Source organism: Peromyscus californicus, unplaced genomic scaffold (genome assembly GCF_007827085.1).
Source record: "Peromyscus californicus insignis strain IS unplaced genomic scaffold, ASM782708v3 Scaffold_16__1_contigs__length_79575227, whole genome shotgun sequence".
Taxonomy (NCBI): domain Eukaryota; kingdom Metazoa; phylum Chordata; class Mammalia; order Rodentia; family Cricetidae; genus Peromyscus; species Peromyscus californicus.
Genome location: NW_026294458.1, coordinates 78,599,020 through 78,720,915, shown reverse-complemented (window position 1 = coordinate 78,720,915; position 121,896 = coordinate 78,599,020). Strand labels below are relative to the sequence as shown.

Genomic DNA, 121,896 nt, shown 5'->3' with positions numbered 1-121,896 from the left:
ACTTGGGGAAATGAGCACTCTCTAAGATTCTCAGACACAGAACTCCAGCCTGCATTCTTGCGACACCACTAGCTAGGACTTGGGCCCTGACTTTCCTCTGCGCCCTGTGTATCCTGGTCTCTTACCCTGGAGCTGGGAGTTAGGTGGTGGTCTCCTTGCTCCCAACACTGTGACACTTCAGCACAGGCTAAGGACTGAGCTTTGGAAGTGGGGGCTGGGGCTACTCTGTAGTTCTTTCAGGCCAGGCATTAGCAAAACTGCTTGCAGGCTTCTGCAGAATGTCAGCCAGAGTACAGGGGGACTGGCAGGCCAGGCAAGTCCTTATCCTGTCAACATAGTCCAGCCCAGTTCTTTCCCCTGTGTACAGGGTTCCTTTTCCTTGCCACCCTGTCCCCCAGCCTCCTCCCAGCACTGCTCACTCATCTGCCCCTTACTCTAGGCCTGTCACCTTCCTAAGCCTGCTGATCTCAGATCTGTTCCCCACACTCCTTTTTTGAATCTGTGCCCTGCATGATGCTCTGTTTCTAGGCACAGACTGAATTGAATTACTAGGAACCAAAGAGAAACAAAACTGAAACCAGAGTCTGAGTCGACTGGGAAATGCAAGAGGGAGGGGGAAGGGGGAAGAGAGAAGGAAGAGGAACGAAGGGGATGTGAAACAGTAGCACAGCCCTGAGAGACATGGAGGTCACTGAATCCTCCCTCCCTGTTCACCAGGCTACAAAACATGGTGAGCCACAGACACCATGCTTGATTCTACCTTCAAGAGCATCAGCAGGACAGGGTGCTGGCCACAGACCCTGCCCTCAGCCTGGAAACACAGGTTAAGACCCTGTGGCAGGGCTCTGCTCCTTAGAGGACACAAAGGGAGCCTGGTGTCTGCCCTGCCAGTTCCCCGGGCAGGCAGCTCAGCAAGTCCCTGGGCTCTGAGGCTCTGATTCCTTGAACTGGAGAAAGTTCTTGGCAGAGCAGGGGTCTTCTCTGAGGGCAAGGTGCAGCTGGGCCTGACTGACTTCTCCACGGAGGCCAGCACCTGTTGCCTTCACCAGCCCTGCAGGAGCAGTGTGCTCGGCCCTCAGGACCCGCTGTCTTAAGGGAGGTTGGCAAGGTTCCTTGGTGATTCCTAGGGTGGTTTTCCTCTGGCCCTCCCTGCATGAGCTTCTCTGTATAGCAAAGGGACATCAGCCCCCTCCTTCCCTTACACAATAGAGGTTTGGTTCCATCCAGACAGGCCATGGGAACCCTGGACTGCAGCTGGGGCAGACACTCTTTCATCACAGCAGACTTTGGGGGCTGGTTGTCAGGGACGGAGCTGACCTGAGGCAGTGGAGGTGGGGAACCAGTGACTCCTGCGGGGCAATGTTATCTCCTAGGTGGTGCCAGTGTGCACAGCCATAAGAGTCCCATAGAAGGCCACCATGTCTGTTCATCTTCAGCCAGGACAAGTTAGAGGCTCATAGCACAGGGAGATCTGCAGGGAACAAACCAATGGAAAGAGGGAGGTGCTGGGGTCTGAGGGTGGGGTAAGGACCAGAGGGGGCCTGCTGCCACTGACACAGCTTATGGGAATCCTGGTGCAGCTGGAGTGGCCCAGTGAAAAGGGAAGACTAGGCTATGTTCACCTGAGAGGAGGTCAGGCTGTTGGAGCAGAAAGTGCAACACATAGCTGGGCTGGTCCTGAGGGAAAGCAGGCAGCCATCTGCAATTTCCATACCTTAGGACCCAGCCAAGGGCCCCTAAGTGTGAATTTTGTTTCTGAGCTCAGTTTGTGGGTGGGGGAGGCCATCTCACTAAGTTTCCGTTTTTTTCACTGGGAAGGGGAGGAGCCAGCACTGTTGAAAGAGGTCGGAGCCTGGCAGCTGCACACTCTATTGCTGAGCAGTGAGCCTGAGTGGTGAGTACAGCACAAGATTCTGTGCGGGGCTAGGGGATGACTCCCCCAGCTCTTTGTAGATCCTGGTGAGTGCTGCAGGGCATTTCTTGGTGCTATTACAATAATGGGGGCAGTGACAGTTTTTTATGTCTGGTGTGACAGTGTGATGGTAGTCGGGGCTGCAAGCTCAGACAATCTTGCTAAGTTTCAATTCTCCCTGGGAAGGGGAGGAGCCAGCACTGTTGAAAGCCGCTGAACCCAGAAAGCCAAGCACCCCATCGCTAAGCAGGAGACTGGTGAGCGGAACTAGGAGTGGGGGATACCGCCTAGCTCAGGGCTGGGGATGCCTCTGGGTTCCTTGTAGATCCTGGAGAGCACTGTAGGACATTTTTCAGTGCTATTAAAATAGGAGGATCAGTGACAGCACAGGCAGGGCTACTGGGCTAGACACAGTGGGTCCCACCCAGCTGCTGACTTCAGGGGACAGTCTGAAACAGACCCATAAATCCCAATATCTCTGCTAGATGGTGGCAGCAGGAGAGAGTGGGGTCCTGGGAATCTCCAGGGTCTGGGGCTAAGGCCTAGATAAGAGGTTTCAGATCCCCTGCTGCATAGGCCAGGAGCCCATGGGAAAGCAGATAGAGGTCTCTCATTAAGGGTGGGAGGAAGCCACATGATTCCTGGGCAGGCTTTGAAATGCAGACAGAAGACTCCTTTGGGGACCCTGCTGGAAGGGCTGACAAAGGATCTGTGTAGAGAAGTACATACCCAGGGTCTTCCCAGTCCCCAGACAGGAGCTGTCCTGGGTGGTCTGAAGCCCTACCTGCTCAGAGTGCAGGGTGTCCCACAGACCTTCCATTTCAAAGGCTCCATTGCAGGGGGACATGGAGGGCAGGAATATGGGAGAAGAAAGGGCTCTTGAGTCTCTCTGTGGACATTTTAACAACCAGACAGGCCTGGGAAGGCTTCCACTCTTATTACCCTAGAGTTTTCCTAGACAGGCAGGATAGCGGGTGGTTAGGGGTTCTAACAGTGAAAGGGCTGAATCCTATTCCCATGCTGCTTCTGTTTCCAACTGGGCTGAGGATGCTTTCCCAACAGGACAGAAACCCAGGGGAGCCCTGCCATTGAGATCTTTGTCCATAATAAATGGTATATGGCACATGAGGGCCACTGGCAAATGCCCACTGCCTACTGTAGAGTGGAAGTGTAGCCAACCACCCCAAGGACAGCACAAATGGGCACAGGTATGCCTGGATAGGAATGCTTAGAGAACAGCATAACTGGTTACTTGTGTGTGTCTGACCATGACCTTTAAATAGGCGGGAGCCTGCATGAAATGTAGTGGGGCTGCCCTGAGGGTCTCTCTGCAATGGGCTCTGCAGTAGAGAAGAGTTAGGAGAAGGTGTGGAGGTGCAGATGCCCTGTGCATCCACCACAAATGGGGTGGTTGCTGTGGATATCACTCTGTATAAATAAAATGCTGATTGGCCAGTAGCCAGGCAGGAAGTATAAGCGGGACAAGCAGAGAAGAGAATTCTGGGAACAGGAAGGCTGATTCAGGAGACACTGCCAGCCGCCGCCACCATGAGTACCAACATGTATGATACTGGTAAGCCACGAGCCATGTGGCAAGGTATAGATTTATAGAAATGGGTTAATTTAAGATGTAAGAACTAGATAGTTAGAAGCCCGAGCCATTAGACCAAACAGTTTAAATAATATAAGAATCTGTGTGTTTTTTTTTTTATAAGTGGGCTGTGGGACTGCCAGGGCTTGGCGGGAGCTGGAGAGAAATTCTCCAGCTACAGGTGGTGCTGGAGCTGGGGGTTTCCTCCCTTTGACTGGAACAAAATCTAGATGAGCAGATGTCTTCCTCTTGGATTCAAAGTATAACTAGATACCCAGGCCACTGAGTGAGCAGAAGTGAGTGTGACCCCTGAGATTGCTCTGAGATCTATCAAGTCTCAAAGGTAACTCAAGAGTTGCACACACTTGTAGTTTGCGGTTACAACCCAGGGGTTACATACCAGAGAAAGAAAAAGAAGAGGAAATGCTTCTCCAAATCCTGTTGAAGAGTGGTCATGTGGAATCCTTTGTCATGGGACACAAGCCCTGGGGACCAGTGATTGCACCTGATGGTGCAATAAGACCAACTGAGACAACCATGGAACAATGGACAAGGCTCAAATTGAGGGTGAAGGGGGTCTTCATTCTAGAGTCAGATCTTTTGGAAATCTGAGGTCTTTCCAAAGGCAGGGGAGGTAAGAGTTGTGTCTGGACAAAATTCTTTGATTGACAGACTTGATGAGTACCTTTAGAATCACTCTTCTTTTGTGATCCCCCTCCTAACTCACACAAAGAATGCATCTCACCCAGAAGAGGAAATGATGAGGTGCTGCTGGAAGCACAGGCCACTGGTGTGGACAGAGAAGGAAGGGCAGTTCCACATATTGGTGTCTCTTTTGTGTTTCTTAGTGCAGTGCTTTGAGACTACTCTGAATCAAACCCTTTACTTCCACCACAAATCCACCTGGAAAAATAGGAGGATGAGTTCTTCATGGAAAGCCAATAACAAAGAGCTGACTTCTGCATCCAAGCACCTGAAACCACCTAAATGTCCTGATGCTTCTAAGCACAGCCAGGCAATGGTGAGCTGCTACCAAAAGCCGTTCTCCATAGGACATGAGCTGTGTCCACCTGAGAAAAGGGTGTATCTGCAGCTAGGAGTGGGTGTGGGTGCTAGAAAGGAGTGAAGGCTGCTGCTTCTCTGATAAAGTGGCTTTCTTATCTTTTTGGGGCAAGATGGAGATCTTGGTCAGCTGCTTACTTTGCTTGGGCCAAGGTGAGAACAATGACCTATCCATCTCCTTCACTGAAGGTTGTCAGTTGTAATCTGGGAAACCAGGGGATTATTGGGGACTGGCAGAGCCCTGAGTCCTGAATGTGATATATTGTTTCTTCTCTATATGGTTCAGTCTCCAGCTATACCCCTGTGAGGTCTTATTGTGACATTACCTCCCTAGAGAAGCCATGTGGTATATTTTCATTATTGTTGAGTTTTGAGAATTCTTTATATATTCAGGTACACATCTTTGCTCAGATATATGCTTTGTAAATATTTATTCCTTGACTATGGCTTATATTTGCATTTTTTCAACCAGATGTTTAGTATTTTAAGTATGATATAGTGAAGTGATCCAACACAGCTTGGCAAAAAGTCCTTGCTTCCCCCGCGATGCCTTTGCACCTTGTCTACACCAGTTCCATGTGGTGACTTTCAGGGTGGTGTATTCTGCTCTACTAATTCCTGTTCTGTCATTGTAAAGAACACCATGCCCTGTTGCTGCTGTTTTTTCAACATCTTGGGAGCAGGGACTGCCGCCTCTCTCTTTGTGGTCCTTTTAGAGCAATTGCCTGTTGGAGCAAAATTTAAGCCATTTATATTTAATGTGATGTTATTGGTTGAGAACACAGTGTTGTCTGCTTTCTGTGTTAAGTCTTTGTTTCCCCCTTTCCTAATATTCTTCACCTTTTTGATTAAACACTATATTTTGTGAATGCATCCCATGCTCTCTGTTGACTGTTCTTTTGGTGTTTTTAATGTCCTTTTAAAAATTTGATAGGCATATAGATAGCACCTCTGGGTGACACAATACCACTTAAAGTGTAGGAGGTATAATTAATAGAAATATGATTCCATGTGCCATTGTCACCCTCTATCCTATCTGTCATAGTCTTTATTTTCTATTAACCAGAAACCCCACAATGCATTGCTGTTGTTTGTGCTCAGGCATAATTTAAGGATGGTCAATAAGAAATGTAAGAAATTCATAAGAAACAATCGCAGTCAGCACTTGTGGCCTCTGATCCACTGTATGGATTCAGGATTCTTTGCACATAGAATGCTCTTCACAGTTCCTGCAGTGCTGGTGTGCTGGGGATGAGTTTGTATTTTGCTATCTGAAAAATCTGTATTTAGTAATCATATGTATGATTTCATGAAAGCAACTCAGGAGAGAAATTAAGAGTGGGCAGGCAATAGGTTGCTTTTCTTGAATCCCAAACTGGCCATTACATGTTGGCAATGTTGCTTAACTCTCCAACTCTCAGTTCTCTTGTCTATATTATAGGGCTTAGTAACAACAGCAGTACTTGTCCTAACTGCCCTATCAGGTGGTTGAGGAGAAAGAACATGTGCAAAGTGATCAGTGCCCTCCTCAATATTTACCACTAACATAAATTCTCATCCTGTCTCATTAAAAAAAAAAAAATCCAAACTAGCTAATAACCCTTAACATAAAATATAAACCTCCATGATGTTGATGGAGTTTTCTCTGTCCTGCCTGCTAACTCCCAAATAACAACTCAGAGACTTATTATTAATTATATACACTCAGTTGATATCTTAGGCTTGTTACTAACTAGTTCTTACAACTTAAATTAACCCATATTTTTTTATCTATGCTCTACCATGTGGCTATACCCTTTTTCAGCATGGCATAGTCATCTCCTGCTTCCTCTGCATGGTGACTCCACCCTCCTTCTTCCCTGCACTCTCTTTTTGTCTGCAAGTCCCACCTAACCTCTACCTGTCTAGCTATTGGACAATTAGCCCTTTAGTAAACCAGTGAGAGCAACAAATATTCACTGTGTACAAAAAGATTGCTCCACAGCACCAGGGCTTCTTATAGGATGCTTATAGAGCAACTGCCAAGTTTTGGCTTGGAGACACACTAGTCCCAAGCATACTCCAAAGCCATTTGTATATAAATCCTTCTTCCATTTCAAAAGATACTTTTACTAGATATATAATGGTGGTGTTTTGTCAACAATCCTAAAACACTGTGGAATGGATATATAGCTCAGTGGTACAGCATGTGATTAGTATGTATGAACACCTGGGTTCAATTCCCAGCACTAAAAAAATAAGTAAGTAAAAGTCACCCCATTGTCTCTACACTTGCATTCTTTCTGATCAAACAAACAAACAAACAAAAACCAGCTGTTTCTCAACCTGAAAAATTTATATATATATATATATATATATATATATATATATATATATATATATATATATATATATGTGTGTGTAATTTTGTTTTGTGTGCATTTTGTATGGATGTGTATATGGGTATCATATACATGCCTGATACCTGCGAAGTTACAAGAGAGAGGTCTTATCCCCTGTAAGGTACAGATGGTTGTGAGCCACCATGTGGGTGGTGGGAACCAAGGCCACATTCTCTACCAAAACAAGTGCTCTAAATGCTGAGCCATCTCTCTAACTCCTCTAGCTAATTAAAAAATTTTACTTTTGTTTTATGTGCATATGTGTGTACCTGCCTGTATGTCTGTGTACCACATGGGTGTAGTACCTAAGATGCCAGAAGAAGGCATCGGATCCCCTAAAACTTGAGTTACAGGCAGTTGTGAGCCACCTGATGTGGGTGCCTGGAAATGAACCTGGGTCCTCCGCAAACACAGAAAGGGCTCTTAACCTCTGAGTCATTTTTTTTTCCCAGTTCCTTTCTGGTTAGTTTAAAAAATACCTTTTGTTATGACTAGTTTGGAACAGATTGATTCTAATGGGCCCGGGAGCTTATTTTGTGTGTCCTGTGTCTGAGTTTTGTTGATTTTCTTAGATCTTAATGGTTGTCATGAAGATTGAAGAATCCACATTTATTGTTTCTTCAGATATTTTCTGTCCATTTATCACTGTCTTGAGGATTCTGACACTGTGTATAACTGTGCTTGAACCAGCAGTCTTTGCTGGAGCACTTCCATGACCTCACTCTTGCTTTGCCCTCATCTAGGAGCCTATGAACAACCTCTGCAGGCAGTATGAGGAGAAGGTACGGCCCTGCATTGACCTCATCGACTCCCTGCGGGCCCTGGGTGTGGAGCAGGACCTGGCCCTGCCTGCCATTGCAGTCATTGGGGACCAGAGCTCAGGGAAGAGCTCTGTGCTGGAAGCACTGTCAGGAGTGGCCCTCCCCAGAGGCACTGGTGAGAGCTCATGCTTATTGCCTTGCTAGGCTGTGGACCTGGGGCTCAAAGATAGAGACAGATCCCTCCCAGTTTGGGCACACAGCAGAATGAAGGTCAAGGTGGTCTTCCTCCTTGAATGTGGGCAGCCTTTCCTCTGAGCAGCCCTGCAGGTTCTTCCTCCTCTCACAAGGGCACCAGTCTCAGTGGTTAGGGCTCCACCCATGCAGCTTCTTAAGCCTTCCTTCAGCCTAAGTTACCTCTTTTCAGGCTCTGTATCCAACAGTCACTGTAGGTGTTGGGGCTGAACCTATGTGCTGGGGGTGGGGGCTGCTTTCAGTCCATTGCACTGTCCCATTGTGCATTTGTGGAACCTCAGTTTGTAGAAGATCGACTAAGTACCCGGAACTATATATGCATGATTTCTTTCTGAGCCCCTCCTGTGAATGGCCCATCCCCTAAGCACATAAAAGTTGGTGCTCAGGTTAGGGATGCTGTTTGAGTTTCAAGGCCCAGGAGGTCAGTGATGGCTCAGTGAGGCTAGAGCTGAGCTGCTCTAGCACATAGGTGAGATGTGACAGGCAGATAGGAATTGGCAGAAGTTTGTAATAGGGGACTGTAAAGCATCCTGAGGGATGTAGTGAGTGGGTGTGTAGAAGCCATGGAGGGGTGCTTCTTATTGGCTTGTTCCTTATGGCTTGCTCAACCTGCTTTCTTATAGCATCTAGAATCACCACTGACAGTGAGCTGGGCCCTCCCATATCAATCATTAGTCAAGAACAGGCCTCACAGCTTACCAACAGCCCAGTCTGACAGAGGCATTTTCTCAATTAAGATTCCCTCTTCCCAGATTACTCTAGCTTGTTTCAAGTTGACAAATAACAAACAAACAAACAAACAAACAAACAAAAACCCCACAACCTAATAAACACAAGGGGGCATGTTGTTGGTTGTTTTTATTCTTTACTCTTTTGGGGGCCCCACCATCCAGCTCCCAAATAAATACACATGGAGACTTATTACTTATAAATGCTCAGCCTTAGCTTGGCTTAATTTCTAGCCAGCATTTCTTAACTTAAATTATCCTGTCTACCTTTTGCCTCTGGACTTTTTCCTTTTCTTACTTCTGTAACCTTACTTTCACTCCTACCCTGTGTCTAGCTGTGTGGCTGGGTGGCTGGCCCCTTCTTTCCTCGCTCCTTAATCTCTCTTGCTTTCACATCCCTCTTTTTCACCTTCTACTTATTCTCTCTGCCTGCCAGCCCCTCCTATCCTCTCTCCTGCCTTGCTATTGAATGTTCAACTCTTTATTAGACCGATCAGGTGTTTTAGACAGGCAAAGTGACACAGCTTCACAGAGTTAAACAAATGCAACATAAAAGAATGCAACATAAAAGAATGCAACACAGCTTTGCATCATTCAAACAAATGTTCCACAGTGTAAACAAATGTAACACATCTTAAAATAATATTTCATAACAGGGCACCACATTGTGAGGAAGAAGGAGCCTCAGGCAGATGGTAGCTTTCAAACAGAAATGCACAAAAGTCATCCAGGCCCCAGTACATAGGCCTGGGGTCAGCCTGGACTTAAGGCATCAGGGCAACGAGCACGAGACCAGAGAGGTTTAGGTTTTCAGATGACTGTTGTGAGATAGTGAGAGCCGTTTGTCTAAGGCCTTTTACGTCAAAGCACAAGACTGATATAGCTGTTGTATCTTAGGTATCGTTACCAGGTGCCCTCTGGTTCTGAAACTGAAGCAACTGGAGCAGGGAGAGGAATGGAGAGGCAAGGTCACCTACAAGAAAACTGAGGTTGAGATCTCAGACCCCTCACAGGTGGAAGGGGAAGTCAATAAAGGTAAGTACATGCCCACATTTGCTCCTCATTCTGGTCAGGCAGTAGAGAAGGAATCCCCATGACTGTTCACACTCTCCACTTTCTGGGTCTTTCTGTTGCTCAGATTCTAATGGCTTCCTCGGGTGAAGGAGTAAAAAGGCACAGTGTCAATGGCACAGACACTGGGAATTCATTGAGGGCAAATAACTAACTCATTTATTCGATAACGAGGAATATATACCCTTCTCCCAGCACCCAGTCTGTGTGGTCTTTCCTCATTGGCTGGGCATGATCAAGAACTCTGATATCAATCAGGAACTCTGACAGCTCCTGTTGCTAGGCCCTCAGGCAGACGCTGCACCATCAAGAACTCTGACAGTGACTAGGAACTCTGACAGCTCCTGTTGCTAGGCCCTCAGGCAGACTCCAGGTTGGCTCATAAGGAGTACATTATGTGCATGCCTTGGCAGCTGTTCTGAGCCAATTTCCTCAACCCTATGGGCCTGTTCTACTATACCTTTCCACATTTGGAGCCTTCCCACACTTAGGCCTATGGGATCTAGAACATTGCCACTTAATTTCATGACCTCATTTAGGGTAAGTGGCCCTTGGAACAAATAAACCCTGTTACACATGCCACTTGTGTTTCCAGCTTACATTCTTAGTCAGAAGAAAACATCTCAAACAACTGACTGCTGAGCAGAGCAGGGCAACTTTAGATAATGACTTGATGCAAAGTTTCTATCATAGCTTCCCAGAGCAACTTCCTCACCTTCTGGAGGATAGGAAGCAGAAAGAACTACAGAAAGGGGAAGACATAATATATAAAACACCCATGGCCTGCTCATAGTTTTCTACTACTTCTAGTCAGAGCCAATCTCCCAAGCTTCTGGAACTTCCAACATAATTTCACAGACAACCAATCTTTCAAAACAGAAACATTTCATATCCAAATCACAAAATATTTCCCCAGAAGTCTCTGTATTAAAATGTGCCCCCTAAACTTCACTGTTTCTTTTTCCTCTTCCCAGCCCAGAACTTCATTGCTGGGGATGGGGTGATTAGCAGTGAGCTCATTAGCCTGGAGGTCAGCTCCCCAAATGTCCCAGACCTGACCTTGATTGATCTGCCCGGGATCACCAGGGTGGCTGTAGGCAATCAGCCCACAGACATCGGACACCAGGTGAGACTCTAGACTCCACTCTCACCTACACTGAGATGCAAAGGGCACTGAAGTATGTCCAAGGGTATGTCTAAGAGGGACCTTGAGGATGTGGAAGTGAGACTGGATGACCAGGATTCACTACAGAGGGATGCAGTCCATGGAAGCCAGGGCCTGAAGCAAGTGGATGGTCATAGCACCTCACTCTGGATCCTGTTTCCATAACTTGGAGTCACCATCTCATTTTTACAGATCAAGAGACTCATCAAGACATACATCCAGAAACAGGAGACCATCAACCTGGTGGTGGTCCCCAGTAATGTGGACATCGCCACCACAGAGGCACTGAGCATGGCTCAGGAGGTGGACCCTGAAGGGGACAGGACCATAGGTAGGAGAGTGGGAGGTAACAGTGGTGTGTGTTTGCCAGTGGGGACACATCCCCTGGATCCAGATGGACCAAGCTCAGTTCACACCCAGGATCCCATGAGGTGGGAGGAAGTGACCCCTTCATCTCATCTCCCCGGTAGGAAAGGCATGAGGAGTCACAGGTGGGCAAGCATGGGGAGGAAACCATATTTGCTGAGACTCACTGGCTTAGGAGCCATGGTAAGGTCCACAGAGTGTGAGGATGAACAATTGTTGTCTCTCTGGGTGGTGGCCATGGAGAGGTGTTAGGAAGGAGCCTGTAGCTGATCCAGGGACTGCCTGCTCCCAGCCACGCTCCCCATCATGATGCTAATGGACTGAACCTCTGAAACTGTAAGCAGGCCACCTCAATTAATGTTTTCTTGGTAAGAGTTACTGTGGTCCTGGTGTCTCTTCATAACAATAAAACCCAAACTAAGACACAATCCATCACTGAGGGAAGTCAGGGCAGGAATTCAAACAGAGTAGGAACCTGGAGACAAAAGATGGTGCAGAGGCCATGGAGGAGTGCTGCTTGCTCAGCCTGCTTTCTTATAGAACCCAGGATGACCAGCTCAGGGATGGCACCACCCAAAATGGACCCTTCCCCATCAATCACTGATTAAGAAAATACCCTGCAGGATTGCGTACAGAAAAATCTATGAAGGCATTTTCTTTCTTTTCTTTTTTTCTTTTTGGCTTTTTTGGTTTTTTGAGACAGGGTTTTTCCACCCCTGGCTGTCCTGGGAACTCAAGTTGTAGACCAGGCTGGCCTTGAACTCATAGAGATTTGTTGCTAAAGTTTTCCTGGTCCTGCCTGGCCCACAGTCAGGACAAATCTCTCTCACCCACCAGTCCTGCAGCTGCTCAGACCCAACCAAGTAAACACACAGAGACTTATAATTTATAAACTGTATGGCCATGGCAGGCTTCTTGCTATCTGTTCTTATATCTTAAATTAAACCATTTCTATAAATCTATACCTTGCCACATGGCTCGTGGCTTACCAGTACTTTACATCCTGCTCCTCATTGAGGCAGGTGGTAGCGTCACCCTGCCTCAGCCTTCCACTTCCCCGAATTCTCCTCCCTCTTTGTCCTGCCTATACTTCCTGGCTGGCTACTGGCCAATTAGCATTTTATTTATCAATCAATCATCCACAGCCGAGATCCAACTGCCTCTACCTCCCACGTGCTGGGATTAAATACATGAGCCACCATGCGCTGTTGGAAGCACTTTCTTAATTGAGGGTCTCTCCTCTCAGATGACATTAGCTATCCAGCTTAGATGGGAAGTAGCCCTTGGCTGCTGGTGGCTGGTAAGAGCTATACTTCCTGCTATCTTGGGGTGGTGTATGTCCTCTGATCTCTGTCTTGTAGGGATCTTGACCAAGCCTGATCTGGTGGACAGAGGGGCTGAGGACAAGGTCATTGATGTGGTTCGGAACCTGGTGTACCACCTGAAGAAGGGCTACATGATAGTCAAGTGCAGAGGTCAACAGGATGTCCAGAAGCAGCTGAACCTGGCTGAGGCCCTGAAGATGGAGCAAGCTTTCTTCAAGGAGCACCCACATTTCAGGTGCCTCCACCATGCCGTTCATGCACTGAAAATTGTTGGTCAAGAGCAGACCTCACCCAAGGAGTGTGTGTGTGTGTGTGTGTGTGTGTGTGGCAGGGGTAGGGGTGGTGGGGGTGGGGGGTGGTAGTTTGTGCATGCACATGCACAGGCACCACAGTGCACCTGTGGAGAACAGAGGACAACTTGTGAGAATTGGTGGATCCAGGGATTGAACTCAATGGTAAGAGTTGGAGGGAGGTACCTCTACCCAGTGTATGAAGATCTAGATCTATATGCTTTGTGTATATTCATGTGTGTTATGCATTAGTGTATGTACTTATGTGTCCTAGGGAAGATGCTATGTCTGGCATGGGGTTATCTGAGGGAAAATAATCTATGTACACTAGTTTCTTATGTCCGTTTACTTTATTTCTCTATAACAAAATTTTCTCTATATAGCTTCAGTTCCATCGTGACACTCAGTTCCTCTCTGTCCCTTCTTTTTCTGTCCTCTCATAGTTTTAGTAAGTTCCTATGCTTTCAATCTCATCTTCGTCTTCAGTTTCTCCATCCATGCTCATTTCTTCTCTTCCTACTCTTGACCTGACCCAATCCTTATTCTCTACAAAAGATCTACCTTGTTCCTTTCTCTCAGGCCATGTGACTCTGCCCTACCATCTACAGAAACTCTGCCTTGTTCTCCTCTCCTCTGGCCAGGCAACTCTGCTTGGACCGGGAATTCTGCCCCAGTCTTCACTCACACCTAGATATGCAAAAATCCTTTGTTCTGAGTCAAATGTTCTGGAATGCCATTTGGCCAGTCTGGGGAAGGAAAGTCTGAGCTTCATTTGCACAAGAAACAAAGCTATGCATCTACAGTCCACCTGTCTCCTAGGCTCTGTAGGGGTGTTAACTAGTAGATCAGCAGTAGGTCGGAGAAGCTTATACTGTTTGCCATATGGTCTGGTAGTATATGAGTGCACAAGAAATTCATAGTAAGAAACAGCTGAATATTAAAAGCTGAATAACACCAAATATTCCTTGATAAATGACTTCCCTCCAGAAAAGATTCCTTGATCTTTCTAGGTATAGCTTTATTATATATAGCTGAATCTCTATAATATATTCTTGCAGCTTGCAGCAATATGTATAGACTGTATGGATGGGTGTGTATATACCAAAATGTGTATTATACATGGAACCGTGTGTGTGTGTGTGTGTGTGTGTGTGTGTGTGTGTGTGTGTGTGTGTGTACTCACATATCACACACAGAAGGTGTGTGCATGTGTATTCATGTGTATCACACATGGAATGGGATATTGTGCCATGATAACATATCTGTAGTTGTGTACATATGTTTTGTGGAGAACAGGTTTTACTGTGGTTACTAAAACGCTGAGGAGGATCACTGCAGCCCACTGTAGATCTCCTAGCTGGTTCCCCTGTATCATTGTACAAAACCATCTCTGAGTACTCCATGAGTACCAGTCTCAAGATACCCATTCATTGAAAGTACCCAGACTGGCCCTGGCCTCCCCACAGCAGGCTGCAGACTTGTGTTCTGGCCAAGTCTTATGGGATCCTCTCTCTTGTTCCCTCAGCATTCTTCTGGAGGATGGGAAGGCCACAGTGCCCCTTTTGGCAGAGAGACTGACCTCGGAGCTCATCTCACACATCTGTGTAAGCCTGGGTGACTGTGTCTTCATAAACCTGAGCTGGGACTGGGAGGGTCCGTGGGCCCACAAGCTGGTCAAGATCTCTTTGTACAGACATGTGGTATTTGGGAGTTGGTGACTCCAGCAACAGAAGGCTTTGTGCTGGTTTCTGCTGCTGTCACCCTTAGGTTCTGGGTGGCATAGCTGTGAGCCCCTCATTCTGGAGCTGATCTCAAGAGCTTGAGTTCAAATGGGCTCTTCAGATAGAAGCCATATTCACTTTTCTTTGACCTGGTGGAGTCTGCATCTCAAACCACCTTAGTTCTCCACCTGGAGTGTTGAGAATACTCAGCACATGTGGATTTACTGTCTAGATCTGCATGAGGACTGGCTGTGGAAAGAAACTCAGCAGTGATCTTCCCCTGGGCTCCTCCTGTGTTCAAGGTCTTCTTGCAGCTCCCAGGATGCAGGTGGAGATCAGGGCACCTGCAGAGCACCATGATCTTGAGTGATCCTCTCTGGACCTCCTTGATGCAGACAGAGGCAGGCCTGTTCTTGCTGAACTCTGTGCCTTGAGATGCCTGGGGACAGCAAGTTGTAGAGATCTGTTGAAAATAACACAAGAGTTGAAGGGTCTCATGTTAGTCCAGCTGTTTTGTCTCAGAAGCTATATTAGGCACTATGTGGAGTGTCGCTGCAGAGAGTTTATGTTTTGATGTGTAAGGAACTGTCTCTAGGTGGTTCTTTTAGGCAGGAACCATGTGCAGTGGGCAATTTTAACAGAGTTGTATGCCCAGGGCAGGTGTATAGGTAGACCTGGGTGGAGAGAGTTCCTCTGAAGCACTACTGTGCACCCAGAAAGCCTTCAGAGGCTGTCAGAATGTCACAGGCATGGGCAGGAAATCCTGTCTGCCAAGGCTCACTTGCCAAGGAGCCATGAGAAGGTCCACACAGAGTGAGGGAATGAACAGCTTCTGTCACAGCCATGTTTCTGAGTAGCTTTGGTCCTCCTTTGCATTCCCAGTCTGTATGTCTATGACCCGCTCGTTTTTTTTCTACTTCAGAAATCGCTCCCAGTATTGGAAAATCAAATAAATAAGAGTTACCAGAGTACAATCGAAAAGCTACAGAAGTACGGCATAGATATACCAGAAGACAGTAACGAGAGAATGTTCTTTCTGATTGATGTGGGTATCACTTGTGACTTCCCATGGAGGATTCCTACATCACCATCTTACAGGGATCTCTTCTGTTTTCAGTCTTCTAAGATGGATAGAAAAACATTCTGTGCACCACTAGTATTACGAAAAGGACCAGCACTAGTGGATGAAAGCAGGGTGGAGCTGGTGGGGACTGGGGAGCGTGGAGGAAGGGGCAGGATTTCCTGATGCCAAAGACATTTATCCCCAGTATTTCATGTGGCTCAACAACTGTCTGGGTATGCATGTCCTCTACTGATCCTTGTATGTGAATTATGTCCTTCACAGAAAATTAATGCCTTCAATAAGGATATCACTGCTTTGGTACAAGCACAGGAAACTGTACCAGGGGGAGGCAGTCGACTGTTTACCAACCTGAGAAAGGAGTTTCTTAATTGGGATAATTATATTGAGGAACATTTCAAAAAAAGTGAGTGTCCATTTGGATTGGTGTACTTGACACTTCAGTAACTTGAATTTGATGTTTTGATGTGTAAGGAACTGTCTCTAGGTGGTTCTTTTAGGCAGGAACCATGTGCAGTGGGCTACAGGCAAAAGGTCTTGCCCATAGTTCAAAGTCAAGGCACCAGAAGACAAGGTGTCTGGTGAGGGCTCCATCTCTGCTCCCAAGATGGTATCATCTAGCCTGGTCCTCATGTGTGAAGGATGAGAACCAGTTTCCTTTGGCCTCTGTTCAGAGGACACACATCTGATCTCTGAGGGTGAGGCCAGTATGTCCTGGTCACTTTTTAAAGGCCCACCTTTCAGTGCCAGCACAGTAGGGATGAAGTTCATCTTATGAACTAGGAGGACATGGTCCTTCCACAGCAGTGACTCCAGGGATCATCATGGACCTGGGATTTGGGGGAGACTTTGGAGTGTTATGCAGGGGATAGGAATGGCAGGAGTGTGGACACAAGAGCCACATTTGCTCTGCTTTGAGTCACAGAACCCAAGCTATCTATTCTTGATTCTTAGGGACATTTAGAAAAAAAATGCAGGTTGATCACCCTAGTTAATTCATGGCTTTTAGAAGAATCTATGCTCCTTGAATAGAGAGCAGATAAACATGGTATGTGGTCTGGGTAGACATGGGTAGACAAAAAGCACAGCCACAACTACAGGGCTGGAGAGAAGGAAGAGTAGAAGGGGCTGATTTCCATGAGAGTGACAGTTCCTCAAGGTGACAGGAAGGTGTCAGACACAGGCACTTTGGGTCATAGCATAGGCCTAGAAGTCACTGGCATGCCTGCTGTAAATGAGTTCTATTGCATGTGAAATGCCAGCATAAACATTTCCTATGGGACCACTTTCCCTCCTGAGACAGGATAGCACACAGTCAGGTCTACAAGGGAAGCCTTGGGAAGGCTCTGCTCCTGATGGGATGTCTCTCGCAGAAGTTGTTCTGGAAGTAAGGAGAAGGAACTAAGCATCTTGCTTCACACTTGGGCCCTCCAGGTGCCTATCTGTTTCCCGCGCTGCCTCCTCCCACAGTGTGCTTTGACCCTTCTTCTCTGGTCAAATCCAAATTGACTCATAAACCCTCATACACAAGGTTGTTTTGAGATCATATTTCCCCTGGTTTCCTCCTGCGATATTCTGCTGTGGCCTCTGGCTCTGAATTCCACTTTGTCTCAACTGAGGGAAGTGACCTTTGACACAGTTTTCTTATTGTAGTTTTAAAGGAACATATTAACATTTATCTCACTTCATTTTTTTCTAGGTACTCATCTTTTCAGAAAGACCAGAGTTGGTTTAATTAAAAAAAAAAAAAAAACAGAACAAAACAAAATGAAAAACCCTGAAAGACCATTTCTATAAAAACAATTCTTTCAACTCTAGGTTCTGCTGAGATAGACAGCCAGATCCAAGTATTTGAAAACCAGTATCGTGGCCGGGAGCTGCCAGGGTTTGTGAACTATAAGACATTTGAGAGTATCATCAAAAACCAAATAAAAGCCCTAGAAGAGCCTGCTGTGGTCTTGCTACACAAGGCCACTGGTGAGTGCTGTACTGAGTCACTGGGGAGTGCTGCACAGGGTCACTGGTGAGTGTCACAGAATGTCACTGAGGAATGCTGCTGTCACCCTTGCAGGAGACCATCAGTAGCAAAGGCAGTTCTATACCTCAGAGCTGTCCTCTAGGGCTGGGTCTAGGTAGGTGGCAGGGTTTCTGTGCTCTAGGTGACACTGCGGTGTTCAGGAAGTCAGTCCATTCTGACCCTGTGGGCACAGGGATTTGCTGTCAGAGGGCAGAGTCACCTAACCTCCTAGGCCCTTAGCTGGATCTCCCCCAGAGCACAGCCAGAGTCCTTCATGCAAAGTGAAGCTGGTCCTTACCTATTGCAGTGGTCCTGCCTCAGTTTCCTCTCTGTTCCCCGGATGGACAGTAGCCCTGTCTCCTGGGCTCAGTGCCAACTCACTTCTGTCTAGCTGAAGCCCCGGTCGAACCTTGACTATCTCCTGCACTTTTGGCTACCTGGAATTGGCATAGACCCCACAGGTCCCTAAAGAATGTCCTTCAATACAGCAGCACTCAGAGGCCTCCCATTCCCTTGGCTGGCCCTCTCTAAATCTGGGTTCTTGCAAACCTCTCCTCAGGTTTGGTCATCACAAAACTTGGGAACAGGCTTCACTGACATTGTGTACTATGTGGAAATTAGAGAGGAGGCAAAGGCTTTGTCACTGTGGGGTTGGGGTGTACCTCCCTCCTATCACAGAGTTGCAGCAGAGAACCTGGCACTACCGTCAACGTTGGATGTATGTGAGGAGACTGAGGCAAATGGAAGTTTTTTTAAATGCAAAAATGGGGAGGATGACACAAGATTTCAGATCACAGGGACTGTAGAGGTAGCTCATTCAGTAAAGAGCTTGCCTTGAAAGCATGAGGGCCTGAGTCTAATCCCTAGAACCCACATAAAAAGCTGAATGTAGTAGCATGCACTTATAATCCCAGCACTGTGGAGCCAGAGAAGGGGATGTTGGGGGTGGATCTGAGGCTCACTAGATAGCTACCTTGTCCTACTTGCAAGCTCCAGGCCAGTTAGAGACCCTGCTTCTTTAAAAAGAAAAGTTAAACAATGCCTGAAGATCAACACCAGAGGTTGTGCCCTGGCTTGTATCAGGTGATCATGTCTACAACCTGTCCTGCATGACATCTAGGCTTTAGTAGTTTATATGACAACTTTCACAGACAGAAGTAAATTCTCCAGAGTAAAGGAACTAAAGTTAACTTTCCAACTTCTGTAAATGGCTCTTGGGTTTATTTCAAGCAGATAACTGGGCACTTAGTGCTCACAGACAGGAATGAGATGGAGGTAACAGGTTTTGGACAAGGAATTGCTGTATTTATAATTTGCTAGAAATATCCTCTGTTAGAAAATTCCTCCCTGTTAGGATACAGGGCATAATCCATGCCCAGAGATGGTGAAGTTTCAGGTACTTGCAGAGTTCCTCAGTCACAGAGCACACCCTCCTCTTCACAAGGAGAAGAGGATAAGGCAGAGAGGGAACAGAGAGGGAATGTGTTTTTAGCCATGTTAATCTCACCCGCCCCCCCCCCCAGTCTATACAGAATACAGATGGTCTTGTCAATATTGAACTTTTTTTTCCTCTTTTATCAGACATGGTCCGATCCGCCTTCACAAAGGTTTCATTAAACAATTTTGGTGAATTTTTTAACCTCTGCAGAGCTGCCAAGGTAAATCCAACAGGGAAAGAGGGGAGCGGGGATGAATTCAGAGGTGAGACATTGAAACCCACAGCCCGAAGAGCCTTGTTAGGCAGGAACATGGTTCCATGTAGAGGAGGTGAACCTACTCCAGCTATCCCACAGGAACATGAAACATAATCAAATGGGAGGAACCTGTCTACCATTCTCTGAATTCCTTGACAGATGTTTACTTGTGACAAGTGTGTAACCAGGTCAGCCTGACAAAGGGTTGGCTTTGGCTTACAGTTTGAGGGAACACAGTCCACCGTGGCAGGGAAGGAGGAGTGCTGCTGCTCAACTCCTCCCCCAGTTTATTCAGTCCAGAACCTCAAGCCATGGGACAGGGCTGCCCTCAATAGGGTGAGTCTTCCCACTTCACTCAGTCAGACCTCTCTGGAAACACCCTCATGCTCAGAGATTAGTCTCCCGAGTGATTCTAAATCCAGAATTGGCATTGAAGATTGACCATCAGAGCATGGGGCAACCCACACCTGGCTCAGGCATCCCCTGGTTCCCACTCTCAGCTGGTAGGATGGCATGGATGAGCTGAGCAAGGGGTCCAGGGGCTGTTCCCAGGTGATACCTGTGTTTGTTCTTGTTGGGTGGCCTGATGCATGTGGATACATCAGGCATCCTGTGTTTTACTCTGTATCATGTGTTTCTTGATGGTTGTTGTAGCAAGCTTCCTTGTCGAAATATCTTTGGATCTCCAGCCCCCAAATAAAGACACAGAGACTTATTACTTATGAAGGCTTGGCCATTAGCTTAGGCTTTTTCCCAACTGGGTCTTATAACTTAAACTAACCCATTTTTATTAATCTACATTCTGCCATGTGGCGTTACCTAATCTCTGTACTGCCCATTCTGCTTCCTCCAAGTCTGGCTGGCAACTCTGCTTTTCTTCTTCCCAGAGTTCTCTCTGTCCCTGGAAGTCCTGCCTAACCTCTTCCTGCCTAGCTATTGACCATTCAGCTCTTTATTACATCAATCGCAACAACACATCTTCACATAGTGTAAAATATCCCACAACAAACTGTTGACTGCTTTTCTCTCTCTGCAGTCCAAAATTGAAGACATCAGATTAAATCAAGAAAAAAAAGCTGAAAAGCTGATCCGACTTCACTTCCAGATAGAGCAGATTGTCTACTGCCAGGACCAAATTTACAGGGGAGCCCTGAAGGAGGTCAAAGAGAAAGAAGCCGAGAAAGAAAAGAATAATTTTAACTTTCAATTTAACTCTCAATCTCCTCAAAAGGACTTGTCTACCACTGAGATGAGCCAGCACCTGAATGCCTACTATGAGGTAAGTGTGGGAATGGCCCAGAGCTGGACTTCCAGGCCACTTCCTTTCCTTCAGTGCACTTTTCTGTGTAGGGGTATGTGTGTAAAGTATCCATCAGCAGATTCCTGAGGCCAGGGGGATTCCTTCCTCACAGGGAATGTTAACTGACTGCCAGGGGCCTCAGTGACAAAGTGGGTTACCTCCCAGGGTCAGCTGGGATTCTCCATCTTCATAAACCACTCTACAACACTAGCCCTAGACAGACCCAGCTCAGTAGTGGGAGGGCTATTTTCTCAGCCTTGTGTTTGCTGTATTTTAAACAGACTTTGCCTTCTGGGGCTTTAGCGAAGTTCTTAGGATCTTCTTGTACCTCTTAAGTCACTTCAGATCTTTATTAATTAATTTTTTTAAGGTGAGGTCTCATATTGTAGCCTAGGCTGCTTTGTCACTCACAAGACCCAGGGTGGCCTCAAACTCCTGGGGGTCCTCCTGCCTCAGACTCTAAAGTGCTTCAGAATTTCCTTACACCTCTAACCTACCTGGATTTCTTAGCCTTTAGCATCAAGCAGCCTCAGGTATTGGCATGTGTCCTTAGAGAATGTTCTGACCCTCACTTTGAAAGGCCCTGTGTCCATATGTACCTCCGACCTGTACACTGAGTTTCCTAGTTTCTGTGGTGCTTCTTTGGTGGCTTTTCAGTATGTCAAAGGCAGTGTGGTCCCTTGGGGCAGCTCCTGTGTCTAGTGCACCGTGCAGCTTGGCCTCTTGGCACCCCATGGCTTATTTAATCTTCTTTGCTTTGATTGTGGTAAAGCATGCACAACACAAACTGTTCCGCTTCAACTACTGTTTGGTGCAACAATTTCGAGACATTAAATACCTTTCCATTGCCACCGTGCCCTTCCACAACTTTTCATCTGCCACAAACAAGATTATCTCTACTAAACACTGACTCTAGTTCTCTCTCACCCCCAGCTGCCCCCTTTCTATTTTCTATCTGGGAGTCTGACCACTCTAGGGACCTCTTTCCAATGTAATCACATCACTGAGTGTCTGTCCTTCCTGCTTGGCTTATTTCTCAGAGCATAATGTCAAGTTCCCTGCATGTTGTAGCAGAAGTGAGGGGTTTGTGTCTGCAGGTATCAGTCCTTCTTTCCAGCTGTGGCCCTGCTCTCAACTAAGGTGTCCACATCTGGGTGTCTGAGGTCCTCATGCCTCCTGAGTGGACCCCTGCATCCCTGATGTCTCTCTTCTCCACTTCCATTTGGAGATGAGCCACATTCCAGCTGTCTTTGGTCCTAAACTACAACTATGCTGCTGTAATCTTGCAATATGTCCCTGAACTGTCAACTAGGTACTTGTGATCTGTCTGACTTTCTTATACTTTGGTGTCCTTTGATATGGTGAATTGGCTTAACCATCCCCACAGGGTTATGCTCATAGTATCCCTGCATCCTAGGAAAGGAAACTGAGTTCCAGAGAAGTACTTGCCTTGTAGAACCACCTTTTACTGAATTTCTAGGACACCATCCTGTCTAAGTATGGGGAGAGTTGGGCAGACTGTAGGGCTGGGAGAAAATCCTCTCAGGTGGAGACCGACTCCTCTCAAGCAAGTAATTCAGAGCTCTGCCAGGGACTTTGTACAGCCCTGCTCCCTGGGGCTGCAAAATTGGGGACTTGATGAAGACAATTGAGCGATTTTGTCAGCAGAGATCTGCCACTTGGAAATGGAGTTGGGCTATGCGTGGACCATCTTCTGGCTCATTTTACCCCTTTCTATTGAAGGTCCATCTATCTGATGATCAAGGAAGCTGGTAGGGCAGAGTCCCAGCAACCTGATACTTAGCCAGGTCATGATCTGTCTGTATACTAAAGGGGCTGAGACCAGGCCAGTTCTGTGCACCTGTTAGGGTCTCTTCCCTTGGAAACCTGGGTCCCTCTGGCACTCACAGATCTTTCTTTCCACTTTCAACCCCTCCTCCTAGGAGTGCCGAAGAAGCATCGGGAGACAGGTCCCTCTGATCATCCAGTACTTTATTCTGCAAACTTTTGGGGAAGACATGGAGAAAGCCATGCTTCAGCTCTTACAGGACAAGACTAACTGTAGCTGGCTCCTGGCTGAACGGAGTGACATTACAGAGAAAAGGAAATTCCTGAAGAGGCGGCTTTCAAGGCTGGACCAAGCTCGGCACAAGCTTGCCAAATTCTCCTATTAATCAGGCTTTTCAGCCTGCCCTGCATGTTAGTGGCATGGTGTGGACCAAGGGTTGCTTTGAGGGAGAAATACCTCAGTACACATTCCATTAGTCTCACCCCTTTACTGTTGTATAGTCTGAACCTTTTACTTGTTACCATTTGGAATTAGCAAATAAAAACAACAACAACACAAAAACCCTTTGATTTTCCATTTTAATCACATGAAAGCAGCTGCATGGGGTCGAGACAACAGATCTAGTAATGAGACAAAATTAAAAATGTGTCTGTGTCTGTCTGTCTGTGTACACATGTGTCTGTCTGTGTATGTCCGTGTCATGTAGGTCGAAGAACAACCTTGGGTGTCAGTCCTTAGGTACCTTCTACTTTTTTAGCAGAATCTCTCCCTGGCCTGGAACTTCTCCACATAGCCCTCTTAGATCTATCCCCCAGAAGATCTCTTGTCTCTGCGTCCCATCTCACTGTGACTGAGATAGCAGATGTGTATCACTGTGCCTGGCTTTGTTGTGGGTTCTGGGTATTTGAAATCAGGTCCTCATGCCTGTAACACTGATCCATCTGTCTAGTCCAACAAAATGATGTTTTTTTAAAAAAATTATGGACTATACTACCGAAAGTGAGAACTTAAGAGACTTTGAGGCATCCTTCTATGCCTCAATTTTCCTTCCAGCATGACAGTCAAGCACAAATGCACATAGAGAGTTTAAAGATAAAACTTGATCTGGAGACCCATAACAGCTTGGGCAAGACCTTTAAGCAGCAGAGTGGAAGAACAGGCATTTGATAAAGCTGCCTGAGAAAGCCACCTAAATTTACAAATAACTAAGGTCTGTCCACAAAGCTTTTCAACAGCGCCACTTAGTGACAGACATGTGAAACCACACCTGCAAAATGGGTTCACTTGGGAGTGTGGCTTCCAAAACCAAACCAAAAGGAAAGTGTCTCTCTGGTGATTAGAAAACAGCATCCTGGGTGTTTCCTGACTCACTGCTACCTCTCTTCCTAATGAAGGTTTTGCTTGTATTTTGAGACACGGTCTCACAATGTAGCCCAGTTGGTCTTGACTGACAATCCTCCTGTCACAGCCACTGGCACCCTTCGTGAGTACAGAAGTGTACCACTGTACTAGTTCAAATGGTGTTTGAATGCTCTAAAAATTTTTTCATTTCCTCCTCCTGTGGATACTGTTAATAAGAGTATACAGTCATGGGAGAGCCTATACTGTAGTGACATTTTGTTTGTGCTTTAATAAAGTTTGCTTGGAGATCAGTGGAAATAGCAAGCCATTTTAAGTAAACAAGAAGTCAGGCAGCACATGCCCTTAATCCCTTAACAGGCAGGATCTCTGTGTGTTCAAGGCCACACTAGGGAACAGAGCCAAGCATGGTGACACACGCCTTTAATCCCAGTACCAACCATAGAGGCCTAGAGGTCTGTATAGACAGAAAGTGACGGAGCTGTGTAGGAAGAGGAAGTGAGGTAGCTGGGCTAAGATAGCCAATGAGAGGGCAGAACAGTAAGGCATATAAACCTGGGTAGACAGAAAGTAACTCGCATTTGGAAGCTGCAGAGTTGGTGAGGTAAGGTCGGCTGGTGGCTTCCCCTATTTCCCCAATCTAAGGCTTTCGCCCCTATATTTGGCTCCATGTTTTTTTATTTAATAAAACCACTTAGAAATTCGTCTACAGGGAGCAAGCCGGCAAGCAGTGTTTCTGGATGGTTCCTACTGCACGTCCTTGGCTGTGAGTGAGCTCCCTGGTTGGAGGTAATGCTGTATAGAGCAGCAAGGAATCCTGCCTTCAATTCCACCCGAGCTCCTGCCCTCCCTTTCTTCAGCGATGGACTGTGACCTGGAAGGAATCACTTTATTATAATGAACTCACAAATGAAACCACACTGCTAGATTAAGATAGGCAAACACGATCTTGCCCTGGACTTCCATTCTGGAGGAGAGAGAGAGAGAGAGAGAGAGAGAGAGAGAGAGAGAGAGAGAAGAGCTCCCATCCTGCCCGGGACTTCCCTTCTGGACAAGAGTGCCCATCCTGCCCTGGACTTCCCTTCTGGACAAGAGCGCCCAATCTGCCCCGGACTTCCTGTCTGGACAAGAGCTCCCATCCTGCCCCGGACTTGCCTTCTGGACAAGAGCTCCCATCCTGCCCCAGAGTTCCCATTTGGACAAGAGAGCTCCCATCTGGACAAGAGAGAAAGACTTCCTGAATCTGTCAGTTCAGTCTGAACCAAGTGTGCTGATAAGACCAAGAACGAACCACAAGGAGATGGGCAGACGTCAAGGCAGAAATACATACAACAAAATGAATAGCAATACAGCATCACCAGAACCTAGCCCTCCTCCAGCACCTAGACCTGAACATCAAAAATTGGAAGAAGCAGAGGAAAACAGCCTTATGAATGGCATCATGAAGAAGGTGGAGGCTTGTGTAGAGAAAAAGACAAAAAAATGGGAAGAACGCTGTAAACAACTAGAGGAAAGGGCAAACAAATTAGAAGAAATCAATAAAGTCCTGGAAGAAAACAATAAAGTACTGAAAGAAAATCAAGAAAAAGTAATGAAACAAATGAAGGAAACAGTCCAAGACCTGAAAAGGGAAATAGAAAAAATGAAGAAGACGCAAACAGAGGGAATGCTGGAAATAGAAAATCTGAGTAAATGATCGGGAACTTCAGATGCAAGTATAACCAACAGAATGCAAGAGATGGAAGAGAGAATCTCTGGCGTTGAAGATACAGTAGAAGAAATAGATTCATCAGTCAAAGAAAACACTAAAGCCAACAAAGTCATGAACCAAAATGTCCAAGAAATTTGGGACACCATGAAAAGACCAAACCTACGAATAATAGGGGTAGAAGAAGGAGAAGAATACCAACTCAAGGGCACAGAAAATATATTCAACAAGATCATAGAAGAAAACTTTCCCAACTTAAAGAAGGAAATGCCTATGAAGATACAAGAAGCCTATAGAACACCAAACAGACTAGACCCCCCAAAAAAGTCCCCTCGCCACATAATAATTAAACAACTAAACGTACAGAATAAAGAAAGAATATTAAGAGCAGCAAAGGAAAAAGGCCAAGTGACTTATAAAGGCAAACCCATCAGAATAACACCCGATTTCTCAATGGAGACTTTGAAAGCCAGAAGGACCTGGACAGATGTAATGCAGACACTAAGAGACCATGGATGCCAGCCTAGACTAATATACCCAGCAAAACTTTCAATCATCATAGATGGAACGAACAAGACATTCCAAGACAAAGCCAGATTTAAACAATACTTATCCACAAACCCAGCCCTACAGAAAGCACTAGAAGGAAAATTCCAACCTAAGGAAGTCAGATACACCCTCGAAAACACAGGCAATAGATAAAGCCATAGCAGTAAACCCCAACAAAGAGAAGTACACACACATCACCACCAAAAAATAACAGGAATGAACAATCACTGGTCATTAATATCCCTCAATATCAATGGACTTAATTCACCTATAAAAAGACATAGGCTTACAGAATGGATACGAAAGCAGGACCCATCTTTCTGCTGCATACAAGAAACACATCTCAAATTCAAAGATAGACACTACCTAAAAATAAAAGGCTGGGAAAAGACTTTCCAAGAAAGTCTTAAGAAACAAGCGGGTGTAACCATCCTGATATCCAGAAAAATAGACTTCAAACTAAAATCAATCAAAAGAGATCAAAAAGGGCATTACATACTCATCACAGGAAAGATCTACCAAGATGAAGTCTCAATTCTGAACATTTATGCCGCAAACACAAGGGCACCCACATATGTAAAAGAAACATTGCTAAAGCTTAAATCACATATAAAACCCCATACATTAATAGTGGGAGACCTCAACACTCCACTTTCACCACTGGACAGATCTCCCAAATCGAAACTTAACAGAGAAATAAAGGACTTAACTGATGTCATGACTCAAATGGACTTAATCGATATCTACAGAACATTCCATCCTAACAAAAAAGAATATACCTTCTTCTCAGCACCTCATGGAACCTTCTCTAAAATCGACCACATACTTGGCCACAAAACAAATCTCAACAGATACAAAACAATTGGAATAACCTCCTGTGTTCTATCAGACCACCATGGTCTAAAGTTGGATTTCAACAACAACAAAAACTACAGAAAACCTACAGTCTCATGGAAACTGAATAATACTCAACTGAATCACCAATATTTCATATAAAGTTTACAAATAACAGTTTTTATTTTGATTTTTCAGTATAAAAAAAAGTTGCCTTGATGGCATATTATGATGTAATGCCAATTGCTTGTATGATAGTTAATTGTCAGTATTGAATCCTAATCTCTAGCTGCCGTCTTGTAGATATGGACGAATGTCACCAAGCATGTGTTTTGTATTTTGTTGCATTGTACACTGCAACTAATAAGCCAAGGAATCGACATATATTAGGTGCGTGTACTGTTTCTAAAAACCACAAACTAAGAATGATAAATTATCAATATAGTTTAGGATTTGCTAATTTTACTACACTCTTTTGTTATGTATATGTAGGGAAGTCATAGGGATTATAAATTCAATTTGAGTAAAGTTTAAAACCATATAAAGGGCCTTTAACTTAAGATGGCCAAAGCACTGATATTATATATTTGCTGTAAAGAGAATTATAAGAGTTTTATTTTTCTGATATTAAAAGTTACTTAATAAAGACTTGTTTCCATAACTTGAAAAAAAAAAGAAATTCGTCTACAATACTGTGTGCCACTCATGTCACATTTAGGGTATGGGTGTGTGTGCAAAGGGGCAGCTGTGCTCGCCTGTCTCCGTGTGGCCAGGGCTCAACTTTAGGCATCTTTCTCTGCTGTTCCCCACCTTACTCTTTGAGATAGTCCCTTACCAAACTTGAAGTTTGCTCTTCCAGTTAAACAGGCTGGCCAGGGAGCCCAGGGAATGCACTTGTCTCTGTCCCCACCTCCTCCCAGCCCTGGGATTAGAGATGTTTGTATTTTCACACCTGACTTTTTACATGAGTGCTATAGAGATTCAAACTCAGTCCTCATGTTTTCATAGCAGGTACTTCCCCCACTAAGCCATCTCCTGTAGCAGGAATCTTAAAAGTTCTTATTAATAAAATCAAACCTGAGCCAGGTATTGGGGTGAACACTGGAAGATCAGAGAGACAGAACAAGCCACAGCTAACCTCACCTGGCCAACTTCTCAGCTGGTCTTGTTTCCTCAGACTGGAAGCTTCTGTGTCCTCATCCCAATGGCTCTCAGCTGAACTGCTGCTCGAAAGCCTGAAGCTTAACCATCTAAAAGCTTAACCAGCCAAATGCTTCTAGTTTCTGGTCCTCACGCCTTATATACCTTTCTGCTTTTTACCACCACTCCCTGGGATTCAAGGCTTGCTTTCTGGGATTAAAGGCGTGAGTCACCATGCTTGGCTGTATCCTTGAACACATGGATTTCTGCCTCTGGAATGCTAGGATTAAAGGCGTGTGCTACCACTGCCTAACTTCTATGTTTAATATTGTAGCTGTTCTGTCTCTGACCCCAGATAAGTTTATTAGGGTACACAATATTTTGGGGAACACAATACCACAACAGTCTCCCTAGCCCCTGAAGAGCCTATTTTAAAAAACTAAATCACAGTTCTCAGATGCTGTTGTTTGGCTTAATGACTATTTCAGCTGCTTCCTAGAGGGGCCTTCTCTAGAGGCTGGACCACTAAGCCACATTCTTACTGCACAGATGGTAATGCATCAGGACAGGGTTCAGGACTCGGGAGTGCTTCAGAAGTGATCAAGCTGAGTGAGCGTGGGGGGCACACCGGGACAAATGCTGTGGCTGTGCATCCTTGAGCAGTGCCTTGTGGCTGGCTTTCAGGTTCTACAGGGCCACCCTCTCCTTCTATTCTGGCATGTTCTACCTTTCAATCATTGGGCCTGGGCCCTCCCTCCATTCACTTTATCTTTGGTATTTTCCAGAAATCCTCATGGAGGGGAGTAGAAATAATGGCTGTGACCTGCACGGATTCCAGAGCTGAGATCCAAGAGGCAGGACATGAGGTTAAAGAGACAGTCCTGAACCCAAGTAGGAAGTGTTATTTATTCAGACTGAGCCAGACATATCACTACTTTTCAGTGGTATACATCTTAGTGGGGTGGACAAGTAAAAAATAAGATTATTCTAGAAAACTCCAGGTTTGGAGGGCCCAGGCATCATCTGGGCATTTGTTAGCAGCCAGGAAGCCACTCAGTGGCACAAATGCCTCTCTGTTCCACACATTATTCTGACCACAACTTGATTTGTAATCGGTGCCCTGGAAATGGAGATTCCCAAAGAAAAAATCAGGCAATCATAAGCATCTTCAGAAACACAATTTACATCCAAGAACTGTGCACAAAAAAAAATTGAGATCTACATAAAATATATTTTGCAAGGCACTACTTTCTGCCTCTTCCAGAATTCAGTAGAAAGCTTGGATTCTTTTTGTTGTTGTTGTTGTTTATTTATAGACAAGGTCTTACCATGTAATTCTGGGTGGTCTGGAACTCACTATGTACACCAGGCTGGCTTTGAACTCACAGAGATCTACTTACCTCAGGCTCCTGAGTGCTGAGATTAAAGGCACATGCCACTATGCCTGGTGCATGGCTTAGAGCTCTTGAACTAGAATCCAAACCTTACATGCCAAAGAACCAGGAGACACGAGTGGCCCTTTCAGTGCATCATAAACCTTAGGATACTCAACTGTGCCAATGAACTGAGGTAGCAGGAAACACAGCCTTTTGATACTCCAGAACTTCAGCTTTCACTAGCACACGAGAACCCCACCTACTCTGTGTGTTTTTAACTGAGGGCTTTTAAAAAAAGACCTTCAGCCTTTGCTGGTAAGAATGTGCGGCACTGCGGCCACAAAGGACAACATTTCATAAAACTATAAAGACATTTCCTTCCTTCTCAGTACCAGGGCTTGAACTCAGGGCTTTGTGAGTGCTAGGCAAGCACTATACTATTGAACTACACTCCCAACCCCAAGAAATTTTAAATCTTATGATTCTTATCACTGCGCAATAGAGCCTTAATTAGCTATGTCTGTTTGTTGTTGTTGTTGTTTGCTGTGGGATGGTCTGTATGTCAAATGTGTTGCTGATTGGTCAATAAATAAATCACTGATTGGCCCGTGGCCAGGCAGGAAGTATAGGCGGGACAAGGAGGAGAATAGAGCTGGGAAGTGGAAGGCAGAGTGAGAGAGACACTGCCAGCCGCCATGATGAGAAACAGCATGTAAAGATGCCGGTAAGCCATGAGCCATGTGGCAAGGTATAGATTAATAGAAATGGATTGATTTAAGCTATAAGAACAGTTAGCAAGAAGCCTGCCATGGCCATACAGTTTGTAACCAATATAAGTCTCTGTGTTTACTTGGTCGGGTTTGAGCTGCTGTGGGGCTGGCGGGTGACAGAGATTTGTCCTGACCGTGGGCCAGGCAGGAAAACTCAAGCTACAGTTGTTTGTTTCTTTATCTCAGAAGGGGGTTACTCAATGTTCTCTTTCATTCAGCAGAACCCACTCTGGCCATGTGAGGCCCCTGGGAGAGTTTTCTTCCCCAGGTAGGATGCCACAGCTTACTCTCAGAAGGTCCTGACAATGTCCATAGAAAACAATCAGCAGAAAACAGCAAGCCCAGCCCCACCTCTGATCTGTGAATACAAACTATCTAATTCCCACCCCACCAAAGATGACCCTGAGGAGAGACTCAGGTGGGGCTGCACGGGGGCTCTGGGTCAGTCTCCTTTTACAGACACCATTGTGCCTGTAACTGTGCTCAGCTGAAGTGAGGGCTGATTGTGCCTCTCTACCAGTTGTAATTATGAAGCATATGGGTAAAAATTCATGTTGGCTGTGTGCTCTACTTTGACTGATGTGTGGGGACACACCATGTGCTACAGTTGATCCCCAGTTGATCTCACACAAATAAATCTCCATTTGTAAATGGTGGTGTGTGCCTGGCCCTTCCATTCCTAAATGGATGACTTAACATCATACTCTTTCTGGCTGTTGCTGGGGATACAAATACAATGGAAAGCTTGGTCAAGAAACACTGAAGCCCTGACAGGGATTTGAATTTATGGTTCAGCCTTCACCTACCATCGGCTCTTTAAGAGTAACTGTACTGTAAAAATTATAGGGCGCAGTTAAATTTAGAAACATAGGACATCTGGCTATAACATCTGATACAAAATCCAAAGGAAGCTTGTGGGTTGGGAGGAAAAGTCACTGCCCTTTGTGGTTGACATCGTGAGTGCTCCCCTACCCATAATGAACTCCTCACTCATGGGCTTTGTAGACACGCATGTCACCAGGATTGGCTTGGCTTTCAACACCTTTAGCAACATGGCAACTGCTTCAGTTCCCTCTCTGACCCAGTGTGCTTGTCCAGAGTGTAATGCAGATGCCGGGGCCCACCACAATGACTCTGAAAAAGACTGGGTACTTCTGTACCTGAGATCCATGAGACCTACTCCTGCAGAAAAAACCAGGGCCACTGTAGACAGGGCACAGATATAAAGCTGACAGCAGCAGGAAGGAGGCTCTGCCCACTCAAGCTCTTCTCTCTGGATATGTCCCTGATGGATGGAAGCCATCCCTGAGGACTATGGTCAGGGCCTGATGGCTTTTAGAGTGGGTGTGGCCCAATAGGGCTGGCTATCATGAGACTGTCCAGCTTCAGTTTTCAGGAGCCCTTCCTGGGTACACAGTTCCCAAAAGTAACTTGGCCAAGTCAGTGTAGCCTGAGAACTTTCCCTTACCCAGTGAATTTCCTAGCACATAGCCTTGAACCTGCAGCCTCCGGCCTGGGTCCTGCTCCTGAATTCAGGCATTTCTGGTCTTACTGGAACAGACATATTCTGAATAAATAAATAGCCCTCTGTTGAATGTCTGCTCAGTGGCCAATGATCTCCTTGAGGGGTTCCCTTTGGAAATTCCTAAAATGTAGGCCATGCTGAAAAACCAGAGTAAATTGGGTTGCCCACACTGTCTGGGGATATCCCAGCTCTCCAGACCATTGAGGAACTGAAGACTGAGGTGGGACATTCGCCTCTCTCCTGACTCCTTCAGGCCTTGTCCCCTTCCAAGAGTCTAGACTTCAACTCCCAGGAATTCTTGACCCTTTGCTGATGGAACTGACCAATCTGTATTTGGCTCAGGCAACATGTGGCTACAGACCTCCCACATACTTTCTTTGTCAAGGCTGACTTCAATGCCTGAACGCTCTTGAAATTGGGGATGGGGGAGTTGTAGTTCCATAAAGTGAAATGACACCTCTGACAGTAAGCAAATTTGAGGGTGAAAGAAAGCTTATGCCCAGAATTGAAGCACATTTTCCAAAAGCATTAACCCTGCTTATTCTGTGAGCTTATTTTAATCACACTATGACTCTCTTACCCCCCAGCCCCAAACTGCTTTGCTGTCTAATTGATCAACTGCCACACATTCAGGTCTGTAATTCTTAAAACTTACTGGAGATGTACATAATCATTTATGTGGACTTTTCCTGGCAGTAAAAATCTACAGTTTTGTATTGTGTGGTGTTTAGTAGTTTTCTGTAGAAAATGGTGGTGATTTTTTTTCCCTGTGGATGTGCCAATAATCAATTCTAGTAAGTTCATGTAAAAGAAAACACACTGGGATGCTGTCCAGCTATTTGGTTTCTACTAATAAAGATAAAATCTGTGAAATTCAATTATCCTTAGCTGTGGAACAGATTTCTGGGCAGTGGTCTATTCCCAAGGAGGAAGCTGGAACTCAAAACCCAACCAGGCATAGCTGTTTCACCAAGTAAGAAAGTAGTAATACCAATTTAGCAAATCCCCATTCTTAATTAAATCATTAAGTAGTCTCTCCTCACCTCTTAAATGAGAGAATGGAATCTGCTTTAGAAAATGTCTTCTTCAAAGCTCCATGGGGTCCTTACTGCTGCTTTCTAGAAATTACTTGACTTCTATAATTTTCTGACCCAAGTGTATCTCTAACCCAAACCTCCAGGTTTCAGGACCAGTTGGATAAATCCCTTCTAAAATGCTCAGAAGTGGGACAGGCCTGGGAGGTACACATCCCATGGCCACGTGCAGCACACCTGTCTTTTTAAGTCTAGGCACTTTTTTCTGGCTCAAAAAAGACACAAGAAAATGTAGTTCATACCAGGAGACTGGACACAGATCACAGGTGGCTCCCAATGTGGGGAGATAGTCATCTTATTTCTTGCTTTTGTTTTAGAAATAATTTTAGTTACCTGAAGGCAGAATTTAATATCAGACTTTTGTTTTTTCAAGACAGGGTTTCTCTGTGTAGCCCTGGCTGTCCTGGAATTCACTATGTAGATAAGCTGGCCTTGAATTCCTAGAGATCGACAGGGTTCAGACCCCCTGAGTGCTGGGATCAAAGGGGTGCACCACCACCAGCCAGCTAATTCTAGACTTCTAAATAATTTATCAGGAAAAAAAAAATCAGCTTATTTAAAATAATTGTTTACATGGAAGGTAAGCTTGGTTTCTCATCAGGGCTGGCAGGTTTATGACAAGCTGATGCAAAGTTGCATCTTGCAGGTGGGAAGCATCCCCATCTACTACTAGTGTTTCCTCATCCTGCTCGAAGTAAAACTGAGGCCCTCGAAAGGGTGCTACTTTGATTCCTGTTTGAGGCAAACCTTCCTGGAAGTCTGCCAAGTAAAGTCTCAATTTGCAGAACTTGAGAATGTGGGCGTCACCACAGTTTTGAATTCAAAGGCAGTACATGCCAGAAAAATGTCCCAAATTCAACCGTCTATTTCATTCTGGTTGCTAAGCTATGCTTTTGTAACTTACATACCCATCAAAATGTCACATCCAGTGGCATCTGAGATACAAAGGTAGACACATTTGGTACGAAAGACAGAAAACAGTAGTACTCTTCCACCTGCCTGGACACCCTGCTTGTCTGCATCCTGTACTGTGATATGGGCACCCACTAACCTGGTGTGGCAGAAATCTTCCACACTTTAGAGTCCTGACCCAATACAAAGAACCAGATATGGTGAATATGAAGATTGAGCATTCCCCCTTCTATTTCAGGGATTCAGAGTCCTCACAGCACAGGGAAGTAGGGTAGAGTCTGGGAGAACCTGGTTCATTTCCATGCAAACCTGCCTAGCGGACAGGAATCAATGAAAAATCAACATGAGACCAGAATCCCACTTCTAGAGATTTCTGACACTGCAATGCATTTTGGAATTACTCACTCTCGGTCAGTGCAGGCCCGGTACACCCTCAAGCATGTGAAAACACAATGCTGTCCCTGCTTCTGTTGGATTTTCCTTCTGCAACAGCTCAACTCCTCTCCCACCAGAATCTCACAGAAGGTTCCTCTGGCTACTGGGGAGTCTTCCAGTCCACTGCAACATGCCTGGATGGCTCCTGCATGTCCTTGGCACAGCCATATATTTCTCAATATGGAGGTGACTGGGTGAGCAGCACAGATGGCTGAGACGTCCACACAAGGTCTGTTGTCAACACCAAAGACACTCCTGCTGAAGGAGATGCTTAGCACTCTGGGAGGAATGTTTTATATTCAACCTGTCCCAGAGGCAGCACAAAGTGAACACTGAACTTGGCACAGGAATGGGGTTGGGGACAAGACTTGCTTTGCAAGTCAATTATGTCCCCTCATAACAAGTGGCCACATGGAGTTACAGGCTTCACTTTTCTTTGGCAAAGGCTTCAAATGGCAGTAAATACAGATACTGCTGATCCCCCATTGCCAAGGCTTTAACTCCCTCAGAGGGAAGAACCACACCACACAAGTCATCTGACAGTCAGGGGCCTTCAAGTTGCTTTGGATGGTACACTTGGGCCCCAGGCATTTTACAAAGGGAAGCACATGGCTTCAAAGGACTCAGAAAGTGGAAGGGTTCCAAGTCACGAGTCTTCCCTCCCCGACAGCTGGTCAGAAGCATGGGCATCTGGCCATGTCTCCATTTCCCAGATCAGTAATTACCAACTTAGTTCCAGAGAAGCTTTGAAGAAAAGAAACAATTACGGCAGCAGAGAGGGAGAGAGAGAGAGAGAGTTTGTTTTCCTCATTAAAACATGATTAATTAACTTGAAACCCGAGTAAGTGTATGTGACTGTGACCAGCTTGGTGACAAAATGTCAAGAGTGGCATCCAGCCCAGCACCTGTTTTGCCTCACCTTATGGGCCAGGACAATGATGGGAATAGGCTGCCTGCACCCCACCCAAACCACACAGGAGGCATCTACCTTCATGCCAAAGATAACACAGGCATTTCGCTAGAACTCCATCCTACTCTACCTAGATGGGCCTTCCCCTGGCAAGGGCTTGTGTGGGATATGATCTGTGTGTCAATTCTCATTCTGTGTGGAGCCCAAGACCTACTGGAGGGCCTGCGTGCAGTCAGGCTCAGAGGAAGGTTGAGTGGTTCTCTCTTCAGGTACAAGGCTGCTGCTCCTGCTAGGATATCGGAAGCCATTTCATTTGTTCTAGACCAGGCAGTAGTCTGGCAAATACCCTCTGATATGGTCAATACCCAAACTAGCAACCGAATGTACTCATTTTTCCTGAGGTTGGAGAGGGATGACAACAGCGGATGGCCTATTTCTGCCTTTTGTTTGTTTGTTTGTTTTTGGTAGGACACTGGTTGGTTTGGCATAACCAGTCCCATAAAGCCTGAAGCCCAATGCACTGTTTTGGTTCACAATGAGGTGTTTTTATTATTATTTCCCTCCGAAGTAGAAAAGATTTGGAAGCTTGGAAATCAAGAGTAATCAAGATACAGTGAGTCTGGAAGGCATTGAGATGCACAGCCGAGATTCCAGACGGACGGACAGAGACGCCAACTGGACATGTCCCTCTCGAAAGAGCTGAGTTCAAGGCTGCTGGAGTTCAGAGAGGTTCTTCATTTCCAGCGATGTCTGACCAGTGAGGACTCATCATTGACGACCTCAGGGTCACGGGGAGCATGTCGGCAGTGCATTGGGAGCAGCAGGAGGAGGATCAGAACCAGGAGGATGGCTCCACACACACTCATCAGGGCATAGGACACAATCCACAAGATGGGTTCATTTAGAGCCGGTGCTGGGACACAGTTGCTGGCTACGTCTTCCGTGGAAAAGGGCCCGGAAATTTCAGACACTGTGGTACCTGCAATCTCTGAGGAGACAGAAGGATAAAGGCCACAGTTGTAAGTCAAGAAACCCCCACTGGCTTGGCTATTGACTGTGCACTTAGGGACAGCTCGGGGGCAGTGTGCCCTCTGGGGTTCACGCTCCTCAGTATGTACTGCTGTGCCTGAATGATGGAGAACTGTGCAGAAGAAAACACGCTGGTGCTCCCCAACTGGTGCTCTGTGGGTGACAGCACACTGGCCAGTGCCTTGAGGTACCACCAGGGCTGTGGTGTTCTTCAGGAGTGAAGAGGAAGGAGGAGTGGAAAGTGTGCCATTCAAAAAGCTCAACAGAGGCCGCCAGGCATGGTTGGGGGAGGAGTCTCTTGGCAAAGTTAACTTGACCCCATGTAACACCTAGTGAGGCCAACCTAGTCTTTTTGATATCTTGTTTGGTTTTCTTCCAACAGGGGTCTCACTCCATAGCCCAGGTTGGGATGAAACTTGCTGTGTAGTTCAGGCTACCCTCAAACTTATGGCAGTCCTGCTTCAGCTTCCTGAGTGCTGGTATTAAAGGTGAATTACCACACCCAGCCCAACTCACTCAGTGGCTCCAAGACTTTCCTAGCCACCCTGGCTTAGGAGGGTCCCCTTCCTCCATCCTGTGTCATATCTGAAGGACCATGAAGCAAAAGTGATCAGTTAGCAAACATTTGACTTGTGGTATAAATGGTGACATAGTATGTCATGGTGGCTTCTGCTAAAGACCCTGGGGTCAGAACACAGTCTATGAATAAAGCTGTGTGAGGAGATTTCTGAGAGCTTGTGAGAAAACTCTAAGTATAAACAGACAAGAGTCTTGTAACCTCTGTTCCTCCATAACATGGGGTGTTCTTGGAATGTGCTTTGGTGTACCTCCCAGCTGTGAATAAGGGTGGGCTTACTTCAGATTACTTTCTTCAGAACGATGTGTGACTGTATACAGCCTAAACTTATGTTACCTGCCCTTGTGACTGTATACAACTTAAACTCAAGTGAACTTTGCTCACATGACCTTGCTTAATTCTCAGAATACCCTCAGAATATAAATGGATGCCCTGAATAAAGTTGGCTACTGCATGAGACTTTAGTCCTCCTCATTTTTAGGCTCCACTCTCCCAGGTTCACTCTGCCAAATAGAGCAGCAACACCTGGGAGAAACTGGAAGGAATTCTGGAAGCAAGCATAGGGTGAGGCATGGCACTGGGCTTGCCTCTTCCTCCAGGACTACAGCATCCTAAGGCTTTACTTGGGGGCAGAGGAGAGTGGAATAGAAAGTCCTCCTGACCACTCTCCCAGTTTTTGTCCCAAGCCCCAAGACTTCCAATCTTGCCAAATATGAACTTTTTCACTTGAGGAAGAAAACAGCGTCAAAATGACAGTCAGATAATGGTCTTTAAAGAACGCCTTTGAAGGAGGAAGAAATGACTTGGTTCCTTCGCAAAGGCCATACCCTTTCTGGCCTGTGCAGACTCCATGATAACAGCTTGTTTTTTTTAAGCACCTGAGAAGAAAAATAAGTGAACAATAGCCCTGCCAACACCCAAGCACGGTGGGATGCAGCTTCAGTTGATCCACACCCCCAGGGGTCCACAGTGGGAGGGAGAGGAAGGGGTATTAGCACACAACACCCAGGAGCAAAGTCAACCTGCCATTTCTTGTGGAAGTTGGTGTCTCCTGGCACCCAGCCACATTACTGTCCTAGATCACTCTTGGTTGGGCTACAGTGCTGGAATGGTAACTCAGTCCCTCATCTGGTATGCAAAAGCTGAAGCATTTCCTGCCCAGCCCTTTATGGAGGAGTGCCAAGCTCTGCCCTACAGTGTCCAGAGGCAAATGACCCCACATAGCAGGAAGGTAATACATATTTACAACAGAAACCTTGCAAACAGAGGGAATTCAAACAGTCATAGATTCACCAGTCAGAACAATCAATACTAATATTGTTGAGTGTAACCTTTTTCTATGATAAAAAGCATTATCATTAAATCTTAAGTCCAGCTATTTTGATGACTACATAAAAAGCCTTATTATGGACATGTCAATTGATGTTTAATTTTGATTTTCAACTATATTACTTCTGAGTGGGAGAACTATTAGGGACTAGAGACAGTAGGTCAGTGGTAGTATGTTTGCTGAGCATGCAAGAGGCCCTGGGTTCAATCTTCAGGATTGCAGAAGAAAAAAAAAGAAAAGGAAAAAAAAAAGAAAAGAAAAATTTACTGGCTATTTGAATTTTCACTCTTCTGTTCTCACAGATTTGTACAAATCTTTCTGAAAATAAAATCTTTCTGACAGTAAAATCTTTCTTAGGTTGTGAATGTCTTTGCAAAGCAGGGCATTGTCTTTCTTCAAATTTACTTTGTAAATGAGATGTGTCAGCCAGTACATGAACGAAAGGGCACCTGCTCAGTCCACAGATAGCAATGCAGTAGGGCAGGAAGCAATCCAAAACCTCTTGAAACCACTTTTGCTTCCAGCCAAGATGGGGTCACAGGGACCAGCTTGACCTCCCACTTGAAACAAATTGTTATGGGTGAGATGATACTTGGTGAAAAAAGATGAAAAACTAGGGAAGACTGCCCCAGAGCACTGCTTCTATCAGAAGCAGCAGGCAGAAGTCCAGGGAAACAATGGCTGTAGGGTTTGCAGTGCAGGGTCATGCTGAGGGGACAGCCTTACCCAGAGACCAAGTGTCTCCAGAGGGTGAAGGACTCCTGGAGCCTTCAGTGGTCTTGTATCCACATTCAACCAACCACAGACTATTCCAGAAGAATAATGGCATCTAGACGAAACATGTGCAGACTTTTTCTATTGTCATTACTTCCTGAACAACACAGTGTTCAGGAACACCAACTATTTACACAGTCCTAACACTGTGAGAACTATGACATCATCTAGAGATGATCAAGTACAGGGTGGTGCAGGGGTTCTATGGAGACACCATGCCACCTCACAGAGGGACCTGACCCTGTGTAAGGTGTGATGTCATCTAGATATGATGCTCCTATTCGGTGAAGATACTGTGCCATCTCACAGACGGGGCCTGATACTGTTAAGCGTGACATCATCTAGAGATGATGCAGGTACTGGACAGTGCTTGGAGTCTGTGGAGACAGCGGCTCTTACAGGAAGGGCTTGTGCATCCTTGAGCATCCTTGGACGCTGGTGTCTCCTAGGGTCCTGGATCTCATCCCTTGGGTTCTGAAGGATGCCAGCACTAATCAGAGACCCATGGGGGCCACTGTAAAAGGATATGAAAAGTGTTCACTCAGGTCTGAGAGAACTGCACCCTCAACAGCTCCCTGTGTGCTCTGTCTCCCCAGTTTACAGGACACCAGATAGGGGATGGAGCAGGAGAGGGGCCTTTCTTCCACAGTGGAAGAAGTACTACTAACCACTGGCCCAACACAGCTCTGACTACCTGAAGAAGCCGAAAAGAAAGATCAGAAGCAACTTAGTCCTGACCCAGGACAAATCTCAAGTATTATTAAGAGCATAAAAATACTCAGTCCCTGACAAGGTGAAATTCGCACTGTGAGGCATCTAATTTATGCTGCCAAATGCAGAGTCTGTTCTCGGGACTATGAGAGAATATCACAGAGCAGAAGGCTTGCAAACAGCATGTAAGCAAACCCTGCCTGGCGATGGTTTCATGGTTTTTGGATGGCCAGCCTCTGTGTTTTCATGTGGGGAAGGAGTAAAGGATCTTGCTAAAGCTCTTTTGTAAGGTTACAGTCACAGAGGCTCTACCTCCATGCTGGGAGATGTCTTGTGTTGGATCTCAGGCTCCCATAGAGGAATCCTGGAGGGTAATGAACATTCAGTCTATAGAACACAGTACACACAGCAAGGAGATGGAACACACCATTTATAGTTCACACAGAGAAGAAGGGAAATACAGTTTATAAAGAGAAATTTTAGCCAGAAAACTCAGATAAGTTCAGTTGCACACAGGATATTATGACCTCGATTATCACATATTCTAATGAGGAAGTTGGAGGAATATTTAACACAGCACAGACGCAGAAGATGTTGGAAGACCTAAGTCACACTCCCTGGTACAATATATAAGATGAAAACCACATTGGTGTTACTAATGGCAGATGCACTATAGAAAAAGACCAATCAGAGATGAAGAGATGACTCGGTAGCTAAGACCACTGGCTGTTCTTGAAGAGAACCTGGGTTCAACTTCCAGTGTCCACATGGCACCTCACAAACATCTGTAACTCTAGCTCTAGGGGATCCAACACTCTCTTCTGGCCTCTGAGGACAGTGTACACATGTGGCGCACATACATATACGCAGATAAAACACCCATAGAGAATAAAAAGAAATCTTTTGAAAGGACCAATCAAATTAAAGAAATTACAACAGAAACTACGTGAATTGACACACAGATAGAACACTGGAAAACCGATAGAGAGAACATCAGTGCATACGCATCAGGCTGCTTAATCATGTAATTAAAGGGTCCAAAGAAGAAAGAGGGGCAGAAAACCAAAAAGAAGAAATAGTAACTAAAAATTTTCAGAATTTAATGTGAACTATATATAAATTCATGGACTGCAGAGCACACACGCACATGTGTCACACACACACACACACACACACACACACACACACACACACACACACACACACACACACGACACCCTCATCCCCAGTGAAGGACTGGGAAGGGAGTGGCCGGGTCCAGTGGAAGAATGAGGGGAGGACCTGATTCAGGACAGTGCATGCACATGTGAGACTATCAAACTGACTCAGTAATATGGACCATTAATACATGTTAATAACAATTCTAGAAAGGTGTTTAATCTCAGCCACACAGGTCAGGGGACCAACTCTAGAACTCCCTCTCAAATTGAAAGCCTGTATTTGTCTATGTTTTTCATGTAAACAAAACAAAAAACAAACCTCTCAACAAAATCATCTTTTCTTCACCTTACATGGTGTTACTTTAAAGTCAGAAGTTGAATGTATGTGTTAAGTCTGGGAAACCTGGGACAAAAGGCTAAGTGAGGCGTCCTTAACATATGAAAGCGGATGCTAGCGCTCCCAGTGTCCTTCAGTACCTGTGGCTCCTCCCAGCACTTTCTGCCCCGCCCCCACCCCACCCTAAACCTCTCCACCCTAGGGACTGGGCTTCAGGTTCCCTTCCCCCAGCTTTCTTGGCCCAGGCTGCCTCTCTTGCTCTCCCTCCTCCTCTCTTCTATTACGGTCCAGTTTAGTCTGCTGGTCATGATCAGCCTGGACTCTTTCCTCTGCCTGCTTTTTCCCTCATATCTACAATAAAAGTCTCCTCCACACTTCAGGAGCAGTCATTGTCCTCCTCTTATGTCATTCATCACGTTGTTTTGGGGGGAAAGCACCCATCTCAAGTAGTCAGACATAATGCATTAGTTAGAAACAACTCCATGCTCACAAGCGCAGTGGGCCTGCCGCACTGGAGGAAGGTGGATTTCAAACTGAGGCTGAGGACTGGGGATGTGGCTCATTTAGTGTCAAGCTTGCCTAGCATCCAGGAAGCCCTGGGCTCCACGCCCAGCGCCGCCCAAGCTGGTGCGGTGTACACATCTACAACCCCGGCTCTGGGGAAGCAGGAAGATAAGTTGTAGGTCATCCTAGGCCACATGGGGAGGTTGGACTTACCTTCTCAAAAACAATAACAAAAGTTATTTTCTGGATGTTACTTTCTAGAATGAGCCTTCAATTCACAGGTGTTTGTGCATTTATTAGCTACACTAATTATGCTGTGAAGCTGACTTGACTTTGCTATGTTGGACTTATATATGAGAGGGCACCATTCATCACAGGGAAGGGAGTGAACTCTGGCTTCAGATCCCTGCTCCTTGTTGGGGACTGTGCCATTTGACTTAACAGCTCTGTCTGCTCTATGTTCTCAGCTAACTGCTCTGACTTTCACTTTCCTCATCTGTAAAATGGGGGCATAACTGCCCCTGTAAGCAACAGTGTTGGAAGAATAGGTAAGTTAGCACATGTTAAATGTGTGTACATGGTGCCTGGGGTACATGTCAGTGCTAGGTGATGGTCAATTGTTACTATGTTGTTATTTTAATTGTTTTATCAATGTCTTGAGTTAAAATTTTTTTGATCATTAATCTTTTTTTTTAATTAAGAGATTTTCTATTCGTTTTACATATCAACTACCCATTCCCCTGTCCTCCCTCCTCCCACCCCGTGAGTTAAAATTTTAATTGTGTGTTTTCTCTGTTGTTCTCAGAAGGTCATGACCTGGTTGATAGTGAATGCCTGGGAAGATATATCACTTTACTAAGGATGATGATTATGCTATTCAGATCCCCTCCCCCCATGAGACACAAAATGAAACAAAGTGCCCCACCAAACTGAAGATCTGCGATCAAGACATTGTGTGCAAATGCCTGCTTCACTTGAAAGAATACTCTGTAGTTAGAAGGGTTCTGGACCCAAGGCCAGTCTCTTTCTCTCTCTCTCTTGCTCCCTGCCCTTTCATTCCCTTTTGAGATAGAGTTTCTCACTGGGATCTCTGGCCAGTCACCACATCTCAGGAATCCTCTTGTCCTCCCCACCTCCCCAGAGCTGGGATTATAGGCACACACCACCATATCTGCTTTTTACATGGGTGCTGAGGTCTTAATGCTTGCGTGGCAAGCACTTTACTGAATAAGCCACCTCCTATGCCCCAGGGCCAGTATTCTCCGCAGTAGGTGTAAAAGGCACAGATTATCCATAGAACTCAGGGTTTCTAACTGTACAATGTGGAGCCAGAAGAGCCTGGCCCATGGCTTTCTGGTTCTCAGTTTGGTGTCTTTGACAATATTCTAAATAGATAAGCACAGGCATATCTCTAAGACTCATCTTCACACTACTCTCCCTATTTTTAAACATGAGCTATACCAGATGATCCACTTTCAACCTGCAGCAAGAAAAATTCCATGGAATGACTGCCACAATCCACGATGTGTTTCAAGTTGTATGAGTTGCAATCTATATAGCTCTTGGGTGCTAAATGTCTCAGTCTATAAAAAGAGATGGATGGTATTTCAGAAGCCCTGGAGGCATTAAGACACCAGAGTTGTCAATTTAACACTATCATTATTATCTGCTTAGCTGCAGATGCTTGGACAAGGCAATATGAAGGCAGCTGAAGGGGCCCCATTACCCAGGGTATCTGTTCATGGGTATGCCAGAGACTTGGGAGGGTCAGTTCCACATTGCTCCACATTCTCCATCTAATTTGCATGGCTCTGCTTGGGATCCATATTGGGGTTCCCAGCAGGATGCGGGATTGGCACTGGCACAGGCAGCAGAAGAAAGCTGTCTGGGGAAAGGCTCAGATGGCAAAGAGTTGCTGAGCAAGCATAAGGACCTGAATTTGATTCCTAGAACCAAAGAAACAAAAATGCCCGTTGTGGTAGTCTGCTGTTGTAATCCCAGTGCTGGGGAGACAGAGATAGGTGGATCCCTGGGGCTGGGTGAACAGCCAGCCTAGCCTGCTTGGTGAGTTCCAGACCAATGAGAGACCCTGTCTCAAAGAACAAGATGGAGAATGACAGAGAAAGACACCTGAAGTTGACCTCTGGCCTCCACATGAACCCATGTGCACATGCACCAGCACTCACACACCCACACGTGCACACTTAAATACAACCTCCAGCCTACGTACACACAAAAAGAAAAGGAGACTGGGCACTTTTCCCCAAATCACCCTGCACCATGCCACCCTGACATACTCCAGGAAAACAAGCCAGGAAGTCCACAAAGTCAGTCTTGGAGAAGCTCTTGGAGTCCCAGGGATTCTGGCAAAGGGCTTCTGCTCCCTGCCCCCTGCTCCCCTACGGCAACCCTCAGTGAACCCTACAAACTAAGAGCTGCCCAAAATTATAAAGCCAAAATAAAGGCACTGGGAAATAGTAGAAGCTTCTATAACTATAAGAAGCTTTTGACTCCACCAGTTTGGTTGGTTCTGTGGGGAACTTGCTCCTGTTCTGACAGACAGGAGGCTAACTGTAGCTCCCACTATTTATTCATCTAGCTAGTTCCTGAGGGTTGGACACTGGGCCTTGGATCTGCTAAGCATGTGCTCCATCACTGAGCTATACTGTCAGTATTGTTTTTTAAAGAGAGAGTCTTGCAACGTTAAGGAGGCTAGCTCCAAACTCCTGGCTCGAGGGATGCCCCAGCCTCGGCTTTTCAAGTAGCAGAGACTATAGGTGTGGACCAGTGTGCTCAGATCACCCTCCGGTTTTAAACATGCTGCAGGGCGTAGAAGAGCCTTTCCCTAACCTGAAGTTCACACACGAGAGCTACAGTCTCCACGTCCAGGAAGGGTGGGTGATGCTGTGGTTGTTTTCCCAGGGCTTCACGCGACCACCACCACTGTGGAGCAGGGTGGCCATGGTGACAGACCTCATCCAGCAATCATGGCAGCAAACAGACCTCTATGGAAGATAGGTCTATGGACAGTCTGCTACCATGTGAGGAAAAAAGGCCATGGACATCACAAGCCCTTCACCAACCCCCACCCCCAACCTTTCCCCAAGATTTCAAACCCCACTCCATTCTGTGCAGCCATAGGTGATATATAATATAATATGATATGATATGATATGCTATGCTATGATATATGTATACATTATATACAAGGTAAAAGACCAACTAGGGTTGGGGCTTTTCTTTTTCCCTTTTTGATTTATATCAACCCCTCCCCCTCTTCCTTTCAATACCTCCCATGCTGGACTCCCCATACTGCTTCTCTCAGATTCATGGCCTCTTTTTAAAAAACTATCAGTTACACGCATACATAAATGAATAAATATATGAGCACAACTTGCTGAGTTCACTTAGTGTTGTTCATATGTATCAGGGCTGACCACCTGGGAGTGGATAACCAATCAGGGGGCTCATCTCTAGAGAAGATGGATTCTCCCTCTCTCAGCAGCCAGTAATCTCCTGTAACTCTTCATCCAGGGCTGTGGCTTGGTGGGATTTTCCCCATCCACATTAGCTCGTCAACAGTGCTGCTCCCATGGGTTGTCCATGCTTCTGTGAGTGACACCAATAAACTCATTAATGTACCATGGTGGACTTGATGGGAGCTGTCTTTGGTCTGTCTATTCCCTCTCTATTTGGCATAGACATTTTTACATCTCCCCTGGAAAGTCACACTGCAAGAAACTTGAACTCAAACACCAAGGAAGTAGGTGCTAGAGCCACAATGCCTATGAAAGACTGGCTTATCAGTGAAGAATCCAAAACTTTACCATCAAGGGAGCCTGGCTGCCTGTGGTCTGAGGAAGGGCTGGGAACAAAAGGAGGATTCTTCTGTGAGAATTGGAATCCTCAGATTTCCACCTTCACCAAGCCTGGCTGGACTCTGAATTGCCACAGTCAGGGGTAGAGACCCTGAAGTTCTCATGAATACTAAACAGAGACTTAAAAAACCCAAAAAGTATTTTTTATGTTAAAATGCACCACAGGCAAAGTTTAAAAAACTTACAACTGAGACATGAATCACAGCATTTTAGACAATAATCACCTTTTGAGACTTTTATCAGGGAAACTGTTTATAGAAAAGAGAACACAGCTGTGCAAGAAGCTGTTCACTCACTTCCCTTCTGGGTTTGCATACTTGGATGAAGATGGCAGTTTAATAAAATTATGCAATCGTTCAGTGATATGCTATTTTTTTTTTTGTGTATGTGCATGTGTGTGGGTTTATGTTCATGTGTATGCAGGTGCACACGAGCACTACACACTGGTGTGTGTGTGTGTGTGTGTGTGTGTGTGTGTGTATATCTGTATATGTGTGTATATACAGACAACTGTGAAAGCCAGAAGAGGGCATCAGAGCCTCCAAAGCTGAAGTTACAGTTAACTGTGAGTCATCCTATATAGGAACCAAACTCCAGTCCTCTGATAGAGCAGTAATTGCTTTTAAATTTTGTGCTTTGTCTCTAAAAGGTTTATTAGATAACCTGGGTAGTATACTCAGACAATGTGGTATGATGTAGCAGTTAAAGAAAGTATTAACACAGAACATTTAGAACATACATTATTTAGCAAAGAGATCAAGTTGACAAGGAACACACACAGTTCCACAACAGTAATATAAATTGAAAATAAAGTCAGTTAACTAAGGAAAGTATGTTTTGCCACACGCCTGTCTTGGTTTTACTTCTGTTGCTGTGACAAAATATCCTGACAGAACTTCATGGAGCAAGGGTTTCTTCTGCCACTGTTTACGGTCACAGTCCATTATTTTAGGGAGTTGAGACAGAGACTTGAAGCACCTGGTCATATCATGTCCACAGTCAAGAGCAGAAAGAGAATGAATTCATGCATGTCTATTTGTATGTAACCTCTTTCTACACTTAACACAGTCCAGGACTGAAACCAAGGGAATAGTACCACCCACAATGCCTTCCCACCTGAATTAATGTAATCAAGACAATCTCCCACAGGAAAACCTGACCTAGAGAATCTCTTGCTATATGTTCTCTTCGCTGGTGATTGTAGGTTGTGTCAAATTGACAATGAATCACCACCAATTCTACGATAGACAGAATTCAGGATAAGATGCTTTTCTATTTGAGATCCATTTCCTGATATTTAACCCATGTAGTCTCCTCCTCCACACTGCAGAACCAACAAAACATGTCATAAACAGTAGCACTACCACTGAAACTGAGCTACAGAAAGTCTTCAGCTTATGTCTTAAGGGTTTTGTAGTACCCTCTCGTGGATAACTCATTAAGAGAGGACCAGGTGCTATTCTGAGGACACTCAGGTAAGTTGTGGTGATGCCCTTGTGGCAATGAGCAGGGACTCTTGCCAACAACCACAGGAGTGAACTTGGAAGCAGCATCTGCAGATGTCGGATGGCTGCAGGTGATGATCAGACTCAGAGCCAGACCCAGTCAGCTCAACCAGTCTCCATGCCTGATCCTTGGAAACTGCAGGAGGAACCACAGTAAAGAGCAGCCACGTTCAGAGAAAGCTGTTAGGAAGAAACAGATGTCTAATACAACATGCTTACACCTGTCTGACAAAATAATAGATGTGCAGTAATCGTAAGAAGAATCCATATGCACTGAGGGAGGGGTATTAGCTACATCTATGACAAGCTTTTGAAGAAAATGTGATTAGAAAATCTCTTAGATTGGATTTTCTGTAAGTGTGCACGCCTTATGCACAGCTAGCCCTCTGTGTCTGTGGGTCCTACATCTGTGAATTCAAGCAATCTTAGATGGAAAATATTTGAAAAGAAGTGCCTGGATGCAGTTGGTCATGTCCTCATTGTTCCCTGAGCAAGCAGAACAGGAACCATTTACATGGCGTTTGCACTGTATCACATTACTACAGATATAGAAATGGTTTAAAGTATTTGGGTGGTGAGCACGGGCTACCTGTCTATACAGCACCATTTTGCACAAAGAACTCGAGCATCCACGGATACTTGAGAGGTGTTCTGGGAACCATCTCCCAAGCGTACTGGGAGATGAAGGAATGCTTTCTAGAATTTAATGTATTATATAATTAAGAATGAAAACGATAAAGAAAGATAGAATGTCTAGTCCATTTCTCACAGGGCTTCAGAGCTTGGCTGTTGTAACGGCAGCCCCCAGGGAAGGAATTGCTCTGATAGCTAAATAATTTGTGTTGAAGAGGAGACAGATATCAGGGTATCTTCTCACAGCTGGTGAGATCAAGTGTTTAAGTGCCAAGGCCTTAAATCTATTTCTTAAACACCATTAAGAAAAAAACTTGTGTTACAACAACAAACATAGTTCAGAGTAAAATCAATACAGCTGTGTTGCCCCACTGTGAAACAATGTGAAATCACATCCAGCAGTGGTCCATTCAGACAACATACTGTTATCATACTCCGGGCAGCGCTATGTGCACACAATGCCAGCTGCTGTAAAGGGAGCCCCTGGTTTAATAGCATTTTATATGTGAACAAGATTTGTGGGAAAGAAAGCTAAGATAACCTTAAACTTCTGATCAGCTGGGATTATAAACACATGTCATTACATCCATTTTATGCTGTGCATTGTGGTCGGGCTTGAACCTGGGCTTCCTGTATCCTAGGCAGGCACTTTATCCCAACTTACATATCACATTCAACCCTCAAAACTTTTGATTTTCTGAGACAGGGCCTTACTCAGATTCACTCAAGGCAATCCTTCTGGCTCAGCCTCCTGAGTTCTGGGGTTATAGGCATGACCCACCACACTCAGTTTTCAAACATTTTCTTAGTCCCTTGAAAGGCTATTTTGAAATCCTGCAGCCATCCTGACCACCATCCTGGATACAGGCTCTCCTTCCTCTCTCTTCAGCAACCTGATCACACGCTGAGATCTTCAGTTGCCTCCTCTTGGGCAGCTTGAGCTGCTTGTCACCAGCACCTAGTTTTTGATGGCACCAGGTGTTATGTGAGCCCTACCTGGAGCAGCTGTCAATCTGGAGGTTGCTTCCCTACCCCAGTAGCTTCCCGTAGAGTTCCACCCTAGACTCTGCAGGGTAACTCTGGTGCATCTTCTTACATACTCCACCCAACATGTTTTGAGACAATTACTCCTTGGCCTTATTACTTTAGGATTCTAAGAAACAGCTTCCACAGACCTCTACTTATTTTCTAACAAAGACCCAGATTCTCATGAATTCTTCCCTTTATTAATTTTGCACCAACCATCAAAACATTGTAATTCTTGGCTTCAGACACAGTATAATGATGGACATGAGCTTAGTCTGCTTGAGCCTCTGGGTTTCATTCCCAGAACCCACAGAATAAAATCAAACTGTAATTCAGCAGCAAGGTTCATGGGCATTTTTATTTCTTGTGTGGGAAGTGATTTTCAGGGCAACCACGGTGACTAGCACTCTCCAAGAACCTGCTGTGTGCCTGAGCTACAAGAGTTGTATGTGTGCTGAGCCTGGTGGTGCAGCTGTAATCTCAGCTCAATGGGAGGCCGAGGCACAAGGATCCCAAGTTCAAAGACTGCCTGAGCAACTTATGGAGATGCAGTTTTGGAATTTAAAAGGCTAAGAAGTAAAGGACTGAAGACATAGTTCAGTGGTAGGTATTACCCTAGCATGTGTACATACCTGGGTTCAACCTCCAGTATTACACACACACACACACACACACACACACACACACACACACACACACTCACACCTTGTTTCATCTTTCAACAAGCCCAAGAGCCATTTCAGTGGTAAGATCTGGTCACTGGAAAAGAGCACATGTCAAATGGTCCAATAGCATCCAGCAAGCCACTCTGACTGTTCCAGGTGGGCACACTTACCAAGGCCCTCTCTTTAGGGAGCCCCTGTGCCATGCAAGCCACACTTACCTGCACAGGGACTCGCTGCAAAGCCCACCCTTTTCCGAGCTCTGTCAAAGACCACGTAGAAGCCCTCCATCACGGTGGCACCAATCACCAGTGCGTTTGTGGAAGAGGAGATACCAAAACGGTAACACTCATAGTTGAGACCAGCTCCCATCATGGGCTGAATGTAGAGCTGTTTGTTGAAGAATCACGGGAAAGACACAGGACAAAGCATGGATTAGACAAGAGCATAAAACTGGGGGTCCCACTCTGCTCAGAGCCCCCCAAAGGTCAAGGGAGAGAGAGACAATGATATAATCCCAGGCATCCTGGACACGAGATCAAAAGTGTCTCTGCAAACTTTATTTTTTTAAAGTTTTTATTTTTAATTTCAACCAAGTGTATGTGTGTGTGTGTGAGTGTGGGTTTGTGTGCTCACTCTAGGGGACTGACTAATAGTGCAGTGGCTGTCTTGCACTATTAGACTGTCAGGAAGTACTACCTCAAGCAAGGAGTTACTCCCCTCTTCCCTAGAGTCTGGGGCCTTAGCCTTGAGTAGGGCCTTGGAAAATGTGTGTTAAATGAATGTGCACAGTGAAGCTTGATCAGTGTTAAATGGGGCACACAACTTCTAGAAAGGCTCCACTTAAATCAGGAAAAGGTGCAGGACCATATGCTTAGTTCCCACAGCAACACCTGGACCTAAGGTTGTGGAGGTTGCCCATAGGAAGCAGCTGACAGACAGAGTAGTGGCCAGATGCCACCTAGAGCGTGTTTGCATCTGTTAGTTGGTCCTTTTGTGTGTCCCTTCCAGGAAGAACTCCAGATAATGGACTTGGGAGACAAAAGTAGGCAAACTTGAATATAAGGTTAGTCTGGCACGCATAGTGTGACACTGCCTAAAATAAAAGAATTTAATAAAATTAAAAAAATAAAAAATAATTAAGATAAAATAAAATTTTAAAATAAAAATAAAATAAAGTTAAAGAATTCCAGACCATACATTTTGTATGTAACCTACGAGAACACTTAATCTTGCTGAATCTCAGAAAAAAAAAAGCAAAAACATATTTGCCTACCTTAAACCAAAGTAGCATAAACAGAAAACTGGCAGTATTTCAACTGAGAGTAAGCACATTTTCAAGGGTGTATGAAGAAACTTAGAATTTCCTGTTGGGCTAGAGGATGTTTTAAATAAAAAAAAAGTGTGTTTGTGTGTGTGTGTGTGTGTGTGTGTGTGTGTGTGTGTGTGTGTGCCCAAAGCTCTGTCCTAAGAGTCTGGTGACAGGAACCCTGAATCAGACTTCCCAAGATTCCAGGCAGAGGTTAGGCAGAGGCATGCTGCAGGGAAATGACTCCACAGTGCCACCTCTTGTGAGATCAGGAAGTACAGCTCACCTGGGCCTTTTCCAGTTTGGTACCAAGTCTGTCTTCTTAACAAAGTCAGGGCTCAGGGAAAGAGGATTGGGAGAGTGGAGAGGGGAATGTGACTCAGGAAGACAGAGCTTGGTCTACTGAGCCCCTTGGGAAGAAAGAGTTTCTGCGGCTACAGGAACTATGAGGCCTTCACTTCTGACAGTCCAATGTGATTGACACAAAGACAAAATAGAAATGGACCTGTGGCAGATGTCATAACTGTCCTCAAGTTCTTCACCTCTCTGTGTTATGCCTTGAGGCTGTGTGACTCTTCACACTGAGAGGGGAAGACTGTGTCCCCAGCCCTGGAATCTAGGCCCACTTCAGGCTTCTTTGGGTGACATCAGGGAGGGAAAAGGGCTAATACTCCAGGGCTTTATTGGGCTCTTTCTTCTAAGAACTCCACTGTCACCCATGCTATCTGATGATGGAAAGACACATGGGATTGTTAAGCCACTAAGCTGACCCCAGACATGTGAGGTGAGCCCATAACATCCCAGGGTAAGCCAAGACAGACCCAGCCCACTCCCTGCTGACCAGGGTCATATGAGGCAGACTGACAGACCAGCAGACCTGCAGATTCATGAGCAAGCAACAGTGTGGTGGCATCATCGTGGCCACAGGTGCCTAGTTATGCATACAATCTGATTTTGTGAGTTACGTGTAAAAATAAGGAGCAGAGAAGAAACCCAAGTTTGTACCTGTGGCAGAATGGTGATTCGGAAGGAGCGACTGGAGTTCTCATCTCTCAGGTAGATAGAGATCTTAGGGAAATACGCCCACGGCGTTTCAGAATTTGTCCAGCATGCCAGCTGGGCCCCTGTCCAGAAGCCATCAGAAAACTCTGGAATCTAGACAAACAGATCCTGTGAGAAGCAGAGACCAGCCTGGTGCATAACAGGAAACAGCTCTCTACTTTGCTGGTCCCAGCACTAGACGCCCACAGGGATAAACAACATCTCATTTGGACAGAGTGACAGGGACATCAGTCTTCTGGAAGAACGTTGGTGATGACACAATAATAATTATTAAAACTACTAAGATACCCAGATCACTTCCTGGGATTGGGCACTGTGAAAATGCCTTGGCAAATGCCTACTTTAGCCTTCCAGCACGCCAACCTGTGTGGTAATGTTCCCTTTCACATTACCAGGGAGGGAACCATAGAAGTGTGGCAACTTCCCCAAGGCCACACAGCAACAAGCCTTTAGAAGAAAGAAATTCTAAAAGTATCTATTGTAGTTTGATTTCTGTTGCTGTGATAAAATATTCTGACGAAAAGCAACCTAGGCTTGTCTGAACTGTAAGAGAGTGGGCTACTCTTCTTACAACTCAGGTTACAGTGCATTATAGAAAACAAATGGCAGTGGGGGGGGAGGCGGGGAGCAGCGGGTCACATTACACTCACAGTTGAGAGCAGGGAGAAACTGGCTTGTGCTGCCTGACTGCCTTCCTCCAGTTTTCTCTTCTCTTACACAGTTCCGGCCCTGGCTAGGGAATGGGCTGGGTATTTCATATCAATGAACAATCTAGATAATCCTCACAGACATGCCCACAGGCCAACCTAATCTAGGTAATTCTTCAACTGCAACTCTCTTCCCATGTCTACTTTATGTCAATATGACAGTTAAAACTACCCATCACAATGGCCTCCTAGGCTCTCTGGGGCATTGCCTGCCTCTGGACTCCAGGGGTTCATTACACTAGCTGCTTCCTAATGCTGTGTTCTTCTTAAACACTCCTCCTCAAGACCTCAGCCCAGACCCCACCTCATCCAGGAAGCCTCCCTGCCTCCTGACTTAACACTAGAACACTGCTCCAGCCCTCTCTCACTTGGCCTTTCCCTGAGGAAGTCCTTGGTAACAAATCTTGCTTCTTGGTGATGAATGATCCTGTACTTGGACCTAGAACTTCTCAGGACAGTGTTCCCTGACTGTGCCTGTCTATGTCTCACTATGTGGGCCCAATACCTACACAAGACAACACTGAGGAACATGTGGGAGAAAAATGAGTGACACCCAGAATCAAAAGAAGGCCATCTGTGCCTCCCATCAAGAACGGGAAAGGTGGTGCCATCCACCCACTTCTACCTGCAGGGGAATGAGCTCCGTAGACATGTGCCATCTCAGCCTCAGGTCTTGGGCTATGCCTGAGCCATATGTTGGTGGAAGGAATGTGTCTGACAGAGATATGGGGACATGTGGCCAAGGGGAGTGGGCCGCACCAGTGGAGCTTCCCAAGCAAAAAGCTCAGGGCAGGGAGTGAGAAAAAGGTGGTAGGCAGGGCCACAGCAAAGGTATTGACAGGAACCTGCCCACTGGGTGCCAGCGGCAGAAAGAGAGGTGAGAGGAGCTGGGAGAGAGTCCAGTGCTGCCGTAAAGCAGTCAAAGCCTGCACTCCCTTTACTCAGGTCTGTTCTCAGCAGCACCACAGGTGTGACCAAGTGGGCATGTGTGCAGCTCATCTGTGCCCTGAGTCCTCTGAGCTCTAAGGGATGGCTAGAGTCAATAGCAGATGGTGGTAGGGGTTGAGACTGGGAGAAGCCAGGGCTAGGATCCAGTCCTGAGAAACAGGTGACGCCTACATCTGAATGCCAGGTGGGTGCTGTGCGCAACACTGGCACATGCTAGGTGCCACCACCCATTCTCTGCGGCAGGAAGCCACCTGTTAATCATCCCACACAGTCATGGTAGATGTGTAAGGGTTCTAATGCCGGTGCTAATACACTTTCGTCTTTTACAGAAGTGATGGATCCCCAATAGGTATCATAGGGCCCTTTCCCTGGTGAGCTAATCAGGATGGAGGACTTATCATTTTGCTGGATGTGTCAGAGGTAAGAGTGCCTGGGCCTCCTGGGAGTGCCCAATATTCCAGTGAAGCATATGACCAGCTCCACTGTGTAATAAAGAGTGAGTCCCAGAGAGGCCAGGCAAATGACCAGCATGGTACAGATCAGATCTGGAGGTGTATTTTCTGTTCCTGAAAATATGCCCAACAGTCATATGGAGCCCTGGGCACGGGGGGGGGGGGGGGGGGGGGGGGGGACTGCTGTTTTCCAACCTCAGGTCAGTTTTAAAGTTGGAAGACACTTTGGACAGATGCCACTTTGATGGTGGGTTCTATAGCCAACGAGGTGGTAGGCTGAGCCCTAACTGGGGTGCCACAGCTGGAACGGATGGAGCTTGGGGCTCCAGAAGATCCGCAGACCTAGAAACCATTCCTTTCTACATCCTGCCTAAACAACACACACACAGAGACAGAGCTCAGGCTTTACAGTTCCTTCCAGTCTAGATCTAGCCTTTTGCTTAATTAGGGAAAAAAAAAAAAAAGCCAAGAGCGTGGACTTCCATGAGCCCTATGTAGGTAAAGGGGACCAAAGCCCAGAGGCCCTGCACTATAAGGCAAAAGATACACACTACTAGAATATGCCCTACCCAAGGTTGACAATCTCATGCCTTTCCTCCCTGATACAGGTGCTGAGTGAAATCATGGGATAATTTTAGACACAGCAAACAAATGCTGTAAGCTCCTTGCCTCTGCCTCGTGGTTTGCTTAAGTCATCGGATGCTGAGATGAACTCGAGGTACCCGCACCCCTCCACTCACCTGCCCAGGCTCATGGGAGGGCTGGCTGTGGCTCACTGGCTGTACACCTGACACTCCTATGGTCCCCGTGACTCTTGTAAACCCTTAAGAGCTCAGAATATAGAGCCTTAAGGCGCTCACACCACTCCCTCACAGAACATACTTATATTTAAGCACTGGGCATATGCTCCTTATTTTAAGTAGGGTCTGATTTTAAGCAAGCATTCTAACTTTACAGCATGGAAAGACTGACTTGGCATTTTTTTGGGTGTAGCAGCTGTTGGCAAAGATACGGATTTGTTCTGATTTTGGCATGGCTGCTCTGGACCACTGCCTGACACTGGAAACCAAAACCTGTGCACACTGTCTCGCTGGGTGCTCTTCCCATATAAATCCAGGTTTCTGCAATTTGGGGACAGAATAGCCGATGCCTCTCTTGTTCCCAGATTTCTGCTGGAATCTGACACACGGCCACAGTTTTCTGCTTTTGGTCTTACTCCAGCCCCTTGCCAGCATCACATGCAGGCCCTGGGCACAACATGCTCATGTCTGGTCATCTAGTGAGAACCTTGAGTAGACATGAGAAAGACAAGGGGCACCTGCCTCTCTCTGGGCACAGGGAGGTGTCAACATTGTAAAAACCAGTTATAAAATCTGTTAATATTAAGTTTTATATTAAGTACACCTCTGATGTTCATTTTCCTGTAAATAAGCAAAGATTTGGGGACAGAGCAATTTGACTCCTTAGTTAGCAGCTGAAGGACTACCCCTTGTTGCTCTTCCTGTCTTGAGCAAAGTAATTATCAGCCTAGCAGCCAACTAGACTGCCCTTAACTGGTATCAGCCACACAGAACATTCCAGAGATGCCTTCAGACTAGCAAGGACTGCAGGGACTGCCCACTACTAAAGTCACCATCTAAGCCAGGGCTGTTTGAAACATTTACTACCAGACTTTTTGTTGTGACAAGCCTGGATGAACTCTAGATGATCCTGAACCACATCCACCTTGGCCAGGCAGAGAGCAGTTCCCCTGGTAGTCTAGAAAAGGTATTGTTTGGACAGGTGCTAAGAGGCAAGGCTCTGATTGGTCCAAACAAATGGCTGCCATTGGTTCAGAGCAAATGTCTGTTAGTTGTCAAACAAATGCTGTGATTGGCCTAAACACCCCTTCTTGAGCTGTGCAAGCAGGCTGTTCAGGTTCACACAGGCAGTCAGCTGGGAGACCCACTCTGGGGCTACCTCCCCTGGTGATGCAGCCGTGGTCCAAAAAAAGGCCTCTCTTTAGAGGGTCTTTTTTTTCATACTTTCAGAAGTGTGGGCTGAGCTAACATGGAGAAACAGCAGCAGAGGGCAGCACCAGTGACATGGCAGAGTAAGAGAAGCAGCAGGGACAGCTGGACAGTTGGCCAGCCAAGCTGTGTAAGCTAAAAGGAAACTGATCGCTTCATGAAAAAGTGCTGGGCACCCTGGCCTCCCAAGTGGCCATTGATAGGTCATCCAGCCTAGCAGTCAAGCCATGAGAGAAGTCACAGTGGAAGAAGGAATAGAGATATTCACAGGTGACAGATATAGATGACAGATGGAAATATATATAAAGAAACAGTCTCAACAACCCCACAGATGGAAGCAGGGAGCCTCCCTGAGGGTTCCCTACTACCAAATAGAGGAACCTGGATTGGACTTAGTGTTACTTGGTATGTATTGAATATGGAGTGTTCCCCCATTTGCTGGGCTTCTGGGAAGTGATTCAGTACTGGGGATCTGACCTCACTGACATTACTTCCTTGAGGGATTCAGAATATCATGGCATTGTGAGGAGGTTGTTAAGGTGGGAGGTGCAGTCCAGCTGGAAGAGGGCACTGGGAGAGGGTCTAGAGATTTATCTTGCCCTGGCCTTCTTCTGTATTCTCTTTATCTGTGTCCTGGATGGCATGATATGAGCTTCTCTGCTCCGCCTCAATTTCCCCACAATGATAAACTGACACCTCTGAAACCATGAACAACATAAATCCTTCTGTGAGGTATCGTGTCCCAGCCATGAGCAAGTAATTAATAAATACCCATTGATACCCAATGCTGCACAGACTGATATTTTTCATGTACGTATGTGGTATGAATGAGTGAAAGCATGTATGCTTACCTGTGTATGCTCATATATGCAGGTACAATTGCAATTGTGTATATGTGTACTGTGCTGGTTAATTTTATATCAACCTTACACAAACCTAAACATATCTGAGAAGGACCCTTAATTGACTGGGCTGTGGGCAAGCCTGTGGTACATTTTCTCAGTTGATGATTGATGTAGAAAGGCCAACCTCACTGTCAGAAGGACCACCCCAGGGCAGGTGGTCCTGAGTCCTATAAAGAAGCAGGCTGAGCAAGCCATGGGGAACAAGCCAGTAAGCAGCACTCCTCATGGACTCTGTATCAGCTCCTGCTTCCAGGTTTCTGTCATGAGTTCCTGCCCTGACTGCCTTCAGTGATGGATCGTAACCTGAAAGTTGTAAGCTGAAATAAACTCTTTCTTCCCCAAGTTTCTTTGGTCTTGCTGTTTTTATCCCAGCCACAGAAACCTTACTAAGATATATGTGGAGGCCTGAAGTTAACAGGAGTGTCTTCTTGAGTGGCTCTTCACTCTATTGAGGCAGGGTCTCTTGATGAACACAGAGCTCACCAATTCCAGCTTGTCCAGCTAGCCAGCCTGCTCTGAGGATCCCATCTCTGCCTCCCCAGTGCAGAATTACAGGAAGCCACCACACTTGCCTGCTTTGACATGGATTCTAGGGCTCTGAATCCCAATCAATCTTCATGCTCGCACGGCAGGCGCTTTATCCACTGAGCCATCTCCCCTGCCCTAGACAGATGTTTTTGGTCTATACTGTTGGTCTGCACTGACTGGAAAGCCGAGATGATGTTGGGAGAAACAGTAGGCAAGCCTCAAAGGCTATGCTGTTTTTGATGGCTAGCCTTGGCTGTTAGCTGACAACCATTGTTGGTTTACTGTGAGTCAATCTAATAAATCGTATATATTCAATCAGTTCTGTTTCTTTAGAGAACCCTGACCAATACACTGTTCTCAACCAGGATATATTTATTATTTCAGGATATGGCCATCAAACAAATGTTACTTTGGCCAACTGGCTTGCTTTCTATACAATGTTTAGACACCATTCCAGTTTGGATGAGGAGCAAAGAGGGAACAGATTTGGGGCTTATCTTAAAGGACACAAATGCAACTGTGCTTTCCTGTTACTTTAGCACACAGTCATGTGCTAGGTAAGTTTTATACCAATGACAGCATGAGGAAACAGTGGCCCAAGATTATAATGAAGGGGGACATTCCTCACTCCTTGAGACATCACAGCCACTGTGTCATCACAGCCCAGTGCTTCACTCACAGGTCTGGGGTGGTGCTGGTGTGAGCATACCTACTGTACTGACAGCTGTGTTAAAGCAGAGTGACAATTCCAGGACAGAGTGACAGCAAACAGCTGTGTAAGTGACATACCACACTTTCCATAGCGATTTTGTGTACTTATGCTTACAAAGTTTACTGCAAAGCCATGTGTTGTGCTATACAAACATGTTGTGGGTTTTGTGTTTCATTTATTTTTAGACATTACTATTATTATTATTATTATTATTATTATTATTGTGGGAGGGAACACAGATGTGGAATAATATCCATGTGGAGGACAACTTTGTGGAGTTGGTTCTTTCTTTCCACCTTTACGTGAGTCCTGGGGATCCAACTCAGGATGTCAGACGTGAATGGCAAGCACCTTTACCCAGTGAGCCATCTTATCTGCCCTTTTGTCTGATGATAGACACATCACCCAGTTTTGTCTAAATACACCCCATGATGTCTGCATAACAAGGGTATCACATGGCAATACTGTCCCCAGACTGTATTTCTATCATTAAGAGGCACATGATACAATCATTCTGCAGATGATTTTTACCTCAAATTAAAAAAAAATTCTTGTGCCAACTCAACTATTAGAACCCTGGAAGTATTGCACACTCCAAACCAAACCCTCTGAAGCTGACAAGAAGGTATTGCTTGTGGATGGATTCCTATCAAAAGGTAACTTCATGAGTGAGCTTCACAAGCAACAGTCTACAAAACAACCTGCTCTTTAAAATCTTCAGAACACCGAGCAATAGTCCAGAGACTTACAACACACAGCTGTGTTCTAGAAAATTCCCAAGCACCTTGGGACTCACCAAAGACGTGCGTGCCACAGCTTCCACCACTGCATCAAACACCTTCTGGGGCAGGCGCAGGAGCGTGGTGCCACTGTCCACAATGGCCTTGTCTGCATTATACTAAAACAGGAAAAGGGGAAGGCACTGAGCATGGCTGCATATGTCATCCACGTACTGTGACCCCATTTCCATCACTTGTGTCTGTCATTGACAACTTCATGCAGCCACCACAGCTCAGTGGTGATCATGAGCCATTTTAACTCCAGAGCTCAGGAGTCAGGGGTCATCCATGCCAGTGTTTTCATAGCTGAGGAATCTGGGGCACTAGAAAGGGACAGGACCACAACCTAGAGTTCCTAGGCAGAGCTTTATGACTTCTTGGAGCTGCTCAAGTTGCCTATCCCTCATGCTGGGCAGAGGGATAGGTCACTGGACTTCAGAGATTAGAAGAACCCTTTTAAAAGCCACTTCTGCAAACTGTTCAAAATCCATTTTTCTATTATTTGACCAGTGGAAAAAGAGAAAGACAACTCTTGATGGACACCCCTATTTGCATTTGGGAAGGAAATTTAATAACAACACACACTTTGTATTCTAATTTATTGGATACAAACCTGGAGATGTCAGTGATAACTAAGGGCCTTTGACAGTGCAGAAATGTGGACTTGGTACCCAACTACCCCTCTAGCACTCGGGTAGACCAACATTGATTCGAGGTATTCGTAATCATGAGAATTCAAGGCAGTGTGGAGACATGTGGGAGTCAACAAGAGGGGAAGTGCTAGAGTGGTCTATACAGTCACTGACTGGTGAGCTTCAGAAGCCATTCTAAAACTGGCACACAGGACTGAGGCTTCCTCAAACTGTAATAATTTTAATACCATAACACAAAAGAAGCCAAATGCAGTGTGAGACTGGGTGTGCGGCTAATGGGAGATGCATTCGTGTTTTCCTAGTGGTATTGTCAAGCTGCTGCACCTTTAGGAGTCTTAAGTTGTGTGTGTGTATGTGTGTGTGTGTGTGTGGGGAGGGGTATTTAAGGAGGATAAAGCTGATGAGTTTAATCTCCATTCTCTCTCCTGATAAAGGTTCTTTACACAGAGTTGAGGGACCATCTGGCCAAGATGACTGGGGAAGATGAAAATGAAGTTGGACACTATCCTCAATACTCAGCACCTTATACTAATTTTTCCAGAGGCTGTAGTGTGTGCATGCATGTAATTTACTGATTTGAACTCATCATAGATAAAGACTGTGATAAATACCACCACCAGGTGGTAGTGGTGCATACCTTTAATCCCAGCACTCAGTGGGCAGAGGCAGGTGGATCTCTGTGAGTTTGAGGCCAGCCTAGTCTATAGACTGAGTTCTAGGACAGCTAGGGCTGTTACACAGAGAAACCTTGTCTCAAAAAAACAAAAACAAAAACAAAAGACGACGACTACCCTGCAATATGATCTACCTCATGAGTTCATGCCCAGGTTCCAGTTAAATACTGAGTCTTCTCCATCACTTATAGGCAGAATCCAACAAGAATGGAAGATACTCACCTCTCTGCAGTCCAGGTTGAGGCTCTGGCCTCCGATTTCCAATTTCAGGATCTCTATCTGATAGTACCACTCCTCTTTAATTGGGGTATACCAGATGTCTCCTTTATACAAACTTGGTTCAATCCCACCTAGGACCTGGAAGAAAAACAGTTACAATTGTAAGAGGTAAAAACTAAGTGGTTACATTAGTAGCTTCAATGAGAAGCATTTACTCAGCATAAAACACCATTCAAAACAGTACCTTCACTTTATTCTGATGCTCTACAGCTAATAGTGATGCCTGAAAATTCTCCATTTATAGAAGGCTTCAGGGGAGGGAGGTGTTGGTCATGTCCCACAATACTTTGCCCTAGTCTGACAAAGATGCTCCACTGGTATTCCAGGCATACAGCTCCACCTTCATGATGCTGAGTGTTCTCTCAAACAAATGCAGGTAGAGTAGTTAACCATTCTGACTGGCCTTGATTTACTGCTTCAGAAGCCAGAGATGAGGGAAACAGACCGACCATAAGATTTCTTAATCAAGACATTGTTTTGCAAAAACAATGTTACCTCACAGTCCTAGGCCACCCTGTCCCTTCAGAAAGAGACAACAAAAGTGTTTGGGGCAAGTGGACTGCTAGCAGAAGGCAAAGACTGCTGCTGATCCTTCCTGCTGCAGTGAGAACAGGCACTGGACACACCTCCCAAAGAGGGGTCCTTCTTATCTTCTGTACTCTGACTTCCTCTGCAGGGAAGGTTGGCCTGCATCATCCCCAAGGGGTACACTGCCCTATTTCCATTTCATTCTAAACATTTTTGAGGGTGGTATGTCCCTGTGTGGGGGGAACAAAGAGAAGGGAGTGAAGGGGGAGGGAAGACGGGAGACTGGCTCTGCTTCCCATCAAGTACATGGAAATCATAGGTGTGCACGCCCCACCTAGAGGAGCACCTGCTGCACCCTCCACGTCCCTTACTTGCTGGTGCATCTTCCCATGGAAAGCTGGCTGCTTTGTATATTCTCAAAGGACAATAAGACAACAGGGGTAGGATTTGGAGAAGCACTGAGAATCACGTTTTTAGATGGCTGGACCATTATCGATCTTCTAAAGGTGGTATGACAAAGTTATTAAATTATCATTAAATCCCGTTATGGTGCCTAATATTTAGTGATGGTTAAGCATTTCCTATAGGGTGCCTGACCAGTACCTAAATTAGATTGTGTGTCTAATGGTTCTGATTTGTTTTTAGTAAAAGAGAAAACCCATCAATTTGTGATTTTTCATCCCTTTAAGACTGAAAGATACCCACAAGACTACCTCCGTTGGTACCAGATCCGGCTACTGGCAATCCAGCCCCACACATCTGCATGGAGAAAATGTCTGGAATCTTTGCTTGGGCTACCAGGGAATCAAAGAAGGTCTCCAGAGAGCTTGATGGCTGCAGAAAGGTGGGAAAGACAGTTACTGCTTTGTGACCACTGTGAAGACAAGGATAAGCTGGTGCAGTCAGCATCCCTCTCTTTTGGTATTCTTGGTCTTTCTACTTAAGAGTCTTCATGGTTAATCAACACATGCTTGAAACTGGGTGTGATCATGCAGAAGTCTCGCATCTTGCTTCCTCTTGTGTGGCATTTGAGGTTCTACCACAAAAGTATGATATCTCCAAAAGCTATTAGGATGCTGCCAAGCTGTTTATCACCATTTCAGGATACAAGATGTGTGAACTTGTGGTAGTGGGTTACTGATCTGGGCTTAGATACTTGGGGTAAGAGAACACAGTTACTCTAAGAGTCCTACCTGCTGTGGGATGGTCTGTATGTCAAGTGTGTTGCTGATTGGTCAATAAATAAATCACTGATTGGCCAGTGGCTAGGCAGGAAGTACAGGCGGGACAAGGAAGAGAATAAAGCTGGGAAGTGGAAGGCTGAGTCAGAGAGGCACTGCCAGCTGCCACTATGAGAAACAGCATGTGAAGATGCTGGTAAGCCACGAGCCACGAGCCACGTGGCAAGGTATAGATTTATAGAAATGGATTAATTTAAGCTGTAAGAACAGTTAGCAAGAAGCCTGCCACGGCCATACAGTTTGTAACCAATGTAAGTCTCTGTGTTTACTTGGTCGGGTCTGAGCGGCTGTGGGACTGGCGGGTGAGAGAGATATGTCCTGACTATGGACAAGGCAGGAAAACTCTAGCTACACCTACCTACCTCCAAAGCCAACCAACATACAAATAACCACTGACCTACAAGGACCATGCATCCTTATCCCAGCCCCTGGTACTCCAGCCATCATAGGCTTCAATGGTCAGGACACTCCCCATTGCAGGATTGTAGGCTTCCTTTGTCTAGTGCCTCTCCTTCACGAGGTGACATGTTTGAAGGACAACTCCATTTCACAAGAATGTCCAAGGTGAAGGGGGCGCTCTGTAAACAGTTTTGGGCTAGAATAGACTAGCATTGCAGGTGCCATGAAGGAAGTTAGTTTAGACTTTGGCTTTCACAACTGGGAGACACCAGGGTTGGCCACCATGAGTTGCCAGAATTTTGGTTTTTGCTTTCACCTGAGACAGAGTTTTGCTATGTTGCCTAGGTTGCCCTTCAACTCAGCAGTCCTCTTGATCTGACCTTGAGAATAGCTGGGGTTACCAGCATGCAGCACCATGCCCTGCTTAGGTTGCCAGTTTCTTCAGACAAATGTAATGCTCAGCCGTGGCAGCTAAAACCCTGCTCATGATCACGCTGAAGGAATAGCTGCTACTAGCCACGAGAATTCGAAGCCCCATTATTGTGGGGGTCCCTGAACCTAAGTCCCTGTTCAGGGCACCATCTGTGGGAGACCTGCTCCCACCTTTTAAAGGGTTCCTATGAGGAAGAGAAAGAGGGATAAGAAAATATTAGATAGAAAGACAATGAAGAAGAGAAATACAGGATAGCTTTGGGAGGACCTAGATCAATACCCAATGGCCTCTTCTGCCTCTTCAAGAGGACTTTTTATAATAATATCAAGGGTCAGGACAAAAGACCTCCCTCTTGCCATCAAAGCATACTGCACAGCCAAGTGCAGACCCTTCCAAACACCTAGTAACCACGCCCGTGGTCCCATCATCCCCTTATGCAGCCCTGCTGGGTAAAGCAAGCTCAGATTCTTGGACCCTAAGTTCTCACTAGGAAACCTCTGTGGGTCTCTACACATTATGAATGAGATAGGAGCCTCCTCATTTGATCAGTCCATCTCTCTCTGGCTATTTGCTCCTTCTGTCTCTGCTCCTATAATCCTACCCTGCATTTAGCACCATCTCCCCATGTGATCTCTGCAGAAAGGCTATGTGTCTGAATGGACTGAAAGACAAAGTTCACCAAGGGGTGGGCGGGGCCTGGTGGGAACTCATCTTGGACCTCCTTCCTGAAAGGCAGCAGAGGATGAATGCTTACTTCATGTCTGGCCAATCCTTGGACTGGTCCTGACTAGTTTGACTAGTTTTTTGTTCCCTTATCTGGCAACTGTGACCACAGTTGCCTGTCTCAGACCTGTTCTGGGGTTTAAGAGGTCCAAGGTCTTTGCATCTAAAAAGCCTGATGTTACAAGATATTTGTTTACACTATGCAAAGATATGTCACCTGATTCATTTAATAAAAAGCTAAATGGCCAATAGCTAGGCAGGAGGTATAAGCAGAACTTCTGGACAAAGAGAGCTCTGGAAAGAAGAAAGGGGAAGTCACCAGCTGGACGCAGAGAAAGCAGGACATGCAGGAGAGGTAAAAGCCACGAGCCCATGGCAGCATGTAGATTAGCAGAAATGGGTTAATTTAAGTTATAAGAGCTAGTCAGAAACAAGCCTAAGCTAAGGCCAAGCTTTCATAATTAATAATAAGTCTCTGTGTCATGATTTGGGAGCTGGCTGGCGGGACAGAGAAAGACTCATTACAGCCTGACACATGCATAGTTCAAACATGATGTTATTCTATGAGTCATTTTTTCCTTAGGCTCTAGGCCTGCAAATCTCTCAAGGACTAAAAAAATCTAGAGTTGTTCAGAACCAACCCTGAAGGATCCAGATCTAAGGAGGTGTGCAGTGGGGCCTGGCATCTGCAGCATAAGATGCCCCCTAGTGGCTGTGATGCGTAGGCTTTGGAGAACTATCTGGGACCCACTAGGGTACCCATACTAGAATTACTACCCAGTCCTTGGCCAGCCACACTGTTTCAGGGGTAGGACACCTGACCTAGGCCATCCAACTGGTCCTTCTAGATGCAGCCCACTCCCTACAGAGACTATTACTAGATCATCCAATGGCAAGCCTGAAACTAGCTGTCAGTAACTTTGGGATTTTATGGATGAAAAGATAAAAAGGTCACGTGGAGAGGCTGAATGCCTCCACAGAAACCCCTAAGTAGTCTGTTCTCATGAAGGCTTTACACATTATTAATTCCAGTTAATTTAGGACTGTTCTTCAGAATAATTAGCATTAAAAGCATCTCATCCTTCATTTCCAACCATTAAAGATATGATTTGCCCAAGGTCATACTGTCAGCAGAAGGGGGACTTAGGAACCCAGGTTCCACGCCAGTCTTCACATCAATGAAGTCTGTCCACAGCGCCAAGGACAAAGGGGCTCTTGAGCCCGTCCTGGCTCTGCAACAGAGTGAGAGTGGCCTGGGGCTCATGTATCAATGGATGCTAAACATCTTCACTGAAGCAACCACACATGTAAATGAAACACAAGGGCCTCACAGGGTCTGCCTCACAGGAGCATGAGCTGCATGAATGGCTATCTTGTGATGTCCTCTGCCTGGGGTCTGACAGGCACTTGGTAACCCCTGTTTCTCCAGGAGAATCCAAGGGCTTGGAATTCCCCATTTGCCCCCCCATCATTGTAAATAGACTGGAGCTGAGCACATATTCCACAGGGTGAGTGAACAATCTTTTCTGGATTGTCCTAGGCTACACAGGGCTACTGCTCATGTGGCTACACTCTTCCCTGCAATAAGCTAAGTCTCAAAGTTTAGGCCTAAGCCACTAAGCCAGGGAATGGTGCCCACTAGCGGTGCCAGGATGGGTGACCCCTTCTGCTTTGCTCATGTGCATAACACCTGCCTGTCTCCCAGATACAGCCCTTCCGTGAATCCACCTGCCTCTGGCAACTGCCCCGGGTAGATCCTCCCCTGCCTACCCTCTTCTAGTACACCATTATTTCTTTGGATTGATCCAAGCACAAATACTGGACATGACCCAATCCTGTCTTGGGAAGGCTCTTATTTTGTAAGCACAGCATTCCAGCATTTTTCCCTGGCCATTCCTGCAGGGGCTGGCTATCCACAGTGCACTTGACCACATACCAGTTGCTGATGTCTCCCCCAGAGGTCCCCTGGGGGTGACAGGACAGCAGTGTTCTCAGCCCTGGGAGAGCACTTCTACCATTTTAATGGCTTAGTGTCACTCGTCTTCATATGATCCTAAGAGATTAATTACATGTATGTTTCCCTTTAATATCACCCTCATCAACATTTCTAAGCAAACTCCACAACCTACAGGACTCACATTCTGCTAACAACGAACAAAAACAATAACAAAATAATGAAACTGAACTCGAACTATGGCTCAGTTGGTAAAGTGCTTGCTATACAAGCAGGAGCATGAGGACCTGAGGTTGATTCCCCAGAACTCATGTAAAAAGCCAGATATAGCAGCAGCACATGCCAATAATCCCAGCACTGGAATGGGTGCAGATAGGGGTTCCCTGGAGCTTGCTGGCTAGTCAGCCTAACTAAATTGGCAAGTTACAGGTTCACTGAGAGAGAGTCTAAAAAAATAAGGTGAAGAGTAAGTGAGGAAGACACCTGATACCAACATCTGGCCTCCATTCATTTGTGTGATGCTCACCCCCAACATATATACACATGTGTGCGTGTACACACACACACAAAAACAAAAAACTAACATTATGTGGGAGGCCAGCTCCCACATTTTAAAGGGTTCCTATGAGGAGGAGAGATAGAAAGATAGCAAAGAGGAGGAACACAGAATAGCCTTGGGAGGACCTGGATCAATACTCAACGGCCTCTTCTGCCTCTTCAAAAGGGCTTTTTATAACAATGCCAAGGGGCAGGACAAAAGACCTCCCCCTTGCTAGATCAAAGCACACTGCACAGCCAAGTGTAGACCCTTCCAAACACCTGGTAACCATGCCCGTGGTCTCATCATCCCCTTATGCAGCCCTGCTGGGTAAAGCAAGCTCAGATTCTCAGACTCTTTAAGTTCTCACTAGGAAACCTCTGTGGATCTCCACACATTATATCTTAAAGGAAGTTACCCTAATCTGCAAACATGACTGGAAACTTCATTATGTGAACACTTTTCTCATTGTGACTTTTAGCAGCTACCACCCAGGACAACCCAGGACCCCTGTGCCGGTCCCTTTAATGACTAGTTTTCACAGCCTCATTGCCTCATCTGATTAACTTGAACAGATAGACCTGCCTTACCTTGGCCAGGGCAGCATAAGCAAGTCCGAGAATTCCATTCCATTTAATTCCAGGCAAAAAGAAATTCTCGGACTCAAAAATAGTGGCAATATTGACCAGGAAAGAGCTGTTGAAGCCTTTTGGGATGGTGACAATGTCCTCACCAACAAAGCCAGTCCAGCTTCCCTGTGTGTACTTCACAGTGACATCAAAGCCCTTGGGGTAATAAGTGCTGGATCTGCAAGAGAAAAGAAGTTTGTGGTATTCTGTCTATAGGCCTCTGCTCTTTGAGCCACAACTGTGGCACAGCCAGTCATCATGGTTTACAGTGGTCCTATACAGTCTATAGGAAGTGATGCTCAGTAGAAAGCGGTATCCATGTTGACTACGGCACCATTCTCATAAATAATATTAAGCCTCCAAGTCAATTATGTATAAGCGGCTGCTGGGTATTTGGGAACAGGCAGGCAGGAGAGAAATTTCCGTCTACACTCATCGTCTACAGGGTGCTCCTAGTCTGTTTGCTTTCTGCCCACACTGTCAACTTCAACACCGTTGGGAGCCTCTTACTGAGCACCTCTTCCCTGAAAGGAAACCATCCAACCTGGTGTCAATCAGCTAGCAGCATGGCTCCATCACCATGCCAAACTGACTGAAGAGAGAACAGAAGCATACAAGTCAAGTTCAGAAATGCCCGCAGAATGACTTAGCACAGGAGTTGGCACACCTTTTCTATGAAAGGTCTATAAAGTAATGTTCTTGGATTTGTTCACCTTGTCATCTTGGTGGCAGGTACTGAGCTGTGGTGCTGTATCAAGGGAATGGCCATAGACCATACAGAAGCAAATGAGTGTGGCTGTGCCCCCAATAAAACTTTATTTATAAAAACAGTAGCCAGTCAGATTTGGCCCACTGTCTATAATGGTGGACCCTTTGAACTAACTAGCAGATCAGCTGTTTTCCCCCATCACTTCCCCAAGCTGGGCTTTGAACAGTGTTTTATTTTCATCTCATCTAGGCTTCAGCATGTTCCTTGGAATAAGAACCTGAGCTGGCATCACATCTACACAGCATGTCTTTGGGTTTCCTGCAGCTGCCTTACATGGATAGTTCCATGCCACTTGCAGAGAACAAAAAGGCAGTAAGAATTACAGTACCACAGTCCACATACAAGCTCACTCACTCACTACCTGTATTATTCTGGAACAAGCAAATTGAATTGTGTGCTTTAGTCCTCTAATATTCTAGAATAAACCGGGACTGTACCTCCTGAGACTACCTATGCAGACTGGAAAGGTTAATGTGTGACAAATTTAGAACAAAATCCTGGCTCCCAACAAGTCTGCAACAAAACAGCTACAATTAGTGTAATTATCAAAGGGATTCCTAGCTTTCTCCAATTTATGAGCTACCATTAGAAAACTCAAGGCTGTTCTAGAAAATACACCTATAGGATGATATTGCCGAGTATCCTAAACTTAAAGTCTGAGTGCTTCTTAAAAAGGGGGCAACCATTCCTGATGCAGAAGATAACTCAACTATGAGGGGAGAGGCAGAAGTGTTGTTTCAGATCCCTGGGCAACAGGCTTCTAAATGGTTCAATGCTGTGATCTGGACCAGCACTGTCCAACAGAACCTGCTCTGATGATGGTGCTGATCCATGTCTCTCTCATTCATTATGGAAGCCACATGCAGCTACTGGAATGTGATGGTGCCAGAAGGCTGAACTTTTATTTCATTTCATTTAGCACTAATTAATTTAAATAGCTCCACATGATCAATGGCCACCCCTGTAAAAAACATTTTCTGAGAGAATGGAGGAAAACTCTAAATTATAAGCTCACCCTCTTTGGGGCTCCTTTACTGAATTGGAGAGAGTAAGGGGAAGCCTGGGCAGCATCATGAGCAGCCCTGCAGGTTATTAGCATATCTCCAACACTTTAAAGTGATTTCTGCATCTTCATTTGCTAACATCCTACTTTTCTGACACTGGGTTTCTGCTCTCACGTGCTTTTCACATTAATCACGTCAGGAGAAAACGCTGGATGGGCAGCACATGCAAGGCCTCCATTCCAGATGCTCAGGCATGGCAAACAGTCAGGGATGTGGGTGGCCAGGAATGAGTCTTCTCACAGCAATAAAAACAGTTTGAATGAGATGTAGAAGACATTCTGCCTCTGTTCAGAGAGTTCAGGGAAAGCAGGACTAAAGGAGAGAACAGTTGAAGCCAAGAACAGAACTTCAGTCCATCTTGTCTCAAGAGAAAGCCACCATTGTTTCTAGAGAACATGGAAAAGGCGGAGTTGCTGACTTCAAAGGCGAGTCTTGCATCAGCTCTAGTTCTCCTGAGCCACCCCACCCAGCGTATGCTGAGGCTCCTAAAGGCTTCTTCATAATATTTCTGTGCACATTGCGGAGTTCGGCACCAGTGGACTTGGTGATTTGGACCTTGTGACTTGTCAGTGATTTCAGAAGTCACCAGTGAATGGATGGGAACCTTGAGCTTGGCCTGGTGGTTCAAGCTCCCAGGCTCCAAAGAAGCCAGCCCCTGATAGACAGGTCAACCACAGACAGTCTTGAAAAGTTATTTGGGCAACCAAGAGAAAGAACTGTCCCCTACTGCATGTGAAGGCATCTGTGTGTCCCTCTGACCTCTTTAAAGACATCACCAGGTGGTCCTTCAGTTCCCTAAGCTCACTTCCAGGCATCCTTGCACAAAATGAATTGGTTCATTGCTTCAGTGTTTCTGTGAGTTTCACCCCAGACAGAGTGCAGGAGTGAGGCAACGTTAATAGACAAGCATGCTTAGGCTCCTGAATGACAGAGGCTAAGTGAGGCACATATGGGATCTTTCACCAAGCCAGTTTCTTGGAGGCCATTTTATTGGCTGAAAAGAAAATGCATTTGAAACACATGAAGCCCTTTCCCTGCTGCTGCATAGTTACACACTGGGACATCCAACAACTGCAGAGAGCTGGGGACAAGTCACACAAATGACTCACAGTGGCCCCTCATCTTCCATAAATCAAAGAGATCTTCTCAAAGAACCCTGAGCCAAATCTCCAATTACTGCACGATGCTTCAGGAAGCACAAAACCCGAATATCTGAAGGCTGGGGACTTGAATCAGGCTGCCATGCCCAACCAGGAGCCTTATTATAACGAAGAAATCAGAGGACCAAGTCGATACTCAAACACTGCAGGGCAGGGGGCCACATCTCCACAAAGGCACCTTTGTCAGAGATCCAGAAGGAAAGAGACTGTTCTCTGGCTTCCATCAGATACAGTGGTTAAAAAAACCTCACCATGGCCAACATCAGCAAAAGTACTAGACAAATGATAATTTACATGGAGAGCAAATATTCTTTATAATAATTACGTCTGCATTGACTCTAAGTACAAACAATTTCCCACCAATCTCAGTCTTCACCAAGGAGAAGGCGGAAGTGGCAGACAACACAGAGGGAAGTCCTGCTTTTCCTAGACCTGGGTGTGTTCTGCCGTTCCTCTTTTATTTACTTAAAAGTGGGGGACATAGATCTGAGGTGGCAGAGCTGAGGGGGTGTCTATGTTCTTTTGTGGGCTTAGCAGGAAGGAAGGCTGACCAGTCACAGCCAACAGTGCAAAGCCCAGGAGCTCCTGTTGACTCAGATGAAGGCAGGCCTGAGAAGCCCAGCCTATTGCACAGGATAAAGGGAATTTCTGCCCACCTCCCACACACTGGCTAGAAACACAAAGTTCACCTGAAGGAGGAGCACAAAGCAGGGAAAAAAAAAAAAAAGGAGACCTGCTGGAGCCTGAGAACCACAGTTCATCCTAACAACAGACACAGCAGGAGGTCCGTGAGAAAGCTGCCATCCTGTCTGCAACTGACTCATGAACACTGAGTGATAGAGTACACAGCATCAGCAACAGTAACTTTTATTTACCCTGGCACATTTCAACAACTGCATGGTCTTGTCAAAGGATGCCTAGGTGCACTTTGGCCCTGATGGCGCTGAGAATGAAGCTGCCAAGATAGTTGCCTCCTGGCTAGAAATTGCCTTTACAGTGCACCATCAGCATCTATCTGTCCACATCACCCTGACTCACGCCAGCTCCAGTGTTACAGCTTCCTTCTTGTGACTCTTATGCCAACAGATGTGTGATAAGGAAAGAACTACTGCACTGCTGGGAGGGTGGGCTATGCACCTGCCTCAGATTTGTGAGCCTGGACTTCCTAGTCTGCGAGGGGAGTGGGTCTTGGAAGGGAAGGTGCTGCCCTGTTTTGGGCTATGCCTGGAATGGTGCAATCCTAGAAGAGGCAGGACATCTCTTAAAAAACCCAGAACCATTCACCTGCCACAGGGCTTCCTCAAGTCCCCTGGGATGCATGTGGGTGGAAAGCTATCTGTGTGAGCCAGGGGCACCTCCCTTTCTCATTCATCCTAAGTATCATGGGCAGATTTAACACACATTGGAGCATTAACTAATACATGAATGGAAGGCAGTTGACACTGTATTTTTAAGCTCATGAAAATTCTTCTTCATTTTAGAAAATCTCATCAACTACCCAAGATAACCAGGTAACCAGTTTAAGCCAGTTGCCCAAATGGCCTCCACTGGTTCTGTGTTGCATTGGGCCTGCATCCACACTGGTGTGAAGCCTCCAGCCTCCTCTGCATGCCTCTCATTGGGCATGCTCATATCATGTACTGAGTACTTTACTCACATCACCTCATTCAGGCTTGGTGTAGGGTCCTCCCAATACTTGAGACCAGAAGTATTTCAGATTAAGTTTTTCTGGAATGTTTGCATATACATAATGAGATACCTGGGGAAGGAGACCTACTCCTAAATGAAAACTTGATTTGTGACACACACACACACACACACACACACACACACACACACACACACACACACACATACACACCTTAAAAACGTAGCCTGAAGGTCACCGCATACAGTATTTTGGTACATTTGTGCTGTGACTGGCCTGGGGTCAGTAATGGAACTTGCCACTTGCAGGATCTTGTGCCTGCTCAAAGCATTTCAGGTTTGGGGGTATCTCGGGGTTTTTGGATCAGATATGCAACACCTGCATTATTTCAGACCCGTAAGAATTATGGATGTGGTAGTTATAAAGTCTTTGATCTCATGGAGGAACATTACAAGGCATTTGTGGCAAGGTGCCAGTACTGGGCTAAGGTCTGGAAGCTGGAATTCAGGAAGACTCCTTGCTCCTTTATCTCCCAGGCTACAGGGTTAAACATGAGAGGTCTATCCTGCTCCAGTGCAGCAGTCCAGAGGGTGTGATGGAAGGGGGTAAGGGCCATATAGAGTGAATCACCCACATAGGGTGAACCACCAGTGTGACCAGGACAGAACAGCAAAGCCACCAGAACCCAACCTGCTGGCACACACATAACCCAACCCCACTGGCACACACACAGAAACTCCACCCACTCCACACACATGATCACAGTATAACAATAACTTTTGGGCATGTTGTAATCATCTTGGGTCCAAAATAATCACTGGCCAGGTGTTGTGCCTGGATTATCAACCTGATATTTTATCGCTATGTGGAGCCATACAGAAGCTCTATGTTTCTTGAGGGAGAGGCCAGCGCTATTGTATTGAGGTGTGGTGAGGTGCCACCTGGCACAGGCCGTCACTGCCCTCTCTTCAGCTGTGCAAACAGGAGACCCTGACATTCCTGGCACCTGAGTGGAGCCTGATAGGCAGTGGGTGGGACACACGTGGGTGGGCTCGCTCTGCAACTACTTTCCCACACTGTGAAATGCAGCTCCTGTGGGACCAAGAAACATGGTGAAATTCCATAAGGCAAATTTCCCCAAGGCTATCAGAGGTACCTGATATAGATTCCCTGGAAGGAGAAGTGCACATATTGTGTGCATTCATTTACACACATGTACACACACAAACACACACACACACACACACACACACAGATACACAAGCATACCACATGTACACAGCTCCCTTGAAATGAGATAGATGGTCTTCTGGCTGTTTTGTTCTAATACATTTGCAAAGATGTCACCCCAGGACACACCCCCAAGGCCAGTCACCAAAGCTGTGGATTAACCACTCACCTCTCTGAGTCAAAGTAGGAGTCTATGTAGGAATGTGGGGCACCTGCCACAGCGAAGTTACTGCTTCCAGTGTCCACAAGAATCTGTAGCTTTTGTTTTTTAAGGAGAAAAGAAATGGAAAGCTTCGAGTTATTTGAAGAAGTACAAGGCACAACAATTTATTGATTGGCAAAAACCAATCTCCCTACTGATTTAGGGAGAAATGTTGTTAGAAAATGACATATAAAATTATATGAAAAACCCAACACAGCTCAGGAAGACGTTGTTATAACAGAGCCAAGTGGGATCTGCCTCAGATACACAGAAACCTTCCAAACAGATCTGTTAAACAAGGGGTGGAGGATTTTAAGTTACACAGCCAGTTCCTTAGTCACTCATGGAATTTTGCTCAGGTTCATCCCTGGCTGAGAAATTCTTGCTTTTCCAACTATTTCTTGGAGTATCAGATCACCATGGTCTCTGTTCCCCAGGAACCTCCCTCACTATTGGCTTTTCCTTCATCTCCCTGCTGAGTCCCCAAAGACACTCATCACAGTATCTCCTTACTAGAATCTATTTTCATTTCATGGGTGTTTTGCCTGAATGTATGTAAATGCACCACATGTGTACCTACTGCCCGTGGAGTTCAGAAGAGGGTGTCAGAGCCCCTGGAACTGGAGTTACAGATGGTTGTGAACTGCAGTGTGGGTGCTGGGAACTGAACCTGAACCTGGGTTCTCTGAAAGATCAATCTATGCTGTTGACCACTGAGATTTGCTCCAGCAAACAGCTTTATTAAAGTCTAATTTTGGTGTAATGAAAAGGCAGTGGTGGATGTATGCAATCCCGGGACTACAGAGGCTAGTGGATTGGAAGCTAATCTGGGCTACACAGTGAGACCCTGTCTCTAACAAACAAAAACTCAAGTTGCCAGAGGTCTGATGGTGAGTTTGGACAGGATCTACACCCAAGCCAAGACATCTGTAAAACCCTGATTATCCCTAAATGTCCATTTGTTCTCTTTGCCCTCTTCCCTGGGAGATGTCACTTTCTGTCTTCTATTAGAACAGGTGGGCTTCATCTGCTGTTCAGCATTCTGTAACCATGTGGTTTCTTCTATTTTGGCTCAGCTGCTTTTGAGATTTTTAGATGCTGTGGAGTATCTGCTCTTTTCTTTCTATCACCAGGCTGTCCATCACTTGTCTCTGCTTCTCCTGATGGGCAGCTGAGGTACCTCTAGCTTCAGGCTGTTAGATAAGGCTGCCTGGACATTCCTGTCTTTTTGTGGATGTGTTTCTGTTTCTCTTGGGAGTAAAACCTGCTGGGTCAGAGGGTAGATGCCTTTAAATAAAAAGCCACAGGAACAGTTCCCAAGCCTAGATGCAGGAGTTGTACCCCCACGGCAATGTGCTATGGTCCACTGGGCTCATGTGCTCCATGCCCCCCAATAAAAGTCAGTGACCCTGGTCTTTTTATGTTTAGCCATCTAGTGGGTGTGGGATGCTATGTAATTTGCAGCTACTTGGTGGTTAATGACACTAAGATGTTGCCCTGTATATTAATCGTTTGACTCACCTCTTTAGTAAACACTAGTCCCCAGAGGGTGGAGTGTGCTATTCACCCTCTCACACCTCACATCTATCCTCAATCCAGACATGGACCAACTGCTTAGTGAATAAACACAGACCTTAGAAACAAGCACAGACTAAATATTAAAGGTTTTAACATTGGAGTTTAGCAAACTACAGACAATGCTATTAGGTAGGTGAGTTTTTAATCCAAGACCACTCATCAACAATTTAACTCCAGCCCCTCAGCTTGGCCAGGCCCAGAACTTTCTCTCACTTGACTCAGTTTCCCTACCTTCTCCTGGACCCCAGGATTCCGCCCTTGCTGGGTTTCTCCTACTGACCCTCTCTCCACTTCACTGTCTGGCATTCTCTGCTGGAGTTCGCACTCTGCCTCTTAGACCCTCAAGGACTCTAGGGGGTTTTCACCTGCTTGCAGTGTGTTGATGTTGGACTCACCTGCCCAACATCCCTGTCCCTGTGAGTGGAGCAATGTTTAGAAATGGGTCAGAAGTGATCAAGTTAAGACAAAATCATTAGGTAGGGCCCTAATGCAGCACAATTGGCCTTCTCTGTGAGAGGAAAATTCTCATAAAGAGAGAGGCACAGGGGATGCCATGTGATGGCAGAGATAGGGTGGACCAGGAGCTAGAAGAGGCAAGGCAGATCTACCTTTGCCTCAGAAGAAATGGTCCTGTCAACACCTTGATTTCAGATGTTTAGTCTCTTGAACTCAGAAAATACTCCTGGTGTTTTAAGCCACATAGTTTGTGGTACTGTGTGGTAGCACCCAGGAAATAAATATACTTGACCAGAAAGGAATCTGCCAGATTCACAGGACTTTGCCATCTCAGTTAACAGAGTCCTGTAACATTTGCTGAGGGTAAACCTTCAATGTCTTCCCTCTCGTCCCTACATTCCACCCAGCACCCAGTCCTATTGCATCCACCTTCTGGTTCCACTCACACCTGCCCACTTTGTACCACCTCCATGGGGACCATGGTGGCCCATGTCATTGCCATCTCTTGTCTTTTCCTAACGGGTCTCCTCACCTTCTTCCTCACTCTGCTCCCAGCCAGACTGCCTCTGGCCTGTTAAGTCAGAGCCTGTCACTTCTCCGTTCTTCTACCATTATCAGAGTCTAAACGAAAGTCCTTATGATGAACACCAAGCTGGTCTCTGATAAGCCTTACCTCATGCCACACCAGCCCAGCTGACCACCAGGTTATCCCTGGAACCCACGATCCTGTGTACCCATGTGACATCGCACTGCTTCTCCCAAGACATGTTGATAACACCTTCTTAATGGTGTGGTCCTGGCCACCCCTTTGAGCTTCCATCCCTGTCCCTGCGCACACCACCCTGTTCCCTTTCCTCATTCCTGCTCCTATGGCGCTACTGGTCATGTCCAGCCCAATAGCTGCAGAAAGATGTTCTATAACATCCACCACGTGTCCAGTGCACTACAATAACATGTTCAGCCTCTCAAAGGCTCTCCAAGAACTGTGATATCATCACCCTCATGTCACAGGTGGGGAAACTGAGGTACAGAGAGTCTGACCTTCTCAGTTATAGTGGCAGAATCAACGTTAGAGCCCAGCCAGTGTGACCCCAAATGTACTCTTAACCAACCAACTTCTCTCTAGGCACAGGAGCTCTGTGACTCACTCCATCCTGACATTTTCATTGGCCTTTCATCTCAGGACTTTCTCTCAATGGCAAGGCCTTTTGACATTGCCTCCCATTATGTCTCCAATGTACAGAAAAGAGCCAGGCACCAAGTAGTCACTTGAATAGTCATTGAATGGACAGTTCATTTATTCTCAAAAACACTAACTTTGCCCTTGGTACAGAGGTGAGACGAACTGAGAAAAATAAGCATGCTGGCCATGGAAATAGTCTAAGCATAGAAAGCTGTCGAGCTTGAACTCTGCAGGGATGGTCTGGGGCTGCTGGCTTCTCTCACCTCTAGAGTTGTTTGGATTGATTTCAGATGGAAAAGAATGCAAAATAGATGTGTATACATGAAATTCAATTCTTCAAGCCAAAACTTGATGTTCACCAGTCCCAAGTTCTGAAGCTACAATAGGGATTGTATCTGAGTGTCTCATAAACATACAATGGCCACCAAATAAATATCCATTTATACTCAGTTGGTTATGGCATCTAAGGCACTTGGTTCCAGGACCCTCTGCAGATATAAAAAATCCACAGAGGCTCGAGTCAAGACATAAAATGCCATACAACTGGCACAGGACCTATATACACCCCCATATACTTGATTTATTTACATTTTATTTATTTATATAGAAACAGGGTCTCACTCTGTAGCCCTGACTATCCTGGAACTCACTATGTAAACCAAGTGGGTCTCAAACTCACAGAAATCCACCTCCCTCTGCCTCCTGAATGCTGAGATAAAAGGCATCTGTCACCACACCTGGCCTCTGTGTATGTGTGTGTGTGTGTGTGTGTGTGTGTGTGTGTGTGTTTGTGTGTGTGTGTTTGTGTGTGTGTATCTGTGAACATGTATGTGTGTATACGTGTGTGTGTGTGTGTATATATATATATATATATATATATATATATATATATATGAACATGTTTGTGTGTACATGTGTATATAAGTAAACATGTGTGGAGGCCAGAGGTTAATGTCTGGTGTCTTCCTCAATTGTTTTCTGCTTTAGTTTTTGAGACAGGGTCTCTCACCAAACCTGGAGTGCCTTGATTCAGCTGGGCTGGCTGAGTAATCAGCCCCAGGGATTACTCGTTTCCACTACCCACATCCAAGGGCTGGAGTTATTAATGTGCACTACTGTGCTCAGGTTTTCATGTGGGTGTGACAGATCCAAACTTAGGTCCTCATGCCTGCATGGGACTTTACCAACCTAGCCATCTCTTTAGTTTTACATTAAAAAAAAAAAATTTGTGTGTGTGTGTGTGTGTGTGTGTGTGTATGGGTGCCCATGGAAGTCAGAAGATGGCGTTTAATCCCCGGAGCTGGAGTTACAGGTTGTTGTAAGCTACCTGACATGGGTGCTAAGAAATGAATTTCTGGATGAACAGTGAGCACTCTTAACTGCTAAGCCAGTATATCATGCCATATATATTTCTAGCCATGTAGATCATGCATGTGTTTGTGTGTGTGTGTGTGTATGTGTGTGTGTGTGTGTGTGTGTGTGTGTGTGTACACTTTGTGGTAGTTTGAATAGGAATGGCCCCTGTAGGTCAATGGATTTGAATGTTTGGTCATTAGCAGTGGTGCTACTTCACAGGAATTAGGAGGTGTGGCCTTGTTGGAGGACGTGTGTCAGTGGGGGTGGGCTTTAGGGTTTCAAATGCCCAAGTCAGGTCTAGTCTCTCTTTCTGTCTCTGCCTGCTACCTGTAGATCCAGATGCATAGTTCTCAGCTACTCTCCAGCACCATGTCTGCCTGCATGTCACCGTGCTTCCTGCCATGATGACAATGGACTAAACCTCTGAGCTGTAAGCCAGCCCTAATTAAATGCTTTCTTCTATAAGAGTTGCTGTGGTCATTGTGTCTCTTCACAGCAACAGAGCACTGACTAAGACACACTTCCTTGTGAGTTTTGCTCCTCTCCTCCCATCATGTGGGTACCAGGGATTGAACTCAGGTTGCCATGTTTGGCAACGGGAACTCTTACTCCTGCAGAGCCATTTTACTGGCTCCTGGGTTTACTTTTGAGAGCTGTATTTCCCACAATGGCCGAGGCATCCTACAAGGAAGTAAGTTCATCACCTCCTGCCAGCCCAGGTCCAAACTCTGTTCACCCAGCTCTCAAATGACCAGCTTCTGTGCTGCATCCTGAGGGTCTCTCAGGGGAACTCAGCATGTACTCCAGGATGGGTGCCATCTTCTCCAGGCACTTCCACATTCCCAGATGCCTCACTGAGGTCTTCACACTGGAACGATGGCTTGCTTGGTTTTTGTAGACCTGGGTGACTTTTGTGGAGTCCTCACTTTATGGATATTTTTCCAGTGTCTTTCAACACCCAGCACCTGATGAGAAATCCAAGGCCTCTCTTACTTCTCCTCATTACACAGTGATTGTCTTTTCCCCCTTGGATACCTGAAAAATTCTTTAGCTGCAAAGTTCCATAGCTTTATTGATGCATCTTAATACAGATAGACTTGATTCAATTCTCCCAAGCCATGGGGCCTAAATTTCCACTGGTAGTCATACAACTTCCCAGAAACTGGGTGGCATGAAACAGCATACACTTGTAACACGAATTGCTAAATGGTCTTATTAATAGAAAACCCAGAGCCAGATATTGTTGTGAAAGTTGAAAGATCAGAGAAACAGAACAAGCCAGCCACGTTCTTAACTCTACGAAATCCTCAGCCTCAAGAGAGTGAGTTCCTGTTTTCTCACGCCTTATATATCTTTCTCTGCCCAGACATCACTTCCTAGGATTAAAGGTCTGTGTGCTTCCCAAGCAAAGGCATGAGATCTCAAGTGTTGGGATTAAAAGTGTGTACCACCACATCTGGCTCTGTTCCCAGTGTGGGAGATCCCAAGTGATAGGATTAAGGGTGTGTGCCATCACTGTCTGGCCTCTATGTCTAATCTAGTGGCTAGTTCTGTCCTCTGATCCCCAGATAGGTTTTATTGGGGTGCACAATATATCACCACATACGCTTATTCTTAGAGTACTGGAAGCCAGACAATCAAAGTCAGGTGTAGGCAGAGCTCCCCTGAGAAGGGTCCTTCCTGCCTCTTTGGTCTCTGCTCAGCACCCTCAAACCTCAGGCTGTTAGGAAAATGTTAGGTCTCCTATTCACTCTGTTGTGACAGTTGCTGGGACTTGCTTTAGAAACCTGCCATCCCATCACATTGTCCATCTTCAAGGTGGCTGTTTGTGTCTACTCACTGCCTGCAGAACTGGCTTCTGTGACCTGTTATTTGCCAGCTTAAGGGTAACACAGGAGCAAAAGTCAAACACATGGTGCATGCGGAAGAAGAGAGAGAGGCCCATCATGGGAAGGGGCTTTGAAATAATGCCTGTCCAGCACCAAGGCTACTTGTTGTATCAGTTAAGAAATTAAAAGGCAGGAAAAATCTCAATAGGTAGCAGTAGGGGAAATCTCAGACACAGCAGACAGAATCAGTTAGTAAAGAAAGGCTTTTATTAGGGGTGAGGAAACACAGACTTGGTACAATTCTCCCAAGCTACGGGGCTTAAATTTCCGCTGGCAGCCATACAACTTCCCAGAATGGGAAGGGTGAGAGAATGACTCTCTACAGAGGGGAGACTTAGAAGCCCAGAATCTTTCTTCCTTGAGGGTTGGGGAGTCTAAGGGTCTTTGAGAGGTCTTCCTCCCCTAATTTAGAGTTGGTCCCAAAGACAGGGAGGCAGATAGGCTCACAACTTTGAGATAAACAAGTCCCAATCTGACCTTGAACTTGGCAGAGAGGTCTATTGGCAGAGGGGCTCAATAGGTATGAGAAAAAGCCCTCCAGACCATTAGGTCTTTGTTTCCAGTCAAAAGTATGAGGAATAAGCCAGAAGTTTGTTGTTTTTATTATCTATCTGTGGCTTCGCTCTCTCTTTGGCTGCCCATCAGGGACCTGTTTTAAGTTTCTCACTCCGCTGACCAGCAGTCGCCCATCAACTCTGCCACAGCAGATGCATGTAACCAACAGACCCAAGTGCTCTTGGGTCCTGAGTGGGAGATGATGCTTGAAGTTGCTTGGGAAGAAGGGATAGAGAGCTGAAGGACTGAGAGAAAGCAGCAGAGCCCCTGAGCACTTGGGATTGTCTCCTAAGGCAACGAGGAACGGCAGACCTCTGGAAGAGGAGAAGCTGCCAGAGAAGAGACAAGTCACCTAACAACAGTAAGGAACCAGCTGCATGGCAGTGAGGAGTACTGTCTCTTGACCATTAAAAGTTATAGACAATAAAAGCCATAGATTCTTGAACAAGAATGGCTGTCTCCCACGGCCACTGTTAGGCCACAGCCAAATGTCTCTGGGATCTCACTGGCAACCATGCACCCAATAGCAGGCAAGAAGACTGTAAAATGCCAGCCTGACCCAGAATCGTGCTCTTTCTGTGTGCTGCCGGGCAGCCTGGCATTCCATATTCACGCTGACTACTCCTGCATGTCTAGGCCCAGGCAGGGCAGCAGCAAGATCATTGTCTTCCACACAATGGTCCCAGTGATGGGAGCTTTCTCGGTTGCCATTCCAGCCTTTCTCCAGGGTCTGGAATTCCTCCTAGCCTCCGCAGGCTCCCATGAACACAGCTCTTTCATACCCCCATCCTTGCTTCTGCCCCTCTGCTCTCCGTCCTCCCCCAAGGACAGAGGGAACCAACCCAAACAAAAACTCATGTGACTCCAACCATTTCTTACTGCTGCCCAGGCCTTCTGTGCTACCATGTTTTCCCAGCAAGTTTAGCACAAGTCTGCTCAATTCAGAGGTAGGGCCCCACATGCAAGTCACCCCCGCCCACCACCAGTGCTTATTCCTGGAGTATGCTGCAGAAGAGAGATTGCCCAGAGTAGATAAGTATTATGTTTTGAATGTAAATGTCCCCCACAGGCTCATGTGTCTAAAACTTGGTCTCCATCTGGTGGCACTGTCTTGGGAAGGTAAGTCCCTCCCTGGGTGACCTAGGCCAATGGAGGCCTTGAGAGTTTATAGCACAGCCCAACTTGTGGCCTGAGTTTTCTGCTTCCACTGTCATGTGACTAGTTGCCACTGTCGCCACCAACATGGACCAAGCTACCCCAGGCTCCAGGCCTCTGCACAACACACACACCAGAAAAGTTCGCCAATACCTCAGAGCTCCAGACTCATGCACACTTTGAACCCTTTGCTCATGTGGCCTCCAGATAGCACCAAAACCCATGCTGCTTCAGAAATATTCCACCACCATCCTGCTTGTCTGCCATAGGTATCCCTTCACCTATCATTTCATGGTGAGAATTCTGTGCCCTAGGTCTGGCCCACTGTTACCACACTGAAGTCTAATTTTTCCAGGTGACAATCCCAGTGTTTGGTACCCTCCCTGACACAAGGCCCATGTGAGGGTCAGGAGAAGCAAACAGGAGGTCGACTTAAACAAATTTCACTTTACATTCCATTAGGGACTGAAGGTTTTGGACCTCTTCCCCATTTCATGTACTGAAACAGCCCTTGGTGCACTTCCATTGGGAGCAGGGCCTTCAGTAGGTGAGTGAGGGGTGGGTAAGGAGCTGCGTCGGTGAGTGGTGAGACCACAAGAGGGAGCCTCACAAACGGGATGAGTGTTGTTATAAAGCCTTCAGAGAGTGTCTCCCCTTCTTCTGTTGCCTCAAGAAGGTAATGCCTCTACAACCAGGAGCCAGACACCTTGACCCTGGTTGAACTTCCAGAACATAAGAAATGAATGTATGCTGCTAAGAAGCACCCAGCCTGGGTATTTGTTATTGTAGCCTCAGATGAGAACAAATGTCCCTTAATCAGGAAACCAGAATGGAAAAAATAAGGACAGTTATGAGAACCATGTGACGAGCCACAGGCCTGCCTCCTACTGCAAACCAGCATGTATCTTCCTGCCTGCACCCCTCCTAATCTTCAGTGATGCATTGGGCAATAACCCCACAGAGAGCCATTTGCTAATTGCTGCAATAAGGTAAAATGTGGCATTAAAGGGAAAAACTGGGTGATTCATCCAATTAGTGATGAGCCCAAGATTTCTCAGATACCACTGTCTCTTTCCCAGCAGGTTAATAGATACGGAAAGCAGCAGATAATTTAAATAATGGCTCATTTAACACAATAGTTCCTAATTGTATTACTAGCCCATCTGCTGGAGTCTGCCAGCCAGCCCATCCCATAGCACCCACCTTGGCCTTCCTGCCCTGCCACTGGGGCTGTTTGCCCACATTCATTTATGGGGGTGGGGGGGGTGTTGCAGGCACTGATTTCTTTAATCGGGTTCTTCCAAGGCTCCCATTCTAGAAATGAATCTCATAGACTTAAACACATCTTGATAAAGAAAGCAAAAATAATTGCCATGTACCATTTTGCCACAACCCCAGATTATTATTATTATTTTATTTAACAAAGATCATTTTCAAAGAGTGCCACTTAACATAAACAGATGTTGCTGAACTTGGCTGAGAGAAGGCTGGTTAGGTTACACAATTTATTCCGGCTGTGTCGCACATGCTTAGATTTTGCTCTTGTGGCACTGGGTCCGAACTAGAAAGACACATGTTGAGGGATATGTGTCCCCAGCTGCTACCAACTGGGGGCTCAGCTGCAGCAGCTTTATCTGGGTCCCACTTTCCTGAGGAATGTCTGGTATCAGCAGGTGAAGGCAGGCTGGAAAGGCAGCACTCAGGGTGCAGAAGGCACTAGCTCTCAGAACCCAAGAAGTCACTCAAAACCTGAACCCCATCTTGGACCTGGAGCTGGCGCTAGCCTTGTAGAGGAGCAGAGACCGCCACACCCTCTTGCTGGTGGTCAGAGGGCTATGGGAGCCTGGGAACTTTGGGAACAACTCATCCTGGTTATTGGGAGTACAAAAAACAAGTTTTTAGGGTAGAGAAAGAGCCGATACCAAACCCACAGCCAAGGCTCAGGAACATGCAGGCAATGAGTCTGCTTTGAAGGATCCACTGACAGATTCAAGTTCATTTTACAGCTCTGAACTCAATGCATACCTTGCAAGTGTTCTCTAAGAAAAGCATTGATTTGGAGGCTATTAGGCCTGGATTTGAACCCCAGATTAACCTGCTACTGGCTGTGTAATCTCTGAGGTCTACACACCCTAAGCTTTGGTATGTAAGGATCACATGAGTGTCATGTCCATAGAAGTGCCTTGCTGAATTTTGGTTTCTTGAAGACATTAAATGATGGTGTGAAGAATTCCTCCAGAACTGACCTCACTGCCCAAACTGACTGTATCAGGGTATGCATCACACCTCCTCCTCCCCGCTGTGAGGCTGTGGCAGGCAAGAAGTCTTGGCCTGGCTGTGATTGGTAAACTCAGCAGTTTTCCCATGGGACACAAGGTCTGGTCCTGTGGCAGACAGTAGTGGAATGGGTGGAGCCATGCCATGGAGCCTCTGGGAGTGACCTGTGTCCGGGGAGCACTTGTCCATGGCTGGACCACAGCTGAGTTCCTTCTAGAACATCTATCCAAGGACTAGGCAGACTGTGGTCACAATGCCTGCTCTTCCTTCCCTACCCTGGTCAGGGCCGTCAGTCACCCAAATTCCCTGCTACTCTGGCTCCATCTATCTGTTCCTTCTCTCAGCCAACACTCCTGTTAAGCCCACGTGTCTGCTCTATTGCAACTCCAGCATCTCTGTGAGAGTGTCACTTGTTCCTTCTCCCCACCAAGTACCAAACGGCATCTTCCTATCCTGAGCTCTAGACACAGCAAGTGCTCCATAGTACTCACCGAAGGATGGAGGATGGGTGAGCGGATGGATGGAGGGAGGGATGGGTGGATGAGAGGATGAAAGGATGGGTAAATGGGTAGATGAATAGAAGGAAAGATGGGTGATAACCTCCTCTCTGAGGCCATCCTGCCCAAGAGACTCAAGACTAATGAGTTTGAACTCTCGGCCCAGGCATGTGTCAGGCTGGACACCCTCCCATGGTTTTGGTGAGCTCTGGGGTCTGGCAGCCGCAATGACTTTCTGACCTGGGGTGCTTCTCCCATTGAGCCCCTACTTGCTTCGCACAGCACCTGTGGCCTTACCCTGCTGGGTTCTGCTCAGGCATAGAACCCACTCCTCTGATGGTAGATGGCTAGGGGAGTATGTAGGGTAGGGTGGCAAGACATGCCATCCTTAACAGCCTCACTGCCACCTGCACCCCACCTGTGGCCATGTCTCCCTCCCAACCTACCCACTGTATTCCTTACCCGCCCGGTCCTCAGCACACACACCAGGTTGGCTCTTCTTAGGAAAGTGAGGAGTCACTACTAATGGCTGTGGAATTTATTTTCTGAGGGATTAAACTGTTCTAAAGCTGAGTTGATGGCTATACAGCTATGTGTATATACTAAATACCACTGGAGCATAGATTTAATTGGATACTTTGGATAATATGTAAATGCCATCTTAAATCATTTTTTAAAATATACAAAAGCAAATTAAAAACACAAAATAAGTTAAAAATAAAGTTTAAAAGACTGTTCTCTACTGAGGGATATCCAGGTCCACTGGATAACTGGAACCTAGGAAACCTCTCTCCCATGAGTAGGAGCAGCAGATTCATTTCCCATAGATGGCAAATTACATAAGCCTCACCCCTGTTTTAGAGAGCCTGTGATGGCTAATTTTGGCTGTCAACTTGACACATCTAGGAAGAGGAAACCTCAATTGGAGAACTGCTTCCATTATAATGGCCTCTGGATATCTATGGGGCATTTCATAATTAATGTAGGAGAGCCCAGTCACTGTGAGTGGTACCATCCCTAGGCCCGAGCTATATATTAAAGGTAGCTGAGCAAGCCAGGGGGAACTAGTCAATAGGCACCTTCCTCCATTGTGCCTATGTCTGTCCCTACTTGAGGTCCTGCCCTGACTTCCCTCTAATGCAGTGGTTCTCAGCCTTCCAAATGCCGTAACCCTTAATACAATTCCTCACCTTGTGATGACCTCCAACCATAAAATTATTTTGTTGCAACTTTATAACTGTAATTTTGCTACTGTCATGTGTAAATATTTGGAATGAAGGATATCTGATATGCCACCCCGTGTGTGTAATGACCCACAGGTTGAGAACCACTGCTCTAATGGATTATAACCTGTAAGATGAAATAGAAATAAAACCTTCCCTCCCTATGTTGCTTTTGGTAAGTGTTTTATCACAGCACCAGAAGAGCAAACTAGAAAAGATCAACAGGACTTTCAACCCTTTCCATCCTCAGGGATGAGTGGGCTATCCAGAAATGCCTAGGTGGAGACTGTGACAGCCTTCACTATGCAAAGAAATAGGTAACAGTCCTCTAAGCCTACTGTCCTTAAAAGTACCCAAAGGCTCCAATCATCCACTCAGGATGCTGAAAATGGAGACAATGACCACAGGTTCCCTTTGCAACAGGCAAGACCCTGAGATCCCAAGAACATGGCATGGCAGCTCATGGCTACCTGACCAGGGACAGGCAGTGCCAGGCAGGCTAGGTCCAAAGGCCCTCTCACCAACGGGCTCAATGTCACTCTGCCTTATGGACATAGAAAGGAAGCATGGACTGGAAGGGGAGATGTTACAAGCAGCCTCATGCCCACCCAGCTTCCCAGGTGACCCCTTGTGTGATGAGGTGAATGGGGGCTGGATGTGTCTCTCTGGTTTGTCCATTCTGCTCCTAGACAACCTTCTCTGGGAAGGAAGGACATGAGGGCAGGAGGCTCTGCAAAAGAAAACAAAGAGCCCTCTCTCCAGAGGAACTCCTGGGGCGGCAAAGCTTCTCCAAGCCTCTGAGGTTACATTCGGCCTCCTTTGCAGGGTATGAGCCTACTAATAAAAAAAGAATGTGGACAGACATTGCCAGTCATGAGTCTGTCACAAGGCTGGACTCCATTCACCTCCACCAACAAAAACAAGGATCCATTTCCCACAGAAAAGAAAGTCCTCTCTAAACCACTGTAAAGAAAGTATTAAAAAGACAAAAGACACCCTGTCCTCAGTTTGGTGGCACTGGGGACAGACACAGTGGTTTCTCGAGCCTTTTCTTTCCAAGAAGACAAGCCAGCACCTCCCAAGCCTCCAAAAACCTATTAGACATTTTCAGGGGTTTAGGAGATGTCATTTATGCCTAGAAATGACTTCCTCTGTCCACTTTTCAGGGGCTTAAACACACTTTCCTCCACATTGTGATTGTTTTTGTTTCCCAGGGGTCCTTTTCACTTTAGAGCTGGTGAGTAAGACAGAAAAGCCTCTTGGGAGACAAACTTTCCCTAGAAGGACACAGTTAACTTTCTCCAGTTCCCAACATTCAAATATTGTCATAGTTTTCAGTAAATGTTACAAAAGAGAGACAGAGTACACACGCCCACCTCTGCAGCAGAAAATTCCTTTAAAAATATTACACCTTGAAATTATTTTAGGGATTTGTTTTTATTACAGTGAAATACACAGAACATAAAGTGTCCAGCCCAGTGCCATTCCACACTGTGGTGTGTGTGAGCATCACTTCCAACTCTCTCCAGAACAGAAGGCTTAATCCTACAAAACTGAAGCTCCACCTCCATCAAACCATCTCCCTCACCCTGCTCCTGCTGGTAGCCACCTTTATATTTTATGTTTATGAGTCTGACTATTCTAGGGACCACACATATGAATGAAATGCCTTTGGAGACTGGCTGACTTCACTGAGCACAGTGTCCCTGAGGCTTGAGGCTTGACTATTTACCCAAGGTGTAGCAAGTGTCAGAATTCCTTATGTTCAGTTTGGTGATCTTCATACACTGTTGTGGCTAAGTACCTATATTGCTGAGTTGAAATGTTAGTCCTCACAATGAATGGTGTGAGGAGGAGGCACCTATGGGCAGTTATTACCTGTGGCCATAAACCCATGATGAGACCATCCTCCTTTTAAGAACACCCCAGAGAGAGCTCTCTTGCCTTCTGCTACTCAAGGGTATGAGAAGTTAGCAGGCAATGACCTGATAGAAAACTCTTATCAGCACCTGACCACACTGGCACTGTGTCCTTGGATCGAAGCCTCCAGAACATTGAGACCTGAATCTACTTTAATAAGAAACCCAGTCTGTATCATTTTGTTACAGCAGCCTGATCCAAAGCACACTGATAGACATTTTTCAATCCACTCATCTGTCTGTTAGTGGACACTTGGATGGCTTCCATCCTTTTGTTACCATGAAAGATACCACTGTGGACATGGATATGTAAATAACTCTTGGAGACCCCACTTTCAACTCTTTGGTGGAGGCTCAATTGTTCAATAAATAGTGAGCAAGCTACCAGGTCTTCATATCATAATGACGACAGGGATCTGGGGCCCTCTTCCTAACAGTCATGACCTTATGTGGTGATATATTGTGTGTACTCTAATAAACTTTGCCTGAAGATCGGAGGACAGAACAAGTCATTAGATTAAACATAGAGGCCAGGCAGTGGTGGCACACACCTTTAATCCTAGCACTCGGGAGGCAGAGATCCATCTGAATCTCTGTGAGTTCAAAGCCACCCTGGACTACATGAGATTGATTCTGTCTAGGAGAGAAACAGCCGGGCAGTGGTGACACACACCTTTAATCCCAGTACTGGGAAGCACACATGCCTTTAATCCCAGGAAGTGATGGCTGGGCGGAGAAAGGTATACAAGGCATGAAGAGACAGGAACTAAAAGCTTTTACAAGCTGAGGATTCCTAGAGGTAAGATGTGACAGTGGCTTGTTCCTTTGCCTTTCTGATCTTTCAGCATTTACCCCAATATCTGGCTCTGGGTTTTTTATTGTAAGACCTTTAGAAATTCAAACAACTTTACATGAAGATAAAGGGCCAGTCTTCTCTTCAGTTAATTTTGAATTAGATATGGGAAGAGGAAGAACCCAAATACACTTCACTGAATATTATGCAGTGACCCACAGGTACAATTTCCAAGCTCTTTTCTCTGCCGGTAGACTCTCTCTCTCCGTGTGTGTGTGTGTGTGTGTGTGTGTGTGTGTGTGTGTGTGTGTGTGTGTGTGTTTGTATGTGTCCTTCTATTTTAATTTTTATTTTGTTTTGTTGAGATAGGGTCTCACTATATAGCCCCAGCTATTCTGGAACTCAATATATAAACCAGGCTAGCCTCTAAGTTACAGAGCTCTTCCAGCTTCTGCCTTCTAAGTGCTAGGATTAAAAGTGTGCACTAACATGCCTAGCTAATTACCTATCTTTATGGCATTTTTCAAGGCAACATAATCAAATTTAATACGTAGAACACAACAGAAGTGAGGAGGTAAATTTTGTAATGGAGTAGACTACCAACCACTCTCTCTCTCTCTCTCTCTCTCTCTCTCTCTCTCTCTCTCTCTCTCTCTCTCTCTCTCTCTCTGTGTGTGTGTGTGTGTGTGTGTGTGTGTATGTGTGTGTGGTATAAACCAGAGGACAACATTGGCTGTCATTCCTTAGACACTGTTCACACTGATGTTTTTGTTTGAGACAGGTCTCTCACTGGCCTGAATACTGCCAAGTTGGCTAGACTGACTGGCCAGTGAGTTACAAGGATTCTCCTGTGTATGTCTCCCAGAGCTAGGACTATAGGTATGCACCACTATGGCCTGCCTCTTCTGTTATTTCCTACTGTATTTAAGACAAACCTGCTGATGGGCCTTTGGGAATTTGATTTTATCTATGAAAATACATCCAAAAATACAGACTATCACTAAGTGCCTTGAAATCACAGAATGGCTGCAGGTTCTAAGTGTCACAAATGAACAGATACCTCTTGCTGCACTGCTGATTTATTCCAGAATGCTAATGGTGACTGCTAATCCAGAGCCCAGGATCCTCTGCATGGGCTTGGCTGACCCTGCTTACAGTGGAATCTTTCAAACACACCTTCCCCCTCTCATATCCATCTTTCCTCACGCCTCTCTGCTCAGCCAAACTTGGAATGAGTAACACAGATAGGCTGCTCTTTGCAATCTGCCTCCCTCTGCCAACTCCAAGCCAGCTACTTAAGAAACAGACTATTTCTATGTGGCTCATAAAAGACTTTTTTCTTTTCTCTCTTTTTTCTTTTTTGTTAAGCTCACAAGAAAAGAAAATAATTTTAATGGGCATATGGTGATCAAAGATGCCATTTTTCTGCTCAGAGTTGTCTTTTTTAAGACCTTCCAAGTAAATTCTTTTCAGGATAGGCACAAGGGTCCCATAGGCACCTACATATCTTTATGGCATCCAGATACTTTGAAAGAACAAACCCAGAAGAGAAACAGCAGATGCATCCATCCCTCTTTTGCATCCACGCAGGTTAAATACAAATGCCTTCCTAATTACAGTAAAGAAAAATTACATGGAGATCTTCTAGAACATTATAGATATGGAAGAAACAAAGGTGACCTGGAGAAAACATTACAACATATAAACATTGGCAGACTCTCAGCCACACACCCTGGATAACTCCTACATCGTTGGTACACACATCTGAGGAGCCACTGACAGTTCCCAGCTGCACCCCAGCTCCAGGCCTTCTCTTGGATGCTGGCCCTTCCCTCCTGCCTTCCATCCTTCTCTTCATCTTCATTCTCTACTCCCCAGCCAGAACAAGCCCTACCTGCTTATAAGAAGGATGCGATATTCCCCATCTTAACGTTTTCTCCCCCGACACTGATCTCCAGTCCTGGCCCCATTTCTCTGCTCTCCTTGACAGCAACTCTCTGGAGAGAGCTGACCGGACTCCTAGGTGCCAGATCCTCTCCCTGTTCTTTCACTTGAGTCCAACACCCCATGAAAACAGCTCTTTCCACCAACAATGACCCTCAGAGTGTTACACTAGCCACAGGACTCTCTCTCCCTCTGCCCACCACTGGACTGGCATCTCCAAGTGCTCTTACTTCCCTCTGCTTCCAGGACACTGTGACACTCTGGTTTGCCTCCTGCCTCTGACCGTTCCTTCTCAGGGCCTATGGTGATCCCACCTCACCACCACATCTGAGCTTGAGATGTCCCGGGACCATGCTATGCCCCATCTCCTCTCTGTCTAGGCTTGTACCATGGGGGAGTGTGTGTGTATACCCATCTCTACACAGAGAACTCCTGAACTTGGTGTCTGTCTGGGACATTTGACATGAGTCCCAGAAGCAGATCCAGCTGCCTATGGACCATCAAGTGCCTCAAAAGGCACCTCAGTTTTGCATTTCCAAAACTACCCACAGTGATCGTGCTGCCTTTCTCCAACCTTCTCCCCCACAATTTACCCACCATGAGGTCCAAATGGCCTCCTTGGAATCCTCTGACATGTAAGCTCATGTCTGCCCCAGGGCCTTCTCACCAGCTGTTCCTTCTGCTTATCTCCCCTACCATCTTCGTCACATCTGATTCCAGGGGCCCTCACTAGACATCATCTTGCTGGGCCATCTGTACAAAGTGTGACACATCTCTACTCCTTTACTCTTGTTTATATCTTAGTGTTTCAAAGCCTCTACCATCACCTTCACACAGTATGTCTAGAACAGGCTGTTTTGTCTGTCCCTCCCCACTGACAGGTAAGCTCCAGGAAGGCTGGACTTCTGCTTGCCTGCGCACTGTTGTGTGCTCCCTGCCCTGCACAGGCCAGGTCAACACAAGTGCTTACTGGCTATTTGTTGACTACATCGGTTCACATGGGGTGTCACAGTAGCTGCTGGGCCCAATTTAATTAGAGTTTATTAAGAATGAAAGTCAAAGAATTGAAAGGAATATTAGGGGGTCATCATTTTGTCCTGGCTGATCACTACAATCACCCCAGGAATTTACAAGAGAGGTATGGAATCTCTAACACAGAGAACAAAGCTGGTGTCTGGGCTATAATAGGTTCCCAGGTGAATAATGGCAGCCAGGTGTGAATGGCCCTGATGGGACCAGATCCCACAATGCAGCACTCCTGTTGAGTTACCACTGATGGTCCAACCAACTTCTGTTGATATCCTCAGCAGCTGAGTGTATTCAGCACACTGGTCTCACAATATTCCCTCTTTACCAGTTTAATTCAGTAAGTATTTACTGAGCCCCACTCTATGCTAGAAGCCTTGTCATCCTGGGACAAATAGTTGATAAGAAGGACTCAGAGTCTGTCTCCAAGAAAATCTAGTTAGCTCTTTCATAGCCCTGACTGCTCTCCAGATGACCCACAGTGATTCACTCTTTTGATTGGCAGCTTGTGGCACCAGCCTCTACTTGTGGAGTTGAGAGAGGCAAGTTGCACACTCCTTGGAGTGACCAGGTATTGGACATGTGACACCTTGGTTCTGGCTCAGTCTGAGATGGTTAATCTCAACTGTCAACTTGACAAGGTCTAGAACCACCTGGCAGATGGCCTCTGGGTATACCTATGGAGGATTATCTTGATTAGGTGAGTTGAAGAGGGAACATCCATCCATGGTGGGTGGCATCATTCCCTAGGCCAGAACCCTGGATTGTATAGAAAGGATAACGTGAGCTGAACACAAGCATTTTTTTCCTCGCTTCCTGAATACAAATGCAATGTCACCAGCTGCCTTATGCCCTGTCGCTGGGACTTCCCTGACCCTTGACCTGGGAGTCAAAATAAATTCGTCCTCTCTTAGGTTGCCCTTGTCAGGATATTTTAACCTAACAATAGGAAAAATAATTAATTCAAGGTCCCTTTTGCAGTCAGCTCCCAGCCTTCAACTACCTCCACAACCCACTAATTAAATAATATAACTACAGTCACATGCTGTGCAAGTATATTTTAATCAACAACATACAACGTATACCACAGTGGGTCCCTAAGGTTATAATGGAGCTGGTAATGATAATTCCTATCACCTGGTGACATGGCTGGTCTCACAATCCATATGCAATTCATTCCTTCAGTATCTGCCGGCAGTGTTGGTATAAACAGATCTACTGAACTCATGCAATTATGTACAGTACATCATTGACTGTGCTATTAAGCAACTATATACTAGTTTATATAGTCACATATTCTACTTTTGTAAATAATGAAAATAGGATTCATTATTTAATTTTGTAAAGATTTTATTTTATAAAGATTCATTTTTGTTTTAGGTGTATGGGTGTTTTGCCTGCATGTATGTCTGTATATCAGATACATGCTTAGTGCTCTTGAGACCAGAAGAAGGCTTAAAGTCCCCTGGAACTAGAGTTAAAGGTGGTTGTGAGCCACTGTGTGAGTGCTGGGAATTGAACCCAGATCCTTTGGAAGAGTAGCCAGTGTTCTTAACTAATGAGTCATTTCTCCACGCCCTATTTAATTACTTTAATTAGAATTATATGTGTGTTTCTGTGTGGGTGTGTTCACATGAGGGCAGGTACTCATGAAAGCCAGAAGAGGGTGTTGGAACCTGTGGAACTGGAGTTGCAGATGGTTTCAAGCCACATGATATGAGTGCTGGGAACTGAACTTGGATCCTCTGCCAGAGCAGCTAATGTTCGTAACTACTGGGCCATCTCCCTAGCTCCACATGCACCATTTTGAGTCACTGTTTCAGAGTGTACTCCTTTATAACAACAACAGCTTGCTGTGTCATATCAACAGCAGTTTTATGCATCTAATGCTCACCTCGGGAAACTGACGTGCACCATGCAGGTTTGAGTGAGTATACTATTGCATGTTCTAACAAGGATGAAATTGCCTAGCAACTGTTTCTACCCACAATCCAACTGTACTTCTGCTGTCATCCTCAGTAACAGAGTATATTCACTAAGGAGTAACGAATACGTTTCTCAGAACATATCCCCTCTGTCAAGTGACACTTGATGGTATTGATTTCCATACATGTTATCTAAGTACGATCCATACCATGACATATACCCTTCAAAGCCATGGCTTATCACAAAGGCTTTGAAATCACTCATTGTGAAGACTGTGTTTTATAATTTCCTAGAACACTGACATTTTTATAAAAGCTCATGTTGGACAAAGATAGGATTTCCTCTTAAACTTTTCTTAGCACAAAGGCCTTGGAAAAAGGCTCAGTCAGTAAAGTATTCACTGTGCAACCATGAAGGTGTGAGAACCCACATAAGAAAAAAAGCTGGGTACAGTGCTGTGTGCTTATAATCCCAGAACTAGAAAGGTAGAGGCAGGTGGGCCCTTGGGGCTTGCTGGCCAGTCAGCTTGGCCTATTTGGTGAGTGCTAAGCCATTGAGAGATCCTGTCTCAAGAAACAACAAAACAAAAAGGTTGGAAGAGCCTTTATGGTAACACCCAAGGTTGTCCTCTGGCCTCTACATGCACATATATACACATGCGTGTATACCTGCACACATACACACTCACCACCACCACCCCCCACACACAGTAATTGCTTAGCACTCCAGTACTCCTACCCTAGTCCATCCAGAGCTGCCAGCCATCAGCATTACCCAGAGACTTAAAAACAACTGAATTTAAGTTTTAAGCATTAATAATTACCCTAAAAATCTCTGTGGCTGCTAGTCTGAAAATATTGGTTACTGTTTGACATGACCAAAATTGACTCAAATTTTATTTCCTCTGCTGCCAAACAGATTTCTTTTAGAAAAGGCCTTAAGTGCAGACTTGGAGAATAAGATTTAGCCACCCAATCTTCTGCACTCTGATTTATACACAGAAGAACCTCACAGGCTGCAGGTTGGGAGAGCAGGAGGGTGCTCCTAGCCAGCCGGCCCCTGATGCCTTTCAGCTCCTGGACAAAGTGAAGATCTGAGTCGGCTGCCCTGTCCTTGTAAATCTTCTCTTCCTGGAGGAGGCTGCTGGGCTTGGAGATCAATGAGCTGCTAAGACGCAGGCGACATTCGGAACGTCACATCTGAAAGCCTGATGCTTTTAAGTGCCAGGTTTTGTACCAAACACTCCAATCCTTTTTGTTTCAAGTGCTCAGAGCTCAGGCAGCCAGACAGCCCTGGCTCCTGGATGATTGGCTATAAAAGAAGCCATAAATTTCAGATTCACCAGAATGTCATGATATTGCCCCAAGTGGATGTATCTTGATTCGTAAAGAACAAATAACTTTAACTCTATTAAGTTTCTCTTAAAACTTCGCCTGGTGTGATGGGAGTGAAATGGCTTCTGGTGCCCAGTGGCTGATGGGTAAGTTTCTGTGATGTCTAACATGCAGTACAAAGATGTCCTCACAACACAGAGAAGAAGGCTAAGGGGAGACTAGAGCATAGGGAACACGGGCCCTACCGTCCTGGGAGATGCCCCCTCCTTCTCCTGTCAAGGTGAAATGGTGTGGTGGGTAACACTGGGAACCAGGTGGCTTCTGCTGTGGAGGGTGTAAAGGTACAAGGATGGGGACATCGCTGGAGGGGTCACCAGGAACCAAGAGCTGGGACAGAAGTGGGTATGAGTCAGCTGGTGCTGCTGCAACAAGATGCCACAGACCTGGGCTCACACTATAGCAGTGTTATGCACCCTGGAAGTTGAAATCCAAGGTTGAGGAGCAGGCAGGTGGCTCCCCTTGTCTTGTACATGGCTGTCCTCTGCATGCACATGTCATGTGGTGTCCCAATTTTTTCTGATAAGGACACCAGCAGACAAGATCAGGGCCACCCCACTGACTTCCTTTTACTTAATCACCTCTTTAAAGACCCTGTCTCTCAACAGTGATGTTCTAAGGCAGTGCTGGCTAAGACTTCTGAATTTAGGGGCCACAAATTACTCACAGGTTGGGGGGTAGTTAATACAGTACAGAGATATGACCCTGAGATCTGGCTAACAGCATGGTTTCAACCAATCCAAGATCTCATACACGCATGCACACAGACAGCCAAAAATTCAGTAAGAGATGGCAGCCATGAGGAGAGTGGATACAAAACCCTTGAGTTCGTTGCTTGTCTGAGTCTCTGCAGCTCCTGAAATTTGAATTTATGTAACCCAAAATCTTATATTAACTTAGAAGCCGAATCAAGTTTATTCTCATTGTTATTAGGACAGAGAGAAATCCACCAGACGCTTCATGGGAAGCCATTTTTAAGGGAAGGTATGTTCAAGGAGATAAAGACAGTGTATGGAAGTCTGCACCAGAGGGACACCAGGGACCTGCTGCTGTTGGAACCATCCCAGCCCAGCCTCAAGAGGCAGAGTGCACAGGGCCTTGCTGGGCAAAGTGAGAGTTCAAGACAGAGAATGGAGCAAACTGTCCTCACGGAATGAAGGCTACGAAGCCAGGAAAGAAGGCAATTGGAATCTACTAGACGCAAGCTTCTCTCTCACACGGCTGAGTCCAATCAGAGGCCATAAAGAAAGGCTACCCTAGACTCTTCCTCTCGAGCCTCGGGGAAGTTCTTAGAATGCAGCTTCCTTGGTCCAGATGGGAAGAAAACTGTCTCCTTACTCCTTGGACAGCCACAGGTGGAGGCCAATGAGGGTGTCATTTCCATCTAGGTATCAAAATAAGATATCTCAGTTGAGGTGTGAAGTGGAAATCTGAACTCTACTGGCTGGACTTGCCAATAGCTGCTGGCAGCATTCACAGCTTCTCTTAGCCATCCCCTCAGCCGGCTTCCCCTAGACAGAGGTTAAGGAAGGCAGGAAGGACTGACTGCCTTGGGAAGGAGATGAATTAGTGGGTGGGGGAGGTAAGCTCACCTCCCCCATTAGCAGGAATAGCTGAGCAGTTCCAGCCACATTTTGTCTTTCTAGAGACTCCTGAAGCAGTGGACACTGCTCAAAGTCAAGGAGTTAATCCCATCTAATTGGAAAGGGGTAAAATATATTCCTTTGAAGCTCCACATGGAGATCATTGTTAGAAGCAGTGATTTCTACAGAGGAAAGGCTTTCGAAGAATGCTTGGTTTGCTCTGGGACTGATTGGTAGAGGATGTGTCCTGCAAGGGCCATGCCTGAGGACTTCATCAGTCAAAGAGCTCATGAACATTATTTACTGAGTATCCACAACCGCTTAGCACCATGACGGAGAACCAAGACACAATGACTCCAGTAGGCAGCTGGCACTTTCTCTTTAATCAGATGAGACCCTTCCTTCTCTAAAGACTTCCAGAACCTTCACAGATGAGAGACTTTGGAAATGTACCTTAATGAAAACCATTTTGCATATTCAGCTCCTCTGTGTATGCACCTGTGACCCACGCATGTCCTTCCTCTGAACTATGCTGGCCCAGGTGTGAAATTCATGTAACAGCACAGTGGTCCAGAGCACACACTCTGGGACCAGTTAATCTGTTTTGAACTCTTGTCGCTACCATCATGAATCCATCACCTCAGCAAGGCAACTAGTTGGTGCCTCAGTTTCCCCATACTGACAGTGGAAATGGTGACTAGGAAGTTGTCACTTACTAAGGTCAATCCATCATAGTAGCACACACAGCAGAAGACAATGCTTTTTCTAGTATTTAATTGTTTCATTACATTTACTTAGTGAGTGTATGTGTGTGTGTGTGTGCCATGTGCATGTGTGGAGGTCAGAGAACAACTTGCAGGAATCGGTGTCTCTTTCTACCTTGTGGGTCCCAAGAATCAAACTCAGGCCATTGGCTTGACATCAAGTGCCCTTGCCCACTAAACTATCTCAGTAGCTTTCTAGTGTCTTTTTTTTTTTTTTAAACAACCAAAATCCTTGGGAGTTTTTTATGTATGTAAACATTCTGTTTCCAGTTCAAGGTTTTAAAAGTGTTTTGATAGGTAGTAAACTGAGATCATTTTGTAATAATGGAAACATTTACAGATAATGGCTCAAGACTGCCCACAGCACGAGGTTCTTATAAAAGTAATTTCTTGAGGTGTTAAAATACCAGCTTAGAGGAACCTGACTTAATTGTGTTATAAGTCCTTCCAGCACCTTCTAAATAGAACAGCACTGTTTTGACAAGAGCAAAACCCACAAGCCTGATTTTCTGGGAGGGAAAACACAGAACTCACCTTTCTTCAGAGATCTTATTTTTGAAAACACAAAACAAAACAAGTCAATTACACAAGGAGGACGGCTTACTGAGGCCAGCAATGAGCTTCAGGCCTTGGTGGACCACAGTCACTGGTGGCCTGCACAGCGGACAGGTGGCCCTATCTGAGTTTATCACAACTCAGCAAAGCCCTCATTCCTCATTCTCTCAGGTAAAAACCAAGGCAAGTCTTCTCTAATTTACTTCATGTTTCCAAAAGGGTCACCACAGGCTCCCTGGACTGTGTCCATTCCAATTTTGGAGACCACTCTCCCAGGCTTTCTTGAACAAGGCTCCTCCTGTATGTGCTAGATGCTGCTCTCAGAGGAGCAGTAGGACACTGTGCTGGCTTTTCTTTCTCGGCACTCACATGTATTCTTGCTCAGTCCCATGGGGTACTGGTGTATCAGTAATGCATAGATTGCTAAACGGGTCCCCTCATGATGAATGTGAGACTTTCTTACCACTTGTCATTGCCACTGGTGCAACACTGGAGCCTCATGAATTGCTTTTCATGTTTTCCCGACATAACCTTTGCATAAAAGCCCCAGAAATAGATGTCTGAGGATCTATTCGGAGATAAATACATATGCAAGTTTTCTAGACACTTCCAAGCGACTTTCCATGGAGTTTGCATGATGGAACATTGCAGCAGAAGTTTCTTTTACCATGCATCTGTCTTCAAACATGCACTATAAAATCTTCCACAGGGCTTATACTCCCCCCATTAGCTTTGTAGAAATACACCAAGTTTAGCCATTATAAGTTCAGTCCTGTCAACTATGAAAAGCTTCTGCTTGGTGTTGAGGCAGCCATTTTATGTTCCTCTAATAGAATCCCTGAGGCTGGGTGACATGGAAAGAAAAGAGGTTCACTGTGGTCATGGTTCCGGAGGCTGGAAATCCCTGATGAGTGATGTCAACATCTGGCTTCCTGACAACATGGTGGAAAAGAAACCAGCTGTGTATCTGCCTCTCTTCCTCCAGGGGGCTACTCTTTTCTAAGGACCTTCTCACCCTCCCAGGAATTAATCCACTGCTGGGAGACCCGCCTCACCCAGTGAGCCAAACATCAGTTCCTTCATAAGTCCAGTCCCAATCCAATCACAGCCCAGTAGGACTTATCTTTGAAGACACTGGGAACCAGCTTCCAACATACGATCTACTGGGGGCAAGACACATCCAGAGCGACAGACTTCTACTGAAATGGGCCTGATTTACACTCTGCAGCCTGTAGCAGGGAGGTGGTGTGGCTGAGATGTTACTGCTTCGGCACTTTGCTTAGGAGTCTGCACTGGTGTCTCAAGCCCTGAAACAGGGAGAATGGAGCTACAGGGTGAGGGCACTTTCTATGATTTACATGGCTGTATCCTGTGTCCTGGGTGTGGCTTCCTTCCTCTGTGGGGCACTCTGGGTTCTCTGGAGATCCTGTTTCCTCCTCCCCAGCACTCACTGCTGGCTGCCTCCATCTGAAGCTTCCTTTTGGGGACAAAGTCTTCTTGGCCAGGTAGCTCCTTACTACTCCCTCCTTTGGTCATCAGTAACTGAAGTTTAATCCAGAGTCCATAAATGCTTCCTGCATCACTCCAGATCAAAAATATTTTAAGCTTGGTAGTAAGACACCTGCTGCAACCTCTCCACTCTGTAGCCTGCTGCAATTGGATATGGCCCCGGAAATTCAGATGTTAGAAACTTAATCTCAAACTTTTGTCTTTGTGTGTTAATGGTGTTTGGAGTCAGGAAGCAATTAGAATAAAATGAGGTTATCAGGCCTCAGTGTGGCTTTATGATAAGAAGATATTTTGGCTGGCATACCTGCCCTGTATTTACATGCAATACCCTCTGCCATGTCATATCACAGAGTAAGGTCTTCCACAAGATGCCAGCATCTTGACCTTGGATTTCTCAGACTCCAGAACCATGAGCTACATAAAACCCTATCCTCCACAAATTACCCAGCCCATAGAATTCAGTTATAGCTCATGAACTAACATGCAGCCCCAGGCAGCAAACAAACATGTCTGTGTTCTAATAAACCTTTATTTATAAAATCAGGCCATAGGCAAGATTTGCCTATGGACACTATTTTGCACCTCAGGTATACATCCTTTGAAAGTCCTGGGCTATCTTCTCACAGCATCCACAGTCTAGATTCTCAACAGGGCCCACATCATCCTTACTGAAAATAAGTATCTTGCCACTAACATCACCACAATACTGAAATGGCTTTGGGAGCCATATTTAGACTATAATCTCAACATTCAGGAGGCTGATGCAGGGGGATCACCACGAGCCGGAAGCCAACAATGGCTACATAGTAGGTTTTACAATAGACTCTTTCTGCATACTTGCACACACACACACACACACACACACACACACACACACACGCACGCACGCACGCACGCACGCACACAATAAATTAGAAGTATAAAAGAATTATAAATAATATAAGGGACCACACCTGTACTTTGACCAAGAAAACAACCTTTTATTTCCCGAAATCCTTCATGGAAGCTCTGACCTGCATCACAAAGGAAGCTATGAGGAAATGCTTTGGGTCTGAAGAAGAGATGTGGTGGTATTTGAATTCAGTCTCTTAATAACGCACATGGTCACATCACACAGAGCCCCTGTCATTGCATGTTTCTAACATTACACATGGGTGTCAATAATGGGAATGTGTTCTAGACCCTGTACACACATGGTGAGCTCCCAACAAGCCCCTCCTGCTTCTCCTTCACGTGGGAACAGAAAGCCAACGATGGGAATATGTTAAAAAGAGTCCCTTGACTGAGAAAAGGCTCTCAGAGGAGAAACATAAAAGGCAGGAAGAACATGTCAAACAAAATCATTATTAATTTCCCCTGAGAAAGAAGAAATGCAGCGGAAACACAAGAAAGATCCCACGGAAAGCATTCTGGGAAACAGAACGTGCAGCTGGAAGTCAAAATCATGGTGTCAAGTAAAAGCGGAGGGGGGACTCAGGGCCGCCAGACTAGACGGTTCAATATCTGGACAATGAGAGCGTCAAGAGGAGCAGAGAACATGGTCTCTGGTGAGTTCATAGACTGAAGACTCATCAGCAACTTTTCACTGTGACAAAATCACGGACAAGGAGTAACTTAAGTGGGAGCGGGTTGATTTGGGCTCACAGGTCAAGGACACAGTCCATAGTGGTGGGGAAGGCATGTGGCAGGAGCCTGAGGAGGCTTGCTCACACTGCATCCAGTCAGGAAGCAGAGAGATGAAGGCCTGCACTCAGCTTGCTCTTTCCTCTTTAGTCTCTGACCTCAGCCCATGACATCATGCCACCCACAGTTAAGGTGGTCTTCCCACCTCAACTAACCAAATCTAGCCACTCCCTGGGGGACAGGCCCAACAATGTGTTCCCTAGGTGAGTCTAGATCCTGTCACATTGACCATCAATATAAAATATCACACTGAGTCTAGAATTTAAGAAAAAAAAGAGACCTGACCTAAGTCATGCTGTATTAGTTATTTTTCTTATTGCTGTGATCAAATGCTTGACAGAAGCAACTTAAAGAAGAAAGGGTTTATTTGGATTCATATTTGGGGGGGGGCACAGTCCACCATAGTAGGGAATCTGTGGTGACAAAGGATTTAAACATCTGGTCACACTGCATCAATAATCAAGAACAATAATTAGGAACCAGAGGGAGATGAATGGTGATGCTCAGGTTCACTTTCTCCTTTTTACTCATGGCTCCAGCCCAGGGAGTTGAGGTGCTTACACTGAGGCTAAGTTTTCCCACCTCAATTAACCTAACCTACATGTTGCCTCACAGGCATGCCCAGAGGCTTGTTTCCTGGGTGATTCAAGATCCTTTCAATTTAACAATACTAACCATCACTCATACCATCATGACTACTAGGTCTAAGATTGTCTTAGAAGTTTCCAGAAGGTAAAGAGGCAGTGCATGTACAAAGACCCAGGAATCATGAATGCATCGTGCTTGTCCACAGCATCAGTCTAAACCATGTGAAAAGAGCTCCAAATCCAGATGTCATTTGGCCAGAGTAGTTGCAGACTCTGGGCCCCTACAATCCAGATACTCTCCCATAGACTGGAGAGCTGAGGTGCTCACAGACCTGAGGAGAAATGGGAAAGGGTGTGCAGAGGCTCAGCAGCTTTATCCCTCCCCCTCCACAAAGAGTCCCAGGGGGGCTGGGTTGGAGAACAAGTAGGCTTACAGTCAAAGGTCTGTAGGCCTGACTCACTACATCTGATGCAAAGATTGGAATCTTCAGTCCAGGCAGCCAGCTTCATGATTCATAAGCTCAGAACAGTGAAGAACATGTCTGTACAGACACAAGAAGGCCCCCAGTGATGCATCAGCTCATACATGGAAAGAAAGAGGAAAGTCATTCTTGGGTGCAAGGTGAAGTTGCCATCTATAAATAGAGTCCAGTACACTGCCTGCAACCTGACTAATCGAAGCAGTATGTGGGCTCTACCAGTGGGATGGAGAGAAACCAGAAAGAGAGACAACAGAAGTTACCTCTATAGAAGGAGTATAGTTAAGTCAAAATGTGTATATATTTACTAATTAAAAATGATTTAAAAGTACATACCTTGACATTTGCATATAGTCATGCAACCTAACAAAAAGAATGTGTTAGTTGGTTGTGTGTTGTGGGAACATCACGGCATGTATCTACATAAGCCCACACAATGCAGCATACTATATACTCAGGCTCATGGGTGCAGCCATTGGTCCTGGGTACAAATCTATATGGGCCTATCAATGTTTTGAGCACTGTACACAAGATTTATAAATCTACCCATATCTAAATACAGGGATAGCCATGTAAAAACATAGCATAGTAGATAAACAGGGGCACTTTCTGTGAAGTGAGTTTGGAGAACCAAAGTTTCTGTGGATGAGGCAGAGAGTGAGAAGCAAGCAGGCATGAAGGCCCACCATGTACCACTCCAAGAAACTCCATTAATGTACTGCTTCTGTGTACCTCTTCAGTGAACCACTTCAGTGAACCACTTAGAGAAACACCACCTTAGTGGACCGCCTGAGTGAACTCCAGTGAACCGCTTCAATAAACTACCGAACATCTTCAGTAAATTGCTCTAGAGTATTGCTTCAGTAAACTGTTTTAATGTACCACTACTGAAGATTTTAAGGACACCACACACATAATCTACAATAAGTTTGTAGGCAACATTTTTCTTTCTTCAATAACAAATTATCTTGCTAGAATGCTTATCTTTTACTTCATAAACTTTTTAGTTGTCATTTTACCTTTTTTATAGTAAAACACTGTGCTACTATCCAAAATATTTCCTTCATCGAATCCTTAGTTGACATGTTTTTCACTTTAACATTTTTTTGTGTATGTAGTATGCATGTTTATATGTGTATGAAGGCATGTGTATGTGGTGTTGGTGTTCATGTGTGCATGTGCAATATGGAGGCCCAAGGCTGATGTAGAAAATCATTCTACTTGCTCTTCCACTGTATTCACCGAGGCAGGGTCTCTCAGTCAAACCCAGAGCTCATCAATACATTTAGTCTCTCTGGCCAGTATGCTCTGAGGATCCTCTGCCTCACCTTTCAAGGCTGGAATTATAGGCAGGAGACCATGCCCACCCAGAATTTATGTGAATTTTGGATGTCAAGCACTTTAACCACTGAACAGTTTCCCCTGTCCTGGTTTTAGAGTAAAACATAAAAAACTTGTAAGTCTTTCTGTTAAAAACTAAGACATAAGTAGACAGACTAAGCTAGACTTCTACAGGGTCAAACTCGTTAATACCACAACCCTGCTCCTACAAACTCCTCTAGAAGAGCCTGAGAGTTACCACATCAGGATGGTATGCTTTCTTCTGGAATCCCAGCTGAAGAGCCAGTCTGAGCCTGGCTGGGTATTATTACCTTTCTATTACATGTAGAAACAGGCACTCTCCAAGTAACAATAAGAACACAGCACGCTGATAAACCAGCACCAGTGTTTCCTGTTGCACTTCTTAAGTATGATGTACTTTTCTAACTGCACTGCTGTACCTTTGTGATGGGTGGTACACTGTTTATGTCAGCTTTACCATCAATATGAGAGCAATGTCTTGTGCTGAGATTCCCACAATGCCTGCAGCGTCAAGGCAATCAGAGTTGCTCAATCCTATCATGCTCTAAAAGATGCCCTCTGTATGTGTGGTCTGTCTGTTGAGCAAAATGTTCTATGGCATGATGACTATGCTTAAGATTTTGTGTTGATAAGAGTACAATAAAACTGTGATGTGCTAGATTTTTCTGTGTGCAAAAGCTATTAGAAATGTATTTTGCTAAATGGGGTTATGGGTCACAGGAAGTCAGTGGATTAGACACCTTTAGTATCCTGAGCCTTTCCTATATCACTATTCTGCAGTGTGAGGCACCCATTATTCCAAAGCCTCTGAATGTCTTTACTTGCAGAATGCTCATCTTTCAAAAGTGTGTTTGTGGTTGATTTTAGCCTCAAACATAATCTCCCTTCACCCCCAGCCACCCCTTCTTGCTCAGTACCTCACACATCATACTGTCATCTTCCAGAAAAAAAGCCCACTCCAGTCTGACTCAGAGGCACTCAGAACTGGATTCTATGTGATGTAGGACAGGTGGGCTGAATTATACTGTGCATTTGGTGGCAGGTAATATCAGTCCCAGCACATGAGTGACCAGGACAATGATGGCATCATTGGCACCCTGGTCCTCAGTCACTCTGATGTGCTTACTTGACATTATCTCTCAGAGACCCCTGTGGTAGTCTGAGTGAGAATGTCCCCATTAGTTCATGGACCTGAACCCCAGTTGGTGGACTGTTTGGGGAGGTTTAGAAGGTGCAGTCTTTTTAAAGGAAATGTGTCAATGAAGGTAGGCTTTGAGAGTTTACAGATTCTCAGCACTTCCAGCTTACAGTAAATGATAGGCTCTCTCCACTTGATGTTCCAGCCAACATGCCTGCCTGCTTCCATGCCTCCCTACAGTGGTGGTGGTAGACTCGTATTCTTATGGAACCATAATCCCAAATAAACCCTTCCTTCTATAAGTTGCCTTGGTCATGGTGTTCTATCACAGTAATAGAAAAGTAACTAATATACCTCCCATCAGAGGATGGGCTCCAGCTATCCACTCTTGGTACTGTCTCCTGCACACACAGCTGTCCCAGGATCTCCTGGGATCATATCCTAAGTAAACCAGGCACACTCATTCTCTTGTTCCACGCCTGTCCTGAGGGCCCCAAACGAAGAGATTGCTGAATAATACACATAATGGGATAAATGGTCTCTACCATAGTGCTGCACTCAGAGTTTAATTTTCCTTTGTAATTCAGAAACTACCCAGGTCATCCATATTTAACTATCCCCTCCACAATTTAGCCCCCTACACGTGCACACTGCCCATAAGTGGTATGGTATAATGTATTCATGCTCTGTAAGGCACTTTTTTTCTCTTTATAAACCCAACCCCAAAGCATGTTTATAAAGTAGATGAAAGAGGGTTTCCTGCTGAAGCAGGGTCTGGGAACACACACACACTCACACACACACTCACACACACACACACAGAGGCACACACATTCATGCATATGTGGGCATGTACACACACATATGTATACACACACATATGTATACACACAGAGGCACACACATTCATGCACATGTTGGCATGCACACACACATTTGCATACACACACACACACACAGGCACACACATTCATGCACATGTCGGCATGCACACACATATGTATACACACACACAGAGGCACACACATTCATGCACATGTGGGCATGCACACACACATATGTACAGACACACACACAGGCACACACATTCATGCACATGTGGGCATGCACACACACATATGTACATACACACACACACAGGCACACACATTCATGCACATGTGGGCATGCACACACACATATGTACACACACACAGGCACACACATTCATGCACATGTAGGCATGCACGCACACACATATGTACACACACACACACACACACACACACACACACACACACACACGCAGCCCTGTCCCCCACATATATACAGCACCTGTACCTCCCGGCTCACCCTGGAGCACTTGCGCCATCTTCTCCAGGCTAGTCCCTCTCAGCATGCCAGCTCGGCTCCGTCTGCACCTGCTCAGCAGTGTCTTTCCCCAAGCCTTTGTTGGCAGTCTTCTTTCCCCCACAGGGTTCCCAGGCTGCACCTTGGCACAGCATTATCCAAAACACTGTTTGCTTTCTTTACAATCTGTCTTCCTAAGACGAACACTGCATGTGTAAAAACAAGGGCCTTCTCTGTGTAGTTAACTGTCAATCCCGGGGTTTGAACAGGCTTAGTGCACAGGAGGGGCTCAATAAACAGGCACAGTAGAGGAATGTTTGTCTTTTTGAGTCTAGTCCAACATTCCTTTCTCTCTTTGGTCCCTATCAGTTTGGGCAGAAATGACTTTTAACCTTCCTAATGGCTTACTACATCTGTGATAAGCCTACCCAAGTCCAGGAACACTAAAAGATAGCATGGTGGTCACGGGCTGGAATGAAGACCCTCTGTCATGTTCACCTGAGCCTACACATTTCTTCCTACTACTCTGGGAAGCTGCTTCAGGCTAGCCCTTGAGCCACACCATAACCAGCATGCCTTGCTCTCAGACCAGATGCTTCTGTATGAGGTGGCCATCTTGTGTATTGTAGGAGCAGACCAACATCTGACCTCACCTAGTAAAGGCCAATGGCACTAGCTCAGCCCCAACACCCTCCACATCGTCTGAGCAGAACACAATCACCCAAGCTAAGAATCTCCTGTATTAGACCTATTTGACCCTCTAAGGTAGTAAGTAACTCTTTCTACCTCCTCTGGAGATGGAGAGGAAGTGCTGCCTGGTGAGAAGCCCTGGCTTTAGACAGGAGAACAGGGCTCAGATTCCTTTGGGATGCAGACCCACATTGTTAGGTTTCAAGTTACCTTTGCTTGTTTGGTGTAACTCTCTGCTCACTAGAACTCAGATTTCTGGAACTTTCACCCCACGGCTGATGCTGTACTAAGATCCCAGAACATCTGGCCACAGCTGCTTCTCCCAATGAACAGGAAACACATGCTTTATCTGTACTGTCCCTGTCTTCCTGGACATGTATTAATAGTGGATTAGCTTCCCTGAGTATGCATGTGTGCATGTGTGTATATGTGTGTGTGTGTGTGTGTGTGTGTGTGTGTGTGTGTGTGTGAGAGAGAGAGAGAGAGAGAGAGAGAGAGAGAGAGAGAGCATGCGCCTTTTTTACTTAAAAAATTATTCTATATGTCTTTTACATTATGTATCTTGATCCCATTCATTTCCCCATCCCTTTGCATCTGCCCTTTGCCCATGCACTCCCTCCCTAAAAATAAAACTAAATTCAAGAGGAAAAAGGAAAAAGGGGGGATTAAAAACCTCGTCATGGAAGCTGCAGTGTGACACAGTGAGTCACGCAGCAAACCCCTTTGTCCATATATCTTTACTTGCAAGTGTTCATTGCAAAGTCACTGGTCTGGTTCAAGGCCTCTAGATTCTACTAAACTATCAATACTGAGCCCTCACTAGGACTCTTCTTGGATATCCTGTTGTTGCCCTGTGTTGTGGAAATCCTGCAGCTTTGGGTCTGTGGGTCAGGTGCCTTCACCTGCTCCAACAGATCATAGATGGGGTTCATGTTAGAGAGGGCCAAGCCATAACCCTGGATCTGGGCCTGGGCTGCTGTAGGGTTGGTCCACCAGCCAGTTCTCCCCTGGCCTCACCAGCAGGGTGAGCTCTCCAGCATTGCCCCAGCTAATTCATCTCCTGCAGCAATGAAGAGGGGTGGGGCCAGTTCTCCTGCTTTCACGCCCCTAGGGTAGGCTCTACTGTATTGCCCAGGTGAGGTACAGGGACTACTCTTGAGTGCTGCAGCTGGAGAGGGGCAGGGACAGCCCTCCTGCTTTTATGACCCCAGGGCCAGCTCCTCTACTTGTCTGAGGCATGGATAGGCTGGGGTTGGAGGCAAGGGCATCTCTCCTCCACCCATGCTGCCACATGTCAGATGAGTAAGAGAGAGAGAGAGAGAGAGAGACAGAGACAGAGACAGAGACAGAGACAGACAGAGAGAGACAGAGAGAGAGAGAGAGGTATTATGCTTCAAGTATTGTCACTTTTTTTTTCTTTGATCTCTGTATTAGTTGGCTTTCCATTGCTGTGATAAACACCATGTTCAAAAACAACTTGGGGAGGAAAGGATTTGTTTGACTTACACATCCCATCACAATCCATCATCGAGGAAAAGTTGGGATATGAACTCAAGCAGGGCAGGAACCAGGAGGCCAGAGCTGAAGCAGAGACCACAGAGGAACACTGCTTACTGGCTTGCTCCTCATGGCTTGCTCAGCCTGCTTTCTTATAGCACCCAGATCACCTGTCCAAGGGGGCATTTCCCACATCAATCATTAATTGAGAAAATTCCACACAGACTTGCCCCACAGGTCAGTCTTTTGAAGGCATTTTCTCAGTTAAGTTTCTCTCTTTCCAAATGACTGTAGCTTCTGTGAACTTGATGAAAACTAACCAGCATACACTCTTATTGACCTGAAGCTTATCGGTAGATTGGGCTGGCCCATCAGTGAGGATGGCCACAGTTTAGAACACAGGACAGCCACCTTGTTAGTCTAGACTCCCTACCCTTTTCCATGGTGTCTAACACAGGTGGGCACTAAAGCCATGAGTGACAGGGTGCCATTTGATCCATCTAGATATTCTCCAGCCCAGAACAGCTTATTTAAAGGGAGCTGTGAGCCGGGCAGCAGAAGCAGGTGGATCTCTGTGAGTTCATGGGCAGCCTGGTCTACAGAGAGAGAGTTCTAGGACAGCCAGGGCTATGCAGAGAAACCCTGTCTCGAAAAACCAAAAGTAAATAAATAAAAAACTAAAACAAAGGAAGCTGTGAGGCTGGAGAGATGGCTCAGTGCTCAAGATCACATATTGCTCTTGCAGAGGACTGGAGTTCGGTTCCCAGAACTCACATCAGGAGACTCATAATGCCTCTTAATTCCAGCTCTAAGGGACCTGATGCCCTCTTCTGGACTCTACCAGTAGTTACATGATCATACATACATATAGATACACACATATACATATGAAAAATTAAAAACGAATCTTAAGGAAAATAAAGTGATCTGCATCTGCAACAAAGTGGGGGCGGGGAGTCTCAATTTCCCAGAGGACAGCTCTGGAGAGTACAACAGAGCCCAAGAGTTAGCACAACCCCCTTTCTGCTTTAGAACAATGAGCAATTTCACTGAGACAATGGGGAGCTCTGACCGCTGCCCCACCATAGGTAGCATGTGGACCAGAGTTCAGTCTCCAGAGTCCACATGGTGGACTAGGGTGGTAAATACAGAGTTGGAGAGGTAGAGACAGGCAAGACAACTAGGGCTCACTGATGGGGCGGCCCAGTCTACTGATAAGCTTTAGGTCAGTAAGAGTCTATGCTGGTTAGTTTTATTCCATCTACACTGTCTCTGTGCGGATCCTTGAGTACCTATGAGTAAGTGTGGGTCACAATCACGTGGGGGCCAGCAAAATGGCCACAGGTGACAGAGCTGCTTTAAGGTCAACACAGAAGCACAGGGCATCTGCTGGGTTCTGAATAGCTTTTCCTTTTTCACTTTCACTTTGCCTTATTAGTGGCACACTGGAAGTTTCAAGCTTTCTGGATTTACAGCGAAGGCTCTGAAGACAGGGCATTTCAAAAGGCTGCCTTCAGCACAGTTCTGAGCAGCACATTGAAAGGACTTGCATTTCAGGCTTCCCAATTGTCCAACACAAGGAAGCTTCTGGAAACAATCTGCCTAAGGCGCAGATATTTCTAAAGTGGACAAAGAGGGGAAACACCCAAGGACATGTCTAGGAAGATGAGAAACAGCCACTGTGCATAGGACAGTGGAGGTGCTAACCTCTGCAGTGACCTTCAGATAGAGTCTAAGGACAGAATCCAGCATGGCTGAGGGAGACAAGGCATGGCAGAAATCTCAGGCCTGGTATGGCATTTCACTTAGGAAGTGTGGACCCTGCCCCAGGACTCTGCATTGTAGCCAGCTCTGGTGATCCAGCAGACTCCTGTCAGCAGGGATTCCTGATGTGGCCTGTAGCCAGCAGCATCTCTCATCCCTGCTGACTGGGACACTAGATCCTGCCTTTATGCAGCTCCCCAAATGACTCATCAAAGGTTCCGGCCAATAGAACAGATCACAATTGAGGAGGGTCCAAACTTCCATGAAATCTCAGATCACTGGGTAAAACTCACCAATTTATAAGTTGGGAAAATGAGGCTCAGCCAAGTTAACTAACTTCCTCCCAGCACCCAATATCCAGCAAATAACAGACCTGGGCTCAGCATTCACAGTGTTAAGCATACCACACCACAGAGACGCTCTTGCTGCCCAGAGGGATTTCCAATGGGAGAAACCCTTTGGCACCACATAGGATGGAAAGGTTCTAATGTCCCTCAGAAACTTGTGGAACCTATGTCCACCTTCAGCAAGATGTGGCTTTATATCTAGTAACAAGTCTCTGTCAACAGGGTCAGACCCCAGTGACTTCAGTGTTGTCACGGACTACCCTAACACATCCACACACAGGACTGTCTGTCTGTCTCGTGACTTGGGCTTCTGGCAGAGATATGCATGACTGACACACAGAACGTGTTTCCTTCCCAGTGCCAAAGTCATTGCTAAAGTGGAGCCAGTGGTGATTTGCAGCGGGACCAGGAGACTGTGCTTAGCTCCCTGACACTCTCAAGATAAAGTGAGATGAAAAGAGATGCTTTTCCCCACTGCAACCATGGCTCCCCGGAATGATGGAGCAGATGAAGGGCATCACCTGATTCCCCACCTGACAGTTCCCTCTATCCTCTTAACACAGCAGCACTGACACTGTGTGTTTTCAGGCACAGGTATACAATGTACCAGGTGATAAAACCCCAACCTCCACCCAGGAACCTGTGTTGGATGGCCAGTCATTAACTCAAAAGCACTGCTTTTATTCCCAGTCTGGCATGTCAGTATGACCAGGCATTTTTTCTTCTCCGGGGAATTCTAAAACATGACCATTTTTGTTGGGTAGCAATAGTATCAAGCATGAACTAAGAGGAACTGGGTGATTTCCAGTTCACCTGTGTCTCACACACATAGACTCACAGGGTCAGGAAAGTGACACAGAATATGTAATACTCATCCTTCCCCACACTCCATCCACAACTGTGTCTTCACAGCCAGAACTTAGCAAAGCCCAGAGAGGCCATTTCCCCTCACTGAAGCATTCTACCTATATCCACAACTTAACCATTGACTGTCCAGGGCTGGACAGCAGAACAGGGTGACCAGAAGGGAGTCAGGCAGACAGCAAGAACTCCAAAGGGGCAGACATCCCACCGTTAGCCAAAAGGGAGATGTGAGTTGGAGATACGGCTCAGCAGGGGCTAACAGTGTTTGTCCTCAAGCCTGATGACTGGAGTTTCATCCCTGGGACCCACACTACAGAAGGAAAAAACTGACTCTGGCAGGTGGTTCTCTGACCTCCACAAATGCCCTGTGGTATGTTCATGCCTCTCCTACAATAAATACATAAATGTAATTAAAAAATTTAAAAGCAAGGCTTAGGTAGGATGGGGAAAACATCTTGCTCATCCAAATACAGAGACACCCTGCTCCTGCTGGACTCTGCGTGGTGAGGAGACAGACCTTAGCAGTTCTAAGCCTGGGTGGACTCTGCACCCAAATCCAAAGGCTTGACCCCAGAAGCCAAAAGCTAAGATGGAAAATAAGTCCCATAGCATGTGACCAGACCCTATAGAGACTGAGAAATCCACCAGATCAGAGCACCCAGAGCAAAGCCAGTATGTAAAATGATGAATATGATTTAACATGGTAGGTCACCTCCAATCTTCACATTCACATTTATTCCCTTTTATGATACAGGAAGAGGTAGGCCGTTTAGGAGTTCATCTAGGATCTGTTGTTATGAGAGTATGAATCCATTCAGGTGGTAAGAGAATGGCTGGTGAAAAAGTACCTTGAGGGTGGGTCAGCTCCAAAAACCAGTTTGGTTAGCCCTCTCCATGTGATGCCTCCTTGGGACTCTGCCAACAAGGAGACAGTCCCAGATACAGGCCTTCAACTTTGGACCAGAAACACAAGCCAAAATAAACTCCGTAACTTACCCGATCTGTGGTATTTTGTTATTAGCAACAGAAAGCAAACAAAGATAGCAACAGCTAATCTTACTCTTTCTCTTCTGGTGTTCAGTCAGTGAGGACTGCAAACATCCTGAAGGAAACAGGAAGACTGGGCAGCTAACCTCCAACAACAGGTTAGGCTGACCCACCTCTGACTCAAGGAAAGCCGATACTCAGGGCGTGTCAGTCAGGAAAGAGTCCTTGGACAGCCTCCCTATTAAACACATCCTGGTTCTTGAGGGGTGGCTGGAGCCGATACAGTCTTTAGAGAACAAACTTTAAGGGTGTTTAAATACTGCTGACCTGTCCTGCAGAAGTTGGGTGGCTTCAACCAAAACACACAAATTCCAGCCGTTCTAGAATAAGGCACCTGACAAGAGACACGCTAAACACATGGCCATTCTCTAGTGGGGACACCAACATGAGAATGCAGAAGAGCATCAGAAACCACCTCCCACTGCCCCTCTCCAGTTCACTGTCTTACCACAGGCCCCTGACTAATACAACCCAAACTACCATCTGCTCATCAGTCTTGAGGAATGCTGCACTTGAACTCCAACTTGAAATTATTAACAACTAACAAGTGGGATCTATGAAATTAGAAGCGCAGAAAAGACTTGAAAATAAAATTGTATGCCCCCAACTAGACACAGGCACTATTTGTGGATGGGGCTAGGTTCTGTGACGTGACATCAGACAATTTTGTCATTATGCAAATCTCACGGAGTATGAGACACAGATAGTGTGATTGTTAGTGGTAACTGTCAACTTGACAGAATCTAGAATCACCTGGGAGACGGGCCTCTGAGCAAGCCTGTGGAGGACTGCCTTGCTTGTATCAATTGAGGTGGAAAGACCCGCCCACCGTGGCTGGACTATTCCCTGGATGGGATACTGGACTACGTAAAACGGAGAAGGGGAGCTAAGCAGCAGCACGCTCTCCTTGTCTGCTGCACTCCGGTTGTGAAAGCAATATGATCGACTGCTTCACGTGCCCGCCACCTTGGCTTTCCCGCCATGATGGACTGTCCTTGAGCTGTGAGACAGAATCAACCCTTTCTCCTTTAATTTGCTTTTATCGGTCTTCTGTCACAGCAACAGGAAAAGTGACTAAGACAGATGGCTAAAGAGTCATAGACCATGCAGATTTATGTGACCACCACTGTCTGTGCAGTCCAGTGCTGATGGAAATTCTGTGATGTGGAGCATGACTGTAGGAGCTGGAAACCTAAATCCAGAACCTTGTCAGTAATGTGAGTCTTCGAGACATACAGAAGTCAAGGTCAAGCAAGGCATTCCAAGGACTGGTGTCTTTACAATGACTGTACTGTATGCAGACACACACACAAGGAAGAAAGTCAGCAAAGATGGAGGCAGAGGCCGGACCAATACGGCTACAAAGTGAAGAACACAAGATGCTAAGGTGAGGAAATGGAGCATCCTCCCTGGAGCCTCCAGAGGTAAGATGTCCCTGTCACTGACATCCCAGTTTTGGGATTCCAGACTCTAGAACCATGAAGAAATAGATTTCAATATTTTCAAGCCTCTGGGCTACAGGGGTTTGCTAGGAAAGTGAAGAAACTAATGCAAAGGTAACAGAACACCAACCATGGAGGACTGAGGGCTCAGAGACGGGAACCATTTGGTCCTGGTCATCGAGGACACCAAAGCGCCTCAGTGTCCTCAACACCACCAAACTGCTCAGGAAAGGGAAGACGGCTCTTTTCTAAAGCCACTACAACTGAGACGGGGGACTTATAAGACAGGGGCACAAGTGCAGATGGAGCCTGATGGCATGGATGGACCCACCCTGCACAGCGTGGCCGTGGAGACAGGACTGACTCGGCACAAGCCCCAGTTTCCATCTTAAAATTAAGTCCAGTGATTGTCCAGTGTCCATAGGAAGGCATGAAAAGCCAGTGAGGTGAGGTGAGCAAACTGCTTCGCCTGAGGAGCACACAAGACAGGGATGGGTCAATCAGGGGGGTGGGGGCTGGGGGTGGACACACCATGCTCAATGGTGAAATACTTTTCTAGTTTGGGTTTGATCCCACACCCCACAAAACAAATGTTTAGCAGGACACCTACATTGGATATGCAAGAAATAAAGGCAGGTGCTGCTGCTGGGTCTCCTTGAGCTCTGTCTATCTTTTACATCCTCCGATGAATCCTTTTCCTAATGCCCAGGGGCTCCACATCTAACCTGAAGAAATGAGCATCAACTGCCTGAGAAGCCCTGGCCTTCTCTTCCTTCATCATCTTTAACAGAATCTTAGTGTCCCCCTCCTGATTTCCTCTCATCTGGCTGCCTTCCTTTTTCCAGCCTCATTTACTGTGAGCTTAATGTGATTGGGGGACCCCAGGTGAGTTACTCTTAAAAAAAAAAGAAAGAAAGAAAACTCTTGAATTATATAGAGAAGCTCATTCTGTACTTTCAATTGCTGTGCTAAGAGGTTGATCAATAACCCAGCACATGTGCCAAAGTACTTTGTTAAATGTTTACATTTGAAAGCTTAAATGTGAAAAGAGTTTGCCATCTGTTTCATCCATACCCCTGTGGATGACAGGAAATCGTCCAATAAAAAGCCCCCAGAGCCCTCTTCGAGCCACCAAAAAGCATACAGTTGCAGACCTTTGCTATTTTTATTGTGTTAGCATGAAAGTATATTTTAATAATGGAAATTGCTATAATTATAATCACTTTTGAACATTCTTATTATTATTAATAAGACCAAATTGCATGGTTCCAGTGGATGCTGGCTCTCCTGTTAGATAGGAGTCACATAATGCTATCACTGTGCAACCCTGACTCTCATCTCCATGCCAACGTGGGCCTGCCTGCCAGTACAGGGCTCTGAGGCTCGTCCAGGCTGCTGGGCAGAAGCCTGTGACTCCTCACAGAGTCGGTGGGCAGGACATTTGATCCCAGTTCTTGTATGAAAGCATGCAGGACAGGGGTAAGCATACTCCCAATGGCTGGCCTTCCCATAGAACAGCAGGGGTCTGCTGAGCTTTGGTTCATATCCAGCCTCTTGTCCAACATCCTCTCACAGTTCATTCCTTAAGATTGTCTTTAAGCATAGCCTTAAAAGGGAGAATGGGTAACCAGAGTATAGGAAAGACTCTAGGTACAGTCAGGCATACAGTCCCTAACACCCTGGGGTCAGGGAAGCGTACTTTGTAGCACAAACCAAGGAAAAGCAGGCAGGAAACATGCAGGGGTGAGCGCAGTCTGCCTGTGGCTCAGAGCTTAGCTCCTTCAGTCTAATGATCTGGGCTCAATTCCCACCCTCCCTCTTTCTTCCCCCATTGCCCGAGCAAGTCATTCAATGTTTCCAAACCTCACCCCTGCCACCCTTCAGGCACACAGCAATGCTAGCACAAAAGCTGGAACTTGTGGTGATGTTTTCAATCCCAGCACCAGGAGTCAGAGATAGAAGTCCAGCTTAATCCCACCAAGAGAGCCTATCTCAAAAATCAAGGTGAACAGCCCCCCAAGGAATAACACCCAAGCTTGTGGCTTCCAGAGGCGCTCGCAGTGCGCGCGCGTGTGCGCGCTCTCTCTCTCTCTCTCTCTCTCTCTCTCTCTCTCTCTCTCTCTCTCTCTCACACACACACACACACACACACACACACACACACACACACACACACATACATACCCCTACATACACCCCCCACAAGACTGTTAAGATATAAGGGTTGGGGATGTGAGAGGGAACACATCTGTCAAGGTCGTCATCCTGTGAGGAGGCCCAGGACACTGTCTACAGCTATTAACACCTGAAGAAGTCTTGGTAATTTATTGCTTCTAAGTAATTTTATTTGAAGTGTTAGAGAACTCAAAGAAAATACATGCATGACCCTGTGCCCATTACTAGAGCAGGAACCATCTCTGGGGTTCAAAGGTCACCTCCCTACTGCCTTCCCTAGCCAGTTGCAAACCCCTGCTGGTGCCAGAGACACTACAGGGCAGGCTGCAAGGCAGTCACCAGCACCTGGCGTTCACAGGGGGATTATCAGATGCACAGATTTTGCCCTGTGGTAGCTTGTCCCTCCAGCGTGCCATGATACAGAACAGTTCACTCCTGTGGGACACAAAAATGATACTTGTGTTTGTCACAGAACAGCCTTCTTTAAAAACATGCTACAGTCTAACTGATAAACAACCTTGGAGGAACTACTATCTTGGCTGTGCTAAGGATACAAACCTAGGCGCTTGTTACATCCCAGCTAATTTAATTAACTAAACTTTATCACTGAGTTTAAAGTAAAGGTCTCTGAGTTATCAACAAAGGCAAGCAATGGCTGAGGGGAGCTTTGTGAGAGGTGTCTTCTCCTTAGAGGTTTTTCTGGTTTCCGCTTCCTCAGCCCTGGAGCCTGCTTCAGTTCAGGAGAGTTTTCCCTTCTGCTCGAAAGCCAATAAGAATTTCCATCCTTAAAAGTAGAAGTTTCCCAAACGGGGAATCGGTCAAGGCCTGTGTATGAAAGATTTTTGTATGGCACAGAAGAGGCTCCTCCTGTTCTGTACAGTTCTGCTAAAGACAGTCCACAGGATTCCCACCACCCTGGGATCATGCTCACGTGGTGGTGGTCTGACTGCTCAGGGGCCCCTAAGCTTCCTCAGCTGACACAGGCCCCACTTGAGTCTGCCCTGCAGCCACTCCTGGGCTGGCCACACAAGGATCCTGCACAGCAACCACAACCAAAGTTTTCAGCAAAATAATTTACTCTTTAAGGGTTTTTTTTTTTTAACCAAACAGCTACAGAAGTTATTCTGCAGTTTCTCTTTTTAAAAATTAGCATGGTGTGTCTTCTTAAAGTCTTGAATAATTTAATTAGAATTATACAAAAGTCATGAGCATGTTCTATTTATGGGCAATCACATCAGCATGAAAAACCCCAACGACAATGTTAAAAATAAAAATAAAGTATCCTCATACGGTGCATTCAACTCATGAGAGAACTTGAACTCAAGTGGGTAGATCTGAGAAGGTCGGATCACTTCTGGGAGGCTTTTCTTTTCCTTGCAGACTCCGAGCTTCGGAGTCTGTGTTCCTCGCTACACGAAGTGTTAAATGAACATCGGAACAAGGGCGAGCAGAAAGCTGTTTAGACTGCATTTTGTTTTGTCTTCGCCTTGCCTTGCTATGCGCCTGGTATAGCCCCTCAGTAGTTAATGGCATTCACACTCTCCAACCCCGCAGGGTGCATGCCTTGGCGGGTGCACGGCGCCCTGAGGCTGGGTAGCCAGGTAACTAGGAGGAAGCCTGCAAACCAACTCTGAGGAAGGCAGGCGGCTCCGCGGGGCAAAGAGACACTTCGGGACCGACTATCGTTTATCTGAGCTCATGGAGAATTCTTTTTTAAAGGGTACTGCGCCTTGGATGCCGGCCAAGAGTCTCTTTAGCAATGAGACAGCATGGAAGGAGGGTATCAACTCCAATGATTTCCCTCTACCTAACCGCACCTTCTTCCAAGACTCCCCTCCACCCACCTTGCTGGAAGGAGGCGTCACTCCTGGAGAGGAAGCGCGTTACAGGTCCCTTCAGCTGCCAGGCCCACGGGGTGGGGGAGGGCCACCAAGTTCCGAAACATTTGCTCACACCCCCTGAGCTGTGCTGGGGCAGAGGCTGCGCTCCCCAGCGCGTCTCTAGCGCGCGCCGCCGCTCCCTGTCCAACCCATGCTCCCCACGGCCCCTTTTTCTCTCAGGGGAAGGCTTCTGCTTTAGGGGCAACATTAAACCGTGCGGAGACAGCTCTCAGAAGCCCCTACCCCCAAGTCCTACCTTCTGCGGCGGGGTCCCGATCAGCATCTCCAGGTAGTAGCCGCGGCCAGAGTCCCCCTGCAGGTTGTCCACCATAGCCAAGAAGTTGGCGGCAGCCCCGGCGGGCTCCAGCGCTAGCGCCAGGCCATCTGCACGGGGCATCTCAGGGGTCCCGAGCCCGGGAACGGCCGAGGATCCGCGGCTCGTGGCTGCGGCCACCTGGAGGGGTAGCGTGAAGGGCGCTGGAGCCAGCGCGGGGGCTGCGCGCAAGAGCCACTGCGCCAACAGCGGGAGCAGGAGCGCTCGGAGCAGCGCGCCCATCCCCGCGGCGCGGCGGGGGCTCTGCGAGTCAGCGAACGCGCGGGGCTGCGGGGCCGGGTGGGACGGGGCGGGGCGGACGGGGAGGAGGCAGAAGAAGGCGGCGCCGAGTTGAGCAAGTTCTCAGTCGCTGCCCCCTCTGGCGGTCGCCGCCCTGCAGGCCCATCCCCTCCCCCCGTGGCCAAGGTCAAGGATGGGCGCGGGGCCCCGGGGCGCACGGGTCTTGGGCCGCGCCTTTTCCCCGGGAAACTGAAGTGCAGAATTTCCTCGGAACGTGCCCGGGAGGCCACGGCTAACGGATATGACGAGGCTCAGCCGAGAGCTGCGGGAAAGTTTCGGGAACCCTTAAAGGCGCAGTGAGGCGCGAACTGACTTCCTGGCCATGCGCTCGAAGGGTCCGCAGAGGTCTCTGCAGAGACTGCACTGCCCAGATGAGGCACGGGTCAGAGCGCGGAGGAGGTTACTGTGAAAGACCTCGCCTGTTTGGCAAGCGCATCTCCAAGGGACAGTGTTGGGGAGCGGGGGTGTCTGTCAATCTCTCAGGGCTTCTCCCACTCGGGGATCTCCCCTTTCAACTTCTTAGGAGTTAGGGGACCGTTTCTCTGAGAAAGGATGAAGTTCGAATGGAGGCTGGGAGCGCTGGGGCTAAGGGAGGCAGGTGGGAGGTCTTTGGATTCCTGGGAAGAGGTCTGAGTTGCTGCTGCTGTTCCCGCCTGCTTGGCCTCCCTTGAGCCCAAAGCCGCAGGTTGGTGAGGTAGCTTTGGGCCTGGAGTTCCCGCCCTGCTCTTGTCGTTAAAGCAGATCCCATCCTGCTAGGAGCTGAGCTTAGTCCTCTGGGAGTTCAGCCAGTATACCTATTTAGTGCTATCAGGGTCCCAAATGAGGGTTTCAGAGTCGACTGCGGTCTTGCTCTCCCCTTCCCTCATCCACCCGCCAGCTCTCCGTGGATTATCTAATTAATACTGTTTAGTCACAGATGCTGAAGCCGCAGAAATGCGTTCGGAGGGCTATTTTATTTCAAATACTGAACGCAGGGGGGACAATTATACTAGCTAAACTCATCGATTTCTGCTGAAACAAGGAATAGAAGAAATCTTTGTGCCTCCTCCAGCTGAATTATACTGGCTGTTTTTATTATCTATCTATCTACCTATTTATTTAATTAATTAATTTATTTATCTTTTATCTATCTATCTATCTATCTATTTATTTATTTATTTATTTATTTATTTATTTATTTGTTTGTTTATTTATTGTTTTAACAAGTAAACCCATTTTCAAACAGTGGAGAATAGAAATCAAGCTACCCTAATCCCTGACTGGAACTTCCAGATATTTCCATGCTAGTGTACATGTTTATTCCCGCCTTCCTAATGTCAGAATCCCATCTTGTTGTTGTACCAGGAACCTTTCTGTCCGAGATCTTCAGCTATACTGCTTTCTAAATGACTTCGGTTATAAGTTGCATTGAACTGTATCCCAGCTCCAAGGAATCCCCAGCCACATGAAGGAAGGCCTGATTGAATCCCAGGATAGAACCTAAATTGTTATTTCCCATAAATCTGCATAGTTATCGAGAGCTCTTACACTCATATATTCACATTTCAAATTCAAGATTGTAAGGGAAGGGCAATTTTAAAGAGATGATTGTTATGCTCCCTGGTGTCCAGTATTGAAGGGTTTAAAACCAAACAACAACAAACCACCCAGACAGCTCTGAGGATAGCAGCCTGTGGAAGTACACAGAATTTATCAGATATTGATGCAGGTGCTGTGTCATGCATAAGGTTGATAATAAAGACATTTGCTCTAAGAGTTAATAAAAACAGGAGGGAAATCTGTAAAACTCAAATCTAATTAAAGTTTGTATTTGAGACTCTCTATTCCATGTACTGTGAATGTCCCAAGCTTTCCTTGGTAAGGGAGGCATATCAACAACTGCATAAAAACACAGTACCAGGAGCACGTACAGTTTTAATGAGTAGTGGGGCCATCTCTCCAGAAAGTACTGGCCAGGCACTGAAGTGGCAACACTGGACACCTTGTCTTTATTCGGAGAGGTCTTAGAGTTCTCCATTCTCACTAAGATGCCCCCTGGATTAGAGAGACAATAGCTTTACCTACAGCTGTTTTCTGGAAAGTGGTATTTGCTGTCCCCTCACGAGGTACCCTTGGTTTTCCTCCTCATTAACTTTTCAACCTTGAATCACTTCCAGGTAAAAGCCTTCTTTCCACAGGCCTCAGGAGCAGTGCCAGGCAGGAAGAGGTGAGCCCAAAATGCACAGCATCCCCCTGGGATAGGCTGCCATACTGACACTCCCAGGAGATGGCTGGCTCTGTTCATTCTGAGATCCTTTCATGCCAGAAGTTCTCCAACTTAAGGTCTAAGAACCCAGTTACCTTGTTACAAATGATTGGGGGGCCCCAGTATGTTGATCTGTATTTACCACACTGCAAATTCGAAGTAAGAAACATTAGCAATTAAAGTCACAACACACCTGGTCGCAATTGGTAAAGTGCTTGTTTAATCCTGAGCATCCCCTTAAAAAGTCAGGCATGGTGGCACTTCCCTGGAATCCCGGCACTGGAGAGGCAGAGTTAGGCAAATCCATAGGGCTCACTGGCCAGCCAATCTAATCTAGCTGGCAAGTTCCAGGTCCCAGTGAGAGTCCTGTCTTGAATAATAAAAAGAAAAGTAGACAGTTCCTGCGGTGGTTTGAATGAGAATGGCCCCCATGGGTTCATATATTTGAATACTTGGTTCCTAGTTGTTGGAGATGTTTGGTAAGGATTAGGAGGTGTGGTCTTGTTGGATGAGGTTGTGTCACTGGGGATGGGCTTTGTAGTTTCAAAAGCCCACTCCAGGCCCCCCACCCCTGATTTTGCCTGCTGCCTGTGGATCAGATGTAAGCTCTTAGATACTGCTCCCAAGCCATGCCTCCTGCTGCCACACTTCCTGCCATGATGATCATGGACTCACCCTCTGAAATTATAGGCAAGCCCCTAATTAAAATGCTTTCTCTTACAAGTTGCCTTGGTCATAGTGTCTTTTTACAACAATGGAACAGTAACTAAAATGACTCCTGATGACCGTTACCTTCACACGTGTGTGGTTGACCTCTGGCCTCCTCAAGTACATGTGTACATGCCCATACCCCATGAATTTACTTGTACACACACAAAATAAATAAAATAATAACAAATAACCAACTTCCTCTTTTTTTGGTGATGTGTAGTAGAATATTATTTTAAAGTGTGTTACTTTTGTTTATGTTGCATTTGTTTAACTCTGTGAAGCTGTGTTACTGTACTTGTTTAAAATACCTGGTCTCATAAAGAGCTGAATGGCCAATAGTGAGGCAGGAGAAAGGGTAGGTGGGGCGGGCAGGCAGAGAGAATAAATAGAAGGAGAAATCTGGGAAAAGAGAAGAAGTAGCCAGAAAAGGAGGAGGACTCCAGGGGCCAGCCACCCAGCTACACAGCAAGCCATGGAGTAAGAGTAAGATTTACAGAAGTAAGAGAACAGGAAAAGCCCAGAGGCAAAACATAGATGGGATAATATAAGTTAAGAAAAGTTGGCTAAAAACTAAGCCAAGCTAAGGCCAGGCATTCATAATTAAGAATAAGCCTCCATGTGTGGTTTATTTGGGAGCTAGGTGGTGGGCCCCTCAAAAGTGCAAAAACAACGAACAACAGTGATGTGTATGCATGTTTGCATGTATGGGCACTTGTATATCCACATAATGTATCAGTCCCAGGTTGATGCTGGGAACCATTCTCTATTGAACACTATCTACCTTATTCATTGATGTAGGTTCTCTTAATCAAGCCCAGAGTTCGACTACATAATTAGTCCAGCTAGCCAGCATGCTCTGGGGGTGCCATACCTCTACCTTGAAAGACTAGAATTACAGTCAAGCTGCCATGCCCACCCACTATTTATTTGGGTTCTGGAGATCCAAGATAGGGTCTTCACACATGTGTGGCAATCACTTTAACCACTGCTTTGTCCTCCTGGCCCCAACTCAACATTTTAATGAAGACTGCACCATTTGGAAAAAACTTACTGCAAGGAGTAACATTACTGTACACGTGTGAAATTTCTTTTACTATCTGGATTAATAGAAGACAGTCAGATCTTCCCCACTGTGTCTGCATTTAGTCTGCCTGCATCTTACATGTCCTGAAGCTGCTGGGAGACTGAGAGCGTAAAAGAGCAAAGTATATTTTAGTTCTTTCATGAAACAGTTTTGACTAAAGGGCCCACAGTTTTGAGGCCAACCACCATCTACTGAGTCTTGTCTCATCATCAACATAACACAACATAACATAATTGGCCCTGTATATCAAACCCTCTGTCCTCAGCTGGAGGAAAGGACAAACAGGACCTGGATGTTGTGAATCTGCTACCTGGGCCAAGGGGCAACATTCTTCTCTATCATAGAGGCTCCAGAAGGCTGCAAATGGGTCCAGCTTCCTGCAGCCCAGTGCAAGCTTGCATCTCTGCTTTTTTCTGGAGTCCTGCTCTGTGCCTGCCACCTGGGTCCTCCCCACCCAGGTATACACAAGCTAAAGCTTCCACTTGTTTAAACATTTCTTGATCTTACTCTATCTCCTTATCTTTAAGCCAAGTTCTTTGTGTATGCTTGTACATGTGTGAGGTGGCAGAGGCCAATGCTAACATCTTTTTCAAATTTTCTC

The 121,896-nt window shown here is 46.0% G+C and overlaps 2 protein-coding genes across 11 annotated transcripts; one reads left to right on the top strand and one right to left on the bottom strand.

Annotated features, from left to right (window-relative positions):
• Positions 1 to 1,817: 1,817 nt before the first annotated feature.
• Positions 1,818 to 25,466, top strand: LOC128112298 (protein Mx1-like). Of its 7 annotated transcripts, none has more exons than XM_052741328.1 (14): positions 1,818 to 1,894; positions 4,352 to 4,524; positions 7,690 to 7,882; positions 9,585 to 9,722; positions 10,733 to 10,884; positions 11,116 to 11,254; positions 12,651 to 12,849; positions 14,430 to 14,508; positions 15,548 to 15,670; positions 15,971 to 16,112; positions 17,525 to 17,683; positions 19,305 to 19,381; positions 20,454 to 20,696; positions 22,661 to 25,466. In XM_052741328.1, the coding sequence occupies exons 2-14, from the start codon at positions 4,423 to 4,425 to the stop codon at positions 22,889 to 22,891; spliced, it is 1,977 nt and encodes a 658-aa protein (XP_052597288.1). In that variant the 5' UTR covers positions 1,818 to 1,894; positions 4,352 to 4,422; the 3' UTR covers positions 22,892 to 25,466. The 7 variants fall into 7 exon arrangements, with proteins under 7 accessions (XP_052597288.1, XP_052597290.1, XP_052597286.1 ...); XM_052741326.1 differs by having other exon boundaries at positions 1,861 to 1,959; XM_052741329.1 differs by lacking the exon at positions 1,818 to 1,894 and adding an exon at positions 2,075 to 2,169.
• Positions 14,628 to 117,460, bottom strand: Bace2 (beta-secretase 2). 4 transcript variants are annotated; one of them, XM_052741336.1, is made up of 9 exons: positions 116,899 to 117,459; positions 72,747 to 72,835; positions 66,668 to 66,884; positions 61,495 to 61,623; positions 60,205 to 60,339; positions 58,673 to 58,774; positions 51,559 to 51,708; positions 49,466 to 49,634; positions 14,628 to 15,088 (listed from the first exon to the last, which is right to left on the bottom strand). In XM_052741336.1, the coding sequence occupies exons 1-9, from the start codon at positions 117,196 to 117,198 to the stop codon at positions 14,961 to 14,963; spliced, it is 1,419 nt and encodes a 472-aa protein (XP_052597296.1). In that variant the 5' UTR covers positions 117,199 to 117,459; the 3' UTR covers positions 14,628 to 14,960. The 4 variants fall into 4 exon arrangements, with proteins under 4 accessions (XP_052597296.1, XP_052597294.1, XP_052597295.1 ...); XM_052741334.1 differs by lacking the exon at positions 14,628 to 15,088 and adding an exon at positions 35,642 to 36,106 and having other exon boundaries at positions 116,899 to 117,453; XM_052741335.1 differs by lacking the exon at positions 14,628 to 15,088 and adding an exon at positions 44,683 to 47,059 and having other exon boundaries at positions 116,899 to 117,460.
• Between the last annotated feature and the right edge of the window lie 4,436 nt (positions 117,461 to 121,896).

Coding starts and splice junctions, on each gene's coding strand:
- Bace2 (XM_052741334.1), bottom strand. CDS start 117,198: ATGGGCGCGCTGCTCCGAGCGCTCCTGCTCCCGCTGTTGGCGCAGTGG. Junction 72,836..116,898: donor TCGGGACCCCGCCGCAGAAG/GTAGGACTTGGG, acceptor AAAAAACAAAAG/CTACAGATTCTTGTGGACAC. Junction 60,340..61,494: donor GTACCAACGGAGGTAGTCTT/GTGGGTATCTTT, acceptor TTTTTCTTCCAG/GTCCTAGGTGGGATTGAACC.
- LOC128112298 (XM_052741328.1), top strand. CDS start 4,423: ATGAGTTCTTCATGGAAAGCCAATAACAAAGAGCTGACTTCTGCATCC. Junction 7,883..9,584: donor GGCCCTCCCCAGAGGCACTG/GTGAGAGCTCAT, acceptor GTTGTATCTTAG/GTATCGTTACCAGGTGCCCT. Junction 16,113..17,524: donor TGAGGAACATTTCAAAAAAA/GTGAGTGTCCAT, acceptor TTTCAACTCTAG/GTTCTGCTGAGATAGACAGC.